Source organism: Numenius arquata, chromosome 9 (genome assembly GCF_964106895.1).
Source record: "Numenius arquata chromosome 9, bNumArq3.hap1.1, whole genome shotgun sequence".
Classification (NCBI taxonomy): Eukaryota; Metazoa; Chordata; class Aves; order Charadriiformes; family Scolopacidae; genus Numenius; species Numenius arquata.
Genome location: NC_133584.1, coordinates 18345913 through 18490091, shown reverse-complemented (window position 1 = coordinate 18490091; position 144179 = coordinate 18345913). Strand labels below are relative to the sequence as shown.

Below are 144179 nucleotides of genomic sequence, written 5' to 3'. Positions count from 1 at the left end.
CACAAATTATTTCTGGCATTCAGCAAAGTTCTTTGTCTCAGTAGTTCCAATAAATTGAACACAACTTATGGTGCATAAAATGACCCCTGAGACTGAAGGAGCTGTTAGGTTTTAATTTCATTAGGTATCTCTCTTTGTTCATCCTATATCTAACTGGCATTTACAAAAGCAGTTGCTATTGTTTATTATATAGAATAACTATAATGCATGTTTTTGATCAAATGCATCTTTATAGTATTTATTAGTGGGGATTTCTAATGATTTACTGATCTCTTTATCATTATTTTCCAGTTTCCACACCCACGGTGGACTGAAAGCCTGTGTAAATCCTAAGGAAGGCTGGGTGAAGAAGCACCTTCTTTTCCTGAGGTAGGGATTTAAAAATCTAACTACTACTAGGCTGATGAAAACAGAGCATGTATGAAAGCCTGTTTCTTACATTCCCTGAATGCCACTTGTGATGGCAACGCTGATCACATTTGTCTTTCCATCTCCTGTCAGAGATGGCTGCTCCTTTTTAGAATCTTCCAGGGACAGTCATGTCACGTGTCCCTTTTTCTATCTGAGCTGCTCTTTCGGGAGGTGCTACATCTTGGAGAGAGAAACTTTATAATTGACCTATGGCTGAGGTCATTATTTATGTGTGTTGTCTCATTCTTTTAACAGCCGTAAGCTCAAGCAGATGTCAATGTGATACGGTTTCCAGCAGGGAACTAAACACAGATGTGGCTGAAGAACCACTGGGTTCAACCTCTCGGTTGAGATCGTCGTTTTGTACACTGTTGTGTGCTTACTCACCACTATCTCTGGCTTCTTTGGAACCGTGGAACTTCTGGAGTTGATTCATATTGCATCACTGTTTTGCTTGAATTAAGCATTTTGTTAAAGTTTCTATTTTTACTAATATTTGTATGTTACTAATATGGCATGAGTACTATTTAGTAAGGACTACCTTAAGCTGCTGTACAGAGTATGAATTTTATTAAGTTTATTGCATGTTATTTTTGTTTTGTTCAGCATGTGTATAGTGAGTTATTTATTTTGCTTATTTTGTTACTACTTTGGCATGTCTTGTGCCAAAATATTTCCTTTTAACTGTAGTTAGCATTATAATACTTCTTGACCTATTGTTAAACAAAGCCTGCTTTGTAGAAAAAATGGAAATTGGAGTTTAAAAAAAATAAATATTAAAATCTGACTTCTCTGTGATATGTTTTTTTCGTTGAAAAAGGTGACTTCCCCTTGAATGCCTATGAGCCTCCAGCTGAAACAATTACACAAGTATATTTGCGTGGCCTGTTAAAGCCACTTTCCACCTTGCTCGCTTTGTTTGCCCTATGGGTAGCTATGAACTCCATATGATATAATTTCTTTGCCTCCCCCAGACAGCAGCTATATATGAAGCTTTTGCTTTAGCATGAAGACCTGTTCTTTGCTCAATTTCACCTTAATCAGACTTGATGGAATTTCTCTTACCAGTTTCTTGATTTGTTCAGGAGAAACCTTACACATATTGTTACAGGGCAAGCTTCTAGCTCGTCCACTGAGAAGGATTATGATTATAGTAACAGTTTTCTCTCAATTTAAAGGTGTATCTCTAGAAGAGAAATCTGCAGTGCTTTCTTCCCCTTTATGTGTTTCCTATAGTAGCTGTTAATTTCTAGCATAATGAGACTATCCTGATACAGGATCGGTTGATGGAGGTCTGCAGACACTACTGCAGTATAAATGATGCCGGATAAAAGCCATGGGACTTCATGGAGTAGGTAGGACATGGGTGCAGATTGAATGGAGAAGGCTGCTCAGCTTTTTAGGTACTATTACACGGCCCACATGGACTTCAGGGATGTGGCCGAGTACGCTGTGTAGGTGTAGCCCTCTCATTCTCAGCAGATAAATCTACGCTTTGGTTTTTGGTACCTTTTAGACATAGAGATAGGAGCATTATTTTTAATGTATTTTAAATGTAAAGCAATTTTGGTGTCCTTGAGAAAGGAGCTGAGAGGTGTTGGGTTTTCTAAATTGCGTTCATGAGTGTAAAGCTGTTACCTTCTGGTTTCAAAACTTGGTAGAACTTAAGCAATCTCCTGTGGCTCTGCAAATCTGGGAATTGGCAATTCTCTGTGGGTAAGGCTCTGAAGGAGCAGGATTAATTGGCTTTAATTTCCAGCAGGTGGATTCCATGTACCCGATATTAAAGGATACCATGTAAGAAGCTATTGGCTTCCCAGGAAGGAGTGTTCCCCTGGGGATTCCCATAGCTTCTGGGCCAAACTTCAGAGCTCTGCCTCACACCTGCCAGCACTGGGCTGGGCTCCTGTTTGGGATCGAAGAACTCGCAGACTAAATCAGGCACCAACAAAATGGTGTGGACACAATGAACGGATTCATGTTAAAAGCATCAGAAGGTGAGGTTCCCCAAGCCTGCCCTGGGAATACGTAGGCATTGGTGGAGATGTTAGGAACCAGAGCCATGTAGGAATTTGAGAAAAGCCTGGAGTCCAAGCTAGAAAATTCAAAGCAAGTGAGCAAAACAAGAAAAGTGAACATCGACGTGAAATTCTGTGGCTCTCTACTCCCAGGCTGGCTCTGTTAAAAGTTTTGTATTGCTTCTGCTTCCTCTTGTCAGCCATGGCTCCATTGCCACAAAAACTCAGATGCTTTATCCGCAGAGCTATGACTCGTGGGATTTTTTTTTTACTTCCTCTTGTGGTGGTTGAGATTTTTTTTTTATAACAAAGTCCATTGGAAGAAAAAAAAATTATAATTTGAAATTTTTTTTCTATGCTCAATAGCATAGATTGACAAGGTTGTTATGTTACTGGTAGGAAATTCCATGTAAAAATAGCATGTCCCTCCATGCATTCCTGGGGATACAAGCAGGTATTATAAGCAAGTGCTGCATCTCCAAAATCAGACTTGAGGCCCATTTTTGTGAGTAGGTAGCTTTAAGAGGCTATTGAAAAGTTCTGACAGCTCTGAAAATTATAACCATTTCTAGGAAAAGCTTAATCCTGATTGCTTTGGTGGGGCTGTTCTGCATTTGTGTAGGTAAGTTACTTTTTCCTCTATATCTTTGGCCCTCAGCTCCTAATTCAGCATGTGCAATTTTGTTGAGTAATTTAATGTGCAGTATTAGATGGTCATTTGAGGACTTTCTCCGTCTCTTAATATATTTTAAAAAAAAGAAAATATATTATTTTTTCTTGCAAAATGCTGATGAGGCTTTTTATCTCAGCTTGGATATCATTTGGATAACAGGTGTGAGAACTTTCCCTTCAAAGTCTCAGCACAACTTCATACTTCAGTTCCAAAGTCTCCTGCTCTTGCTGTATTGAGACCAGTCCTCAGTGATTCCTGTGCCTGCTGCAGTATTATTACTGAACTCTATTTGTGCATATTATTTCTGGGTGCGTTTGTTTTTTTTTTTTATTAATTTTTTTTTATTTTACTTCATTTTTTATTCCCCCCCGCCCCGGCTCCCCCCAAGCAATCTCACACCATTCTCAGTCAGGACATTGTAGCATTTCATTAGTTTGGCATCTTTGTCAGAAGACTTTCTCTCCCTATATGGAATCATAATTAATTAGCACATTTCTTAATATTTTTTTCTTCTCCCACTCCAGCACAAAGCAACCCTGATCGCTGCCTTTCTTACACAAAGTGTCTTGTAGGGCTCTCACTGGTTACACGGAGCATCTCTCAGTAGAAGCCTGTGGAAAAAAAATGCTATTGTGTAAGTTACCAGTTTAAAGAAATTCAGTAGTATGACCAATATTGTTTAGTGTTGCCTGATGTATGGATATGGATCTGTTCTGGACTTGGATCTGTTCTTTACTAGTGGGAAAATGTGTTTAAATACTGTACTTTCTCATATCTGTGTAACAGTCCTATGCAATTATCTCTATAGAAAAAGGTATACAATGAGGAATGGCTCTTAGTGGCAGATAAAAATGCATACTGTACATTGTGTTTAAAAATCAGTAGGTGTTAATGAAAGGTAGGAGAGATGTTGATAATAAATAACTTAGCATTGCATGGACAGTGATTTTTGTAAGGAATAGCAAACCTTCTGCTGATTTAATTTTGCTGTTAAAATATAAAACCTGCCACATCTCAACTGCTGGGCAAGTACTGACAAGTTATTTGTTGAATTACTGTTCAGTTCATGGTAGCTCCTAACTATCAGTTGAAGATGTTTTTTTGTTCCTCAGTTCTTGTTTTTTCCACCTTCCACACAAAGCGGGGTTGTAAAGCATATGCAAATCCAAGAGACAAAAGGGTGAAACCCCTTCTTATCCTGCAGTAGTATGCGTGTTTTCAAATATATCTGAAAACCAAGCATTACAGGGCACGCTTGGTGACAATGACACTTTTAGGTCTTTCATATGGGTGTTGATAATCGGTCAGTTATTTTCAATTGCCAATATCAACGAGCCCACATGTACCTGAACTCCACTCCTGATGAATTGGAATGCATCGTTCAGCTGTAATTTTGTTGAGAAGTTAATGGGGGAATTTGTAAACCAAGAAAGGCTTTAGGCTTATGACACTGTCACTTGATTAAGTCTTCTGTATGCTGAGCTCAGCTGTCTTATGCCCTGGCAGTCTTAGGGCAAACACCAGGCTACAGGCTACATCCTTTGCCAAAATATGAATCATAAAAGAAGGTTTTAGTCTCCAGACTAAAACCAATGCGTTGAGTGTGCTATGTTTACTAAGCAATTATAGTTGTATCACTGTATATAAATGGAAAATTATGATTGATGCTGTGATTATATGATATTATATAATTATATGTGATTATATACATTATATACATTATATGTGATATGTATGATCTTGTGGTTGCTCTGCTCTGGGAGGTTTCAATCTTAGCTGTCCAGTGCTGCAGTCTGAACTCTCTTAAAGGTTTTTTAATTGCTAATTGTTCCTTCTGCATTATCTATTGCAGATAGCTTCCAGTCAAAGCTCACCAAGAGTTGCTGGTGTTAGAACATTTTAATACGATATACAATTGATATGGTGCTGTGGCTGCTGTTATATATTAAGCATAATGTATTGCTCATGTAGCTGCTACTGTAAATAAAACCAGGCACTTGTTTAATAGTCTTTTAGCTTCCCTGAATTTATAGCATTATTCAAAGATTATGGAATCACAAATACATATTTAATGTAAAGCATCAGATGAAATTCAGAATACTGTATGCTTAAAAAGCAAATATGTCGCAGGAAAAGTAGAGACTAAAATACTATTGTTAATTGTTATTAAGTTTACAACAGCATTTCTATAGTTTTGCTTATACGACTTCAGTTACACCCCCAAATTAGAGTAACAATTTTATTGTTATGCATCTGCATCTACATTCCCATGGTCCTGAAATTTTGCTACTCCCTCACTTTAAATTGAAAACTATTAATTTTTCTTACACTCTCTTTGTATCAAGGAGACAATCGATAGCCTGCGTTGAGATCCCCTGAAAAACTAGATATGCTCTATACAGTGTCCATATACGGAATTGTGCTGGATACAATTAGAATGCATGTCCTGTACTAGAGGGGTTTTACCTACCATCACAGCCACAGCTGCACACATAAATGGGAGGAAAAGAAGGATTGCACAGCGCAGATTTTCCTAGACTAACAGTGCCAGCAGAGGCATGTGAAAATCCAAGGAGAAAGAGCTACCTGACTCTCAGAAGAGGTGACTGATGCACGAGGGAGACCACTTTGTATGGTTATCGATTCTGTGGACAGAAATCGCTATCTCAGGTTCTATAAAATTCTGTTCCTTCCCAATTGTTAATATTCTTATTATGGAGATGTGTCCAAGGAACATGTGAAATGCCATCACTAACGTTCATTAAATATATCATTAATTCCTATAGGTATTAATTTACAAACCTTATCTCTTGGTTAAATCTGTTTGGATGACCTTTGGATCCAATGCATTCCAGTGCAGTAGGTTTTCACAATACTCCACCTCCTGGAGTATCTTGATTTACCTAAAAATCTAAGCTTCATAGTGATTTTTTTTTTTTTTTCCTAGCCCTCAAAGTTACAGAGAAAGCTTTGGAAAATCAAAGATGAAGAATAACAACTCAATAGCTTTTCTCATTTAAGCTAGTTGTGTGATATTCTGATATCCAACTCATGTTTTTGAGTAGCAGTTGTATGTAGTAGTGAAATTTAAAGGAAGGTTATTGTCATGTTTCTTGCAGTGAACGTTACTTTCAGTTATCAGAAATTATGATCTTGAGCTACTTGTCACTGAAAAGAATTAAAGTTCTAGCTGAGGCTGAAGATGTGTATGTTCTTTCTATCTGTTTGATTCTAGGTATTTTTTTTTAATCCTTCACTACTTTACTGCTGGAGATGGATGCAATGCCCCACAGGCTTCAGAGTCCTTGCTCAAGGGTTAGCATTAACTGTTTCCTGTGCCATGGTGAATGAGAAGGCACACCTAGATAGTTGTAATAAGATGTCAGATATGCTTTTTTGTTAGTTGGGGGTTTCTCAGCCTGTGAAGAAAGGAGAGAGAGAAAACACTTCTGGGAATGGGAACAGTGTGACACAGCCCTTGGTCTCCCTGCTGAGAAAGCCTGAATGATAGGATCCATTTAATAGATAGTTACAGGATAGAGCAATGTAGGAAACACAAGGAACATTGAAATAGTGCAATTGGGGTACCATGATTAGTGAAGGCATGTACCGAAGTGTAGGAAACAGAGCACAAAGTATTTCTTATTTCCGAGTCAAACTTTTTAGGTACATTTGTGATGCAAATCATAAATGTCTTCTCTTCTGGCCATGTACTCATAAGCCAAGGCAACACATTTATATGTAGGATGGTCTAGTGCAACAAAATTGAATTAGACTCATATATCTTCTGGATGATAAAATTTAATGAAAACAGATTGTTCTTGAAGGAACGTGGCTTGCAAGGGGATCAATTCTGTACCAAGAATTCATATAACAAATATTAAGGTGACAGTAGACAGCATCATTAGGTACCAAGGGCAGAGAAATATTACAAGCCTGTAAGAAGCTACAGACTCATAGCTGGGTGGGGGGTCGCAAGGTGCCGTGCACTGACCGGTGCATGGGAATTTGAGAACAATAGACTTAACGTGGCAGATAAATCACAGCTGTAGGGTGGTCGGTGTGGTGACTTCTACGGTTCACTCAAATGTGGCAGTACCTCACATACGAATAAGATTTTTTATACAGCTGTACTTAAGGAATGCAAATCAAAACATTCATGTAAAAGTTTGTCATGCATATCTGAAAATTAATCTTTTAGCTATATGCCTTACTACAGTGATTTCTTATTTTCAAATGTACATTTACTAGAGCTGGTTGAAAATTATGATTGTGTTCCAGTTGACATCTGAATGTTTCATATTGCTACGACTAGGAACAAATGGTCAAGATGTCTTTCAGAGACAATGCAAATCTCAAAAGTTGCTCACTCTATAGCATGCTCCAGATTGCCCAAACAGCAGGCCAAAATGTTTAATGAATTTGAAAGTGGCTAGTGCTGTTTTAATGCTAATTACACTGAATGGATGATATAGACATACGTTGTTTTGCACATCCATATGAAGTACATCAAAATGATGGTAAAGAAACTTAGAATACAAGAAACACACAGTCAATGCAACAGGACTACCACCCTTAGTGAAGGCATATAGATATGTAGACAACATGATGTTTTATGGGAAACTTAATGAATTTTGGCATTATAAAAATGAAATATAGAAACCCAAATGAGTTATCTTGACTTTTTTTAATTAAAAACAATGGTGAGATGAACACACTTTCACTTTAATGAAGCTGTATTTTCTGAAACAAAATGGTTTTAACTATTTATGTTTTCCAATTCTATTGTAGACTTAGAAATCCTGTTACTCCTCAGGAGCTTTTTGCTTTCTCCTGACTCAAAGTGGTTTGTCTCAATTGTGTGTTAACTATATGTAGAAGTGCTCCTCTATTTTCCTCACTAGGTGCATCCGGATAATTCACTGGCTTTCATCTTCCAGCTCAGACAATCTGACTGCAGAATACTTGCGTAACTACCCGATACCGTCAGCTTTGCCGTCTTGGCTAGATGACACAGAGCTCTCCCTAACCAAAAGGTCTTCAGCCCCCTCCAGTCTAGACCATGGAAAGACAGATTAAAGGCATTTCTGAGTTCTTCTCAGAGAGGGTAAGATAAATATATTTTATTGTTTTTTGTTTTTTTTTTGCTTTGGGTTTTTTTTTGTTGTCAGGTCTACCCATCGGCTTGGTTAAGAAGAAAGGCTCTCCCTTAAAAAGTGGACAGCAAGGAAAACCTTTTTTCAGCTAAGTGAAAATTTGACTGAAACAAGTAGGAATGCATGGAATTTGCCTGACTGCATGCAATATGTAAGCAGTGTGTCAGAAATGGAAGATGGAAGGAAAGAGCAGAGAAGAGAGCTACTGCTCCTTTCTGGTACTTGTTATTATCTCGCTGTAGGTAAAAAACACATGCATCTATTCATGTGAACAGAAACTTGTACATGACACAATTTCTAGGCAAATCACAACTAGTAATTTTTTTTTCTTTATTTGAGATAACTTTAAATTGATGAAAACAGCCATGCAAAGATGAAAAACAATCTTTGAGAAAGAGAGCACTCTGTCTGTTCTGTAACACACTGTCAGCTCTTTCTCCCAGAACAGCTCTTACCTAGCAAACAGCAAACTTCCAGAAGATCATGTTCTTTATACAAGTAAAATAGTTTTAACATTTTTGATGGCTGTGGTGTCATGATTAGTATTGGAAATAACAGAGCAGAAGTGAGAAGGAGCTCTAACAATACACAGAGAAGTGTATGTGGATAGTGGTGTCTGTTTGGGCAAGAGGAAGCAGGTTATCTCCATCAGAATAAAACAACCTTGAAAAACATGACCTAAACCCATTTGATTCACCAAGCAGAAACAAGGAAATATCTGAGCACAGTCCTTCTGCATCTGACAGACCTGACAATTATGAGAAAGGACAGCACACGAGAAAGGGCAACATGGAAAAACTCCCCTTAGTAAAAATCTGCTGTGCCCATTACTAGCATAACAGAAATAGGAAGTGGCTTTCTACATCTTTCCCTTAACTCAGACTACTCTTGGGCTGGTCTTTCTGATTTAGTTCAGCATACCACAGACTGACCTACTTCAGAACAAGTGGGTCATGATACAACTTTAAATCAGGAAGCCTAAAACCCACTCTTCTCTGCAAGCAAGAGTGTGTTTGAGTCAGAAACACTTTCTTCTTGTTATTCTTCTCAGGACAGTACTTTGGCTCAAGAAAAGAGAGATTTCAGACCTGTGTTGGCAGGAAGAACCCAGAGCTCTCAAAAGGAAACTCTTAATTGTAACTGTATTACTTCTGCTTCATAGTGTCCAACACAGTTGTCTCCAGCACTCTAGATAAGTGTATATTGCAGCCTTTCAAAGGCTTTTGAATATTGACTGATAGTGAGGTTTATAGTATCTTAACTTTTTGCCACTCCTGCAAACTGCTGACATAAGCAAAAATGCACAGAGAGCAACTGATGTATAAGTTATCTTTCCAGGCTGATAACATCAATACTGTACGTAAAAACTGGTCATCCAGAGATAAAAATTGCTGGAGATCCTGGCTGTACGTTTCAGCATTAAATTTTTATTTCCAGGGTAGGTCCTTTTGAACTTTCTACAGTGTGCATGCAGATTCTTTGAAGCAGGCCTTCCATGGCTTAGAGGCTGTGTGCACTCTTTGGATGCTAAAAAGTATCAGGGTGACAATCTTGTCCCAGCAGCCTACAAATTTTCCTTCTAAAAGTATACACTAGTTGCCCATTTCCCTGAATTTGAAAAAGAGTTAAATTTCTGCTTCACAGTCGAGGTTTAGTGGTATGGATTTCAGCTCAGTCTGCTGTATCATCAGGCTCCCTGCTTGACTAGTCCTCAAATAATTAATTGTGTTTAAGTTCTCCCCTTCACTCCCTCTCTGCAGTTTTTATCTTTGATGCCTAAAGTCGCCTTAGGTAATCCCACCTGTGCTACAACTCTGGTTCTGTTTTGTTAGAAAGACATACTGTTAGTTACTATATATTTATTTTGCAGACAGGCCTGTCCTGGGTGGCACTGGGGAAAACTTAATCTCAGCATAGTGTTAGCTCTTTGTCCCCCGCTCAGGTGGTCAGCAATTTTTTCTAGTTCCTATATACTAACAGAGCAAGCAATACCATTATGGCAGTGCCTCCCTGGAACAGTCTGGGTATCAGGCCCAGAGCTAAGAGGGACTGATTTCTGTTGTGACTCCACTGCTCCCGAATCTTTTGCTTAGAGAAGCAGAAGAAGGAGGTAAGTGTTGGGACCTGATTTGATTTATCATCTTCCAGTGTCATTATTGCCTCTTAATCCCGGGTGATGACAAGCTGTGAGGTGTGCATGTTCAGATGGAGATCTACAGCAAGAAAGTGAGGAGAGAATGTGTCGAACTGCCGGGTACTGACGTCATGGAGCTCTGCAGCCTTTCCACTTCCCTCTCCTCTGCTCAGACTGGGCTGCATTTTCCCTTTCTGTGTCTCATGAAAAGCAAACGCAAAAAAAGCTTGTTGGCATATGATATGCAAAACCTTGAAAAAACAATTGCTCAAGAATATCACAATAATTGATTTGATGACGCAAATACAACCCAGACGTACAGAACTGAAGCGGTGTTTTCCATATAAATTATATTGGAACTGCAGATACTCATTTATGTTGTTGAAAAGTGTCAAGTCTGACTAAAAAAATTAAATGTAGCACTTCTAGTTGGTGTTAAGTAATACTGAAGGCACCAGAAAGGCTGCATGAATGCGTGTTCACGAAGAACAAAGCAGGTGTTAGTGTAGGAAGCAGTGCCCATGCCACGTTTATTGGTAACATCACTTAAGTTAAAAGAACAAGAAAATATTTCTATTTAGAAATTATAACCTGGGCGGATACACATTATGTTAAACAAATACAAAAACCTGTTAAGAAATTGGAGACCACCAAGATTAGAGGTTGTTCAGAAAGTTGTTTTTGAATATGATTGTTCCACGTAAGTCAATTCAGTTGGGAAGTTGTTCTGATTATTTGTTTTAATAAAAATATTTCCTATCTGCCTCAAGACTTTTCACATACAAATAAGACAAAAGATTAAAAGAAACAAATAGCAATGAAAAACCCATAGACCGCTTTGTCCCTCAGTCATGTCCCAGAGTAAATCTGGAATTGGCCATTGTATTTTACTTCCTAGCTTTCAAAAATCAAAGGACTATCTTCAAAGTGAAGCTGCAGGGAGCCATATGGGTGTTTTCAGAAAAGTCACGTATTGTTAAACACTGATCGGAACTGTCTTCTGTTGACCCGTTGTCAACAGCATGGGCTACCAGATTTGCTAAATGAAAACGTATTCACTGCTTCCCCCTATTGATGCTCTACAGTCATTTCTGCATAGAGCTTGACTCATTTTGTTTGTTCTATTAATAATATTTTAATGATTCCATGTTGGTTATCTCTTTTCTGATACATTTTTCTTCTCTTTGATGAAACAGTATTTTCATACTCGTGTCTCTGGCCTGAGTCTCTTTTTAAAAAATTAAGCCGATTGGGTTATTTGTACCCGTTTCTAATCTTTGCCTGTTTTCCTTAGTCATTAAGTGACTATTTGCTTTTCAAATAGCTTTCGTGTATTTGCTATGCCATTACTTGTGGCTCTTTAGCGCTCCCAATTTTATAATTTTTCTCTTTGGTGCACTCTAGCCTTTGAAGATCTGATACTTCCCTTTTCTCGGGCAGAAATCAGAAGCCCTGTCGGAATTCTACAGTGCGAGCAGTTCTGCCAGGGCTAGCCAGGACGAGCTGGGAAAACTGCAGAAAAACCTTGCCATACCAAGCGAAAGGACAATAAAAGGTAGATAGAATTCAGGGGGGGATAATTATAAGTTTATGCACAGGAGGCCTCAGCTGCGCAGCCGGGGCAGGAGGAGGACATGGCTGCGCAGCCGAGGCCTAGGCCTCGGCTGCGCAGCCATGTCCTCCTCCTGCCCCGGCTGTGCAGCTCCCAGGGCTGGCGCTCAGCTCTCCACACCGTGCCCCCTCATCCCCCTCCATCCCTGTGGATGCCAAAAGCCCGGCCTAAAGGCCTTGAAGAGTCACCACCATATCTATCCCAGGCCCGAAAAGGCGACCCGGCAGGGATCGGACGCATGCGCAGAGGCGCTGTTGGGGCGTTGCTATGGGAACGGGACCGAAGCCCGGCGGAGGAGGAGGAGGATGAAGCTGAGGAGGCTGCTGCTGCGCTACTACCCGCCGGGTGCGGTGCGGAGCGGGGAAGTCGGGACGGTTCCCTGCCCTGTCAGGGGCCGTGCCGGCTCGGCGGGGCTGGGGCCAGACGTGGGGATTGCCGTTGGGCGTGTGGCTGGGCGGCCCCCTCAGGGAGGCGCGGGGGTCTCCTGTAATGGAGGTTTTCCTCACCTCTGTCATGGGCTAGGGCAGGAGTAAGCGGGTGAATGGCGTTGGGTTGGCTTCAGGTGCGGGTATTTTGGCACTGAGGTTGGTGGTGGGGCTTGCGACTGGAAGCAGCTCATCGGGGCTGTAATTAATAACATCACTGAGAAATCAAGGCGATCTTGTTTGCGTTGCAGTAAGGAGTTTAAAAGGTCAAAAGTGACAGTAGTTGGCACCAAAAAACATATATGTGTTATCAAAAGCAAAACAAGTTGCCACATTTCTTTTTTTTTTTCCTTCTTTATTCCATGAGTTTTCTTAGCAGAACCAGGCTTTGACAAGCTGTGCTGCTGAGCCCTCTTCGTCGTTTATCATGAACTCAGTCAGGAGACTTAATGAATACTCAGAAGTGAAACATGATGGAGATGGCCAACTCAGGAAGTCTATTGTAATAACAGATCTTCCTTCCAAATTAATAACTTTTCTTATGGACTTGGTAAAATGCAAAATGACATAAAAATTCATCTAAGTTATCCTTTCCCACAGAAAGCCAAGGAGCAGAATTCTTTAACAACTGTTTCAAAACAGGAAGCTATGTGGTTAAATATTTTAATGCTTCCGCAGAAGGTGCAGAGGTGCCAGAGCATACCTAGAAATGGAAAGCGTGTTATGATTTTCTGTGCGTTACTGCATACAGGCCTTGCAAATACTGAAATAAATACAACAAGTTTCGTAAAACATGCTTTCCAGGCTTCTTGGAACACCAAACTACAGCAAGTATCTTCAGGACAGCTCCTTTGAAAATAGAGCTGATGAAATAATGAAGGTTGTTTGGGGAAAAAAGAGCTCATCCATTTCCAGAATAGAAAGTGGCTCATAAATAATAATGTTTAATATCTTTTATTGTATAAACACATCAGAGTTGTTCATCACCCTGCTAGCTCTCAGCAAGAACAGCCAATCTCCTTCCAGTTCTTGGAACTAGAAGGAGGTCTGCTGGAGTCAGTAGAGCAATAAAAGTGGAAGCATTGCTGTCTACAGTGTGTATTATACAATCTTGGACATCTAATTAAGACCTTTTTATTACAATTTTTTTAAAAGGAATTATTCTGGAATATGTACAAGGTGGTAAGCCAAAGACCAGATCTATAGATCTACTTGATCTTAGTCCTAAGTAAGTATGATGTTATTTCAGATAAAAGCACTCTCTGCTGTTTTGTAGCATGCTCATATACAACTCTGTTTGATTGTTTTAAACATAATAGGGGTCATCTATATCTTTGTTCACTGAAGAACACACAGAAAAGAAAATAACATAGTCAAATCATTCTCCTTTTATTTTAAATACAGAATCTTGCATTCCAGCTGAATATTACCGTCATGATTTTCTGTTCAGAGGTGAAGTCTCTTTTTGCTTATAGAGTTAGGATTATCAAGATGCCTGTACAAAGCCAGCAGAAATACACAGTGCTTAACATTGTAATGTTGTGATCAATGACAGTTAGTTCTTAGGTCCTGCAATAGTATTTCTGGTCTTCAGAACATTTCCAAACAGTGGTTCTAACTCAGCCCCCCTGGTACATTGGTTTAAATGACCTCTGTTGAAATCACTGAAAATAACAACTAAGCATCAGTTCAGATCTCTCCTGCTAATTAATTAATCCTCATAACAACCATAGGTAAGGTGGTGTAAGACAGGCAAGTAAGTGATTCCCTCTCATATGTTTATGTGGAGAAACTAAGTATTTGCTTCTGTTGCAAGTAGTGGAAGTTTTCTGGTTTCCTTTGTTGCAAACCTAATTGCAGTTGGCTTCTTTGAAAGAACAAGTAAGAGTGCATAATGTGATTTTCTAGTCTCCCGCCGATGATGAGAGAAACGGCAGGGGCTTGTTATATCTAAAAGATTGGCCTAACTGAAGAATAAAAAATACAATGTATTTCAAAATCAAGTTTAGATTTAAGTTTGATAGGATATCTTTAGGTAAGATAGAAGGCAGAGGTTACTTCATGAGGAAGCAAGTGAGATGTGCTATGTGGAGGACAATACTCAATCACAGCTGCCTCCAGCTTTCAGACAGTTGGAACACACCAGTCTGAAACTCTTCAGTGGATTCCTTGTGAGGAATAGGACAACTTTGTTGTAATGACCTAAGAAGTTACTTAGCTTTAATATTGCTGGGTGCAATTTATGCACCAGTGCTTGAGAGGTTACTTGAGTGGCTACTTTGTGCATTGGGTGACAGAACATAATGGCATGTCACAGAATCAGAGAATCGTTTAGTTTGGAAGGGACTTCTTGAGACCATCTAAAGCAGGGTCAGCTAGAGTAGGTTGACCAAGACTGTGTGTAGTTGGATTCTGTATATGTCCCAGATGGAGACTCCAGAACCTCTCTGTGAAACCTATTTCAGTGTTTGACCACTCTGACAGAAAAAGGTGTATAAGTGTATTTTTGAGTTTGGATTGAATTTCCTAGGTCCTTTTTTTTTTTCTTTTTCTTCTAATTTGTGCTCATTTGCTCTTGTCCTCTCGGTGGGCAGTACTGAGAAAAGTCTGGCTCCGTCTGCTTCATTCCCTCTCATCAGCTATTTGTAGGCTGCACATGCAAGGTGAAAAATCCAAATTTAAAAATTATTAGTTGTCTAGTATTACTTAACAGGAGTATAAAGACCAAGAGGATACTAATTTATGGGGATGTTGTTAGTGGCTCCCATTTAGAGGACTGATAAAGAAAATCCCCTTTAGATGGCAATAATTTACATATTAACAGAAATGCTAGGCTTTCTTGCTAGGACTGGTTTTAAGTATATGTTGGTGCTTTGACTGCCAGGTGTTATCAACCCTCAGCTTCTCATGGATGGCCAGGAATCAGCAGTTTATCTGATGGTATGAAAAGATGATCCAATTCCGCAGACTAGCTGTGAACCACTTCCTGGGGGCTCCATGGACACCAATAGACTGTGGACCATGTTTTGGAAGTTGTTCCTATAACTAAGAGTTACAGGAACAGGCATAGATTTGTGAAGCCACAGAGATAATTTTAACACTTTCTATATATAATTTATCCTGTTGCTACTTCATGGGCAATTTTTTTGGAATTTATGAAATTCCATTTAAATTTAGATATTTATTCCAAAGCTATCAGTTTTGGATACACATCTCCCATGTCTGACCCTCTATGGAAACCCTTTGAAAAGGTAAATTTGTTGCCAAGCTAACATTTTTAAAAGTTAAATCTTCCTGAAGAGAGGGAAGGAAGTAGAGAAATCAAGAAAGATTTATCCGTATTTCTTTAAGCCGTTAAAGAATGAGATAAATGCATATACTTTAATTGCTTCAGTTTCTCTGCAAGTAAATAATATTCTTGGGTTTATATTCATAATTATTGCCAGAGGATGAAATCTGGTGGGGTTTGGGTGGGTTTTTTGTTTGTTTTTTATTTTTTTTCCCCTCGTAATTAGCACAGATGCCATAGCCTTAGTAGAAGAAATTGGAAAAGGAGAACCTCTCATCACAGCTTCATGCAAGGAACACGTCATACGTTTAGTACGAAGATTGCAAGAGAAGCTAGAGGAAAAAGAGGATCACAAGTTCTATCTTTTTAAGGTCAGAGATGTCTTTAAAATAATTTGGGGCATTTTGGGGGGCTTCAGTTGGAATGTTCTGAGAATGTTTTTACTGCTGCATATTGTACATGAGAGCAAAATTTGAACTTTATGGCCGATTTCTTGGCTCTTTACAGTCAGTTCTACACTGACCAGAGCAACTGAGTCTGGCCTTCTTATGTCTGCCAGGAATTCCCCGAAAAGGCTGGGAGGTATAAGTGTTCCTAGACACTGTTTACACAGGCTTATGTACAAGGGTGTGTTTCGGATGGAAAGAAAGAATTCTCTTGTTTGTCATGGGGACCAGCAACACCCATTTTTGTTTGAACAAAACCTGCAACTAGATTGCAAGTAAATTAGCTGCTGGAAAAATCTCGTCTTCAGCCTACAGACAGTACTTTAAAAATTTACTTTAAACGAGTAAGTTTTTTAAGAACAATGATTAGAGAGACCTTTCAGGGTTTCAAATCCAGGACTCAGTCTATCAGAAGAGAATAGGTTTAATTGTATTTCATTGTGGAAATAAAAATAAAATTACTTCCAGAGATTGCATGTTGCAATCTGAAATAATTAAGTGTTATATCTCTACTGTGTCAGCAGATGGCAATGTGTAGCCATTAAAAATTGCTGGTCAATACTATATTATTGATACCTTCTTAAACTTAGAGGAAAGGGAAAAATTTTGTGTTGGTTTGTTTGGCTAAAAAAACCCCTTACATGTTGCTCGGTATAACTTGGATTCTTTTGACCAGTATTACACATCTGGGTGAATTCTGCAAAGATGCGTGTATTTAATCTTGAAAACAGAGCTATGTAATTAGGCATTTTGAATTTAAAAAATTTCTGTTCTGTTTTAAGGTATGCTCTCAACTGAGGTAATATCTTGCTTTTCATAAGCTTTTAAAATTCTTTGTTCATCACAGAGACTGACAGCTCATCAGATGCTTGTTCAAATTTCAGTGTAAATAAAGTATTTGTTTTTTGTTGGGTGTAGTGCCACATTTGAGCTTCTGAATTTCAAACTACTAGGGACAGGCAAATCCAATCAGTGCTGTCTTATTTCCTTCACTCAAGAGTAGTTAGAAGAGTGTGAAATGAGTTTGGTTTATGTTTCAATTCCATGTATGGCTTGTAAAGAAAAGATGAGTATCAGGTGTTCCTGAGATACTAATAAAATACAAGAGGTGGGTGGGAGTGAAATTTTTTTTTTTTTCAAAAAACATTCCATGGTTTTGCATTGTTTGGAAATGAATATTTTTTCCTGTTGCACTGGAGCATAATCTTAAATGAGTGGATAAACCCATCTTTTTGTTATTTCCAGTAATTGTGGTGATGGTGTTGTGTTAAGGCACCCTGTAGGGAAACAAGCTTTTGTAGCAATTTCTCAGGTTTTAAACTATTACATAGCAATGCTATGCTGTAGTGATTTGCAGATTTTTATCTTGGGGACTGCTGTAGCAGATTTTGCAGAATCGAGGTACATTTTTTAAATACTGCCTTAGGGTTTGACTGTTGTATCACTTACACAAGCAATTCTTACTGGCTTAGAGTTCTGTGGATGAAGCAACTGCAGCACTGGGCATTGGAAGAACAGAATTAGTCCCATGATCTGAAATTGAACATAAACCCATCTTGTTTTCCTCCCTTTTTCTCATAATTGTTAAACATGTTTGTTGTTCAGAGCTGCCTGCATGGAACCCTGAAAATGTCATGGATCAAATTTTCATAAATTTCCGTGATTATCCATTCTTGTATCTAGATATTTGTATGCCGTGGCTGTTTTAAAAAAAGCAGAATATTTTTGTCATTTCCACATCTTGATTGCTTATTCTCACTGCTGTAGCTGAAAGTACAACTTGTCTTACTTTCTGTAGAGAACAGAAATTGCTGTTTCTCTAACATAAAATATGTTTTCTCTTTCTCTCTCTCTCAGTCCTTCACTTGACCATGGTTATTTCCATTTTATCAGTCCCTACTCTTCTCAGCAGATAATCTCTAAGCTCCTTTTGTTTTTCTTTTGGAGACAGACAGCTGAGAAAGCTAGAGATAAGAACAAAAAGTTGAAGCTCTGGTAATATGTCAGTGTTTAAGTGGTATTGCTCATAAATCGTTTCGTCTTCATTCTTACACTACAGAGAAGACCTAGTGGACCACTGCTGTATTTTTAACATCCCTTTACTTCACTGTCAGCAATTGCTGTGATTTTCTAGGATATGATTTTATTATGTTTTAGACTCAAGCAGAAGCCAGCTTGTAATAGGTGAAAGTTGTTAAATGCAAATCCTGTTATACAGTAGCCACCTTATTCAAACACAAATCAGACTTTTTTTTTTTTCTGGTCATTTTCAAAGTATCACAGCACACTGACTTTCATTGGCAGTATCTGAAACCGTTTTCACCTATGTTTAATAAACCTTAATATGTATTATTATGGCTATGAGATAATTTACATGAAACATATATACTGCCTGATTAAAGGACCTTAGAAGCAATGTTAGAAAACCCGCCACCTCCATAACCTACACAGTACAGGCACACATCAAATTTGAAATTCCCTCTTTGAATTTGGTCTCGATAACTATCTTTGTTATGGTTCTGCATGCCTTTTTTTGCCATGACTTCATAGGACGTAGATGTGTCTTGTTTCTGTTCTTCATGTTTTTGAAAAAAAATCATATACTAGCTGAAAGCATCCCATAACCTAAAAGACTCAAAATACTCAATTCAGCTGGATCTCTTGATTCTCTATGTAAGGCTTAATATTAGTTGGGATTTCTTTCATCAGTGATCTCACTAGATGTGATCTCCTCACTCATTTGTTTTCGTCCTTTCAGCTCTGGTCTAGGGTTACTTTGCTCATCTCAGAGAAGGTGGAGAAAAAGCAAACATGGTGGGAAAGACAGTTCATTCAAGTAAAATACAAATTTGAAATCAATACTATATAATATCTGCAGTGATAACCTGTTGAGGCATGGAAGATATTTTAGTGAGGGATTTATGTAACTGCTAATCTGCTGGGAGGAGGAGAAAATACTAACCTATTTTATATTTTAAGCAATTGGTTTTTTTATTTGCATCAAATGTTGTTTTCCTCTTCCTCCCCCTGCTTCTATTTCAGGTACTTAGAGCACATATATTGCCACTGACTAATGTAGCGTTTAACAAATCTGGTTCCCGGTAAGTTGTTTTCAAAGTCAAAATACATAATCACTAATTGAAGTTCTGTATTCATAAATTAAATTGTAAGAGAATTTCAGTGCTCTTATCTTTCTGCAAAAAGAATTCAAAGAGTTCATCTGTGCTGCTTATAAGCATCTTAGACATAAATTCATTTGGGATTTTCACTGTAGTGGAATTTCATGTTAATTGATTTAACTGTGGGCAGAGGCCTAATCATTTTTTCTTCATGTCTTGAAAGCAACAGATTGCTTTCTAGTTGAAATACATTAAAGATTAGAAACAAGTTTTTTTATGGGTAATATTAAAAAAAAAAAAGAAGAAAGGGAATCTCTATGGTCATTAATCTATCTTTTGAAAGAAAGAAGATATTTAGGGTCTGAGACCGTGCTAACTGAAGTAGACTGTGCTACATTTTGTAGTACTAGTACTACTGTACTACATTTTGTACTACATTTTGTAGCGCTAACTGAAATCTGTGGAAATAACTCATTTGACTATGCACCAGGACCAGTAAGTTATTTACTGTATTCAGAAATTAATTTCTCTTTGCTTTAGCTTTATCACTGGAAGCTATGACAGAACCTGCAAAGTATGGGATACTGCATCAGGAGAAGAGCTACGTACGCTGGAGGGACATGGAAATGTTGTCTATGCAATAGCTTTCAATAATCCCTATGGGTACATATATTTTCTCTGAGCATAATTGCTAAGCATGTTAATTTGCAAATACAGGACTGTTACTCAGACTTTAACATCAAATAGACTATCTCAAATGTAAAGCGTTCAAATTCTGAATTTGTAAAGTTCAACTATAGCTAATCACCAGGGGACAACACTGTATATTATTTGTTTAAGAGGTACACTCAAGAATGTTTTCTGTTTTCTGCTATAATTTGTATATGATGTGAGATATAAGTACTTCTGACATCTTGTGTTGCTTCAGGTAAGGAGAAAGTTAAAGAGAAAGAACATTTCTGTCATAACAGAAGTGGACTTCTCCATTTGGTGTGACACATTCATTATTATTTAGGACAGGATTTAGAAGTGTCACAGCTGTTAAGTAATTTTTATAAAATCCACAGGGTGCTGCTGTATGAATGTCAAATATGAATCTGTGCATCTTTTGTTTTCTGCAATAACTGTTTGCCCTAGGCTAGAATTGTCACATGTTAGGTGAAGGGAATTACACGTTAGCTACTGAGCTTTCATTGTCATTTGCTTCCTGAGGAAGCTGTTGTGTGTAAGTAAATCATTTTGCTTCTCAGCAAAATGAGAAAAATTAATTTCTATTTTTATATTGAATCACATTACTTCTTTCACTGTGAGATGTCTGATTTATCAGCTAAGCAATACACAATTAACATCAGGAAATAATAGTTAAAGACTTTTTCTTATGCTATTTGAAGCATCATCATTTCCTTCTAAATGAAAAGACTTTATCTAATCTAGAACCCACTATATCAATGTCTTATATTCTGATATTATTCTTTACTTTAAAAAAGAAAACAATTAATAAAATTCTTTTATGTACTTGGAAGAAACTAGCATATGACAAAAATCTGTGCAAAGATCAATAACTGGACTGTAGCATAAAAGTGGAGATGCGATATATAGCAAGTGAAAACCTGATAAGACCCCTGAGCTATTTTAAATGAAGTTCAGTAAAAAAGAACTTTTTTTTTCTGCTCATCTTTGGGTTTCGATACAGTGTCCCTTACTACATTTTCTAGGTAATTTGATGGGAGTGGTAATTACCCCTCTGAAATTTGGGTAAACTGCTCATAAAAAGAGTTTATAACTGTTGATAAACAGATGCTATCTGCTGAAATGACATAACTTTCAAATACATCTGGAAGTGCAGCAGATAACCTCATCCCTAATTTAGATTAGTCATCAATTATGAACACTTCTGCGCTAATAGATAAGCACAGCGGCTCTTTCAAAAACTAATTATGTCTGCTAATTTTTTCCATTAATGTAACTTCTGTTTGTAAAATCCTGCTCCAGGATCTTATAGTGCAGCAGAACACACCAAAATGCATGCAAAATTCAATAGCTGGGTATTGTTTCTGTGAGTTTTACTGTCTGAGGTCAGAGTTTTGTTTCTAAATAAAAATGACAGGATTTTTTCCATTTAGTGACAAGATTGCCACGGGATCTTTTGATAAAACCTGCAAACTGTGGAGTACAGAAACAGGACAATGTTATCATACTTTCAGAGGGCATAGTGCAGAAATAGTGAGTACTGATGGACATTTCTTATTCCTTTATGTTTCCTTATTCCATCATTGATGGCTGTGGGTTCCAACTCCCTGTGAGCTGACACTGGAAGGGGCAGCTATTCTACTGCATCTGTTCACACATTCAGATATTGTGAATGTTTCTGCAGTGCAAGAAAATAGTTCTTAAGAAATAGAATAAAACATTGTATACAGTTTGAAATGATATTTTTATTTTTAGTTTGTTCCAATTTCACTTGTTTACTAGATGTTAAAACATTTTTGAAAAACACCGTAACAATTGGAATTTTCAATTTATTGCACATATTTACTCCTTTATTTGTTTACATATCTCATTTTTTTCTAGATATCTTGCATTGCCTCATATTTGCAGAACTAAATACACAAGAACATCATTGCTTTTATTGCTGTCTTTCACGCTAAGATCTGTACCTAACATACAGGACAAATTGGAGACACAGAAGAACAAATTTCTAAAATTCTAACTGTATTATCTGGGAATATGTGAGGTGCTGAAATGTCAAAGATGAATTGAAAATATTTTTAGCTTAGAAATGGTTGGTTTCCTCTCCAACGCACTGGGATCCCTATTAGCATTAGCGAATATCTTGATGCACAGCATTCAGATTTAAAAGAACAGGGCAAATTCACTGAAACTCTTAATTTCAGTGCAGAATATATTTTTTAACAAAAATAGCTATACGATCATTATTTAATAAAGTGTTTCTGGAAATAGTTTCTGGAAACAATTGGAATTTAATTTGTAGATTGTGAGGCCTATAACTAGTGTGTTTGTTGGATGGTAATTTACCTTGGTGGAACGTGACATTGGTTTTAGTGGGTTTTTGATTCCCTGGATAATTTGAGACAGTTATCCCTTACAATGGAGAATGTGTTTGTTTATTGAGACAGGCTGCAGTGATTTTGCTGCAACAAATCAGTTCACTAAATATTTAAAGGCATCTGAATTTCTTCTGACTTCTCTAGGCGTTAGATTAGAACCAGAGTGTTATGAGTTGTGCTAGCAAGTAATTAGTAGAAGATAATACCAGCAGAAAATTATGTGTTTCTCTGAATAAGACCTGTTTCTGAAAGGCCATTATTGCATACAATACTTTGCTGGCAAGGGCATGTTCATATTTATTCAGTATTAAAAAAAAAAGAAATGGACATAGTGAGAATGCACCAGTGACCTTAGCTACTGTTTTCCTCTTTACATGGCACCTCCTATTCTTTATTAGCAGAACAATCATACTGAATAATTATAGAAAATGGGAAGATGACTACAAGATTTTTTAATTTGAAAAATGAATTAAGGAAGTTGTTGAGCTTTTGTTTTTGCTTTTTAATAAATAAATATGATGCTGTGGTGATGCCCTTGGCAAGTGGCCCAGATGATGACACCTGTTAAGAGTGTGAGTGTACAAAGTGTGTTTGTGGGTGCACGAAACTGTCTGGAGGGTCTTTGCCCCAAACTGACCAAGTGAAAGAAGAAGCCTACCAAATGATAGTGTTAGGGAGGACTTTCAGTAGGACTGAACAGTAACTGGAGGATCTAAAAGAGAATTTTGAAATAAAGAAGTAGAATTTTGAAGTAAAGAAAAATTAAGAAGTAGAAAAAGATGGAAGAATCAAGATAATTTATAAGAGGGTGGGGGAGATATTAGTCTGGAAGTTGTCAAAACCTGCTCTGGTGCTTCCAGAAGTCACCAAGGGCATCACAATCTCTGCCTAGACCAGAGAGTGTAGGCTTCCTTTTGGAGACACCATGAAGAGTCTGCATCTGACCAGTGGATTGTCAGTACGCAGTTCAACAAAAAGGCCTTGTTGTCCATCCCCCCACACCCATGAGATGTGCATGTGTAAATTTGGATGCCATCTCTCTGGTATGTGGATCAGCAAATTGTAGGCAGTGGCATGGATTCAACTAAAGCTGGAGTGCCCATGTCTCCTAGGGCAGGTGTGGTCAAGTAGGGGAACATGTACTGCTAGGAAGGGGGGGGTGATTGTAACCCACTCCTCCCGTGAGAGAGGATGAGTGAGTGTGCACGCAAGAGTGTGAAAGTGTGTGTGATTAAAGCTTCTTGGAGTTAGAGGATGAGGTTTAGAAATTTGTAGCTGTTTATTAAGTTTGCATAAGTTTATCTATTGTATTAAAGATACTGATACTGAATACATAGTTCTCTGACAGTTAACTATGCAGTTAATAAATTCTCAAACTACTTCAGTCTTGTTTTTCATTAAAACTTTGTGAACTAAATAATTTCTCCCTGTGATGCAAAATGAAGCACCTAAATAGTGAATTTTAATCCAGGCTCAGAAAACAATGCAGGAAATCTTCCAGTAAGTCTTTTTAAGGCATTGCCATTGCAAAGCAGCCAATTAGTCCATTTAATTTGAGTAGTCATCCAGAGCTATGTGTTAAGGATTTGTTGCTCTTCTAGTGAGCTGTTGGGAGAACTCTGCATAAAATATTAAGTCAGACTTTTGTCTTTTTAAAAAAAATATTAATCCTGACCCATTGTTTTTGAGAAAATGTATATAAATACTCTCCCACTTCTTCCATCCAATGTTTCTTGCTACAGGTATGTTTATCATTTAATCTTCAGAGCACATTGGTGGCAACTGGAAGCATGGATACCACTGCCAAATTATGGGATATAGAGAAAGGAGAAGAAGTAGTCACTTTAAGTGTATGTTTGTCTTCCTTACAGTTTCAAAGATGTTCCTTGCTATCTTAGTTTTCTGAGATAAATAACAGTATAACCATTCCAACAGTTTCAAAACTTGCAGAGTTGCTTTTACCAGGGGTTCCCACAGTGACTGCAGTTACAAAACAGATTAAGGACACTTGAGGGAATGATAAAGCTATGGTATTTTATAAGAACTCCTATTTATCAAAAGACAGAATTTCTCATTTTAATGACACTACTGCTATAGATTAGAATGCCTTCAATTGCTCATTAAAACATGTTGCCATACTGTAAATTATGACCACCTCTGCATTAGTATGAAGTAACTCTGAAAACATTAATGTCAGACACTACATCTGTATCGATCTTCTTCCTGTAAGCATCAGCAGAGGACAGCCATCCAGCTGCCTCTAGATTGTGATGTCTCTTTGCTCTATGTGGCTTGCTGGGATTACACAGGTTCAGACTGGCCTGTGCTGTTACAATGCATTTCTCTTGCATAAATCCTAAGTAGCAGGTAGTGCATAAGCTTCCTTTGGTGTATGTGGCCTATAGAGTGAGGAAGGCATTTTATCTTCCTTGACTTTGTTTTCCTCAGAGCCCCAAGCAGAGCAAAGAGCAGTGGAATGTGTGAACCTTTATCTTATAAGTATGTTTAAATTAATTTTTCCAACCCTCTCCACCAGGACAATTGCTCACTGCTTAAGTGATGTGCCCGATTTTTTTCAGTTGTTGGGGTATTGACTGTTCCACAGTAGATCTTTCCGTAAAACTTGTGATATACTGGACAAGACAGTAGATAATAAATCAAAGGGTTATAGAAGGATTATGCTGCTGAAAAAAAGCTACATATTAAACTACATTAATGAAAAAGTAATAATTACATTCCCATACTCCTTTTCTAAAATTCTTTCAGGGGCACTCAGCAGAAATTATTGCGTTGTCTTTCAACACCACTGGAGATAGGATTATCACTGGCTCCTTTGACCATACAGTAGCAGTGTGGGATGTTGGCACTGGCAGGTACTGAAGTACTAATAAATATCATTTTACATTGCATGTTTTAATGAAAACTTTAAGAGACAATGTTGAGCTACAAATTACAGACTATTTTTGCTTCATTTAGAGTGTGCGTTCCTTCATCTTATCATGTTACTCCTGTTCCCTTTGTTCTTCTGAAAAGGAATGCTGCTTGTGAAATGCTTTTCTTTATCTTTTTTTGTTCTAAATTTCCATCTTATGAGCACTGAGGAGGCAGACAGAATGGACAGATCCTGTGTTTGTTGCTGATGAATTCTCCAAACAGAAAAAATATTTTATCAACATGGAAACTCATGGTTTGGAAAGTATCTAGAATTTCTAGATGGAACAGGCTGTTTAAGTAGAAAGAAAGTATATTTTATGTCATAGAAAAGTAGTCTGGTCACATTGTCTTTTAAAACTATAGAGGGTCTGTTTTCCTTCCCACAATCCTTTATGTCAGTATAAATTTATAAAGAGGAGAAAATTCCCCTCTGACTACAGAGAACAAAATGTCTTGCTTATGATGCAACAAATAATAATGTAGTAGCTAAATATGAACTTCTTGTATTATCCTGACAAATCTACTTGTTTTTTCAACTGGAAACTCAGTATAAGTAAAATAATAAAGTGATTGCCCTGATTACTGACAAAGTAATCTATGAAGACAACGATTCTATTACGTTTCCAGAGGTCATGTCTTTTTTCTTTTTGTGAGAGCAAGGGGAATATCTCTGAAATGTATATATAAAAGGAAAGTGTGTGTATAGTGATATCTTGGGGTAATCACGTGATTTAAAAAATAATGTACACATAGTACATAATTTAAGGCTTCATCCTTTAAGCATTGAGCTTATTCAACACCGGAAGTTGAACTTTTAGCATGTAAATACTTAGGAGGCACTCACTCAGCAAATTGGACCTTTGGATTCAACTTCGTTCAGCCTGGTATTCTTGCAAAAATATTTTTTTCTTTGAAAACAGCTGCTTCTTACGGCTTCTTGTCTGAGCCTGCAGCGAATTCAGTCTTGGGATTTTCATGTTGCATTGTTGCATTCTTTTTTTCTAAGAAACAAATGTGGACTTCACGTCAGGGTCAATACCAGGAAGTGGAATATGAAGGAAAAAATTCTGGTTTAAACACTGGCAGCTCTGGTAATTAGCTGGTGGGCAATATAATTGTGCCAGGGCCAGCATTCAGCCTTTTAGATGGCAGTTGGGGATGTATATATTTAGTAATAATGAAAAGTTGCAGTCAGAAAGACTGTGAGCAAATCATACTTTGCTGTATACAGGTTCAGGTAGATTTGCAAAAATCTTGTATGTGCCCGTCTTTCACCATATGAAATATATGAGAAACGTTGTTTTCCAAATTTGAGTTTGAACTTGGAGTTTCCTTTAATTTTGCTGGCTGTTTCTGGTGAGTGACTGTGTTCCTCAGTTTTATTCTGGGTAGGTATCCAGAATTGTCCTGAAGGAAGCTGATGTAGGGACAAGAAATCTCAAAAAGGTTCAAGATTTTCTTCATAAAATGTTAAAATTATTAAAAGAAAAAAAAAAAAGAAAGAAAGAAAAAAGGGAGAGGTACACGCACATACAACACAGGACATGCTTTTGGAATACAGGTCTGTATTTCATCAATAATTTCTCCATGGCAGATACAGTCAGCTGCAGTTCAGTTGAAGCTATCTTCAGAGCTTCATTTGACAAATCAACAGCCTGTAACTGTGGTCAGGAGTTGAGAGATGCTGAGAGAGAGAGACAGTTTCTTATTTACAATTCTGGTGCAAATATTATAGCATCCATATATTAAGTTTCACTGGAAACTGAAGGCTAAAGAGGTATTAATATGACTGCAGCTGATTTTTTTTTTTTTTTTTTTAAATAATTTAAATGGAAATTTTCTTATGGCATTTCACAAGCCTGTTTTCTGGGTTCTTTCTAATTGTTTATCTGATAGATAGTGGTTTCTGTGAGACGTTCCACATGTTGCTATTTATTCTGCTTATTGATCAGATATTTACGTTGAAGCTTGAAGCCTGGACTGCCTTTTCGAAACTTGGAAATGAAAATGTTAAAATTTTAAATTAAAACTTTTTCATTATTAGATATTTTGGATATTAGGTGTTACAATAAAAGCAGTTTCTATGGCCAAATAATATGCTCACAAAATTAAGAAGTTTTCCACTGTTGTTTTCTGCTTGTTGATTTTTTTTTTTACTGTAAAAAGGTCTGCACAATTACAATGGTGCACACCTCATACTGTTCAAAAGTAAAAGAAGTAATTCTATAAAATGACATGAATTTAATCAAGTTTTTTTAATCATAAACATAGAAAATTCAATTGCCTAGGAGATTTGCTTTGCTGTTCGTTTAGCATATATATTAATTTAGCTACCCTTATACAATGAATAAAAACATTTCAGTCACTTAAACTCATTTAGTTGTTTTTCTAGTCATTAGTTTATCCATTAGTTCAAGCAGTTTTCTATTAATGATACAGTGATATTAGCATTATGATAATAACCTAATTTACTAATCCTTTAATACATATATAGCAATTAATCATCTTTAGGGTTCATTGCCTTATAGGCCATTAACTCACTGGAAGCAATAATGGCTAATTTTACCCTCTCTATTCAGCTAAAGCTGAAGAATTTAATGGAACTAGTATTGCCAGTCTTGTGCAGCAAGAAGTTTAGGATTAATGAGGATTAGAAATCATATTTCATTTTGGCCGTCATTTGCCTGTTACTTGCGAACATGCTCACATTAAGTACCTGATTAAGTTCCATTTGATCTTCAGTGGATTTTATAAATAGTTTAGATTATATGGAATTTTAAAGATGTACTGTTTACAGTTCATTGAAGTAGGATAATGGGAGAGTAATGTGGAAAAACTTGCTGTATGTGCTCTGTATGTAGATGAATACAAGAAATCTGTTTCTGGCACCAGAAAGTCATCACATTTCACTGGAAATACATTCACTAAAATGTTTTTGAAAGAGAAGGGTGGGCTTTTCCATTTTATTCCTTACTGCCTCTCTGTCTCAAAGATAAAAAATCGAACTTATGTAGTACTAGAATCCGAAATGAGCTGTACCGCTCCATTTAATTGCTTTAATGGATAAAATGGTGAAGACTTGACACCTTAACTATACCATTTTATAAGCTTACTTATAATTTGAGTATATCAAAATACACTCTAAAAATGTAAATTCTCTTTTTTGTAGGATGTTACATATTTTAATAGGTCACCGAGGAGAGATTAGCAGTGCACAGTTCAACTGGGACTGTTCTCTCATTGTCACTGGATCAATGGACAAAACATGCATGGTAGGAAAGTTGAGTATGTACTGAATACAGCTACTTGATATATAAAAACATATCTTTTGCAAATGGAAGAGCATTATTTTAAACTAGTACATGTAATTCATTAAAGAATTTACAGCTAAATGCAAAACCGATAAGCTTATTAGTTTCAGCGAAGTCCAGTTAAATAAAAATATGTTTTAAGGCTCGTTTAATCAATATGCTAAAATAAAAAATATACAAGACTTCATTAAACTGACTAAACAATGACTCTTTATTGATTTATATTCAGGTTTCAGGTTAATACATTGTCAGACATCAGAAAGGGCCTATACATGTTGCTTTACGGATCAACTAGATATCTATCAAGTAAATTAGTCAAAATAAGCAAAAAAATTACCCTTATTTGTCTATGCAGCTGTGGAATGCTATGACTGGGGCACATATAGCAACTTTAACAGGTCACAGTGATGAAATATTGGATGTCTGCTTTGATTATGCTGGTCAGCGTATTGCAGCTGCCTCTGCTGATGGTAAGTGAATTGACTGGGACTGCTCTAAGAATTGCAATAGTGGCATAAAACACCTTTGTCCTTTTCCTTTGGGTTTGCTTTGAATGTAGCTTGATGAAGGAGGATTATTGTGACTCCAAACTATAGAATCAAGCAATGTTTGTTGCATTGTAGAAAGTTTGGCATTAAACTTAAGTTTTCCCCAGAGAAGATTTTCTTATTTTTCACACTTTAATCAACTCAATAAGTCTTTCCCCTTTAACTTTGAAATTGCTGGGAAATATTTCACTTGTGAGTGAAAATGCATTTTAAATGTTTAGGTAAGTAGTTTTGGAGTGAAGTTTGATTTGGGTTGCTCAAATTTAGGCTTAAATGAAAAAGGTAGTTGGAATTTTAATGGTGGATTAGCAACTAGGCTTTCCAAATGCATAGCAAGAGAATAGACAATAAAGACGTAGTGAAAGAAGCAATTTTGTTATTGGTATGCAGCAGTTTTGCATGCTTATTGGTTTTTTAGGAAGCACATTAAATAGTTTTTTGTATTCACCTGCACAGTGGTATATTATAGTGCATAATTACATATCATATTGTTTTTACATACTTAAGTGTTTTGATTTGCGGTTTCAGAATCAGGATACCAGGGTGGATGGGGGGCACTATTTGGATATGATTTACTGTAGTTGCCAAATTAAGACATAAGACAATGTAAAAAGTTTCCAGAGATGTAAACACTAGTTTATTAAATATAATTAATAGCTTATTAAATAGAATGAATATCTGAAATATAGTGAAAGCTTTCTGAATATATTGTACATGCATTCTGAAACTAAAGACTTAAGTGGTTCATGTTCTGTGTGGACATTTGTATTCACATTTTAGAAATTTTCCAGCAGAAACCATTAAGCAGTCAACCTTTTCCAACCAGATTACAGACTCTTTTTGACATACTTTATCCTTGGGGGAACTGTCTTCTATTGTCTTCTATTTCTTTTGAAATCAAACCTGAGAATGAGGCCCTTACAACCCTATTAAAATGTTCTTACTGTAATGCATGCTTAAGCATACCAGTCACAAATGTCTCCTAATCTACTACACCAGGATCAGCAAGAGTCTATAATGCAGAAACAAAAGAGTGCATTGCAAAGCTAGAAGGCCATGGAGGTGAAATTTCAAAGGTAAGTTGTTTGTGGTTTGCACCTTTCCTTATTTGATTACGTGTGACATCCAATCCACCAGTTATCCCATGGCACAGGAATACCGTTAAAAATGTCGTGGTAATACTGTTAATATTTAAGATTGAGAGGTCTGGCTAAGAAGTTGTCTTTTCTAAGAGAACAATCCTTTAGATTAAAAGCTGTCAGTCAATAGTTGTTTCCAACTCCCTACTTCTGAGCTATGATAATACTGGGTGTGCTCCACCAATAGCCATCTTTCCATATTGTCATGTTATTTACTATTTGAGTCTTTAGAGTTGTGGCAGTTAGCAAGCTATTTAAGTCCATTCCTCCCAGGGATACCTGGCTTTGATAACATTGAAATGATTGTTTGTCCTTACCTCTTTTTCTAGAACGTTATATAGGTTGGGTCTCTGCAATCACTTGGCAGAAAACAGGGAGCAGAGAGGGGGATGCTGTCCAAATGTTCTCTCACTATGATCATAGTTAATACAGCTTCTGTCTGACCTGTCCTAAATTCTACTTGTGTTAATAAGCCCTTAGAGTCCCCAGATTCTCTAACAGAATAAGCACAAGTTTTTTAGTCTCTTGATGACATCTTAAGGCTATTGCCTTTGAGGCTTTTACCATCATCCTTATTCCCTGCGCCTACCAGATCTGCTTCTCTTTACTCTTTCTCATTTCTCTGCACACCCAATTTATGGAATGGAACAGAAAAAGCATATTTCTGTGGCAAAATACATAGTCTTATTTTCAGAAGTGCATAAGGGACTTGAAAGTATATAAAGCCTGTTTCAAAAATCACTTGGTCATGAGGAGTGTGCTCATGTACTTTGCTGGAAGTCTTGTCTGGCTCAATTTTGAATGCTAAAGTTCGGTTCCAAATACATTTAGTTGCTTCCAAAATTGTACATATTTTTCAAACTTTGTTATTTAATACTTTCACCTTTTCATCATTCTTTCAAGTAGATAGTTTTCACTAGCTTCCAGGCTAGTATGCTAAGTCTGTGCTGCTTTGTTTGATGTATTTTGTAATTGAAATATTAATAATTTGAGACTAGGATGGTTCTTAGTGAACAAAACTCTTGTGCTTTCATTGTATTGAGATGGCTATTCTAATCACTCTGCTGAGAGAATTATTAAGTTCAGAAGGGCTAGTCTTTCCTCACTATATACACACTGCGATATTTCACACTCAGTGTAGATGCACTGAGGAATGCAGTCTGGATACATGCTGACATGCGAGTAGGCTAGGGACAGCTTCCACCAGGGTCCTTAGTGCTGGCATGATTTCTTTGCTGGAAAGGGGAATCTGCTCATCCGGGAGCATGATGAAAAGTCAGTCTATTTCTGCAGATGTTCTGTGAAGCTGTGATCACTTGGGAAGGTTATTACTTGGAAATCAGTTTTCTGAAGAACAGGAACTTTCCCCTCAGTAATTAAGCAATTGTGCACTATATGATAAACCTGGTATTGCCTGGTTAGCACTATAAAAATATGTCTGATTATCTGGAAATACATGCAATTTTGGCAATGAATGTTTAACAAATATGAAGACATACTACAAAATAAGTTGCCTTCAGTGGAATTTTTGATATTATAGAGACATATGTTATTTAATGTAGAACTCTATGACATCTGTATAAATGTTATATTGGAATAATGATAACATTTAAATAAGGTTGTTACAGTTGTAGAGCAATTGTAATTTTGGTGGATAATATTCTGAAGTCTTGATCCTATAGTAAGGTCATTGTGTGTAGACCTTTGTACATACACAAAGTTTTCAGACACAGAAGTTTGCCAGGGTGAATTTAGTGGAATACTGTCCTTAATTTTAGCTGAAAAGCTGAATACAAGAGTTGCTGGTTCCTGTTTTCATCTTTTCATCAGTAGATATGCTGCATTTTCCAGGCATATTGACTTCCTTGCTAATATAACTCTTTTCTATATTTTTTAAAAGGTATGTTTCAACCCTAAAGGCAATCGTATACTAACAGCCAGCTCTGATAAAACAGCTCGACTCTGGGATGCAGCTACTGGACACTGCCTTCAGATATTAGAGGGACATACTGATGAGATATTCTCCTGTGCTTTCAATTACAAAGGTGATATAATCATTACAGGTAACTAATATATTACTTTTTTTTTTTTTCCCCTTTTTTGAGATAAATTTGAAATCTTGTTATGGTAAAAAAAATAAGAGTCTGAAAAGCTTCCTGGGGCCATATCCCAAATACATGTACTAGCAGTGACTTAAAATATGGTGAAGAAAAGCTAGAAACTCACTTTTGAACTGAGGTTTAAGTGCATATGGCCATGAACAGATTTGTATAAAAGCATGGGCATACCCTCCTGGCTCTCCTATGGGCATATACTAACACCTGAGCAGTAACTAAGCCATTTTCTCACAATCCATTGCAACGAGGGAGGTCTGGATGAGCAAAAGGCAAAGCTTTTTAAATGGGAGCACACCTCTTGTGTATTTGCCACTGAACTCTGCTCAGGTTTCCTTCATTTCAGACAAAAAATCATGGGAAAAAATGTGAACAGAGTATTTGTGATTGCTTTGATCTTTTGACTGAACTACCAAAATATGGGATGCAGGATGATCTCAGCTGAAAATATTGCTGTAGGTCTGCTGTCTCTTGCTAGTCATGGACAGGAAAATATTTCTCTAGCTCCTTGGCATTCTGGGTAGATTGTTGGTGTTAACAAAATTGGGTAAATTGTGTGATACAGCTAAAGGATTCCTTCACAATGTGTGTTTATTACTAGGGAGCAAGGACAACACCTGTAGAATATGGCACTGACTGAAGAGAAGGAAAGATCCAGTTCAGTATATGTCTACTTTGTGAGTTTCACAGTCAATAAACTCAGTTTTTCAGATCTGTTTTATTTTACCCTCTGTTTGCCTTCAGCATTGTTGAAGTAGAAAAGTTACCCAGATTTGGATAGCCTTGATGTCTGGTAGATATAGAATCACAGAATAGTAAAAGTTGGAAGTGGCCTCTGGAGATCATCCAGTAAAAGACCCCTGCTTAAAGCACTGTCAACCAAGCAGGCTGCCCAGGACTGACATGTTTTTGAATATCTCCAAGGATGGAGACTCCACAGTTTCTCTGGGCCACCTGCTTCGTGTTTGATCACTGTCACAGCAAAAAAAAAGTTGCGTTATTTTTTCCTTGTGTTTTAATGGAATGTTTTCTTGTATTTCAATCTGTGCATGTAGCCTCTTCACTGGGTACCACCGAGAAGGGTCTGGCTGTGTTATCTCAGTCACCTGAGAGAAATCATCATTAGTGTGAATGAATCCAGTAGGATGACCCCATTTCTTTGTGTGTCATTTTTAACTTGTAACCCTTTTAATAAAAAAAATATAGCATTATAGTACCCTCAGGTGTGAAACAGGTGATGTTATGCACTTGCTCTGAGTACTTTTGTATTCCTTTTTTTTTGTTGTATAATAAAGTATTGAATTAAAATGCCAGTTTTGCTGCTTGTAATACAAGGTCCCACTTGGTATTTTTGGAGAAAACTAGCAACCAGTTGTGAACTGCATTGCTATTAACTGTTGCATGCATGCTGTAGTTAAACTCCCACTCACCCCCTTTCATATTTGCCCACATCTTTCCATTCATTCTGCTCAGCTCTCATTCTCCCATTTTCACCTAAGGTAAAAAAATAATATGGGTGGTGACTCCAACTCTGAATCCTGGCCCAAAGATTACAGCCAGCATGAAACTCTGCACACCAAAGATTTGGAGTTAAGGATCGTGACATAAACTGAGAAGTGGATGAGGTACTCCTGCAAGTTATTTACCACCCTACAATGAGCTCTGGCCCAGGCTTAGCTCTCACCAGCAATTTCCAACAGGTCTCACCTGTGCAGAGCTCTCCCAACTTCCATAGCAGAGCACCTGAAACTCCAGTTGCTCTTTGTAGGGGAGCAGGGAAGGAACAGAGCTGACTGGTCTCTTCCAGCTGCCTTGGAAGAAGGATGAAGAGGGTAGGACTGAGCAAAGTATGTGTGTTGACTGAAAGAAAGAAAGAAAGAAAGAAAGAAAGAAAGAAAGAAGAGAGGAGGTGCACCGGAAAGAATGAACTTGAAGGTATTTTGTTTATATTGTCTATCTCTGGGTGCTTAATGGACTTGACTTTCTAAATGTTGTTAAATTTAATAGGAAGTTACTAATGCTGATGCATTCTGACTGTCTCTGAGTGCTTGCCAGCACCCTTGTGTGTAAATGAAGAAACAAAAGTGCCTGTCATCACTTGGCAAGTATCCTGGTTGTTTCAAGTAGAGTCGTGTTGTGGGAGACCTAAGCAATGTGCTGCAGAGCGTTTAAAATTAAACCTTTGCCAGTGGGCAAAGTGGCTGATATTAATGTTACTGTAATGCTTGTGGTGTTTGCTGTTGTCTTGTGCAAGGGTTTAGGATATCAACAGCGTATTTAAGTAATCTGGAATTAAAAGGGGCAGGAAGGGCAATGTAGTCCTGTGTTACTTTAGAATTACCCAGTGTCCATAGATCGCTTCGTGCCTGTGCTTACAAGTGTGACATGGGGGGTTTCTAGCTGACAAAAATGGAGGAAAATTAATGTAATGAAATGTGTATAGATACTGCTACATAGTTAAAAACTGAAATTTAACTTTCTGTGTAACCATCACAAAGTAAAAAAAAATTCTTTTGACTAGAAAGTAGATTTGGATTAGGAAGCAGATTTCTTTTTTTTCGGAATCATTCAGGTTGGGTTATTTTATGTTGCCTTTTCCTTTATGATTTTTTTTCTTATGCTATGCTAGTGATTCAGTGAATTGAACATCTGTTGTAGCTCTTGGCTTTGAGCTATTGCCCTATTTTTATGTGAAACTGTGAGCGAGTTGAGGTTTGTAGAGCAAGCACTGGACTGGCAGGCCACCTGGGCTCTATTTCTGACTCTCCCTAGATTCACTGAGTGAGTAGAATTGCTTTTCAGGCTGAGTTATCTAGGTTTCCATGCTCAAATGTGAAAAACATTCACATCTGGTGTGATTCACAGCACTGCTGAAAAGTGTGCTCACTTGGCACCTCATAAGAACTTCAGTAGTACTCTAGGTACCATCACATGAATGCTTTGATGTTAGGCTCTCTGCGCCTTGGTTTACCCATATGTAGATTTAATAAATATGTTAAAAGTGCATTGTGTAGATGTATCATATTAAAATATGTCTCTGGTAGCAGCTCGATCCCTTTCTCTAATCCTACTTCAGTCCCTGAAGCCAAAATAGCTTATGTGTGTGCTCTAACTCTATTGCCTGGTGCCTTTCTAATGTCATAAAAACATTTGGCTTCTACACACCTTACACTCTCGAAGCTGCCACTTTAATCACTGGGTGGTTGGAGTGGGATGTGGATTTCACATTACCCTGAAATGCTGGCAAACTTGGTTCATTGTGACTTTATTGAGAAGGATTACCTTGGGAGACTCCTGAAGTGTGCTTCAGTAAGGCCTGGCACAGTGGAAATCATATTTGCTGTGTTGTTTGTGTCCTTTACATCTCTGAATCCTTCCCGTATGTACCTCTGTGAATACACAAGTTTGTTTTCCTGGGAAAGAAGCCCGTAGCTTGTATCATGTAACTTCCCCAGAACAGAACATGGGTTTGCAAGACAAGGACGAGGATTTCCATGTAAGCACGTGATGTGTACTCTTGACACGTGCTTTTTGTATCTCTTGAGATTCAATTTCTTTTCTGAATAGATGAGGATAATAATACTCATACCCACTCCTGTTTTAAAAGTGGCGTTTTGTGAGAATTTCTTTTTCAGCTCCTTCCGTGTGATCACTTGCATTTCGTGGGTAGCTAGTGAAAGGATATGAGCTATATCCTGCTTGGTTATATTTTGCAGTTTGCTGCACTTTACTGTCTAATTTCCAGCTGAAGCTGGGAGGAGGGCACATCATCCATCAGCCAGACCTGTCTTCATTGCAAATTGTTTTAATTAGCTTGATAGTCCAGCTGTCTAATTTAACTGTCTGTCCTGCTAAATGCTGTACAGCTGCGAGTTGCTTTCTGAGGGCCTGTTCCTCATGATGACTGGCTTTAGAGTGGCTTTGAAAAATTGAAGTAGTGGCATTATGAGTTTGTTCATACTTAGCAAAGGCTTAGGAATGGCTCTGGCTTGAATTAAAATTCTTAAATTGGCTAGCACAGACGTGCTTTCCTTCTCAGCTGGAATTTATTAATTAAGTAGCTCATGTGGGCTCTTTATTTCAATGGAGTGGTGGGTTTTTTCCCCTGACATGTTGAAAGTCAGAGTGCAGGGTTCATGGTGACATCCTGTGCTCGTCTGTCATACAGCTTTGCATGAAACTGGACAAGAGAAACAATAAAATTGCCCTCTCTGGAAAAGTTACCTGCTGAATTTAATAGAGTAACTGTAAACAGGTGACAATTTTTATCATAGACCACAATAAAATGGTTAATTTATTTGAAGATACTATGACAATCTTCAGTGTTATGAAAAAATTGAGGAATATTATAGTTTTTCAGCTTTTAATGATACCAACATTGAAAGGACCCTTGACAAAACCAAACTAAAAATGAAGGTATTAAATACTTGTTTTTCAATAGGTAATTCTCCGGTGTTTGAATTAACGTATCTACAGGCCAAATTCTGCTCTTCATTAAGACGGTGATGGAGTCAGTACCAGGGTGGGAGGCACCTTTCCCTGGAGCCTTCTTGCAGTGATAAGGTGAGGGGCAGCCCTGGCTGGGACCAGCACCACAGCAGGTGCTGAGGCAAGTGTCTGCTACCCCCATGGGTGGCCTCAGGGCATCTCCTGAGGCTCGCGGGGTTTGTCCTATTCAGTAAATTCTGGTGCATCTCCCTCAAGTATTTCTCCACCTCCTTCTTGAACCTGGATACAAGTTCTGCATCCTCTCATTTGGTAACCCGTCTCCTTTTTTTGTTTGCTCTGAATCTGGCTTCTTCGAGTTTCATTTCTTGGGTCCTAGTTCATATTGGGAAAGATAGTGAGCAGCCACCCCCTCCGCGCCCTCGGGATATTAACAACCTGCATCATGCTCATGTATATAGAGAGGCTGAACTGCAGAGATTTTACTCTGAGACTTTACTTAAAATTGTATGTCGTATGAAGTTCTCGTTTATGTGTAACTAAAGTTGACTTCAATTTTTTTCAGCCTTTTTAAATAGTGGACAAGTCTAGTTTTGATATACTCGGCTAAGTGTTGGTTTCCTTTTCTGTTTAGCAGTAGAAATACCTTTACACCTAGGCAATGGGGCAGTAAATATCTGTGCAAACTTAAACAAGCAGAAGAAAGCCTGAACTTGTGTCTTCCCCGCCCACTTCTGCAGGTACTGAAAGCAGCCGGAGTGAGCCCTAGAACAGATTCGGTGTGTTTGGAGTTGTTCTGGGGTTAATTCTTGGCATGAACGTGTAATTTCTCTTTATTTTAGACTCGATGATCCCAAGGGTCTTTTCCAACCTAGATGATTTTATGATTCTATGATACTAAGAGTGTTGTGATTAGCCTTGTGTGACTTGAATGAGTTGTGAAACCTGAGTAAAGCTGTAGCTTTGGTACCGAGGTAAGACCCGGAGCTTGCTCTGACTTGTTTTGGTCAGGGCCATGGGTCAGATTTTTCATTCAGAAGCAGAGCTTTGGGAAGCTAGAGGGATGGCAGGCAATATTCTTTAATAGGTCAAAAAAACCACAGCATGTTCATGAACTTTTTAGGAAGGCAAAGAGAACACACATCATAACATAAATTTATTTCTGAATAAATTGCAACATTAAGAACTACTGTACAGAGAAACTGCATCACACTGTTACTGTTACAACTGGCATGATATTTGTGCTTTGTAGGATAAGTGAACATTTATTCTATCACAGCAAAAAATTGTATACTGACGACTAACTGTATTTGGTTTAAAAATAAATACACTTTCCCATTTATTAACTCCAACAAAGCGCTTTAAGTCCGTAACACTTGGTGCTTTTTATTAACTTAGAGCCTCAGAAATGCTAAGCATTCGGAGTTGCCACTTGTGTGGGTGCGAATCGGGGATGTTCAGCAGTTCTTAGGAGCAGGCCCAGCGACTGCACAGTTACCTTCAGCCTACGCAATAAATTGACCTTTACTGTGACAGCAAAGTCACCTTCCCTGTTTTGTATATACTGCAGAGCAGATCTAAAATTACTCATGTTGTTTAATGTTCCACGTTAGATTTTGATTCGCTGACAATATGTATTTTGTAACAAATGAGTGATGCAATCATGCAAGTTTAGGAATGGTTTTAAAGATAAAATTGAGAATATGGCTCTTTTTCATAAATTATTTAAAACTACTTCAAAATTTTCAAAAATATTTAGTGCAAAAGGATAATTTGTTGGTTTTTTTTTTTTTTTTTAAAGAAATATTACAGAAGCATATACTGTTATATGGAAAATAAAACATCTCTTAAATATTTTATTGGGAAAAGCAGGCAGGTTTTCTATACGCTATGTTGCGGTAGGGAGAGATGAAAGATAAATACTTTCAAAGAAACAAATCCCAGAAGAGCTGTGATATGATAAGTTCTATTTACCTTTCAATTCAAAACCAATCTCTTTGGCAGAGTCAAGAGAATGTATCATTAAGTGCATGATACTGACAGATCATCTCAACAAGACGATACCATAATATATCTTATCAAACAGTTATATAAATGTTATAGCAATGTGAACTATCACGTATAGTCCAAACATTTATATCCAAAGTGAACAAGTGTCTGCTGAAATTTTAACAATCATTTTGCTTTCTTGTAAGTTACAAAAATTAAAGTTAAGATTTTTTATGATGAGATGGTGCTCTTTTCAAATATGCATCTCTTCACCTTATTAACAATTTATTTGATTAAAATTAAAATAGTGGTTTTTTTCACTGCTTTTAATAGATATGTAGCATGTTATGTAGCGCTTCAAATAGAAGCACTTTAGGTAACAAATATCCTATCATTACTCCCTCTTACCAGGTAGGGACGCTGAGGCACAGAGGTGAAGTGACTCGCCCAAGGGCAGGCGGCAGGTCCGTGGTGGGACGGGGCTTCGGACCTTGCTGCCCTGACCCGCAGAGCTGTGTTCAGGGATGTACACACAGGGTGTAGCTGTGCTGAGCTGCGCTGCCTCCCGGTGGAAAGGAATGAGTTTTCTAAGCGTAATAACTGAGAGTCTAGATTTTGTTTCCTTGAGAAGACGACAGGAATGGGGAACAGCTAATGGAAGGGAAATAGTCACATGGAAAGAAACCAAAATGTGTTCTCAGCAGCTTTCTATTGTGTTGTCTAACTGCAAAGGTGTTAAGTGTTCAGAAGTTTTTACCCCTTAGCAGACTGTGGGGATTTAAAAAAAAAAAAAAAAAAAAAAGATTATCTAGGGACATGGGGGTGTCTAGGCACCCTGGAACACACTGCTTCTAATAGTTAAACTGTACAAATAGTGGTGTTTGAAAACTGAATGGTAGTGTACTATCCCATTTTAGCTGATTGATTTAATCCAATTGATTAAAATGGAACTTTTCAGATACTTGAGCCTTTACTGTGTAGTCCATTAATCCCGAAGGCTAAAAATCCATTTCTTCCTTGTACAGTACATCCTATAGCACAATATGGCAAGAGTCCCTCATGATACAGAACGATACAATACACCTTGGTTTCACTTCTCTCCTTGTTCAGCTGTGGAACAGACATGCGCTGTTTCTGTAGAGTTTGTATATCTTTGCTCATTTTATTCAGTGATGTTCGGAAATTGGAGCGTTACACAAACCACTGCTTATTGAAACTGGAATAAAACAAAAATGCTGCACAGGTGAACTTTCTTAGCCCAACTCCAGGAGCCAGTCAAACAGGCTTGGTGTCATCTCTCGGCCTTCCTCGCTGAGCTTGCAGTACTGCACCACGGCGTGAAAGATATCCCCCACTTTCCAGGATTTCCGTTGAACTAATTGCACAACATCTAAAAACTAAATAAAAATAAAACATGCTTAGGATTTGGTTAATGTTTTGCTAAGGCTTTGTTAAATGAATACAAACAAACTGCTGTGAGACCACCTGTTGTAAAAGCACTGCTGTACCAGGGCTTGGACACAGTTCACCGCATGGCAACATCTTTCTATTTATAAAACTTCATTTCTGAAGTTCCATAGCTCCCCAAAGACTGATTGGATCTCATAATGTTTTCTAAACTAGCTGCTCTCATCAATTATTTCTTATTTATTTCAGTGAAAGTAAGAACAGTGAAAGCGAGCTTGATAAAGATCGTAACTTTCCTTGTTGTCAAAAACTTGCCGTCAAAATAATGGAAGTGTGACTAACCATTTGAAAGAAAAAAAAAAAAATCCTTCTTCTTTACCATTAGCTATATTTTGACTTACATTTAGTTTTCTGTATTTCCACGCATACTTCCCACAGTATTTTAAGTATTCATATAGTACTGGTGAGAGAGGAATTCTGGGTAAACTTTTGTCACATGAAGACATTTGCCACAATTGTGGTTGAATCACAGAAAGGATCTATATTTGATTTTTTTTTTTAACTTCCAGATAAACCAGAGGTTAAATATATGTTCTTAAGCAGCTGTAAAAAATCCTGAATTTTGTCCACTTTGTACTTAATAATGGGCTTCACAGTGTCATACATCTGGTCCCATTTTTTTCTGAAGCACATAAATGAAAATCAAAGCTTTTCATTTCTTTGAATTTCACAATCAATATCTAATTAGCTTGCTCCTTCTACATTTCCAGTTTTAAACCACACAAGAAAATATTGTGTGTCTCTAGTTAGTGTAGCTGTTTGCTATTTACATACTGAAGCCTAAACTTTTAATATGTATTTTAATGATATTTAATAGGCACGCGATTTCCAAGAGCACTGTTGTAGGCAGGATGTGCTTCATTATTCTCTAGTGTATTTTTGCAATTGAATTAACTGTTTGCCAAAGCACATGGGTAAAGCTGACAGCTGTTTCTTTAATTAGATGCAATTTGGACTGTTGCTGCTGAATGCATTTTAAATTATGTTTATGATTCCCAAATGCATGTACTCAAGAAAATCAAACAATATCTTTACTACTCAAAATAATCTTCCCATAGACATTATTTTAAAAGACCAAAATACTGATTTGTAACACTTTTTTCATTAATTGATTTGAATATTGTGACACTTTTTGTAAGCCTTAAGGTTTGAGCCATTCTTACCGCTCTTAGAAAAGGGGCTGTTTTGGTTATTCCTGAAATGTTGTAGGTGGCATTTGCTGGTGTCTGCAATGGAGCACTAACTAATCATTCAGGAACAGAGACGGTCTGGACTTCGGTGTTGCTCTTGGGGCTCTGGCTTGAAGGTTTCTCAGTTCTGGTAGTCTCTGTCTGTCTGTCTCCCTCCCTCCAGAAAGAGGCTTTTGCTCTCAAGATGGTGGTTGGTGGAGCTGAGCTATGCCTGAGCAGGAGCAGAAGAGCACTGGCACACACAACTTTTTTATTGCTAAACCAGGGGAGGTGCTTCATAATTTCTGTACAATGATGCAGAGTATTTCAATCAGGCAGTCTAACTTTCCAAGTAACAGATGTGTGATTGCAAATATGGCTCCACTGGGAACTCTGGTTGGTCACTGCCTGGGCTAAAACCGTCTCTCGGGGTAGTCATAATCTAAGGATGTGCCTACACAGATAGGTCCATCCTGCCTGTCCTCAAAACTTTTGATGGCTTCTGGTGCGGAAGCTTTGTAGTCTTGCTAACCCAGGTTAGCTTTATTTTGCAGTTAGTCTTCTGTAGACTTGAGCAGTGTGCCCGTTCCTTGGTGAACAGCTCTTTCTGCCAGCACAAAGGGACTATAAAGCCAATGCATTTATTTGGCCATGGTAGAGCTCGCATGAATGTAGGAGGAACTGTCAGGCCCCTTTGGTACCCTGCTGTATCCCCAGCTGTAGCAATTTATGAGCAGCCAGGAAGAAGTTCAAACCTGCCTGAGGCTGCCCTGATTAGTGTTGCTGGCAAAGCAGAACCTGCATAAGGACTACAGAATTTCAGAGCTGGAAATCGTAAATCCAATTTATGTCTTACATCATCCTTAGCTCTAACTGTCACTGAGTAGCAGGACTTTGTATGTGAGATGTCTACATGCAGTGACTTTTTTTTTTATTTTTTAAGCTACGTGCTTAAACTCCATGTAAGCCACCTGCAACCCTTCAAATGCAACCATGTAAAGGACTCTTTCTGTTAATTCTGCCTTGGGCATTGGCAATTAATGCATCATTGATAAGAAAAAGTAAACAGATTCATCAAAGCATTTTATAGAGGCTTTGGAGAAGGTCTCATGGTGATAACATTTTTTATGCTTGCGAAATATTCCACATACCTTACATTCTGACACATTTAATCCTCGCCTCCCTTTCTGTACTAAACAGTAGCATTGCCATCTCTCTGTCATGAATAGTTTGTTGCATCTGCTGTTAAGCTCAGTAACTTCAATAAATCATAACTGCTACTGTGATTAAAGTGAATTAATAGTATGCTCATTTCTGTAAATACTACCTTTTCAATTCTGTTTTCCTGAGATTTCTTAAAATAGATGGTCGGAATTCCAAGTTCAGAAGCGGCTATCCACTGCAGGGTGGCTCGCAGCTCTGCATCGGGGCACTCTGGTTCCAGATCGAAGTTTATCACCAGAAGGTCCTTTTGACAATTGGCTGTTCCCACCGAAAGCCCAGAAGTACTTTCTGGAAAAAATAATCCCATCCGTTACTGTGCAATTACTTGTGTTAACTTCAAATTGTATGCTTTAATTGATATGGCTCAACTTACCCTCTGTATTTTCTGTCTGTTCTTTAAGGAAAACTTTTTCTTCTACTAATTCACTTAGAAACAAACAACAACAAAGCTTATTAGTGATATTTAGCAACAGTCTACAACATTGCTTCATGCTGGATAAACTTCTCCCTCAATATAAGACCTAGAAAACTGCAAGAAAAAAATTACATAGGATGAAATAATAAAATGCAGAATATATTTCATTTATTTAATCTGTAAATCAGGAAAAGCAATGGGAATTGCAGCATTATTCCAGTAATAAGATGAAGTACTTGTACTGGTTGGACTGTGCATTACATTTCATTGGGATCTGTGTATCTTTACACAATGACAAGCAAATGATGTTATGGTAAGACACTGCAAGTCTCATAACCTGGGGGGAAATACTGAACTTCCAATGTCTGTGTTTTGCAGTGCTCTGCTCCCTGGCTGAATCTTTTCTGGTCCTGCTTTCTAGTTTTTCTTTTATAGTTAAATACAATCATAACTATCATTTACTCAATTACTTCTGGTTTTAAATATATTAGCTCTCTGGATAAACAAATTCTGTTTCTACTTTGCAAAAGTTTCCAAAGATCTTAATTTCTTATGTACCACCTTGTTAACCTACAGGAAGCAAACTGCTGGCGTGTGGTCACTGCTTCAGCTTCCATTTCTGGACACAATACCTGTGCTCATGGAAGTGTGGCAGGAGACTGTAAATTCACTGTTGATGTCACAGCTATTGCATTCTTTTTAACGCTCCTGGAGGGACAGTACTCACACTACACCTTTCACACTGTCCCGTTCTGCCCTCAATCAAGGGGGACACTGCAAGTGTAAGATCTTGTTTATAGCACGGGAAGATGCTACTCTTACCACCCTCATTCACAGGATTTCAGAATCTCCCCCAAGGCTTCAAAGAATCAAAATTTTATATACTTATGTAGGCATTACTGCGAGATGTGAGAAGAAAGAATAAAATGGCAGCACGCAATGTTTGGCTTGTCATGACTTAGAATCGTAGGTGCTTAATAACTTAACTTCCCACCAGATTTTTTTCCAGTTTTCTCTTTGAACAGCAGATGTATTCTGTGCCTTGCCTTTGATTTGTGGAAGTACAAACTTCTCATGCCTATTGGCTAACACCTGAGAATAGCCCCTAAAAGCTAACAAGAGGAGCCAGAAATTTATCCCTTTTGTCCTTGGAAATATAAGGGAGAGGGGTCATCTTTAGGAATGTGTGTAGGAGGTATCACTGCCTCCTGTGAAGATGAGAATGTTTCAACAAGGTTAATCTCCGAGTCAGCAGCTGAGAGAGAATGCATGGAACTCTACATAAATATGAATGCTCAGATTTCATACAAAAAAAAAAAAAAAAGAGCCTCTTGAAATCAGGGAAGCTATAGTATAGTCTGGTAATGAGCTGTGAAGATTTTCTGATGTCAGCAACTTCCCAAAGCTCCTGTGTTCAATATATGTTGTACAATCCATACACTTCTGCAGTGGCCATGCCCTGACTGCATCGTGGCATTCACCAGCTGGCAGGTTATACCAGGTTTCAGGGTACCAGGATCTTTAGGCAGGTACTTGTACATCTCTTGATAATTTTATTCCATGCTCAGTAGAAACACGCTCAGAAACACTAGGCAAGATGTACTTTGGGCCAAATTATTATTGTTCTTGGGAAGAAAGCCGTTATATTTTTTTCCTTTGACTTTAATTGATCCTTATTTGCTTGACCTTACTTGCTATTGCAGTAGAGTTTTGATAATATTTGAAGTTATTTGGAGAAGAAAGTTCACACAACAGGAAACTGATACTGCAGAAAACTGTCTTTTAGGCAGAGCAGTTGATGGATCCGTATTCTCTTGAGAGATCCACCTGGGTGGGCTTTCCTGTAATCTTTCACTCTCTAGTGCTATCACTCTGCACAGACACCTGCATGTGCTTTTTTCTGAAACTATCGGCAGGCTCAGCAGCAGGTGCAAAGCAGGGCTTGGCACGTTTTATATGGTGTAAATGAGTTGCAGTTAAGATTAGACTAAACATCAAGTCTCACTTCAGTGACTACTTACTTAATCATAGGAGAAGATGTCACGTTCTCCTGATAAATTTCCAGGTCCATAATGCCAAGACTGCTAGTTGTACTGCTGTTGCCATTGCTGACAAAGCAAAAGTTTAAATATTAGTGCCAAGCTGCACTGAACATGTCTCCATACATCTTTTTTAAATTTATTCATGTACAAAGCAAAGTGAGGAGGCTGCCCCCTGTAATGCAGAATTCCACAAAATCAATTGTGCTCAGCAAGTGGTTCCCAGAATGAAGCACGCTAATCTGCTCAAAATAATGAGGCTCTTATTAAAATAGTTGTAGAGGGAACATGCATCAAGTGATGCTGCAAACCGGGGGAAAAGAAAAAGTGGACCACCTGTTTGTGAATGGCTTGTGTAATGAACATTTGGCCTCAAACAAAATCCAAGTCAGCACGAGTCCTTGAAATGGATTATCGGGTACAGAGATGTCTTGGAAAAAACCTGCAGAGATTCAGATACCTCTGAACGTGGTGAGTTAGAGCAAGGCGCCTGGTTGCCCATCACACTACTTACCTGCTGGGTGACTCCATGCATGTTACCAACAGCAGTTTCGGTGTATTACATCATACCCCAAATGCTATCGGGGATATGATGGAACCCACAGATGCAGTGATGGCCCCTTATGTCTCTGACTACTCTGAAAGACTGAGATGTTAGTTAAAGCCAGTGCTCATTGGCACCAGCAATACATAGAAGTGTTCTCTTTGGCTTCTTCACAAGAATGAAGTATTACATCTGAAAATATTTGGAAAAAATAGTACCCGTTCACTTTATAACATCATTATAAATTGACAGTGAATGTTTATGCGGATACAGTAATAGTCTGATGAACAGGTTGTGAATTTGCTGGCTGCAAGTCAGTTAGCACAAACAAGATCTGTGTGGTGAGTCAACTTGAACAGCTTAATTTTTACTAGAAAAGCAACTAATAGTATTTTTCCTTACGTTAGAAGGCTTGACTAAACAGTTTCTTTCCCCATCAGGTTTTTCTGAATCGGTGTCAGTACAACATGCATTCAGACTTGTTGCAGCAATTTCTGTTCCAGTGCAGAGCCAAAAGGCACAATACATTAGCTCTCGCAGACCATGGACTTTGTTAAAGGATGATACTGTAACGGGATGAATGTTCACCCACACTGACAGACAAGTTTTGTTCAGCGTTTTTCCAGCCACCCAGCAGTGCTTTCTGACAGAGCCTCTTTCGCTTCCCTGCTTCATTGCTGTACTGTCTTCCCTCCTTGTCATCTTAATACCCAAGAGAAAGATGTAATTGCTTGACAATATTTTAAAACCTAGGCTAAGAGCATGTGAAGAAAAAAAAACCTTGCTCAATTTGAATTCGTGAAAGGGCTGAAGTCAAACTAACATCACTTTATATAAACTCTAAGGACTAGATAACATCTTTAAACACATATCCTGACTCAAGTAGGAACAAAAAGTGGCACATTGCAACGAGAGCTCTGGAATTTATGCCTACTAAGGGGGAACTCGGTCATCCTCTGTTGATCTGCTCCTCTGTGCCAGTTTAAGCAGATCAGAGCTCTATTTCTGCTCTCAGTGCACAAATACCCGGTGGGAATAGCAGTCTCATCATTCTCAGCTAAGGAGATGCCAAAATAAACATTATGCAAATAGTAGCAAATAAAACAAAGGAAAGACCATAGCAATTAGCTTGTCCGATGGCCCTTTCACTGTAGGAGTGAGGCACTTGAGTGGTTCCAGGAAGTTTTTTCTTCATCTGAATCTAGCTGCTCACCAATAATAAAAAGACCTGGCTGAGAACCAGAATGTGGCTATTTTTTTTTTCTCCTTTTTTAAAAATTAAGAGATGAACTTTTCATTAGGCTTTCTTTACAGTATTTTGAATAAATCTTGAGGTATTGACCCTCATTTCTGATGCACGGTAGTCAAATCATTGGCTTGGTTGATTAGACTATATTGTATACTGAGAACAGACAACACGGGTACCTCAGGGATCGCTCGCTGAGTTGCAAGTAGCTACTTGTGTCATCAGGATTGTCCTCATCGTTTGCTAACTGGGACCAGCTGCCAGTGCTTTCTTCACTGCTGCTGAGATGGTTTGGAAATTCTTCAGCTGTTTTTGTCTCACCCATGATTTCAGCATCCGGTCTGCTCTGAGGGCTGTTGCTGGTAGGAAGGAACATTGATACTGTAATTCAGGCAAACAAACTGGCACTACCAATCTTCAAGCAATGCTGCTCATTAAAGTCAACCAGGCTGCACAATTATACAGATGCAAGAGAATGGAGAAGCTTATAATTTATACACAAAGTCCAGTTGAACATACGGTCTGAGATGCTTTTAAAAAAGGATCTTGTTAGGACCCTGTCGGGGTCATAAGTAACTTTTAGCACAGACGGCAGAGTGACTGGTGCCGGAGCCGGTGTCGGTGCGGGTGTTGCGGCTTGTGCTGGTGCCTGTGGGGGGGCAGCCGATGCCGCTGGGGCCGGTGCCGGCGTGACTGGGGCCAGTGTCGGAGCTGGAGCCGCTTCTGTTTGTCTGTATTGTGGCTTTCGCTGGGGCTGCGGGGACAACTGTTTGTGTCTTGGCCGGGGTTGGGACCGGGACCAGGGCTTGGGCAGTTGTCTGAGTTTCTGCTATCTTTGGTTTCACCCGTGTCTGAGTAGCAATATCACGTCACATAATACTCACTCCTGCACAGACGTTTAACAACAAACCACCCCTGCAGCGCATTCAGGATAAACAATAAAATCCCGATTGAATGATAGTAACAATCATTCTCTAAACAGCCCAAAGGTTTCCCATCCCCTAGTTCTTAGTTAGTTAGGGATAATCATTAAAGGGCAAAGTAAACTTTACCCGGGTAAAACCGAAAGTATGATTAGTAACAGAATCCATCATATGATGCCCGAAATATGCAGGTATCATAGCAATCTAAGTAGTAGTAGAGCATGCTTCTGCTCTACCAGACATCAACATCTGCCAAATAACTTTGCCTGTCATCCCTGACCCCTCAGGTCCAAAACTCACCATCTGTAGTAACATGAAGGCACTGAGCAGCTGGGCCTCACGCTAGTGGTGTTATTCAGATTTTTAACACAGGGCAGCTAGCACCTAATACTTGGTCCAAAACATGAGAGATTTTTGTGGGGGCTGTTACTTGGCACTTTAGGTTTTGTTTCATTCATTATGCAATTACATCTCAGACTAGAGATCCTTTGAACTGACAGTTTCCTACTTCTGAACAGTCAGTTGGAATGGCTTCTGCGTATCTGTGACAGGACTGGGTCTGTTGTGCTGCCTACATACAAGAAACAACTCTCTTTCCTTGCTGAAGACTTCTTCAGACCTGTATGGCTTTTTAAAATTATTTTATTTTTTTCTAATTGATTATATGTCTGCTTGATATTTTGCCTGAAGTCCTATGTGCCTGTATCTACACTAGCAATAATTTCATGAGGTAGGAGTGGACCAGTGGATCAAAGCACTTGGTGCTGATCCTTTTATATCTGTGTTATATATATTTTTGGGTTTTCACTTCAGCCTAGACTTGGTACAGACAGCCATGCCGCAAGTGATTCAAATCCATGTGAAGAACCACTGGAAGCTTTGCCTTCCCAGCAGGGGTATGAGCATGTCTGGTACACACTTATGTAGCTTCTGGTTGAGATTCCTTTAAGAAAAATCTGCTTTGCATGCTGCAAGCAGAGCTGATGCATGGAAATGGAGACAAGTTGGTTCCGAACTGTGCTGCATCGATGAACCAAAATGCTCAAGTAGGTGTAGCCTCTGGGAACTAATCCTGCCTTACTAATCCTATTGCTTTAAACTTCCCCTAGCCACTTCGGGAACTCTGCATCAAAGGCAGAGGAAAAGTTGCTATTAAAGGGCTCATAAACTGTATGAAAATAACTTCATTTTCAAACAGCCAAGATCCTAAACAGGCAGATTTCTAAATGTATCTTTTTAAAAGCAGGTTGCGTTCAAAGGAAGAGGAAGGTTAGGGGGGGAGAGACAGAATGAAAGAATAGCAACACTATGATAATTATCCACCTAATTACTACCATACATTGGAAAGTACATGCTTTTTCACTTCAAGAAGAGCTTTGTCAAAAGGCAAAACAGCACTGCCTAGAATAAAATGAGCTTTTTTTAGAAACAAAATGGTTTCTAACACTAGCACCTGCACTCTTTCTATCGCTCTGAGATAATAGGGTGCTGCAATGCTCCAAGTGATTGGCAGTTTAGATACCATTAAAGTAACAGACACGATGAAGTATAGTTAAAAATAGTCAATGCCTTGAGAGGGAACCTTGCTCTTAACCTCATAGCATCCTCTATGTTTGCACTGCACCCTCATACTGCAGGGCTTATACTTTGCCTTAAACAAAGCAAGTTGCAGATTGCTTAACAAAAGGAGTACAGATATAAGGAGAGGGTGGTAAGCTGTGGTATAAAATCCATGAAGTTTTATTCTTTTCCCTCTCTGAATTCTAACAGAGAAATCTTGAACCAAAGGAGGTGAGAGGTGCTTTTAATTACTATTTTATTTCCTCCATTAAAGAAATTTTTACTTGTAGCTCGAGACTCTAAACACAAAGCTGACCTTCAAGCTCCTGGAAGTTTAGTATTGATCCAGGTACACAAAGCATTAGTTATATGAACAAGCATAGCAGAGAACTACAGGTCAAATTCTGCTATCTTCTATTGTACATTAATACTGATTTTTATTTATTTTTTTTAAGAGATATCAGTCAACACTAAATGAAAATTCAAACTTTGTCCATCTTTCCTGTCTTGACTACGGAAGACTTAAATATCTGTAAAGGGAAAACTTACTTGTCTATGCAGTATTAGATTTGAATCTCAGAACCATAGTATTGTCGTATGCAATGTAAGTTTGCTCCAGAATTCGTCACTGTGATGTCTGATTGGGTGATTTTACGCCATCAGAAACCTGTAGTCAGAACTTAGCCTGTTTATTTCTCTAAAAGTGCTTCTCTTCTTACCTTCTTCCTTTATCAAAATATTTTTTTGAAAACAAACATCAAAGCAATGTGCTGATTTGCTGTTTTGTCACTTACCTATTTAGTAGGGAACTGGAAACTGTGGGTTTCCCATCAAAAGCTTCTGGAGGCTTTTCTTTGCCTTGATCCTCCTTTCCAGAAGGACCACATGAAGTTAAGGACTCTGAGTCTTTTTCTGGCTCATCTCGTTGATCCGTTTCTATCTGAATTAAAGGCACTTCCCTGTGCTGACCTGTAGGGAGGCATCCAGGGCTCTTCATATGCTCTTTTTTCTCATCTAAATTTACTCCATCCCTTTTGGGTTTTGGTTGAATCCGAGTAGTGCTTTGGGGATGCTGGCTTTCCAGCACGTGTTCTCGGCTTGCATAATCAAAGGAATCCTGCTGGACAACAATTACATTTTTACCACTTTCAACAATATTTGCAGCCAGTCTGTTTGCATATTGTTCCACATGTGGCGGGGAATCATTTTGAAACTGATCTGCCTCTTCAGCCTCTGCCTCATCTGCTATGATCTTGTTCTTGCGCATTAGAGACTCAATAGAACTTGCCCATGTCTCGTGAATCAACATATCTGTTATCTGGTCAGTCTTGCATCTTTGGTACAGGCATGAGTCAGACTTGCAGAGACCTGAAGAAGCCACGGTACTGACTGGATGTATGCTTAAGGAGTCTTGGTGGTGGTGGGAAAATCCATCTAATGAATTCGCCTTAACTGGGATATTAACTGTTAGCCTAGAGCCTGATAATCTGCTGTCAGGCATTGAGGATTGCCTAAAGCAAAAAGGTGATCGTAGAGAGGGTGATAGCAAACTGCCAGACCAGTCCTTTGAATTCCGAGGGGAAGATGCATTATCTTTATTTTCCTTTTCTATTTCTCTTAGCATATACCTATAAAATTCTTCTGTTATGCTTTCTGTGCTGGACTGTTTAGATGGGCAACTTGGTCTTACATTAAGATGACCATTTTTCTTGGCTACCTGTTGTAAAGCAGAAGTTAAGATGTTGTTTGCATTTTTTCCTGCATAGTAATCCAGTAACAAATCAAAACCTCTTCCTTCATTTTCCATCTGGTTCACCATAAACCTTGAAAATTCATCTGTAATGCTTTCACAGCTAGACTGCTTTGAGACAGAACTTGTCTGGCTTACAGGCTGACCAAGGGCATTTATTAGGCCTAGGGTATTGAAAGAGGCTTTGGAATCTGAGTCCTCCTCCGGTATGCTCTCACAGCTTGAGGCCTTGGCTCGGCTCCATCTTTCACAGTGCAGCCTGTTCCTGGGGTGGTTTGGACCTTGCCAGATGCTATCAACCATGGAGAGTTCAGTGAGGTTCATGATCTTAGCAGCCACTTCATTTGCAAAGATATTGACTGAATCTGGTGTGTCCTCAAGGTTTATAGATTCATCTACTACCCGATTCATCAATTTTTCCTTTAGCTCAGGATGCTCATCTGTTTTTCTTTTGATCTCACTAAGTCTCGGTGCCCTGTGCTTCCGAACAACTGAACCATTAGCATGGGTTTCCTTTTTCCTTTTCATGGTTCTGCATGATAAACTCTGGGTCACCAGGTATTCATTGCCTCTCTTCCACGCACAGAACCATGGTTGCTTTCCATTTGAATTTTCAAGACAAATGGCAGCTATTTCTGTTGCCATAGAGACAACTGTTTCTGCCAATTCTTCTGCAAAATCTGTTATACAATATTTGTCCCTTGAATGTTTCACCTGTAGCACAGGCTGAGAAGGAAGCAAGACGTGATTTCCTAATAAAGACAAGCTAACCTGAATGTCATTATTTAGCACAGCATCACACTTATGCTTGCCCTGGTTTTCTGCATTTATGGTGGCACCGGAAGACAGCTGCTCTCGAGCATCATGCCTGCATTCTTTGCTTGCAAAGTTATTTTCTCTGTCTGAAAATGATCTATAGTCTTTCTTCTTCTGATGACTGTTACTCTGATTTGGGGATTTGTAACAGTCTCGTGTGGTTCTTTTCAGGTATCTTTTCTTGGGAGATGTTTTTGCAACAATTGCATTATGCCCTGTAGCTCTACTTGTTGGCTCTGAATTCAGTGTGGCACCTTCCTTGCTATTTACATCTTTCATATTACTTTTACTAGTGTTTGTGATGCTTCCAAGATCTTTGCTAGCACTAGTGCTGTAGGATGTACCAAATGGCTTAACAGCAGAGTGATCAAAGGAGCTGGGTGAAGTTTCATGTGCAATTGCTTGTGTTGACCATCCTTCTGCTTTTGTGACTTTCTCTGCTTTTGTGCTGTCGGAAAAGAGAGGAGAACACTCTTCAACTTGTCTTATGTCGTTCATCTTCTTGCAAGTGAAATATATTACATTGAAAAGCAACTTGTTTGCAGTCTCCATGAAAATGTCTTGTGTACTTGAGCTGTTTTCTGAACGGGGGTGTAGCTGTTTCTTCTTCCTAACCTCTTCAATAGAATGTCGTAGAATAATATTGGATAAGTTTTGTGCAAGTTCATCCCTGATTACTTCATCGGTGTGTGGAATCCGTGGCCTTGCTGCTGTTTCAATAATTTTTCCATTTATGGATTCCATAAAATGCCCTACATTTTTGTATGTGTTGGGTTTTGTCAAAATTATTGATGCCTCTTTAAGAAGTGTCTCTGCAATGCTATCATTTAGCTTCTCCATGCTGCTCCCTATAGCTATGCTACAATGAAGAGTAACGGCTGCAGAAGTCTGAGCAGCAGACAGAAGTCCACTTGAAGTTGCAGGGTACTTCTCTTCCTTTGTTTCCCCCAGACCACAGACAGCTACAGCACTTGCTACTTGAGTCATGCCACACAGCGCAGATGGAAATGAATATTCTGTGCTGGCACGGTCGTCAAGTGGCTGTGAAGATGCTGTGTGTAGCTCTTCATTATCAACCACGCCGCTTTTAGAGTCTGTGGTTTCTTGATCCCGTTTGAATTTTTCTGCAGCTTGGGGACTGGAAATGGTTCCAATAACAGTGGCTGCACAAGCCAGAGCCACTTCCAGTGCGCTCTGGCCTTGTCCATTTGAATGTTCTTCCTCAAAGTAATCTGAAACTTCAGCAGAACTTTCTGATTCAGTCCAGTGGCACAGGTTGGGGAAGGCAGACCCTGGCCAGTCAGATACATTCTCAGAACTGTCTGGACTTTGCACTATGACAATCTTCGGAAGTTCATTCCATGATCGGGAAGCAGATACATCTTCTGACTTACAAGAGCTTCCTACAGAGATGCTGACTGCAGCCTGCTCACTAAAAGTGGGTTGAGACTGTGACAGTCTAATGAACGCATCTTGCAGAACAGTTTCTGCTAAATTTGTGGCGTATTGACCTGTAGTCACCTGTTCATTTTGAGAGGGAGGATCCTTTTTCCTAATACCTGCACAATCCTCTCTATCTGTCTTACTGTCGTGTTTCACTGTTGGGTCATTCAGAGGCCCCAGCTCCTCTTTAGCCATTTTGGTTAAAGATACATCTTCTAACATGTGTGCTGAGCAGGAATTTTCAACCTCACTAGTCAAATTAATAGTACTAAAGGATGAAGTACCTCTTCCAGCTAATTCCTTCTGCCAGGGTATTTCCTGGTCTGCCTTATCTTCAGGTTGTGAGATGCCATCTTCAGCCACAACATTCACAGCTTCAGTGACTCTAGCTGCTGCGTTATCTTTATTAATGCAGTTCTCTTCAAGAATGAACGGCAACCTGGCTTTTTTGTAGTGGAGATTTTCAGATCCCTTTCCTTTATTTTTTTTGACATCTGAAGATGATTCAGGAACACTTATTTTTTCATGACCTATTAAAGAAAAACAAGAAATTAGTTTTTGCAGAGTACCCCGTTACTTTAAAAAGAAAATGGCTGCATAAATGTGTAACACATTACTGCTCTGTAAAACTGCTGCACAACCTTGTATCCTTGTCTTTGAACAATTTAAAAACATGAATGGCTGTCCATTTTCTAAGTTACAAATAAATATATGCATTAATTAACAACAAGTGCAATTTCTCTGAGCATTGCCATGGCTGGTTTGCAATTCAAACAATAACAGAATTATGTTCAGTCCCGTTGCTTTTACCAGCTTTATATTCGTCACCCTCGTTGTCATCCTCGAGGTGCTCAGATGCTGTGAGGAAATCTTCTTCTATTGAGGACACTGAGCAGTTTGTGTCATCCTCTGGCTTTAAGACGTGAGCTTCTATCTGCAGCTGTTTCTCCTGAACAAGCTCAAGTCCAATCAGAAACTTGTTTATTTCAAAAATGATGCAGCTTGCACTGTTTTTCCTGTCCCCCCTCGCACACTGAACCAAGCAGACATCTGCCAGCCAAGGACACTAGAAGGGAAAAGAATCTCAAATAGTTATTTAATCAAAGAAACACCCAACTTATTTTAAGCTTCCTTCTCTATAAATCTCTCAGGTATGTTCTGTTGCAAAGATGCAATACAATTTTCATTTAGATATTTGTAACACAGTATGCAATTACATATGTGGCAAAATAAGACCACTTGGACTGATGGCTTTTGTTATACAAGCATTTTAGTAGAGAACCCAGCTGTATCACAGGGGCATCTTTATTTTGTTGAAATTACTAAGTTGTTTGTTTTCAATCAGCTTCTTGTTTTAATGACAGAGACTTACATGCTTTTAGCTGTGTCAGAGTTAGCCATCTGTTATTAATGGCCTCACACCACCCAGTATTACCTGTCTCCTGAGGGAATTGTTTGTGGGCATGAATTCTTTGTCAGGATAATATCTGTTGCAATGCTTGTTTGAAGGCAGCCCTGTAAATACTGGCTGGTGAGATTGTTAACAGCAGGTCACCTTTAGATGTTCCTACAGACTGTTTTAAAATAGTGTTTTATTTTTTTTTATTTGCTCTTCTTCCTGTCATTCCTTATTTGCCCAAAGCCCCATTATTTCAGACCAGTATAACCTCCCACTGGAAATAGGGCTCCACAGCGCTCTGTGCTGAGCCTTTATATAAAACTGTCTTACCCACAGAAGCTGTACAATTAAGTTGAAAGTTGGATGGAAACAGAGAGAAAAGAACTCTTGTTACCCTCATTTGATTGGTATTAAAACTGTTGGATATTTATACAGCCACAGAGCTAAGCTGCTATCTCTGCATGGGACTACGTTTGTGGTGTAGATGTCCTCTGAAGCAAAGCCAAGCTTTTGCAGCTTGTGATCTTGTGCTTTAACTGCAGGTTCCCAGGAAGGAGGGAGTTTCAGTGGAACCCACTCTGGATCGAGGCGGTAGATTTTAAGCTGTGCAAAAGATGCCCTGGACCCTCTGTGCCTTTGCACAGTATCTAGCATAATGTAATCCCAACCTAGATCTTGTGTCTTTGAGTGTGAATGCAAAGAAAATACCTTGTAATAAAGGGAGTGGAATGAGTATTATATTGGAATTGCATGTTTTATTAGCCTGCGCTTCCTTTCTGCCTAAAAATGTGTCTGAACAGGAAACCAGATAAATTAGTGTGTTAACAGTAAAACAGAAAAGCTAGAATTTTTTTTTTAACTAACTGCTAAGAAATTGTTGCTGAATCAGACTTGAGCACACACTGTATTGTGCAAAATGTTATTAAAAACAGATGCAGCCTTAGATCAAACACTTCCCTGCTGTTTCTCCAGTCCACAGTTTGCAGGGTTGTACTTGTGCAAAGGGCTGAGGGGGAGTGGAATAAAAATCCTTGTATGAAAACTATGTGTGTCTCCTTACAAATGAAATTCTCTGGAAAGCCAAACAAATGTAAGGATAAACATAGCATGTGCTTATCTGGCCAATAAATCTCACCCAGTCTCAATGCAAAGCTTTCCTCTTACAAGACAGAAATTGAGGTTAGTTCCCATTTGTCTCCTGCCTGCGCTCCTCTGAGAAGGCTGCCAGTCCCAGCGGCCGCAGTCTCTTGGAGATGGGAATGACTTGGGTACTTGAGTCAACTTGTTCGAGCCTCAAAACAGCCTTGTGTGTATTGCAGCAGCTTCCCCCCAGGGAAGGGGGGTTTGGAGCTCCGATGCTTGTGATTATTTTTTTTTTGTTTGTTTTTGTTTTAAATCTTTCTAAATTTAGCCATTAGTCACAAGTGGCAAGAAAGCTCAATAACCGGGCAATTTCTTTCTTTAAACACCAGCTTATTGGTATAACATAAAATTCAGTGATCCTTACAATACAGCTGTTCCAATGCCTGTTTCATGAATACTTCTGTATGCAAGTTAATTTCAGTGAAAGAAAGTTTTCTGCTTTGTTTTTCTGCAGCAGATAAATGTGGAAATACCTGTTCATATTTTAAGCTTGCTGAGACAGTTTTGTATTCCAGGATAACTCTACAGTTTTAATGAAGTTGTTCCAAATTCATGCTTGGCCAAATGAGATCAGAATCAAGCTGAAAAATACTGCAGTATTTTTCATTCTCTTTCTTTACACAGACATGAACAGGCATAAAGTATGATAAAAATGGAAAGGAAGAAAAACCCTTCTTATTACAATAGAGTTAAGTCTCTGAAACTTGTGTGTTAAAATGCCCTTAAGAAATGTTATCATTTGCTTCCTTTCTCTACGTGGTGCTGGTAGGAGGAATTCTTGGCCTCCAGATCACAGAAAGGGAACATTTCATTGGTAATGGTGGGAGTGAAGGAGTTACCATGAACACTTTGCCTTTAGTTCCTTTAAATGTTAAGTTTTAATTAATGCATTAATTAATTTTTAAGTTGCCAGAAGCTAAATGAGGTATTAGCTCTGATATGGTTAATGTTGCTTGGTATTTTCCATTGTCACATTCAGGCTTACAGTAGCCTCTAGGATCTTCAGGACCTATCGTCAGCTCTGTTTCGAGGTGCACGCGTGGGAGAAGATGGATTGGGAACACAAGTGGGAAGTAGCAAGACTTCACTTGAAAGGGAATCTGTAGGAGCTGAGCCCTGATCTAGCCATGTGCACAAAAACTGTTACATCTTTCCTTTTCCCCCTCTGTGCTGCCCTTCTGACTCCTGCTACTCTTGAAAACTGGGCTTATGAATCATCTCTGACACCAATGCCCACCTTCCCTGAAGGATCAACCACTAATATGGCTTAAAGCATTATCAGCTGCAACCCAGACATCCACAGGATCTAGAGGGAATAACAGGATCTCTCTGCTATCTTTGTGTCAGCTTCCCCTCTCCCCTCCAAAGACTTTCGTTAGACAGATTTATTTTTTATGTTTGCATACTCCCACTCATCTTTTAAACTGGTGCAAGGTCTTTGCTTTCAGCTCCTTTTTTGCCATTTTCCAAATTCCATCCTACACAGGAGTGATGTGATCTTAAAGATGAGTTTGATTCCTACCTGGGGAACTTCATAATCGGCCTGAAGGTTTCCTGATGCTAATCCACTCAGCAGGACTATTTCATTTTCCTTTGGTGGCTGTACGTTCATCGAACTGATGAGTTTGGGGAGATTTGGAGAGACGTTGATCAATCTCTGTAGCATGAAAGATAGATTTTGCTCTCAGGTAATGAAGTCTGAGTTCCACAGTTATATTCATAAATATCAAAATGAAATACCACTTACAGGCATCCGTTTAGAAAGCTTACTTGAACTTACTACTTTGGATAGATTAAAAATAGAACTAGCAGCATTAAAATGCACATTCTTTCTTTTGAGCCACCAGGCAAGACAGCAGTGACAGTATAAACTTCTGCACAACTGTTCAGCAGGACAATCTGTCACCCCTTACATTGTCATGTGCTAAACAGCTAGGTTGTATTTGTGTATCTAAGTGCTTGGCCCTCCAATTACGATTGGGTTCCTAAGAGACAGAGAACAATGTGTCTGTTATTGTCTAAAACAGAAAAGATTCAGTAATGGTAATGAAAATAGGACAAATCTTCAGTTTTCCCCCAGGCATATGATAAGCAAGAAACCAAAGGGAAAGATAGCTGGAAATTGCTGATCAAATTGATGCAATACTAATCCTGGAATAATGGAAGTATTTAATACACAGATTAAATACGCATTTCTTTACTTCAAGACCTTTCATTTGTACTGATATGATCATTTTCTACCTGTTATGTATTTGCTAGAGTCAAAAGTGGTAATAATCACACCATCAATGATGCTGTGTAACACAGGAGATTTGTATTGTGATACTGCTGGGAGTGCCCAGTGATGTGCAGGGATGTCTGTGCCCATTCGTGTACAAAGCCAGGCCTTTGTAGAACAGCACCAACTCTGAGTGCTTGCAGTTCTTGTCTGCCAAGGATCTCAGCGTGCCTGATTTATGTGCAGGGAATCAAGGATGATCCCTTACAGAGGAAGTAAATACCACCTCCATTTTATGCACTAAAACAGCCCGTTGAGTGGCAAAGCCATTAAAGGAACGCAGATCTTGGGCACCCAGCCGTATGCTTTAGTTACTGTGCAATTCAATGATACTTCACTTTTTCATCTTCAAAATAATAAGCTTGCGCTACTGTTATTTTTTCTCAGAGTAAATTAGATATAATAAAACTTTCTGGCTTAGCAAATCTAATTCAGTTTTGGGGAACAATTCACTTTCCAGTAGACTGATCATCAGATGAGGCTAAGTATTTATATTTGACATAACTAAATTCAGTGCTTCAATTCAGTTTGACATTTCAGTTCAGTACAAAAAAGTTCTCATCCTTTTCTTTTTTCAAATTATAACCTTTCTGTTATCACACACATTTCTCTATCTATCTCTACTTTTCTACTGCCTAAATTGCCTTATTTTATCAGATTTCTTAGGTAGGAAATAACAGCATTTTGTATATCTTTTACTGAATTCCTTACCTTTTGTTCAGGATAAAAAAGGAAAAGTCTGGAAAGATGATTGTTTTATACCCAAAAACCCTAATTTAACCCATTCCAAGGTTCAAAGGGTAGTGCAAAATCCTAACAGTACCTATTAGTAAATAGTTATATATTTCATCTGAACAACAGCTATGCTAACATCTTTAAAATTATTCTATGAAATGCTTTCACCACATCACTGTGTTGTGTAAAAATCCACCCCACTCAATGTTAATTTACACAAACTGCATGTTATACACAAAAATTGTGATGAGCGAGTTTCCTCTTAGAGAATAATACACAGTACCTGTGCTAGCAGAGAATTTTTATTACCAACACTGAAAGCTAAAAGAAATGGCTAATAAATGTGTTGACTTTGCACCACAAACAACCTTTCTAAAATGCAGCCAGAGGCTGTGGTCTGTCCGTTACGGTCCCTCTATGTGCCAGGCAGGGAGAGGCAGCCCAAACCATGGCATCAGGGCGCAGCGCTTTGGGGAGCCGAGCGGTCCCTTCTGCGAAGGGAGAGCTTCAGGCCATGGGAAGCGCCTGGGCGGTGAATATATCACTTCTGTAGGGCTGACAGGTCAAAATCATGCAGCTGCTTTCAAAGGTGATTTGTCCTTGTGAGGCAGTAATCTAATCTCTGGGCATTATAGAGGGTAGATTCATAAAACTAATTTAAGATGGCTTTTACAGACATCTGGCTCTAAGATTGAGGGAGAAACTTTTGGTATTTCCTTATGACTTGCTATAGCTTTTGTTCCTTAATAAATACTGTAAACAACAATGAAACCATTGCTTATTAGAAGACTACCAGTGCTTCTGTGGACTCAGTAAAGTTACACCTCTCAAGCTGTTCTGCACAGTTCACCTGCTGATTCAACAGAAAAATCCTTTTGCTGCAAGAAGCTGCATTTATTTTTGATGTCTGAATTTTCGCAGATCCAGGATGCAGAAAACAGTATAGAAAAACAGTCCCTGCTAATGAACTGATTGCAGGAGGCAACAAAGTCCCAGCATTCATTGTCCTACTGTGAGCTAAAAGTGGTTCCAGCAAGCTAACCATAATGCTTTACTGAGGAACATCCTGGATATTGTCAGGAGATCCTACCTTTGTTCACTTACCAGATATTGTTGCCATATTGCTGTGTTGATCATGGGCACCAAGCCAGGATGATGAAAATAAACTGATAAAGGAAGATGTGAACTCAAAACTGACACAAGGCCATATCTTTAAAATGTGACTTCCTCAGTTTTGAGGGTTTTTTAAATAGCATATCATGATGTAGTTTGTCTTAGTGTTTGTAAAATAACCATGCTTTTTTCTGCCCCCCCCCCCCTTTTTTTTTTTTAAATCCCTTTTTTCTACCTTCCAAACTTTCAGTTAAACAGGTAAAACACAGCTTTAGTTCTGTTTTACCTACACCCTTCCTGAAGACCACATAATCAAACTGTCTGGAGTTTGACTGAATAAGATTGGTCAGCTGAACAACACCTAAATGAATAGAAGATTCTCAAAGGCTTTTTGAGAGTAGAAAAGACATCAGACATTATTTTTGTCAAATTAAAAAATGGAATGTGTGACACATCCATGTTCACTTCTCTAATAAAACCAAGGCTGAGCAAGAAGTCCACTCACATGATAACTGCGTGAATTCACAGGCTGCCACGATCTGTTAGATATTTCTGGGATGGGAGTAAGAAAAGCTATAAAATATGGCCTGGTGATGGGACCATTTCAGATTCCTGATGCGTTGCTCTCTGTAAGGGTTAAAAATCTAGGGCTGCCTTTGGTTTGTTCATAGAATTTTGATCTGGGTTTGTATTGGAGAGTCCTGGTGTACCTGATTAGACCCACTGTGCATGTTATTAAGACCTAAATTGTTACCTGTTTCACTTGCTCGTCGCTACAATCATCTCTGTTTGCATCTAAATTCACAAAACAAACCTGTAGTAAGAGAGAAAAAGAAACAGTAGCTTATAAAGTCATATTAGAATGGCAGCAACCCTTTTAAAGTCACTATTTTTTCCTTTTCTAGCCCTGTAGCTAAATATGTGAAGCCTTTTCCTAGTAAAAGAAAGGTTGAAAGGTTAGCAAAGAGAATAGCAGATATAAAGAGAAAAAAGGAAGAGTCAGGACTTCATCTGCTCTGACAACTAGGTTGCCTGATGAATGGACAAATGTTGCCAATAAACTGTAATACAAAGTGTATTAGAAAGGGTAGAGGAAATGTTTAAAATGCATTTGACTGTATATCAGATAAACCCTTAATGTCTTGCTTTTCCAGTGATTTCTTCTTTTTGGGCTCTTGTTGCTAAATGTTTCATAAGTGCAAGTACTGATATGTGTACAAATTGTGAATTGCTTTTAGAGTTTTCTCCACATCACATAAATATTATAGTATTTTTCCTAACTTGCCAAACTTCCTGAGTAGAAGTTTAAGACCTTATGGAAATAATGATTTTTTTATTTTCTTTCTTTAATGTAAACTTTGGTTCATGAATCAATATGGAAGCAGAAGTCTTCAGTAGTGCTAACCGGGCACTACAATAGTTAGCAGAACAGGTTACCATCTAGTAAGTTTATATGGAAATATAAACATGCACTGGAAAGTACTACTTTTAATGACAGGGTCTTCTGCCCCTTCTTTGATCATTACGAGTTTCAGCAACCATTTAATAGTAGTGAGATTGACGCAAACAGAAACTTCAGATCTAAAGACCATTTCATTTCTGAAGGCTTTTATGGGTTTTTTTGTGTCTGGAAGGCTGTTTTCTAATTTTCGAAAATAAGAAAATCCCTTCTCCAGCTTTATATCCAAGTTAGAAGCAGGGACTCCAAAGCTAGGCTGACTGTCCTGCTTCTAAGTGCTGCGGATATCTCTTTCGAAGTTTGTGGGATTTTGGTGTTGTCTTGATTTAAACCAAAACCTGACACAGACTCAGAGCTGAACTGAACCTAGCACCTGATTCCAAATAAATTGCAGATCCAGAATTTACCTTCTAAAAGCTGAGTGATTTTTTTTTTTTTTTTTTTTTTATTTTTCAAGTGAACAGTAAATGCTTCTTTCCCTAATTCTGTGGAAATTTCTCCTAGAAAAATAAAATGCTCTAAATTATCCCCTTCACCGATATTCTTATGTTAGGCATCTGAGCTCCTGTTGTGTGCCTGCTTTTACCCCAAGACAACACTGAATTCAGTTTATATATGCACATACCATATGCACAGATTATGACCATCTGCAGTAACAGCCAGCACAGCAGATGGAAAGATCCAGCCAGGCCTCCCATTGTAAACCAAAAAAAAAAAACCCGCTTAAAAAGAAAGCTTTTTGCCCTTTTAAATAGTTTAACGGCATTTTTCTATGAACTGATGAAATTATTATCCAACTTTTTTACAATTTTAGGAAAAATATTTCTCTGCCTGACAATGTCAACAATCAGGATATGCCAGTCATCTGTTTTTTATGGCTAACTTTTAAGAAATAGTTATAAAAATTTCTAAGCTATAAAGTATTAAAAATACTCTCCAGCAATATAATGTGGTAGTTATGTAATGTCCTAAACATGTTACAGTGAATTATACAGCCAAAAGTCTGTCTTACATGTAAAATCCCAGTGGAATGTAGGCATTTTACCTATCAGCAATGATTATTATAAAGCATTAGAAAATTGTGCTCTTGATTCTCATGTGTACTTACCCAGCGCCCACAGTGGTACGTGGTTATGAGGCTGCAGGTGCATGAAGGTGTGTTTGCTTAGGTGACCGTTAGTTTGGCAACCCGGGGGGGAGCACTGGAAGGTTTCTAGTTTCTGGTCCTCTCAAGCATGCTCACTACTGTACTGAAGGTAGGGCTGTTACTTAGGAGCTTTGTTTCCTAGCCCCCATGCCGGAGTGGTAAGGTCTAGTTTTGTACTGGATTCAGTGGGAAAGCTTTGTGAAAAAGCTGTGTAGGAGCAGTGACGTCTGCGTGTACATTCCAGGCAAACACTCCACTCTCTGGTAAACCTTGTTTTGTTGTTTGCTACCTATGTGTTGGTACAATGGTATGTGTTGTGGCTGTGTTACACCGGCACTCCCACCAGTTACACCGACTACCATCCTCAAAGTATGCCCTTTCCCAGCAGCCAAAAAAATCATCATCTCTCTTTCATGTGGCGTGGATGGCATATAACTCACTAACGCCTCAGTAGAAGAAATAACAGTATAAGCAGGAATATCTATTATTTAAAGTCATATTCTCTTTCTTTCATCTTTTTTTTTTTTCAATTATTTTCAGAACCAAATGAACTTATGTTATAAAACCTATGACAGTACTGAATCCACTTCCAAATACACTTGTCAAATTCCATTGACATTGATTTATTACATTGTCAATGCAGTCTCTTAACATTTTCCTGTTCTGTGGATTTTGCAGTTTTAATTATAGCAATTTTTACTCAAAAATAGTTCTGTACTGGTAAAAGGCACTGAGGATCTCATTTACTTTTTCCGTTTTGCGCTTTGCTTTGAGATTAGCTCTGCTTTGAGCAGAAGAGGGAAGTAGATGGCTACTGTAATCACAAATTAACTCTGCAGCTCCATCCTGTCAGGCTCTGCGCTACTGCTACCTTCTAGGAAGTTCACTGTGAGGATGATTTTCTTGGAGATACTTCACTTGAGGTGCTCCAAGAGAAAAAGATCCATCTGAAAAATCTCTCACTATTTTCTGCTTATGTAATACAAAATTTAATCTCTCGCTAGCTTGTATTGCTTGACGAACTTATAGTAATTGTCACCTCCATCAAAGCAAGGCAAAACAACACTACAGAATAGTTCATAATCTGTAGGAGGGAAATACTGCATAGATTATGAAGAAACGGCCAAGGTCAAATCAGCATTTGCTAACCTCAATTTAATTCTGACCTTTTTCCTTCATTTCAGTTGCAGGTTAATGTATTTTAGCTTAGTTTAACTAGAACCCAACCTTGTCCTAATCAAAGTATCTTTAAATATCAGTCCTTTCCTGTACGCTTCTCCTTTACACCTCACATCCTTGTCTTCCCACAAACATCTTTTCACTTCCAAAATGTGTTTGCTCTCCACTCATACTGAGCTAAGTGTCTGGAAACCATGCAGAAATGTCGAGATACTGACTTTTTTTCTGGCTTAGGAAATATTTATTCTAGGGGGAGAAAACAACAAAAATTAAATGGTGTTGCATAATATAAAAAGGAAAAAAACCACCACTCAAATTCTGGCTTTAAATAGTGACATAGTCACCCACATGTTCCCTGTTAGATGCTAATATCTTCTTTTAGTTCAGTAGTTTCCAGTGTAGAAACCCTGTTTGCTCAAATGAGAACAATACTTTTCTTTTGGTGAACATGTACCATTGCACCCAAATCTAGAGTCTCAATACTGGCAGAAAGCAGAAAGCTACATATCCAGAAACCATTTAATACACAGCCACATTGTAAATAGGAACTCTTTTACTATGTAGGTTCTTGTACATGAATAACATGAATTGGGTCTGACCCCCAAGCCTCCTCTTCATAAAAATCTCCAAGCATTTCTAGTAGGACAGCACCAGGCAGATTATCATCACTACCTTTACTTTCCAGGATCATATAAAAAACAAATAGAAAAGTTTTTTTTTCTTCTTTTTTTTTTCTTCCCTGTTTTGCCTGATAATTTCTGTGACTGGTAAGAGGTGTAAATTCTCTAGGTCAACAGTTTCAAGTTCTGAAATCTACTCTTGAGTCTGTGTAGAAACTATGGAGACACCTCAGCATCCACTGCCTGCAAATTAAGACTATTACTTCTTAAAAGAACTACTTGTTAAGAAATAATTTCTTTATAGAGCACTTAGGGATATAATGTTCTATACACACAATATATTTTACTCATTGACAGATGGCCTCAGGGAATCGCTAAAAGCATAACACTGTTCTCACTTCAGAAGAGTAAAGCAATTTCATTTTTTTCAGAGTACTGATGCTGGCAAACAGCTGAATGACAAGCAAAAATATATATTATTGTCTCTATTTTCCTTATTGCTTTCATTTCAGCTTGTATTAACCAAGGTTGGTATTAATGGCATTTTAATATTCCCTAGATAAAAAAGCACATTGATGGTAAGAAAGAAACACTGGCTCAGAGGAATAATACTAACAACAGTGATTTAAAAAAAAAACTGTTTATTTTTCCTAAGTTTCTGTTATAGGGCGAAGTCTATTTCAGTTCTGCACTATTTTTCCTAGATGAGAGATTAGATTGCCAAAGTACTTTTTTCTGTGTGTTTTACAAAATGCTAATGCCTCTTTCTATTGTCTGTATCAATGCCCGACAGTAAGGGAAGGCTTTTTCTTTGCCCTATGAAATGTCTTACTGCTTTTGGTGAGATTAAAACAAGCCCTAGCTTGTGGGTTTTTTATTAAACTATTATTTTTTTTTATGAAGAAGAAAGTCTGTTTGTTTTCCAATCCTCTTCTATGTCACAATACTAACTTAGTAGAGGTGTTTGAAGGCTGGGCGCATCCTGCAACATCAGTAGTAGCTTCTTGCACAGTGCTGTAACAGCTAGGAGCTGCTAGCAGCTTTTGAGAAGAGAAAAAAGCTTTGAGATGTTTGGTCCCTTTTCTCCCATGAAGCACAAGTTCTTCCAGCTCCTCTTAGGGAAGAGGTAGAACTGAAAATCCACCATATTCCTCCCTCTCACTGGGATAATAGCTGTCCCTTGCACCTACCTGATATAGTTGCTCTGGTAAGTGAAGTGAGAGCCATAGTCTTGTGTTCTGCGCTGTAAGGGATTTTGATCAATAACTGTTTGAAGTGCTGCAGGGAATGTTTAGTTCCCTGCGCCCCCCCTCTAAAATCCAAACACATATACATTATGCACCATCCTCCCAAATAAATTTCATTATCTATTTTAAAATAAAGGAATTTAAACTTCTAAATTGAGAGACAAGACTTGAAAATTAGATCTATATACAGATAGCTTATGCAACCTTAATTCTATCTTGTATGCCCACATTTACGCAATGCAGGATCTCTGCTTGATTCAGTGAACAGGAAGACTGCAAATAGGTGCAGAGTTATGAAAAGCAGAGAACTGTTTATCCGCCAATTTCTAACATTTGCGTTTATGGCTTTGTAACCTGAAGGACACTCTTAAACATGATTTATTTGTTTCTAAACTATGTCAGTTGGTGGATTACAACCACGCAGATAAAGACAGTATCAAAATGCCAAAATGGTGGCAGGACAACATTCAGGTGGCACAAACCACTTCATCCCTCTACCACTGTATCCATGCAGCTGATCCTCACCAGCTTTAGCCTAGGTGTCCCTAGCAGGCTGGTGCCATATAACTCAGCGTAGGCTGAACTTGTGTGTGTGTGTATTGGGGTTTGCAGGGGAATTGTGTAGAACTCGCTGTGTTCTGTGCTGTCCTGGTTGGTATGTCAGTATGTAAATGCTGTCTGGAAACTGAGCTTATAGGGTCTTTACCTCCCAGGTCTGTGTTGCTGTGCTTTCTCCATCCTCTCTCCTGTCTTCTGTCACAGCATCAAGTCTATTTAGACATCCAAGGTGCCAATTCAGACAGCCCAGGAGAGAGAAGGAGGAAATAACTGGTTTGGGACTGTACTGCAATCTGCCTGTCAAACTCATGTTTAATTTCCTACAAACTGAAGTAAAAAAGAGAATTGGCCCCAGGACAGGTCTCAGGAGAAAATGATTCTGAGCAGGCAGTTCCTGTGTGCAAAGGAAAAACATAGTTTAAATGCCTTAACCTAAGCACATGTGGGATACAACCATGTGGCCTAGGAAGGCAGAGCAACCGCTGAGCCTGAGACTGAGAGTAGCTTTGTATGTAAAACCAGCCGAAGCACCGATGAGAATGCAGTCCTCAAGGGCAAAGAACTGAAGCAGCGACTGTACCTCCACGGCAGGAAAGGCAAGTTTAAACTGTGCTGTTCCTTGCAACTTAAGCTTTCCCAAACAATAGTTATTTTGTTCACTTTAAATGTTAGCATCTGTTGCTCACAGGAGTCTGTTGGTGGGAGCAGGAAGGTGGCTGTATGTCAGGGCAGCTGGCTGTCTTCTCTCTGTCCTGTTTTGGGTGATGCAGGCATGAAACTCTCACAATGTGAGATATATATCTTAATATGTACCTGACTGTGTTTGTTTGTATCTTCCTTTGCTCCTTGTGCCCGATGTGAGTAACATGCATCTTACATTAATACAGTGATGTTCTGATCATTTAGCATTATCTGTTGAGAAATTAAAGGCTTGACATTTATTTCCATGTTGTTTCCCCTCTATATTTTGGGCAGGTATTGTTCTCAGGATGTATATTGTTTGTTATACACTATTATGCTATTGAACACTTTATCCCTTTTTTAAATGTAGAAGTGTGAAGATACAGTTTGTGAAGAGGGTTGTGAAATTTTGCAGCAACTCTGATTGCTATGACAGATGTTTTTAAGGATTTAATGGAGTGTCTGACCTCATTCATTTTTGCTCTCAGCGATAACTCCGTGATGGGATGGCAGTTTTGGAATTCTGAGCCCTGTTCTCATCCTAATTTCATCTGTGCAAAAGTGGAAAAACAATACAGTTGCTCTAAACTTTTATTAGACCGAAGTCAGAGTCTCCTGGCTTTAGAAAGATAGTTTAGGTCACTGTAATTTCCCCACAGCACAATAACCAAATATAGCTACTCCAAGGCATCACTCACTGGAACAGCAAGTGTCTGTTTCATAGAACGTACAGCTGCATGTCACCCTCCCTTAGGAGCAGAAGTCAGAAAAAGCCTTAGGAAAAAATATTGTTTTACTCCATGCATCTGAGACAAAGCAAACTGTAACCCACAGGAAATATCAAAGAAGTGGCAATGTGCCATATTTTGTTCAGAAATTTTCTGTAAGCTTTGTCTCTTTGAAAAATGACCAGCAACATTCACATATTTTTGACTTATATCAGGAAGGCATAAAATGCTGTTTCCAGCAGATTCTAGCAATGTAGCCATCTGTTTTTTCTGTCTGTACAAGATCATTTGTTTTGATGGTTATCAAAATGCTGATCTGCAAAGCTTTCAGAAGAATCTTGCATTTATTTTCACTTGAATTATTTATGCTAATGTGAAGGCTAAATAAAAACTCTCGGACTTTTTGAGAGATATATATATGTGTGTGTATATATATATATAGCCTGTCTGTAAGGACCCTTAATTATTGACCTCTCTGTTCTTTAAACTTGCAGATTCTGAAGTCTTATAATCCCAACAGAGTTTCAAGTACCATTTATTTATCTTTTTTAGAAAGACAAAAAAAAAATAGCTGTAAAATGATGATTTCTAAATAAATGTTCTAAAATGTCACATGAGATTACCCTTTAGTTAATAATTAAACAAACTATCTCATAATTTTGGAGATCCTAGGAATTTTTTTAGCATCTAGGGTTTGGTAGGACTTGCATGAAGGGAGGCTGTTTGCGTGAATTTTTTGGGAAGCTTGTCGTTTTGGTCATTTCATGACAATTATTTACTAAAAGAAAACTTTCATAACTGACATCTGAGGCCAATATGTCTGCACCTCTCAGTACAATTTGTACAATATAATTCTGATTCATGTGCTCAAAAGCTGCTAGCAGGTTTTCCCTGTGAGTCAGGCTTTTGAGAGTAGAAGTTTCCCTACGTTGAAACCTCAGAAATTTGAGGTCTTGGGCAAATTCATTGAATTTGGGAATCTTGTTATCAACAGCTCAGTGACTGCCCCAATGGATATGCACACAAATAGCATCCTGGCATGTATTAGGAATAGTGTGGCCAGCAGGACTAGGGAAGTGATTGCTCCCCCTGTACTCAGCACTGGTGAGGCCCCATCTCGAACACCGTGTTCAGTTTTGGGCCTCTCACTACAAGAAAACCATTGAGGTGTACGAGTGAGTTCAAAGAAGGATAACGAAGCTGGCTGAGGGGTCTGGAGCACAAGTCTTATGAGGAGAGGCTGAGGGAACTGGTGTTGTTTAGCCTGGAAAAGGAGGCTGAGGTGAGACCTTATCGCTCTCTAGAACTACCTGAAAGGAGGTTGTAGAGGCGGGGGTCAGTCTCTTCTCCCAAGTCGCAGGCGATAGGATAAGAGGAAATGGCCTCGAGCTGTGCCAGGGGAGGCTTAGATTGGATATTTGGAAAAATTTCTTCACAGAAGGGGTTATCAATCGTTAGAACAGCTTGCCCAGGGAGGTGGTTGAATCACCATCCCTGTAGGTATTTAAAAGATGGGTAGACGTGGTGTTGAGGGACATGGTTTAGTGGTGGTTTTGGCAGTGTTACATTAATGGTTGGACTTGATGATCTTAAAGGTCTCTTCCAACCTAGATGATTCTGTGATTCTATGTTGGCTGTAAAACTTCACAGAAATTATTCTGCATCCATCAAAGCCAAAAGCAATATCCAGCCCAATATTTATACCCCTTGCCTGTCTCTCATTACTATTACAAAGTATGTTTGTCACCGTTTTAATTTACAGACTGTGGTCAAAAGTACTTCTTGCTGCAGAATGAATAGAAAGTATTACTGCTCATGCAAGATGACAAATTTAATGTACATTTCTGTAAAACCTTATGTGCCTGCAAAGTCTTGAATTACTTTTTTTGCTAGGCCTTATGCTTATTTATTTGGTTTCTTTCTGTACCCATTTAAATGTCAAGTAGAATCTCAGAGGACTAGATAATATAACTGTGACAGTTAACACAGCTGAGAAATCTGATTTCAAGGCCAGTCTGAATAAAACAATGATAAATATAAACCAATAAAGCATAATTGATACCATCATTTAGCTTTGTTTAAATTAATCTTGTCTTTTTCCTGTATTTGAAGATTGTTGGTATGGGAAAAATTATTATCCCGTCAGACCATTGCAAGGGATGTATTTTCAAGGAGGATTTGTTCCCCAGCAAAACAATAAGTATGAACCTGAGAGCAGTTTGAGGGTTGCACAGAAGCCAGTCCTGCTCCTTTCCCTTTTCCTGCATCCTTTGATCTCAATGCCTGCTACCCAAATATCAGCAGAGCCTGGAACAAGATGTCAGTAACCAGGCTGCTCCAGAAAGACAAAAATAAAACTTTATAAAATAGTACTTCCAAATTTTAGATACTTCTAGGGAAAAGATTTCATAGAAATTGTTGAAACTTTCAGTTGTCAACATGCTGTGAAGTTTTAACTGTTGTGGTTAACTATATGCCAGACTTTGCTAACTAACCACACCAAAGAATATAAAATATTTAATGGTTTGGAAAAATGAGCTACTTAACAATGAAACCAAGGTGAAAGACTGACTCCCTGCAGTCATAAATTCTGATTGTCTTGGCAGTCTCGGCCCAGGCCAGTGTTGGTAAGCCAAGAAGTGTAACTGCCTGTAATCTACAAAGCCAAACAGATGCATTCTTTAATCTTCTAAGCAACTGAAGCAGGGAATTATTATGATGTTAGATACATGGAGAAGAGGACATTGATGGTGCATTACTAAACAAATGTTCAGATTTCTGGGACAGTTGAGCGTTTGCCTACTATTTTTTTAACACACCTAGATAGTCTTACTTGGCACAGAGTTGCTCTAATGCTGCTAAGCCAAATTTAAAAATGAAAATAATTTTTCTAAACAAAGATGTCAAGTGAAAATATTCCATAGCAGTAACTGTGAGAGAATGATCAGACTTAAGTTCCACCTGCTCCAGGCCTCTGGGGTTTATGAATAAGCAGGTATTCCCAAAGCATAACTATATCTATCAGCTGGATAGAAAGAGTAAATTGTGTATTATACAACTAGATATAAGCTGTTAGATCAGAAGCTAAAGCAGAAATGTCTGGAAAAATGTATTTTTTTATTTTTTTTTAACTGGGTGTCTTACTTGCCTCTACTATACAATAATGCTTTTCACTTCATTATGATACCCAATATGTTCCCCTCCACTGCCCTTTTGTAGTATAATGTTAGTGTGCATAATAGTTTAGACCACATTTCTCATTTTCATACTGTCTTTCACACAGTGGGACAGGTCTGCTATATATATCAGTCCCCTGGGCTTACATGCCTTCTTTCTGGACTACAGCGGGGGAAGAAGAAACGGGGAAGTGGTACTTTGCAGGGCAGCAGTCAAAATCAGCAGCTCCATGGTTGTCACACTTCCTGAAACATGTCTCCTGATAAATCTCTACTCAAAACCCTCTGTGGAAAGGATTTATTGTCCCTAGACTTAAAACAGTCCCCTTGGATCTCAATAACCAGTGGAGCATTCTGTAGTAAAAGCACTCTGTGCTTTTACTGTAAATTCTGCTTTTGAGAAAATGAGGTGGGAACGAAGGAAGGAAACACGCAGGTCTGATGATGGGTTTTGACTGAGCTCAGTTGCATGATAAATATGCATCAATATACACATTAAGAATAAAAAAGCAGCTTTGTAAAATGTAACTGATTGGGACAATGTCCTCAGCTCTTCCTTCTCCCCACCAAGCCCATCCTGGCCCCAGTGCTTCATCTTGCTTCCTGGATCATAAAATTAAATTTTTAAACCAAGACTGTCATGTTTTATCCCCTCTGAAAAGGAATCCTTCATCCTTCCCTTAACAGTATTTGCATTCAGCACACAAAAGATCCAGCTATAGGTGACCAATGTTACAAGCAAGAGAAATTACAGCTTTGTCATGGATATGGTTTTGTGACAGTGTTCTTAGCTCTGCACACTTTATTGTCAATGTGTAACAGTCACCCTGTAGAAATCTCTAGATTAAGTTAAAGTGCAAATGAAAAAATCCACTTATTCTGTGACTGAACCAGTTTGTTCTTTAGAGACTTTTTTCACATAAAACAAACTCTTAGCAACTAGCTAGTGGTTTCCGCTGCAATTCGGAAGATAAAGTACCCTGTTCTAAACATTGAGTTCACAACACATGGCATAGCCTCTAAATTCAGCAATTCGTAGTCTCTAAATACAGCCTTAAATCTACTAACCTACATTAGTTCGGTTACACAAAGGCCAATGAAGAAAAGACACAAATTACTAGGAAAACAGCAACATGAAAGCAGAAAAACAGAAATGTCAGTGCCAGGCTCCTCAGAGTGGAGGATTAGACCAGAACAGCAGTGATTCCCTCTGCTTTGTGTGTCCCCTCTTAACAGTATGCTTCAAACAAAAGGCTCATTGCCCAACTTCACCAGCTTAGTCTTTCACTGTGGGCTTTGTTCCTGCTGTGGCTCACCGATCTCTCTTTTCGTCATTTCTGACTGAAGTTCTATAATAAAGGTAGCGTGGTTGCCAGTGGCTTCAGTCATTTTACACTAAACATTTAGGGACTGACCTCTGTTTCTGCTGAAGGAGACTTGCATAGCATCTGTCTCCTCGTGCACGCTTCACAAATCCCAGGGCAGCTCTGCCCCAGCTGTTAGACAGGTTATAAATAGGTAGAACTCTGAAGCAGCAAGATTACTTCAAAAGAAGAAATATTACACGTTCTTGTGCTTATGAAGTGGTTGGGAAAACAGCTGATTTTCTGATTCACTATGTGAGTGCTGGGATGAGAAAAGCCTGCTTACCTATGTATTAACATTTCAAGGTTAACATTTCAAGGTTAACTTTTCAGGATCTTGAGGTGTACTCTCTTGCTGACACTTTCCCTTCAGTAGAACGTTTATGAAGGCGTGGCTTTGTCTTGTTTCTCTGTTGCATATGCAAGCTTTGAGTTCACACTCAGCTGGTGCACTTACAATCTCCCAGTTTAGTCTATATCCATGAAACCTGTAGGAACTTTTACCTCTGGGACCTCTGGCCTATTGTCAAATTAGATAGATATTATCCATTAAATTTGAAAGTGACTACAGATTTTACACATGGACACCTTGACCACGTATGCTCACAAGCTATGTCTTGATTGGAAACAAAGATCTAATCTCTAGCATGCAGAACGGTAGCTTTGTGTGGCATGTCAAGTACATCAGATACCAGATCCTGCAATCTGCAAACAAGTCACAAGAAGAACACTGCTGGGGCAAAAGCACCAGCTCCTCCTCCTCCCACTGTCAGTACTGGTGGCAAGACAGTCTGTCTCCTTATCAAAGCTACCCACCCTCCAGCCTTCTTTGTTCTTCTCACCTGCCTCCCACAGACCATCAGGACTTAAAATTTGACTTGAAAAAAGCTGAAGCCCAATACTCAGCTTCTGCTGATGGAGTCTGTTGCTGTGGGAGGTTGTTTGACATGGCTCCATCAAGACACTGGACTCCTCTGTCTTTCTGTTTAAGTCTATCTGAGCCATTGGGGGAGGCTCTGTTGCCAAATGTGTCCCTGAAAGGAGTGGGCCTGTAGGTCCGTCTGCTTTTGCATAAGTAGGGGTTTGCTTTGGTGGTGCCCTCTCATTCTGTCTGCCTATTTTTAGAGAACTGCTTTGTGTTAGAATCCATAAAAAAAAAAGTGTCTTCTACAATACAACCATCTCATATCCCACAAATTTTTTGAATATGAAATCATGAATCACCATGCCTACTATAGTTGCAGAATGTGTTGTTCAGTCACATTAAAAAGATTCTTCAAGTCAGTTAATTTGACATCTTAAATATATGCTCTCAAAACCTTAAATGCCACTGCATAATTAGAAAGAAAGCCTTAACTGAACTTTGAAATTTCTTTTTTCCCTCACTTCTCCTTTATTTTCTCTCCCCTCAACTTGAATTTGCTCTTTTGTTGCTCTCGGTTGAGCCTGAAATTATTTCTGTTGGTAAACATGCAACCAGAAACCATAATTATGTTTTTTTACTAAGGCTGTAATCCTAGGTATTCTCTTGATTATTAAAAAGATCTTTAATCAAACTAATTTAAATCTAATTCAACTAGTTTGTCAAACTGTTTTTACACACACAAATCCACAGTGGCTTTGGGACAACGTTTTGCCTAATTACATATAGTTTTTGACAGATTTAGGTCTTGCCCCAGTTGAAGTCTGCTCTATTGGTTTCCAGAATCCAGTATGAAATAGTACATATCAGTACTTTCCTCTCACAGAGGTCTTTAAGCAAGTTTCAGGAGAAAAAAAAGATGGGGGGGACGTGCATCTGGAAGGACTTATCCAAATACACTGTTTAAGAATAAAGCTGGGAAATTCTTTAAACTGTTCAGAATACATAAAGTGATTTTAACTGGGAAACAGCTGTAGTGGATCTTTCAGTTCAAAGGGCATGTGAACATACACTTTGTCTATACAAGGTCCTGACTTCTGGAGGAGAAAACACCTATGGCAAAACGCTTGACTGCAATTAGGTGCAACTTAGAGTGGAAGTTAGATTTCATGCTCTGAATGCTAAGAGCACAAAGCTACACAGAACTTCCATCCCTAGTATGTTCTTCAAGTTCTCACACTGTCATTGGGCATGTGTGTTTATCTGTGTAATAAACAACTGCTAATTTTACGTAATAGAAGCTCTACTGCTGCAGCCAGCAGCAGACTGAACTGGAACAGAGGCAATTAGACAAACTGCTTGGGGGCAGATGGTCTTTGCACTCACTCAAGCGTTCTCAAAAACTTCTTCTCAGCTATTTAAAGATATAACTGTGTAGTCACACACACCCTAATGAAGAGGAAATGTGGACTATCTGAAGTGGAAGTGTGCGCATGTGGCTTTCTTGTGCATATAGATTCATAATGCCTTACGTGTGATCTTCATTCAGCTTTCTTCTGGTTGTATCCTGTGCTTCTTTAAAATGCCTTCACGCAGAGCAGTGAGGCTTGCAACACCTATATTATTAAGCATGTAAAGGAAAAGACACTTTCCTATGGCTTCTGGCAAAGAGAAATTCCAACTATTCATAAACTGCTATGTTAAAATTTGTTGAGTTTCAGGTAATATTCTATGGAGTGTTCTCCCACCTTTCTTTTATTTTTTCTTTGTCATTACTATTGTTTATTCTCCTATGGCTCCACCTCTGAGTAGCTTTGGGAAGCAGGCAGGATTATGTTTCTGGCCTTGCTATTGAATTGGTGTGCTGTCATGGAATGGAAGCACATAATCAGGTAATTCCCAACTGTTTCTCTTCCCTGAGTATAGAGAGAAATGTCTACAGAAGATGTGTTACAAGAATTGACATCTCCTTTTTTTGTAGAGATCTGAGATATTTCATAAGAATTAAGGAAACTGAAAATCACCAGTTACTGCTTTTATGTTGCTATTATTTGCTGTTAGATTACAATTTCCTTTCCATCACTGACTAAATTTTGGTGACTTATTTTCACTGCCATTGGCTCTCATGACTTCTTTTTGGAGTCATTAACAGTTATAACTAACATGCATAGCTCAAATTTTTGATAGATAGGAGACTGGGAACAGTATAAGAGATGTAGTGCTCTCTTCCACACATGGTAGAATTTGATCCTTTATATTTAAATGACTAAAGAGGATCTTGAGTTGGAGTATGTCTTATATGAGGTGTTTGGAATAACCTGATAGTGACTCAGAATAAAAAAGTGTCTTCTGGAAGACAGATCTAATTATCCATTAACATTTGGATGCAATGAAATGTTAATTTCCATGCTTGCCAAAATGATTCTGGCAAGGGGACTAGCTGTGAAACGTAGAAATAAAAACATTAGTTTGGAAGTACTATATATGCCACGTAGCTGCTTGCAAAAGGATGCACACAAATGGAAGTGTGAGGCAACAATATTACACCAGTGGGAGAATTTATAAGTGATAACCTCAGAGTATGAAGAAGCTCAGGCATACCTTCTGTACTGTAATCTAAATAACTCAAAAGGCTTCATGACAGGTATGTCAGCTATACAATGGTACCTTCATCACCTCATCAGGCTACTGTGAACCACCAAAAAATCCATCCTTGTCAAATTAGGACCATGGCACTCTACTGCCAGTTTCTTTGCCCAGAACTGCAATAGGATGCAGGACAGGTTGGGGAAACATCAACCTGAAGCCAAGTCTGGGCCTTCCTTCTGGTATGCAGTCCTTTGCATGATTAGACAGTGACAATTTCTGTCTCTAACTGTGAGTGGAGAAAATATTTTTCCACTTCTTGCCCTGTATTCTCATTTGGAGGGTCACAAAAATCACGTTACTCCTTTCAGAGTCTATGTAAAACTCTCTCCAATGAGCTGCACAACTGCTGTCTGATATACAGACAAGGTTCCCAACTGCACTCCCTGCAAGCCCTAATGGAGTGTTTCCAAAAGCAGACATCCCAGTATATACTATCTTTTGTGAGTCTCTCAAGTTCACCTAAATAAGTTTCAGACATGACTTTTCTGTGTCTCCCCAGTCCAGCCACAATTCTTGTTCAGGTACACATTGTATGTTGTCAGAAGGATGTGTTATACTGCTCTCCCTTCAGCATTTTTAGCAGTAATGTAATTTTAGCAGAAATTTAGTCCCAATTACTCTTCAGAAGGTACATATCTCAAATGACTTGGTGGATTCATGAGTCTTGATATTTTAGAGACTATCCCTATTTTAATGGCTGGTAATGAATCATCCCGAGTCATCTCTTCGTAATCCATTGCTTCAAAAACAGCCGTGAATATTTTCTTCCCATTAAGGCTTATTCCTTTGGGTTTGATGTAATTAATTGTCACTTATGACTTAAAGAAAATATGCCAATAAATATTTATGCCACATGCACCATCTGCTTTCTCCAGTGCCCTGTATACTTAATGTTTAACAAATTTCTATAAGCCTCACACTGCAATTCATGTTAGAGAAAGCCTGTGGTTATAACAGCAGCAAGCAGTTACAGACGTCCACTCTGGAGGTAGCACAAGAATCCCTTTTCTTGATAAATCAGACCATGGAGACACTGAGAATATGTGAGTGTGAAATGCTGAAAGGGATACAGCTGCAATACCATGCTTGGTCCTCCTGGTGTTTATTTCTAGCTTTGTCAGAGTAAGGCTAAGCATCTGGTTCTCTTAAATACAGATAGGAAAACACTGCTGTATGAGAGTATCACAGAGGGACAGGAAATAAGATAGTAGATCTAGATAGAAGATTAAATAGTGTCCAAGTCTGAAGTTACAAGGAAAGAGAAGAAAATCTATTGTCAATCTTCCCCGCCCTGAAATTCATGAGGCAGCTTTTGGCTGCTGTATAAAATACATGTGTGGTACTGAAAATGTGGAAATACAGCCCTTTAAGGACATATTTAATTTCTGCCTTAACATTAGCTCATATGTGAAGATATATTTTTCAGAGCCAAGTATGTACAAGAGTAAAAAGAAACATATTTTTCAGATTATACAAGTAATCCTTTCAGTGTTCTTTTAAACTAGTACTCAGTCTGCCTGTACTGGGCTCCATAAGGCAGAGAGTAATTGGTGAAGAGGAAGGTTTCTTATTTCTCTGTGCAAGTGAGAGAAGGGCTCTCTGGAAGGTGCAATTCCCTACCACAGCAGCATGAACACCCACACATGCCTGAGAAAGGACTGAGACTCAATGCCACAATTTAGCCTGCAGCTGTTGATTCCTGCTCCTTGTCAGGATATAATTAAGGTATAGTCAGGCTGAATAGGAAGATGGGACTTAAAACTAAAAATATCTCTAGTAATTATGGCTTAGATCTGGGAAGCAATGGATAGAGTTTGATTTCTGAAAGAGACAATGCTGTTCCAGAAGATGGTTGAGTAATTACTGAGTGAAAGGTAAAATAAACACTCTTGTAATCTCCTGTCTACATGACATACTGCTGAGGAGGGTTTGTATGCACCCTCATGAGGGAGGGCAAACATCTTAGTATGTGTATTTTATGCAGGTAAATATGGCATTGCTATGTTTACTAGGAAATGTAAATCTTCATTCAAACACAGAAAACAAAACAGTTGTTTCAGCTCTGTGTGGTCACTATTCAGGAACACACACATGATTTTGATTTAAAAAACCCCAACAAACAAACAAAAAAACTCCTTTGGGATTCAAGATTGCAATTCTGTACTTGGCTGTGTAAAGAACCTTGTTGACTACTGCCAATCCTCAGAAATATCATCCTCCTTTCTGAACTTCTGTAAGACTCAATCTCCACACTTAGTAAGGGCATCCTTTCATTCTTTGGAGTCTCTGGAGAAAGTACTGGAGATAGGGGCCCTGATTAAGAGATATAAAATGTCCCGCTGCTTAGATTTCAACACCCTGACCCAGTGTCCACACAATAGATAGCAAGTTACCTGGAAGTAATTCTACTATCAAAGACTGGTGTAAAATATAAATCTGTATGGTTGTATCTAAGCTTCTAAAGATATGTAGTATCAAATCTTTAAAAAGACTTGGGGGAAGAAATGAATGAAAACCACTCATAATCTACTTTAATTCAACTGAAAGCTGCGCTTTTTTTTTTTTTTCCCCTCAAAATACACCTTGCCAAGGATTTTCCCTTTCTGCATATGTTGTTATTCAGTTTGAATTAATTTGTGGGAGCTGTTTCCTGGATGTTTTTGTTCCATCACTTGAGTGAGCACTGGCATTTGTCTAACAGTATGGTGAGGTGATTCAAGGAAGAATTGGCCAGAAAAATTAATTTCTTAATTTCATCGTTACTTTTCTCTCTGAAATCACTTACTGCACATTTGTACAAATGCCAGGGCAGTAAAAAAGATGAAGTGTGGAGATGAAGTGGAGAGAAGGTAAGACCACAGAAGTCCTAATTTGACCACCTCAAATTAGTGCCTAATGGCATCCTTAACCTCCTCCTGAATCTGTTTAAAAGCTTGATGGCTAAACTGCAATGAAATTGCCAATGTATAGGTATGTGTTTAGGATAGCAAAGCTAGGCAGTAGCAAAGGAAGCTGCCAGTTCTGAAAATCCAGCTGCTATGATGGCAAAATGACATTCTTCATTATCTCAGTAAATGGAGAGATCAGAGACAACAGGATCTTAACAATCTGTTTTACTTCTCACTGAGGCAACAGCCTTGCCACCCTTCACTAACATAAGTATCGCTCCCTTTCCTTGAGATGCTGATGTCTGTCTCCTAGACTAGAACAGGTATGTTCTGTACTCTACTAACTAGCTAACAACCTCAAGCTGCAATTCTTCCTCCTCCTGTGTTGCAGATGGATTAGGGTTCTTCCGTGTGGCATAAACCCACCCAGTTGCTGGTTAGCATCCCCCACCATCCCACTTTCCTAGTCATGGTGTCCTCCACTCTCCTTTGTACTACCACCAGCGCCCATCAGACCACTTGGAGAAAAAGTGTACATAGCACGGGGTCAGACAAAAGCAGCCAACAATTAAATGAGAGGATACCTTAACAAGACTGGATGTGACCAAGGTTTGGGCTGCTGTCCTTCCCCTTTCCCTCTGCTCTGGCTGTGTATTTCTGCTGCTCCCTTGGGCTGGATCTAACCAATATACAACTGCGTATGTCTATGCATGTAGCCTACATTATATGCACACTTGTATGGAGTGTTCTGGTGTGAGCATTTATATTGTTACAGAGTGGAAGTACTTGCAAGCGGAAAAGTTGCTGGACTATTTCAGGAATGTTTCAAATCTTTAAACTCTGTATTGGAACTATTCTCACCCATCTGCCTCCAAAGCCAGATTTTTTTTCAGCAAATATCACTTCTAATGGCTTTTCTATCTGCTGCTGGGCTAGAGTGTGAAAGTCAAGGCACTTTTAGCCCAGGGATGTTTTAAAGAGAGGTGGTAGGATGTTTTATTCCTATACAGAACTGAAAATAAACAGTGCTGCTACCTAAGATTTACCTTCACTCTCTCCCACCGGGCCTTCATTTTAGGTGCACAGAAATCTCTTTCAGCTGCCCCTTCCTGAGCAGCCTCTGTGGGAATTCTCCCTAGAAAGGTCTAATAACCTAAGATAGTTAGTCCTGTCCCCCTGAACTCAATCCCAGTGTATCTAATCCAATTAAATGTAAACACAGAGAATTGGACAAAAATAATATGTACAGAAAGTAGAAAAGGAAAGTTAGGACAAGACAATCTTTCAAGCGCTGTTCATGTCATATTCACTCATTATACATTTAATACTTCTTTTCATAGACAACTTGGCAACATACTGCTAAGCATAAAAATCAAAATCAGACACGATATCTAACTATTATTTCTCCCTATGATTTCTATTGTTTGTCCTTGAAGATGACCAGAAACATGGGATTAAATATGGACACACTAGCATTTCTTCTATTATGGTGGGGTACCAGAATTTGAAATAATAATTTTCAGAGCTCAGGAGAAGATTTCCAACTTAAGCAAATATGAAATACTGTTCCTCTAACACAATTTATTATTTTCATATCATAATGGCTACATTTTCATTAACAAGTTTGGAAATGAATGGACTATTAGATGTAGCAAAATGCCTGTTCCACTTAAAAATAATTCTCTCTTTGAAAAACTAGTCTGCTATAACCGAGTTAAATGTTTAGTGTTTTAATAAATCAATGTTAGCATACTTGGTGAGCATATGTAGGACAGCCATGAGTCTATTTTTACTTGTACTAACTGTGCTAATCTGTAATGGGACATAATGAAAATAACATTTATGAAAGCTATGTTCATATGGTCTTGTTGCATTTATAGTTACAGTAAGGTTAGACCCCTTATAACTAAACATGACTCTTCCAAATGAAAACTGAACACTATAGCTAAATGTATTACCAGCTATCTCTGGGAAAAGCAACCATTAATGCTATAGTAGATTTGATATTTCTTTTTTCCTTCTGAAAATCTAATGACAACTTCCAAAGGCAGTTTGATTAACACATCTCTGGCACCATTGGCAACAGCAATTTATAAAATCTTCCATATGAAAGAGAAGATAAGAACATATTTTCTGCTAAGGGCAATCTGGTTTCCTTGCTAATTGAGAAGCTGGGGAAACTATTCCATGTTCATATCCTTCTTCCTTCCTCATTCCTGTAGCTTTTGCTCGTTTAGTGTCTGTCATTGGAAAGGACTCGGAATGAAATGCTTTGCAGGTTCCGAGTATGAGACTGAGCTGATGCTTAATCTTTGCACAGTGGCTGAGTATTCACTGTTCCCTGGTTTGCTCATGTTCTGTGCACAGCCAAATGTACCACTCATGTATCTAAGGTGGGGAGTGCAAGTCTGAAAAAAAATACCACTCAGAATAAATTAACCAGGAATATGAACATATCTTCAGTTCTGCTCATAACAGTGTAGTAACTGTTTGTGTAGTATTTAATAGTAAGTAACTATTTAATAGTAACTCAAAAACATAGCTTTCAGGGACAGATCAAGAACTAAGCCTCCAGGCCACCAAATACCTTTTCTCTTGGTGTGAATAGTAATGTTCCAAAATAATATTTAACTTCTTAGCTTCTAAATTAATGCTGTCTTTACATGATCTTTTAATTTTACTCAATATATTATTGTACATTCCACTTCAAACTCATTAATACAAAACTCTTTCAATATAATCTCTTTTCTTCTATAATAATAACTGTAAATTGCAGAATCAACTAGGTGCTAAAATTTTGCTTTGAAAATTGAGAAACTTTTTGCGTCTGTAGAGTTGGCACTGTGTTTAGAAAGCCATACAGGGAAAGCTGACTGTCCTATATGCACACTATGCAAGGAGTAAGCAATGGGAGGAGATGACTTGGCAGACCTTGTTTCAAAGCATGTCCTAGTATTCCTCCCATGTAGGAAAGGGGTCTGTCAGGGTTTTGTAGTTTAGGATGACATTAGAACTGTGGGGCAGTTCTGTTTCCTTGTAGCCTCATGGAGTACCTTTGCCCACCCTCTGCCTACAAGCACAACTACACGATCACACTATAGTAGAACAAGTTGTTTTCTTAGGAAAGAGCTTTGTCTGTTTTTTTTTTTTTTTTTCTTTGACAAAAAGGGATATTAAAAGAAAATTTCTACCTTGTGTGACTTTACTAGGGAAAATTGTGGGCATTCAGCATGTGTGAGATTTGGGTCTGTCATTTGCTCAAACCCCTTATCTCAGAATCTCCTTTTGGGATCATAATGAAAAGTTATTTCAGTACTTCTGCCTCTTCTCTCATATCTACAGAATGGTAAAAGCAATGCTTATCTTTCCTACAAGGTGACTGACCAGGGCTAAATAAAACCTGATCTGTGCTTTCAAGAGGAAAAGTGTGTATCAAGCAGCTATACTGGATATTATAAGTCAAAGCTGAGTATAGTCTTGCTTTAACAAGCTATCTTTTCTTGGTAGTTCCATCCTATCAGAGAGAGAGATAGAATGAGATAGAATTTCCTGTAAGATTCAAAGAAACATGAAGAATAAAGAGCTCAAAATATAAAAAAGCTAGTCATAATTAATTTTAATATTATTATTTGGAGTAATAATTTCCTCTGAGAAAATAAGCCTTTTTTTTAGGATATGAACTACTAAACAGTAAAACTAAGTGACTGTGGTCAATGCTTTTTGCATTAAAAACAATCCTTTCCTATATCAAACAACAAGGATACCCCTGATTACCTGCCTGATGACCCCATTCTGGTTAAGAGTGTAGTCAGGATCCAGTTCAAGTGATAGCATTTCAGCTGCAATTGAACAAAGTTTGTATTTCCTAATACTGTGCCCCTTTTGCTTGGGAGAATACTTGTAGAGCACTCAAAGAACAGCAAACTGCAGTCTGTCTAGTTTAGGGAGTCTATGAAATTAGTACCACGAAACATCACTCCTAACATCCCCTTCCTTGTTTTACCCAGCGTCATCCAAAATACACATAGGAGTCTCTTTATTTTCTCACCTTATACCTTGTATGGCTGCTTCCTAGTGCACTCCGATTAGGTTGTGTATTTTGCTTACTCTGTCTTGTGGAAACTGATAGTCCAGCGGACAGCATGACAGAGAAATGATCCCTATAATCTTTGACCATATGCCTAACTTTTAACTGCTGCAATTACACTGTTGTATCACTCCTGTTGTTCTCAGCATGCTGCATCACCCCCAGGCAAGACAAAAAGCCTCCAGTCATGGCCACCACGGGATGGAGATTCAGTTTCTTGACAGCAGGAGTCAGGGTTCATCAGCTAAAGCCGAAACGTCCATGTCCTTGAGGGAATACTGGCAGACTCCATGAGAGCCCTCAGCTGGTCTTTAGGTTATGTGCAGCACAAGCAGTGCTGGAAACCTTTTTCCTGAGATAAAACTGCTCTTTTTTGTTAGCTCACTGGGACCAGGGAGTCCCAATCAAATGGGATTCTGAGTAAGGATCTGCTCTCCTGAGCCCTTCATCAAATAAAAAACTATTACAATTACAGCAATGTATTTCTATCCAGTTTCGTGTAGATAGCATGTAAAGCAACATAACAACTCCTACTTCTTCATATACCCTCTTAACCAAAAGCTGTTCTTAATTGCAGTATAATGCACAATAGTGAGACTTTAATTTAATTTAAAATGTAAAATAATTCTGTTTGAGTTCTTTAGCTTCTCCTCATCTGATATGGAGTTTTCTCTTTAATTGTATCTCTATGCCTTCAAGAACATTGAGCAGCCTTTTAAACATCTGCTCTTTGCAACCTGCCACTTAACAAGTTACGGTTTGGAATAATTTTCTCTTTGGCTTATTTTTCTCTCTTGTCAGTTGCAGACTATGAACATAAAAAAATACGGAAGGCCACAAAGTCTGAAGGCCAAATGTGGAGAAACCTCTGCAGTAAATACAGAGTAATGTGCTCTGTATAGAAATCTGTATGCATTTTTGCTTTGTATGTTTTCTTTTAACAGAAAGCTGGAAATTACAGAAACTATAGACAGATTGCTATAATTTCAGTATCTGTCATTGACTTTTTTTAATTTAACATGTACTATGGTCGGCCCCACACTCTACCCAGATAATTCTCAATGGACTTTTCCCCAGCAGAGATTACAGTGAGTACTTACTGAGGCACAGTTGCTTTCTGACTTGTCTTCCAGAAAGCCAATTTGGCATGGTGTCCTCTGATTCTGCAGCCAGTAGTCTGTTGATTCTAGCAGGCTGTTACTGCAGAGAATCTGTTAAAATAGTTAAAAATAGTTAAAATAATTTAAAAAATTACTCATTTTTACTGTGTTTTGGGAGCCTGAACTCTATTGTTGTAACTCAAATGAAATTTTGCCTACAAAATTTTTGGGGGACAAGACTAGGACTCCTGTTCCTTTTGGACCTGTCCAGTTAAGACACCTTAAATCAAGTGATTTATAAAGTATTAGCCTGTTATCTTTCAGATCTGAAAGTCCTTTGAAATACTTGAAGGAGATCCCTAAACCCAACATTTTTATTGGAAAATTTTGCTAGGAGTTTTGTTCCGTGTTAAAGTGATAAACATTGATGGGGAAAATAATTATTTAATTATTCCAGAGTGGACAAACTTGCAGCCTTTACGATTTACTGTATCTCTCTCCATGATAAATCAGTACTATTCATTGTGCCAGCAGGCTCATTCCTGGGGCTGCCCAGGCTACAAGCTCTTGCTTCTTAAATATTTTTTTCTGATTGCTGAGAAGCTGAAGTACTTAAGACCTGCGGTAATGACTACCGAGCTCAGTCAGTACGCTGAGACCAAAACTTTGTGTCTAATCTCTCTGTGTTGACTCAGTCCTACAGCTTATGCCACCAGCTTTGCTCAAACAAAACCAAAATGGGGCTACAGATATCTGTACACTATAAAGAGGTGAAGCCAGTTTTGCAAGTCTGATGCTTAGATTGAACTGAATTCCGTACTTGCTGCTTCTGTACTAATAGTCTTCCATGAAAAAGAGGGACCCTTAGTATTTTTAAAACAACTAGGTAACAGCAGAAAAAGAATAGCTGCAACAATGATAATACTTATGAGCATTTTATATGGTTTATTGTCTTCCCCAGGCAACAACGTTAAGAAACATATTTGTGAAATGGATGTACATTTTCTTTGTACTTCTGGCAATTCTGGCATTACATGGAAATAAGCTGTACTTTAGCTCTTTAGCATTTTATTTTAATAATGATATTTTAAAATATAAATTTGTTGCCCTACCTGGAAAAAAACCTATCCACGGTACTTTCCTTTATCTTACTGCATGTTTTTCATTGACACATTTTTGTCCTACTTCAGGAACACTTGATCCATAAGCCTAGATCCCTTCTTTAGAAAGAGAAGTGAGAAGAACTTGTGAGGCCTCTTCATTTCTCAGGGAAGATGTGGACTGTGAAAAGCTGATCTGGACAGTTGACACAATTTTCTAATACTCAGGAGCAATCCAGAAGTAAGCTTATTACCACCCACAGACTAACACCCACTCTAATTTTTTATCTTTCTGGCAGAAAGCCAGTTAGAGAGCTAATACTGCACTCCCTGGATTATTCTATATTGATTTCTGAATAAAAGTCAGCAGAAGATGGATGAGGAGGTAATAGGGAACACCACAGTCCATAAATTTGGCCTGCTTCAGTGCCCTTCTTTAGTGCCACAAAGGCTTTGCACCTTTGTAGTGGTTGTTTCTCAGTATTCCAGCCCTGCTATGGGATTTCTTCTAAAGAACTTCTGAATGTAAATTTAGGGTCCACAAAATACTCAGAAAAAGCACTATGCCCAAAGACTTTGTTCTGAGAATGACAAAGGCTCATGACTGCTTCACATCAACACCAGTCTCTTCTTGGGGGCTGCTAGCTAATTTGTTTACCAGCTGAATGACTCTGCACTTAATAATTTTTATAACCTCCTGCCTCAGTGCAAAAAGATTCCTGCCACCATAACTAACTCTTGAGACTAGATGGGGAAAATAATATATTTAATATCCCAAAGAAAAAATTTCCTGTTAGTTTAAGAAACTGTTCTGTTCTTTTTTCTTTTTTTTTTTTTAAGAAATATTTTCAAATGTGAAAATACTGAACCATTGTAAACTGGTTGACAAAATCTAAAATCAAGCATTTTTTTCCTCTTTTCCAAAAATTACCATTCTCTGAGGCTTTTATGAAGACATAAAGAATTGAACATACACATTTATGCACACACACATATATATCTACATATTTATGTGTGATTTCATATTTCATCTGATTCTAGATCTTCTCATCCTCAAGGACTGCAGTTCTAATTACTTGTTAAGACATAATTTTGCATACATAGGAAACAGTTCTCTTTAGCTCAAACAGCTTTTACTGCAACAAGCAGTCTTGTTTCATTTCCTTAAAAATCACAGTGAATTTGTCTTCAGCCTTAATCACTTTAGATCTTTCTTTCCCAAATCTCAGACAGTTTCTGAGAAACTGGAATAGGCAGAAAATTATCATGCAGAAACAAGCTTCAGAAATCCTTGGTACTACTCCTCTTTGTCTTATAAGGACTTGGTGTGCATGCTCAACATTTCAGATGAGTTAAATCATAGCGGAGGTATATTGTAGATGATAAGCCCATGAAATGAGCTGAGCAGTCTAAACTTCACCTAGTTTTCCTCCTGTGGGACCCTTGATATCTCTTTCTTTCTTCCAAAGGATGAGGATGTTTTTATCAGGAAGCAAATACTGGTAAAGCACCAATAGAAGAAATAACTCTTCTAAACAAATGTTTCAGTTATGTCAGGTCATAGTTGCCAAGCTTGGGTCTCTCCAGGATGGTTTATAAGTTGCAAGGCTTTATAGTACATTTAAATTTTGTATGCAGCTTTTCATAATAGACTTTGAAGTCAAGGGTAGAAATTATTACATGGAAGTTTTGGACAGCATGTGATTTTTCGGTCCTGACAAGGAGATGAACAATATTAGTAGGATGATGTTTTCCCTGAGCAAGACTCTGCTCTCATGTGTGCATAAGTAGTTCTGCACATGCACAGGAGAATGCAGCCAGAAATGTGAAGAAGGGTTCAATAGGCACAACATTTTTACTCCTAGAAGTTGGAGAAAATAATTGGCAGCAATTTGAAGACACAGGTGAGAAAAACAAAACCAGGTATACTTGGGTTCATGCAGCAGAAGCTGGCTGAGGTCAACAATCTAAGGAATACAGATCGGGCCAAAGTCATCTGGAAAGCCTCTGGAAATTACTTGGAAAAGAGTGCTGTGGGATAGGAAGGCATGCAGGAACATGCAGGAGAGGCCTCCTTGCATATGGACTGGTTTTACACATATCTCAATGGTGTTCAGGAGACGGAAGGTGACATAAGAGTAGGCGGTGGCAGGAATGAGGGCTAAACTTTGGATGAGTTTAAACACTGCCTTTATGAAATACAAGTTTCTGCATTAGAACCTTTACAGACATGTTATTGCTCAGAACCTTCCGATTAGTACTTCTTTGGAGGAAGGATAACTTGGGCCACCTCACAATGCTGATTACAGCAGTGTTACACACGCCTGCTATGCAAAAATGCATATATAGAAGCCATGTGAACTTTTGGGCCTATTTCTTTGGTAACAGGCAGCAATATTACCATGGTCAAAGGCATAAAGTACAGTAAGAGCTAATGTAATACTTCTTACAGCATCTCGGAGTTGCAAGACAATTTTTCCTGTTAACTGGTTGCACGTGTTCATATAAAATGGGAGTTTGCATATGTATTAAAACTTGCTGGGATATTCATGCTTTTAAAGAAATATATTGAAGTCCTTATAGTATAGTAATGTACGGCTGTGACAATAAAAAGTGTATAAGCTTGAAGGAGCTGGCCTAAATTAAAGGGGCTGATTAATTAATCAAATGCATTGTGAGAACTGGTATTCCTCAGAGATGTAGGTCTACCAGTACATTCTGATTGACATTTTTGCAGTTAAGCATATTTTCAAAATATACTGAGCTGGTCTGTACCAAAGGATAAGAAATTTAAACATGTACTACTTCAGCTGCCAGTCAGCATCCTTCTTTTATATAGCCTGCACTTTTAAGGCAAGCAGTATAACTTGTGAAAATTTCCTCCTCCTATCTTGTAATTCTCTTCACTCTTATCTAATTGAGACAAGTTCTGGGCCAAACCCACTAACATGCATTGTTAGCAATTTTGCTGAATTCAGTGAGGTTACTTACGATTTGCAATGGTACAATTGAGAGCAGAACTCGATTCATTGACCATACTTATGTGTAACAGCTGCACACACTATACTGCTGTATATCTGGTTCAGAGCAGGATCATCACACTCAGAAAATAATTCAGGATGAATTTGCATCATGCACTAAATGTGAAATCAGCAGTAATTCATGGTTCTAAAAAAAAAGTTTTCCACTCTCATCTAGAGACTCGGCCTTCAGCATTACTCAGTGTGTTGTGAATCAATGAACTAAATCAGCCTCTAGCAGAGTGTGGATTAGAAAAGTCACTCTCCCAGAGGAAAACATTGCATACGAGTTTAGTGTAACAGCTTCCTGCTCCTTGATTTAGATCATAAGACGTTTAAATACAGTAAATATCTATAACTGAGACAACATTAAAAAGGCTCTGCTCCACAAATGAAACATCTGCGTCTTCGTGGCTGATCATCTTAATTGCTTTGCTTAATTACTACTCATTGAAAAAGATATGAAAGTGGGACATACAGAATAAAATGAGATATCAGAGGGCACATCTTCTGCATTTGCTCAGATTCTTCTGTGTAGTAACAGGCCACATCTCATATGGTTCCTGACAGGAGCCATTCATGCCAAATATAATTACTCTGACCTGAGAGTCAAATGTTTAAACTGTTCCCTTGCAGCAGGAACCCATAGTATTTCACTCCACCACCAATTACACATCTAACTTAAAAATCTCTCTAACTAAAAGAGGTTAAAGAGAAGGTGATGGCCTATTTTTGGTGATTCTTTATTCTTTTCCACACAAAAAAAATAATAATGGTAACACATTCTGTGACAATTCTGTAAAGAAGCCCAAAATATCCTGCTGTTTGTAAGAAGTGTTGGCAGAAGTGAATCACTTCTTCTAGTGTGCTGACAATCATAAAATCAACTTGTGTTACAATGAAAAGTTCAAATGTAAGGGATCAGACCGGTGAAGCAGCTCTAAATCATGTGGTAAAGGCTAGCCTTTAAAAGAGAGAGGTGCTTCTGAAGGTGACCAAGCTGGGAGCATTTGTAAACACAGTGGTGGCACTTCTCAGTGCTGTGCCATTGTCCTACAGTCTTGCATAAAATATACAACTCTGAGATTAAATGAAAATTTAAGATGTTCTCTCACAAAATTGATTTTCTGCCTATATGAAGATTCCAATCAGCAGCATTTTTTTAAAAATCTGGTATTCTTTTGCAAATAAACAAACCATTTGATCAAATGAAATATTGATACTTTGTCTTTTAGCCATTTGGGATGAGTTGGAGAAGCCCAATCCCAGACTATTTAATTTTTTTTTTTATCAATGATTTTATATTCAACAAAATTTTTGTAGACAGATAATACTCAACTGCCCGTACCCACAGTGTGATTTTCAGGATGCAGAAAAGAAATCTTTACCTTCCACGTTTTATCTTTCTCTCTCTATGCTTACATATATAAATATATATTGTTGTTATTTTGAAAAAGAAAACCCCCAAAGGAAAGTATTGTTATTACTAGTGGAAGGAAAAGAAAGGAAAAAAAAAAGTAAGAATTATGGGAAAACTGAATGAACTGTGAAGTTTTATAACATTTCTGTGTTAGAACAAATGTGTTCTTATCGGCTCTAGAATTATGCCTGTGGGAGACAGCAGAGGTCTGAGGGTTATTGCAAAGTGAGAGATGAAAGATGGCCTGCCCTCCTCAATAGGTCTTTGGTGGTGCCCCCTTCCCCTGGACCATACTGCCATAATCTGGCCCTGGGGAAGAGAAATAAAAGGAAACATCCATGGTCTTCACTTGTGTATTCCCAGTTGCACTGAAATTGCCTACATGCATAAGTCAGTCACATCTGACTCCTAATGACGTACATACACACATAGGCACACACACCACCACCACCACCTCCCATCATCTAAAATAAATAACTACATATAACCCCATTTTGAGGCAACAAAACCAGCAACAGTCAAATCTATACTACCTTCTGGATTGCTGAAACTCTTCTAGTCAAATACTACAAAAGGAAGGCAGAAAAGCCGTTTCATAAAGGATCCTCCATTATATTGACCTGAGAGAAGCAAAGCTCCAGACCTTTAGGCTGGGTCCCAGAAACTTGCTACCTATTGGAGAGCAGTCCAGAAGGTATTCATGCTATGCACTGCTTTAATTTCATATTGTCAGATAACAAGGCAAAAATAGAAATGCTCAGGGGGAGTTTATCTTCCATATATGCATAATATATTTTGGAACCAGACAAGTATACACCAGGCAGACAAAATTGCAAGATACTATAACAGCATCCAGAATTTACTTTTCTGTATCAGTCCTTTTCTTTTTTAGGTATCAGTTAAATGTTATATTCCCCAATAAAGACAAAAGCTAAAAAGCAAAGTTATAACCTGGGATATATCCACCTTTAAATATAACATAAACTTGGAAGTTACCTTCTTACATGCTGTGACAGAGCTTCCCAAACTGCTTGCCGAACTGTCTGTGCTGCTGCCTTGGTGTTCTGGGACTTCATGCATCAGCGGAGATTCAAAGTTGCTGAAGAACAAAAAAGAAACAAACCCCCCCAAAACCTTTCCAGTGACTCAGCTACATAGATAACTCAAATAATACCAAAATACATTTCAGTAGAGGGATGTGACTTAGATCACAAGAAGCTATCTATACTCTCCTTGCTGATGTTAGGAGTCAGTTTACTATCTGAATTTTCCCTTTTTGGATGACCCTCCTGAGCTGCATACTTTGGTCTGCTCTTTTATATCCAATGTGTTTTGAAGACTAGAGGATAGCATATAGCTGCCTATAATCATATCCCTCTGTCTTGAATGCACTGTAAAAAGTGGCACTAATTTGTTTTCGTAAGCAGGCAGCTTGGAGCAGCAAATGAAATACTTGCTGCATGAATTCTGCTTGGCAGACAAAAGAAACATTTGCTGCATTTTTTACCTGCCTGGATAAAAGTTAAGGGGCAGTGATTAAAACACAAAAAACACAACAGGAGTGGTTGAATTCTGAAATCTAGATGGAATAGCTTGATACATTGTAGGTTTAGAGCAAGGTAAGTCATACACATGCTATGTTTTGTGAGTCAGTTGTACATAACAGAACTACATTTACTTTGTGTCTGTGCAGATATGAAATATAAAACCATAAAAGCAAGCTCCCCCTGCCAAGTTATTTGCATGCACAGCTGGTACCCACCCCCCCTCACACTTTTTTTGAATATTTCAGGTGAGTCTTGTAAGATCTCCCTCTGTATAATAATCAAATTGTCGCAAGCTTAGTGAAGCTTCTTTCTCTGGACACGATGTGATTGCTATTAAAGACCATGCAGTGCTAAAGGGCTTTTTTTTAGAAATGTATTAGGGAAAGAGTATCGTACACAATCAAGTTTGCTTCCCAAATTGGGTCTCTAGAGTGCTTTTAATGTATTGCAAGCCATCTATGAGAAGATGTGAAACACATTGTGATAGACCATAACAAGCAACAATCTTTCATCGGATCCAACAGGATAACAGGCCATGCACAGTTTCCCAGTATACTCAACTGAAAACTAAAATGCATTTTCAGAAGGTCACCTTCGCTGGAGCTTAAGCCAATAAGTTAAGAGGAGGCTACTTTTACTTTTTGCCCGAATCCACAGTCAAATCAATAAGGCTACTTTTTTCTCAAAGATTCATGTATGTATATTTCACTTGATACTGCTAAGGACCAGCTATGAATATATGCCCTCCCATCGATCAGTAACTTTGTCAAAAGGATTTTGCCGATGTGTGTGGTACTATTAACTATTCTATACTTATTTTTAAAAAAGTATCTATATGTGCAAGAATTAGAAGGATGAATGAAAAATGTAAAACTAACTTAGCACTTACTAATTGCTAACTGGAGGGAAGCTTCATCAATTGCATTGGAGGAATGAATACAGATGCACAAGTGAGACTGGTAGGTTAACTGACTTCACTGACTTCCAAAGTGTGATACCACTGAACACCTAAGATACCAGCATCATTTGTATCTAGAAGGGAAGCTTTTGTCTATTTACAAAATAAAATTCTGCTCCATTGCTCAGATTATATAGATAAACAGTTAACATTTCTGGGCAGTGATTTCTCTGGTGTCTGACAAAGCAAAATAACATTTTATAGGCCTTATACAGAGTTCTTTAAACATATGAAGTCATTCTGGTTTTATATCTTCATCAAAAATAAGAACCTCATATTCAGAGGATCAAATATTGTACAAGTACCTTCCTTGGTAAGTCCACATTTAGGTGCTGCCTCTGTACTAGGTACAACCCAGTACTCCCATCAGAAGCTGTGCACTGCCTCTTTTTATAAGATGCATCAGTTCTGCAATCTAATGGTAAATTACAAATCACTTCTGACCTGCAGGTTGAAGTCCAAGGCCCATTGTTTTCTCCTGCTCTTCACTGAAAGGAAGACTGAGTGGCTTTGCCGCTGCTTTGCCCTACAGGGAGTTGATATGCTGATGACTATTTGCTTTCAGTTACACTGTGTGCAGGGAACTGAACTTCTAGCGCGCAAAATGTTGCTGAGTCTAAAAGCAACAACAAGGATAGTGTGGCCACTAACTGAAGGCCTTTTTGGACCTTAATTAAACAGTACAAATGGAACAGTACGTAGGTGGAAAACATAGTTGGGGAGTCATGTTCTGGAGTATTAACAAATTTGTGCTATCTCTGGATGATACTCCAGTAAAAGGTAGCACATTACATGTTCCATACAGAAATAAAGCTGTCTTCCTAGTCATGTTGAAAGCAAAAAGATCTGTAAAATCTTCTTAATTCTTTAAAATCTGTGTTCTTTCCAAAAGAAAATCTCTTTTCATTTGCAAATATACAAAAGCTTGTTAAAAGTACCTGATGAGTGAACTAAATGTAGAATACCATTAAATGTTTTGAATGAGAAAAGGCTCTATCTCAGACTGAAGTTCACACAGGCAACAGCAACTGTCTTTGGTGTTTGTCACTGTAATCCGGTAAAGCTAAATTCTCTTGTCAGCTACTCCAGTTCTGAGAGCTGCATTTCATGTCCATCTGGTTACTCAGATGGTACTCAGGTAAACTCAGCAACTGTGTTTTATAGGGAAAGGGACAACACATCTAGGAGTATCTGTAACACTTTCAGAGCTTCTCTTTTGTCTTAGGGTTCAGGGTTTCTGTGCTGTAACTGTAAAGCAGAACCCTTAATCTCATTCTGCATTGCAGTCCAACTCTAACATTGTGCTAGTGGTATGAACTCCAGGCTCCCACTGTTTGCAATCAGGTTCACACAGTCAGGATTCACAGTCACTGAAAAGTAGAATAATTTTAACAAAGAAATACTAAATTATGAGAGGTACATTTGGAAACAGTTTTAGACTCCATAACCTTTTTGTCAGTGAGTTTGTGGGTGTGCAATTTCTAAAAGTACAGAGCAATACATACCCCCACACCTTGGTCACAATTGGTGTTCAGCTACGTGAACACCTCTAAATACCACCGCTTCTTCAATTATGTCATCTCTCAGTTAGATCGAAGTTTCCTCTTCTCTCTCTTTATCCTGTGGGCATCCTTTCTAAGCTTCAATTTTAAACACAGATGTGATTTGTTAAGAGACCCTCCTCAGGCCATACAGCTCTGCCACCTTTGCTCTGTAGCAAAGCCAGTAAGATAAACCTACTTTTTATTAACTCCCCACAAAAAAACTATTCTGTCTTTGAGAAGCTGTCTGCTCTGATTATTTCTTCAACAGCAGGAAGCTGAAAGAAACTGCTGCAGAGATGTAGCCATCTCATCATCAAATGATAGCTATGCATTCACATACTATGCTCATTTCTTCACATTTAGAGTTTATACAAAGCACTAGTCTTTCAAGGCATCTGGCACAGATCAGAGCCCTTTCACTACAAGATAAAGCAAGCTGTTGAAGGTTTCAGGTTCTAATTCTCACCTTTGCGTGGCTCCCCTTGTTTATTATGTGGTGGAGAATGCTGATCTGACTTAGATGTGCTCATCTGATTTAGAGCTATCACAGAAGGCCACAGGCATAACAAGGAATCTCTCTTAAAAGATGGCTCATTTGGGGATTTTTCCTTAGGTGTAAGAGATCCTAATTTGCAATTTACCTTTTGAAACTGAAGCTGGGAACCTGGGCCTATGACCCAGTGTTAAGAAGTACACCATTTTCACTTTAATGTTTCCATTAACAGAAGAGTCTCTACAGTCAATTATTTGCCACCAGGTGCTGTCTTGCTGATTCATGAATTATGACTGATACTTTTTTCCTACAAAGCTAAATGCTCTCATGAAGAATGCAAACAATTTTACTGGAAATTGGAGGACTAAAGTAAATAGCTATGAGTTTTATGGCACTAACTGTAATAACAATGCATCCTTTATTATTGACCATAATGCAAAACAGTTGCTTCTGTTTTCCTACATTGAATAATTCAAAAATGCTGACCTTGAGGACTCAAGACTTAATCAAAAAAACACATCTGCTCTTAAAAATAATTTTCTTTGCAGATGTGGCAGATGGTGCTACATCAACTAAGAAGAGGTAATTTAAAGAATTCCCCAGGTTATCACTAAAGAAAATTAATCTTGTGAAACAGAATCAGAAACTTCAATTTCCTACCTTCTTGAACAAGTATAACTAGCTTCCAAAAATTTGCTGTTCAATAATTGTTCCTAAGGAGCAATTTCAATATATAATAAGTGACCATTATATATATTTTTTGAACCAGTCCTATTAGAGCCTAGTGCTTTTCATCTTTTTGTTATGATTACTGATCTCAGCATTTTGAACATACAAAATATCCTGATCCATGAAAAAGATAATCTTGATGAAGGAAGGGAACTGAATGAACATGGTGAGTTTTCTCAGTGCAATTAACTCCAAGCTATAGTCAGCTACATTTCTAATGTTTTGCTTATATTTGTACTGAACACCATGAACAACAAAAAAAGGAATGAATCTCATTTTGAAATAGAAATATGAAGCAAGTGAAAGCATGGCAAAATATTTTAGCATGTTCTTACCTTTACACTCACAAATAAACCCAAAAGCTACTCAGAAATTTAGGAAGGCAGCTAGCTTAATCGAGACTAAGCATGCAGCAGTTCTGAAAGGCATGCGGCATTCAAACAGCATCCCTTAACTTCAAAGCGTTTTTGAAGTGGACAAACTTTGAAGATTCACACTCTTCCCTCATGTTACCTTTCAGATTTTACAGTTTTAAAATTTACCTTTACATGTAAACAGGTCAACAAAGTCACTAGCAGAAAAATCTTTAGATGTAACACTGTCAAAGTTACTATTTAAATCCATAGAATTGGTTTTTATTCGGTCTGGACCATGTGTATACTTCAATCAGAGCACAGATGGTTAGTCAAACAGACACTCTATAAATACCTCAAACAAATGTCTTTCTGATTTTGTTATGGATTTGGAACCCATGTGCAAAATAAAATCACTGGCAATACCAGGGTCTGATCTTGTCAGGTATTCATAGACTCGTTTCAATCTCCCTTGGCAGCTATTGACTTCACTGGGAACTGAAAATACTGAATACTTCCCATCATTATTAGATCTGAGTGTCTATGTGGTCTAACAGGTACAGGATTGGGTTGCTAGTTTTACAGATCAGTACACTAAAAAGAGTAGAAGTTTAAGTGCTTTATATTCAGATTGCTTGTTTCATAATGTCTATTGAGTACTCTTGATTTACATTTCATTTTTATCAGGGATGCAGCTGCAAAAAGACAAGGTCTTTTGCTACAAGCTAATGAAAGACAGGAGCAGAGAAAAGACAACCCATGGTATGGTACACCACAAAATAAAAAAAAAAGCTTTTTCCTTCCATGTTCACAGAGCCCCAAATGCTCTTTATTCTGTTCCAAATTTAAAAAAGCAAAAAAACATAGAAGACTGCAAGCATTAGCAATGATTAGCCTTCTTTCAAATCATGTTTTACAAATATTATAAAAGAACAGGCAAGTTTTACTGAAGAATAAATGTAAACAAAACTATTTAAATTTTATATGACCTACTTAGAAATACTCTTTCCTTCCTTTATTTTCTGATTGAATTCTTAAAGGAAAAATAGCAAGGTTTTATTTAGAAGTCTAACAAACTTCACATTCAGCAGTTATGGCAGGGTATACTCAGATGAAAGAGTTGACAATCAAATCCAAGAGTTGACAATCAGGAGCTGAATGACAGATGATTGGGTTGGGGGTGGTTTTTTGATGGTTAACTATATTTCAGTAGTTTACTGACAGAGAGCCAACCCAATATAACATGGGCTTTAAAATGGTCTTTTGCAGACAGCTGCTAGTCATCCTGACTTTTTGCCACCTATCCCTGGATTTGACATGAGTTTAGGAAAAAAAAGAAAATTCCAGGTGGATGTTTGTTATGCTGGTAGAATGGCTACTTACTAAGGAAACCTAGAAAGGACAGGCTTGGACCTTGGTGAGAAGAGACTAGAGAAAAAGCATAAAAAGCACATGAGGAACCACAAGATTTCTTCCTGGTAGGGTGTATAAGACAATGAAAGAAAATGCCTAGAATGATATGTAGGATGTAGTATTGGTAACAATAATTTTTTAAAGAGTTCCTGATTTGAAGGATTTTTAGAAGGTATGAAAATAAGCCCTGGATCAACAACTAGGAACTATACAAGGTCTGATGAAGAAGAATGATTGAACCGGGGAAAGATTAAGATACAGACACTTAGGGAGGGCTAAAGGACTGCACTTTATGGAGGTGGACTGAAAGATGCCAAAACCACTTTTCTGCCCTAAAAGCGAGGAGTCTGGACTCAGCTCTGGAGTGCCAGCTAGGTAGGAAACTGAGGTACTGTTGAGGATTGGACTGCAGGAAAGATAAGAAATCTTGTTAAAGAAAGGATTCTTCAAAGTAATTAGTGTGTGTATACATAACTTAAATGGGCAGTACTGATCAGGAAGATGATTTCAGAGAGATACAGATTGAATTCACTATATCCAGGCAGAGGTATCTCAGGAACAACAGAATAAGGCAGTGTCATTTCTTCTAAAGCAAACCAATAGACTTGTAACTATTTAAGCCTACTAAGTCAGCAAGAAGCAATATAAAATCAGAAATATTCTTAAAACGATGCCCCACAAAAAATTTTTATTCATTTAGCATTTGTAGGTGTACTGTACAATAGCACTTGTCCTTGTGCTGTAGAAAGAAGGACAAAGAGGAAAGACTTGTTTTTCCTCTCAAACAAGAATGTTCATGACTGTGTATTTATTAAGCAACTTACATTATTACTGCACTTTTGATGGCAATGCCTAGTCTTAATATAGATTATGCTGTTAGTGTAGCACAGTATAATATTCCAAGTGTGTGATGCTATCTGATCTTACTTCTTTTAAAGATAATGGAAAAAAACATTGTGACACAGCTGGAATCTGGTGAAATTTGGTCCAAATTAAATACATAACAGAAGTGCATGCAACTCCCACAGATTTCAACTAGAAATGGAAATTCTCAGCATTTTTCAAGACGAAGTAAAAGATGTTACAAATTAGGCCTTCATGCCCTAAACCACTGGGTAATTTTTAAAAGTCTGTTTTAAATGTTTCTTGTATATAACAAACAACTTTAGTTCTCTTACTGCTCCTCTCATCCCTTTGCCTGTCAGGTGGGCAGGAAAATCAGTGGAATATGACATAAGGAGAAACAGGTGATTTCATGTGGAGAATGTTAATCTCTGTTTAAATAGTTTGCTAAGTATTTTTGGCATCTTGTTTATGTTATATAGCTAAACAGTCAAGCTTCTTAACCGGCTTTTGCCATTGACTCGTGCAGTGCGTTTCTGATTATAAGAATTAGAACAACAAGAGTACAAGAGTCAACTACTGACAAAAGAAGCCTCAAAATGCAGCACGTGCAATTAAGTATTTCACTATCTGACAAATTTTCTTAAAGTTTACCTTTTAAAGATCTCAAATCTACTCTATAAAAGCTTTTTATTTATTAAATTCAAGACAGACACTAGGTATGTCTGAAAGAAAGAGAAATGTGATAAAGATGTTCGTAACTTAAAAGTAAATGCATATGTCATGATTTTGTTTGAGTAGAAAATGCATGTAGCAATCAAAACTTGGCAGCTGTTCTAGTGTTTTCCTTTTTAGATTGATTACAAATCAAATAGACTATAAAAGTGTAATTGAAATGCAGTAGGTACTTGGAATTATGTGTGTGATAGGAAGGTGAACATTGCTTTCATGTTTTGAATGTTTGGTGGACTTTCTGAAATTCTTTGTACCAGCTCTCCTCAGAAATAATAAATCTGGCTTGGAAATCTGAGATTAACAAAGGGCTGACTTGTCCCCAGACATTTAAGGGAGAACTGCGGGAATTTCCTACTATCACAGATCACTTTCAGCCACTTTAGAAAAGGTAAAGGACAAAGCTGTTAGTGAAGAGGGACTGGTGATACTGGGAAACCAAATTTTTAAACACAGAATCTGAGTTATAGAAAAGCTTGAGGTCTTGGAAAAAGAAGTATGTATATGACTAGCTGAGAGGTCATAATATCATGCTATACAGTGCTCTTCATTATAAACCATGAGATCCTAGAATTGACTTCAGCATAGTGTAGTTGAAGATGCATTTTTCCATACCACAGAAGTTAATGTTTCTGAATACTAAAGGAAATTATAATGAAATATTTCTAACAAATGCCTGAAGATTCCCCAGCCACCACTAAGCCACAGAACTAATCAGTGAAGCCTGACAACCTCTTTTTTCTTTTCCTTTTTTTTCCTGTGTTGGGGGCATTTCTGAGATACAAGGCGATCAGAGCAGAGGGAGAAGGAATAGTGTGAGGTGATCCTATTATCAGGAATCTGTGTGGCATACTACTAGCTGAGCTGATGTTATGCCAAGCCTTTTATAACATGGGGACAGTGCTACTGCAGAATGATCCCTTCTATCACCAAATAAACATGCTAGCCTGTGCAGTTGCTCCAATTCATGAAGGAGGTAGCATGTAAAGTGGAATGGTCAGATTACACTCATCTTCAACATAATGGTGGCTTACAGATATTTTGGCAAGCCACCAAACACGTTTTGATCTTCTGTTTGGCAGAACAGAAGATCTAAGCAGGTATTTCGAACTTGCCTGCTTGAATTCCTCCTTTCCACCCACCCCTGAGAGAATCAAGATTTTGCTGCTGTAAGCAACGTTGGAAGCTTTGGTAGACATTCTTCCACGGAAATTCTACCCTTCTTCCTCATTTCTCAGAAATAACATTACCCAATTGTAAAATCATTTCTACAGCTGTAAAAATGAAGGCAATTCATAGATTATTGCCATTCATTTCCTTGAACAGGCAGCTTCACCAACACCTCTATATATTCAAAAAACAATTGTTCAAAATTGCTTTATGCAGTTGTGTTGTTGGTCCCTACTAAACTCCATTTGATTATGGTAAATATTTTACTTTAACAATATCTAAAGTACTTTCAAAAGGTCCTATCTGGTATGTGTATTATTTCTTCAAGTCTATTCTGGTTTCCAGCCCTTTTTATTTGAAAGAAAATCAAATTGGTTTCGATTCCTGCTAAATCTTTCAAAATGTTCTTTAGGATTATAACAGTGTTCAGAAACCAATATGGTTTTACGTTAACTAATGATACCAGAAAAGTAAAACAATAGTCTAAAAATAAGTATCTTCATCTAAAATATTCACACAAATTTCCTATTCTCTTTAATCCAGTATTGTTCCTATGACCACCTGCAGTTATATTCGTAAACTATTTAGTTAAAATGTCAGGGTACATTCTGAAGTTATTTTAATGCCAAAGAATACATTCTGTTATTGCTTATTCACAACAAATCTTATTTTAACATAATTTACATGCCTGAAATATTTGTGAACAATTCTGATTTGCTACTAGTATTCCAAAGAAACACAAATCTTATCAATTTTTATGCTAAATTATTATGTCAATAAATACCAATCTGTGATAATTTATAGTAAACAAACTCAAAACACACTTCTTTAAAAGTATGGGGTTTTTTAAAAGCATAATAACATTGTCAGAGATGTGAAAAAAATGAAGCTGCCTTTAATTATTTTGGCTTCTAATATGATAAAACATGATTTTGTATAATTCTATCAAGACACTACAAACATTGTCTTCGGTTTAGCTTGCTTGAATTTGTGAAAGCTTTTTTCCATGGACTGTAATGTGATTAACAGGATTGAGTGGTAGGTATAAAGGCAACATTTTCAATTTTTTCCTCCCTTATACCAGCATAAGGAAAGCATGAGATTTCAGTCCAAGAAATTATGATTGAGGTTTTTTTGGCAAGACAAACCCTTCTTCTTTCTACCCCCTAAAATCTACTGCCTTTCTAACTATAAGGAACATAGGACGTTATCTCTCAGAGTCTAAAGGTGAATCAGATCAATGAGCTATCAATTTAATTAATCTGTTTTTTTCCCTTGATGGCATGATGTAGATAAAATGCAGAGCTTCTTCAGCCACTGTTTTGTAATGACATTCAGAGTAAATATGAAATCGTTGTGATAACCGGGCTTGAAAAGCTTGGCTTGTTCTCACTAGGATGCACAAGGTCCAGCAGGACTATTTGCGCCACCAACTGAGCTCAGCTTAAACTCTCAGGGAACCTTACCATTACCTGCAATGTGATTATGTGAGTACTTGCTAAATTAGAATTCTTGCATTTACACCTAACGCAAAAATATAGACCAGACATGGGTAGACATGGATTTTTAGTTATCCAGTCAGAAATCAAGAGGAGATTTGGCTGCAGAGAATCTGAGAGAGATTAAATTGCTCTTTGATGCCACTTGCTCTTTTTCATGCTTCGTCCTTGCAGATAGAAGTGTTTCTATTAGATGTTAGTTCAGATACAGACAAGTTCACCTGTACCACAGTTTGGGAATGATCCTACAATAAATCCTTCCGTGAAGCTGACCATGTAGTTGGATTGTACATGATGAACAGAAAGGTTATCTAAATCAACCGTCTGTATCACAACCATTTGCTTATCCAGGCTGTTTTTTTTAAAAAAAAAAATAAAAATAAAAAAATATGGCAGTATGAAATGTATGTATTTTGTAATGCATCCAAAAGTGTCAAATGACCATAACTCACAGTAAAAAGGAAGCTGAAGGTGCTCACTGTCTTTGGGGCAGGGATGTTACCCTCCTTCAGCAGAGCCCTGCAGCAGCCATACTCTTCCTATTAACTTCATTAAGAGTGGAGGATCCCTCTTGCTTCATGTCTTTGGGTGTGTTTTACTCTGATCAGCCAAAGTAAACCTGGTCTTATTGCCACTTTTTTGTTTGTTTGTTTGTTTTTAATTAATGGATTTAGATTATTATTTGTATTTTTTTTATGGTCCGTCTCTATTTTTTCAGTAGTTACTCAATTATTTTTCTAATACATGATACCTTAAAAGCCATGCCTTCTGAATCAGAAAATGATCTGTTGCACTCGGAAAATATGTGCTTATCTACGAATTCATTTTACCTGTATGAAATAGAAATCTGCTACTGATGGTAGTACCCAAAGACATCTCTCTCTTACACTTGGTTGCGCTGTTCCATAATGTACAGTATTGATTTCCATAATCGTATAAATATTGCTGTACTTTTAAAAGTGTCAAAAGTTTGTATCGTGTAACTATGCTAACATTTAAATTACATAATGCAAACCACTGATACAGTTCATATATGCTACTTACTTTTAAGAATGTGAATAATGTGACCATTGGATTTCACTAAATTTATGGCATATATTATGCTTAGGATTGAATTTATTGGCAGGTGCAATGTGACCATATAACTAAGCTCCATAATAGCTGTGCTATTACTTTTGTATTTTTACATATCCAAGAAATTATTTTTTTTCTAGTTGAGGGGGGAAGGTCTTATTCCAGAATTTTTGTGAGGATGATGGGTTTTTCATTTCAATATCACAACATGCAAATCTTTTCCTTTTCAAAATAAATGAGCTGTTCATTTTTATTGGATGTCTACAATGGTAATACACATTTTTCACTGAGAAGGAAGACATTACCTTGACAACATAGAAGAAGAATAATCTACAAGCACATTCTTGAACTGTTACCCTGCTGATTTGATCTCTTCCTTTTTCAAATTGAAATAGCATAGACCATTATAAGTTAATCTTGAGTGAAAAGGATTCAGACCTAATTTAAACACGGTTTTGAAAACTAAGAGACACCTATTTCTTCCTTTAATATTCTGAAGAGCCACGGCATGTAATGAAGAGCTCCACTACTGGTGGAGATGTGCAGTGCTAGGTATATGAAATTCTGATACCTATGCAATCTCACAAAGACTACATGAGGATCACCTAACTCTTCTTATTGCTGAAAGAAAACACAAATCCAGTCCTATGGGACATTCTAAGTGAACTGAGCCTTTGCTGAAGTGCAACTACAGTACCCAAGTAACTTAAGGTTACTGCACAGAGAAGCACTGCAGCCCCCCTTGGCCTGCTGAAATGCTTTTACTTTTACAACAGTTCTGGGTGTGGGCTGAAGGATTATGCTCAAGCTTTCTGGATTTATCTACCCCACACACCTTGTGCTGCTACTCCAGCAAGAAAATTAACCTCCATGCCAGAAAAAAACCTAACTGGTTACATAATTGGCACTAAGTAACTAATTCTATACAACATCCCACTACATGGGTGTCTGGTCCTTGTAGGACCTTGAGAAATATCCTTGAGAAAGCCAGTCATCATGTTTAAAAAGTTTTACTGTAACACAAAGATGTTTTAGTTCAATGAATTGTGGCTTTTCAGCAATCCAAAAAATAAATCAAAACTTTTCCAGAAAACAAGAAAACTCCAGAAAACTCCTGTAATACTCAGAAGGTGGTTATTGCAAGTGCATGGGGCCAGCTCAGAATATAGCACAGAGGGTGGGTCCCAGTCTTACAAGTGACCACTGAGGGTTATGCAGGACTTGTTGACCAGTTCTGAATTTCATTAGCTGGGAAATGTGCACTGCAGCATCAGGTTCTGTGATAGAATTTTTTAAAAAGTCCTTTTTAGGTTTTTTTTTCAGCTATAAATTAAATTAAATCAAGATTTAGAAAGGAAAATTTCTTACATAGCAGTGAAAAATAATTAGATATATAATAAATCGTGATGTCACAACCAAAAGAAAACATAGCTTTGATAAAAAACCACTGACTACCTATTTTGTGTCATGGGCACTGGCAGCAGCCAGATATTTAATAATAATCAGGCAAGTCTTGAAGTGAAGAAAATTAATGAGGCAAACTAAAGAGATTAATGAAAATAATCCAAGGTTGACAAGACTGAAAAAGAAGGTTTAAAATTTATACTGGGGACCAAATAAATCCTAGCAATCGTAGTATTAATCTGCACATACTAAATTTGTACTTGTTATTAAAAGAAAACCAGAAACATCCAGTAAATTTTTTTCCCCTCTGTGAAGCAGGAGGAAAGGAACATGTACTGTACATGCAGACTGAAGCACTATCTAATCCATTGATAAACAAAGAGGTGGCTAAAAAAATTGGGGAAACACCCACACAAGTTTCTGACACTGAGGCCCTGATACATGTAAGGGGTTTCAAAGTGCATTGTCCCTACTGGTACTAGGCAGACTTTCCCCTCCTGCTCCTCCCCAGAGAGCACAGCCAGCACTGGCCAGGAGCTGGCACAACATGCAGGGAGAAGGGGAGCTGCTGCTGCCTTTTATCCAGTGAGTTGGTAATTAAAGCTATTGTTTTCATTAGAAGTTTAATTCATTTTTCTTCTGAGAGAAAACTAAAACTTCCTTTTCCACTTCTGGGTGAATGCTCAAAACTACTTGGCTATTAGTGCTTGGGTTCCTGGTCCTTCATGTTGAAGCTGTTTCCCCATTGGTAAATAACTAAATACCGTCTCTGAGAGACAGCTGCATCATTCCAGATGAGTTTGAACTATTGTGACATAGAGTAGTGTACCTGGAGGGATCACTGCTGGGATCCCTGCGATCCCAGGTTGATATCCTCACTGGAGTGAGCTCTCTCAGCCTCTCCTATCAGTCTGTTCCTGTTCCTCAGCACCTCTAGCACACAAGACACTCTGCTGTCTGAATACTGGACTTACTGTTCTGATTTCTCGCTGTTCAGGTGCCAACCATAGCTTAAAATACTGTTCTTTAGAGGCTGCTCTAATTTACAATGTTTATAGACCCAAGTCAGGGAATGACAGCTGTATGGGGTGTGACCAGACACAGGTTTTAGAGCAAGGGTTCCTTATCCACAGTACAGATAAAGGCTCCCATCAGCCTAACTATACTTCTCTCTCTCCTACTCAGTAGCCTAACTAACTACATGTAACATGAAAGAGTCAAGCAGTTAACGTAGGGCTGAGGAAGGAAATGGCAAAACCCTACTAACCTCTTAAGTGGGCTTACAATGATTACTGGAAAATAGCTCATAGCCTGTATCATATACAAAATAAAAGGCCTAGGAACAAATTATGAATATATCAAACTGTTATTACTGATACTTGTTAGGGTTTCTCAGGTCACTTCTGGGGGAAGGACATTTGAAGGAGGACTGAATAATGAAGAAGAAGAGTTGGTACATATAGGCAGAATGATAAACAGAATGACTGACATTATTACAGCCACTGCAGTCAGGAAGGGGAGAAGTGATGTATGGGAGTAGAGGAGGTTAATGGTTGTTTTCCAGAAAAGAAGTGTGAAGTTCATGTGGAAGGCTAGGGTAGACTGGATTAAAGAATTCAAAACAGATGAGATTGGTAAAATAAAGGAAGAAGTGGAGATGCAAATCTGGAAATAAGCAATAGTTTTTTGTCGCTATAGTGTGTACTGGGTTAGTGAAACAAAGCATGGAAATTATATAGTTAATTTCTTTATTACTTCTGCAAGTCTCCCTTCTCCTGTCACCCACAGTCCCGCTCCTCAAAGGATCAGATTCCTCATCCACAGACTTATGACCTTTGACAATTTAAGTTCCTTCTAGTTTTAGCTGATTTTTTTTCTCCCCTGACCTCACTGAAGGAAAACATCTCTGAGAATTGTTGTCTATGTTTGATAACATAGGTTAGCCAGATTAATGAACTGCTTAAAGTAATTCCCCATGAAAACAGGATAAAGCATGTCATTTCAAGAATTCCCACCACTGACAATCAAACTGACATTGTAAGAAGGTAGTGAATATTCAAAATAATGACATAGCATTAGATAAATTTCCTGGCCACTCCACTCAAAACATCTGGTAAATTTATCTGCTAATTTGCAAATGAAAAACATACCCAGCAAGTATTAAACTGATTCCTCTGGTTGAACTGCAGTACTGGTTCTGCACAAGTACAGAAACACTAATTTCATCCTCATATGTGACACCAGCTACTAATGCATGCAGTCATCTTGATAATGAAAGTTCTAACATTACGCTCTTGTTCAGGAGATTTCTTTATTTGCCCTCTTTTATTTAAATACAATTTGTAATACATTTGTTCCTCTTTTACTCAAAGAGGTGGAAAAATATTAGAGAACAGATCTGTAAGCTATCTGGTCAGTATCACAAAATACCACCCATCACCCCCTAAGTAGCTGTCTTTGCTTATTTCATTCCATTCATCACTGAAAATGGTTCAAAATAAATTCTTAGTACTGATTCCTGTTGGTTTATATGCTTGGTTCTGATTTTTAGGGCTTTTTTGTTGGAGTTCTGGGATTTTAAAATTTTATTATTTTTATTTTTTTAATTATTTCTTCTAAGAAACGGTTATCTCTAGCTTAGACCCATGACTGTTGAACTTCATAATTTGGATCTTTGCCTGCAATTTTGTCTCCTTAAAGGATCAAAGTTTTATTTCATTCATTCCTAAAAGCATCTTAGTACAAAGCCACCAAATCTGTTTTCTCTGTTATACAAGATCTGGGCTGCTTTTCTGGACCACAAGAGTAGCTGTCAGCTGAAGTCTGTTACATTAGTGTTACTGTGTAAGCTACTAACAGCAATGAGTGTGTGCCGCATGCCTACTGCCGGTAAGAAACGTCTTGATAGAGCCACAGCTTTTGGATCTCTTCTTAGCTTTGAATATCTTACAATCACAGAATAGTTTGGGTTGGAAGGGACCTCTAAAGGTCATCTAGTCCAAGCCCTCTGCAATGAGCAGGGACATCTTCAACTAGATCATGTTGCTCAGACACCTGTCAAACCTGACATTGAATGTTTCTAGGGATGGGGCATCTGCCACCTCTCTGTGGGCGACCTATTCCAGTGTTTAACCACCCTCATTGTAAAAATTTTCTTCCTTATATCTAGTCTAAATCTACCCTCTTTTAGTTTAAAACCATTACCCCTTGTCCTATCACTACAGGCCCTGCCAAGAAGTTTGTCCCCATCTTTCTTGTAAGTCCACTTTAGGTACTAAAAGGCCACTACAAGGTCTCCCTGGAGCCTTCTCCAAGCTGAACAACCCCAACTCTCTCAGCCTGTCGTCATAGGAGAGGTGCTCCAGCCCTCTGATCATCTTTGTGGCCCTCCTCTGGACCCTCTCCTACAGGTCCATGTCTTTCTTGTGCTGAGAGTCCCAGAGCTGGACATAGAATTCCAGGTGGGGTCTCACCAGAGCAGAGTAGGGGAGCAGAATCACCTCCCTCGACCTGCTGGCCATGCTTCTTTTGATGCAGCCCCAGGTCTTTCCTCTTTGCATCTGTGGTCAGCCCAAACATATTCATCAAATGTAAAAAATGCTTGGTTTCCAACAGGACCCTCTAAAACCAGAAAAGCTTTTCGTAGCCATTCTCTGTGCCCTACATGTCTAAGTTTTCTGCCATGCTAGGTATTACTGAGATGTAGCAAAGATATTTCATTTCATGTTGGTGATACAAAACTTTTTGTACTACACAGAGAGTAAGTTTCTCAGAAATAGCCAGAAATTCTTTGGGCTTCTCTTTTCACTGTTTAAAATATACAACCTGCTACTTCTTAGCTCTGCTGAGTGGATATGCATTTTAATTCTTTTGAATTACTGTTCAGGCTAATGTTGTTTATAAACCCCACTTCTGCTTCTAATTCTGAATTGAAGAACACTTATTCCTCCTTTTCTTTCCAGTATTCACACAAATTGTGTGTTGAAAGCATGTGCCAGCCCACAAGACATGTCTGAATACTCTTATTTGTCAGCTCAGACTACTTTCAGATATACAGGGATGGCCAAAAATTGCATATATGTATAGATTTAGTTTAATAAGCTTGAGCAGAGGAACTGCAGTTTTACTGAAAAGAGTGGTTGTATCTCCTTAGGCAGCTGTGCAGCACGATCCCAAATAGTCACTGGCATACACAGGGGACCAAAGCACAGAAGTTCCTGGGTCATATGTAAAAAAAAAATCAAGTATTTTTCCTCCTGTCTCTCACCTGAAGAGGCAAAAGTGCAAGCTGGTATGTTTAAGGTTCTGTTTTTCCATCATAAAAAAACAGTAAATCATTATAGGCCACAGTTTTAGCTTCCCAACTGCGATGTGCACCCAAAATGTACTGTAGCTGGTTGAAGAAAAAGTGACAGCTACCAGTTCTGTGCAGTTCTCTGCAGCTGCTCCTCTGATCCCAGGGGAAGAATTCACTGCAAAAAGCTACTGCCAGAAACGTTAATTTATCAGTGGATGCCCAAAGGCCACTAGCCTGCTCTGCTGTGCTCCACAGTGGCTGCAGGCATCGAGACCCAGGGATTATGTTTTGCCTTCAGATATGGAAGCCAAAGCAAGGGAAGGTATTGAGCAGAAAATAACATGCATCCTGAGTTTATGCTGAACTCAGGCAGTAATCATAGGGTGTGATAGGAGAGTCAGCAAGATGGGCAGAGTTGTGGCCTTGGTTTAGGGAGATGAGTCTACATGAATAAGATCGGGTGTGAATAGCCACAGACACAGGCCAATGCCTGAAGTGATTCAGTAGGGAAAATGCAAAATACTATTTGATTTATAACAGTTTGACAGTGAAAACTTTCTTTGGTAAGGTCTGTAAAGCTAATTCCTAAACGCTAACATTCATTGTTTGCATTTCTCAACAGCTGCTGTAACTAGTTCCCAATTAAACTTGCCCAAATATTATATAGTGGGAATAATGAGCTGTAGGTGTATGAGGACATGTTATCTGTCCCATGGCTTCCCAGGTGTGCTTTTATTCCCCAAAGTTTCCTGGTGAAGACAGGAATGGTCGGAAGAAATTTCTTGCTGTCGTGATCACCTCTTTCCTGGAGTCCTCTGACCCGTATTCACAGACAGATAGTATGAAGCTTACATAGTTGTTCAGCAAAGAAAGGGTTACCTTGATTAACAAGCAGCTGTTAACATACCAGCTGCAGGAGATAAAAGAGATGAAAAAGAGGACCGAAGTTCTCAGTGCAAGGAAGTCTGACTCTTTGAAACTACAGGAAGAAAATCTCTCACTCTTCAGGAAGAAAGAGGTATGTTGTTCGCAGGAACAAGATTAAGTCTTGGCCTTGCTACAGAAATAGACGATGTTTTCTGGGTAATAGGCCTAGCTGGGGTGAAGAGATGACCAAATGGCAGAGCTCTGGAGCAGAGTAGGACTGGTTTCCTCAAGTGATGTTTTATACAACGATGAAAAGCCTAGCAACAATTGTGTGGAGTTGGAAGGTGGTTATATGCCTATGAAGAGGTAAATGTTTAACAATGAAAGCAAGACCACAAACGAGGAAAGCAGCAGCTTATCTTCTTCTTAATATCTTTAAGACTGCTCATCTCACCCTGAAACGCCAAGGGAAAAGTCGTGAAGGGCTAATTCTAGATCAGACAATTCAGATCAAAGTGTGAAAACATTATTAAGCTTTGGTCAGTAAATGTTTATTGATATAAGACGCTATTCAGGCAACTCTCTTTGAGGGGTTGCTTTAAATCTTTTTGTTTTCCTCAAGTAAATAAAAGCAATTACTCCTGTAAGTAATTGTCACCCACTTAAGTGTTGTTGTCCCTCTCTCCTCCAACCAATTCCTCTTGAGCATTCAGGTAGTTACGTATCATTTCACTATCTTCCTTTTAAGACTGTGTTTTCTCCGAACTTTATTTCTGTCACTTTTACCACTCATTGGGATGCCGCACTGGAAGCAACTAAACCAAAACGAATTGTAATAATTTGTAATAACGCTGTTTATCTCTGATAGTCTGTCTCATACTTAAACGGTACAATTTTTATAATACTTTTTGTCTGCTTGCTATCACCAAAATGCAATTTACTTGTGATTGTTGAAAATTGTGCTTAACCACATCTTGCATCTCCGGTAAGCTACTCTTATCTGTGCATCAATTTCCGTCTTGAAGGAAGTTTTGCTTTAAGCCGTTGTTCATAAGTACTATAAATACATGTTTGGTGGAGCTGAGATAATAAAAGTACAGTGATTTTTAGGTTTTCTTTCATTGTGAGAGAATATGATTTACTAGGGTAGTGTATGTGCATCGAAGTGCCTTTAAGCACGATATCCTAAAGGTATTTTATTAAGCACTAATTAACTTACTGACTCTCTTAAGATGCTACAGTATGAAAACCAGCTGTTAAAGCAAAATTAGATGACAAAAATCTATTTTTTCCCCCCCTGTTTTAAGAAAAGCCCTCAATTTCTGCTTTACGTGTAGGAGTAAAGCCATGGCGCTTGACCACCACCTTGTAGGTAGCAGCACATCCTCAGCGCCTCTGCAGCCGAACGCGAATTCGCGGTGCCCCGGTTTCCTTTCCCAAGCCCCGGCCCGGGCCCTCCCGCCGGTAGCGGCCCCGCACCGCCAGCTGCCGCCCGCCTTCCCTGCCGCCACCCGGCCGCGCTCCCCCTCGGGTACCGCAGAAGCCGAGCGCGGCGCCTCCGCGACCGCTCCGCCGCTGTGTCCCCGCTCCTCCACGACCGCCCTCAGGCGGGGGGAGCCCGCAGGGAAGGGGTCCCCTCCTCCCGTGCCAGTGTAAGCCCAGGCGGGGGTCCCCGGTAAGGAGGCGGCGAGCACGCAGCGCGGCTCCTCATCGGGCCGGGGACCGGCGGGCGCCCCGAGCCGTTACACAGCGGGGACGGGCGAGCACCCAGCGCGGCTCCTCACCGGGCCGGGGACGGGAGGGCACCCAGCGCCGTTACTCACCGGGCCGGCAGCGGGGACGGGCGAGCGCCCAGCGCGGCTCCTCACCGGGCGGGGAGCGGCGGCACCCGCAGCCGTTACTCACCACAGGCGGCGGCAGCCCCTCGCGACGCGGCGCAGCCCCACGCGCGCAGGCGGCGGCGCGCGGGGAGGGGCGGGGGCGCGGGCCCTACCTGTGCTCGGCGGGCGGGGGGCGGCCGGCCATGCCGGGCGCGGCGGCGGTGGCGGCGGGACCCTCCGCTCCGGCGGTGTCCGGGCAGGGAGAGCGCGGTCCCGGCGCGCTGCGGCGCCTGCCGGCCCTGCCCTCTGCCTCACTCCTCCCCTGCCCGCCCCGGCCGCCTCCCCCGTCCCTCCCTCACGGCCGGGCTCCCGCGGTGGCGGCGGGCAGGGGGCTGCGGTCCCCGGGGCAGCCGGCTGGCTCCCCGCCCCGGGGCGGTGCGGGCTGCGGCGGGTCCGAAAGCGGCACCTCAGGGCGCGGGACCCTTCGCACCTGCAAAGCGCTGGCGGACAGTCCGGGCCCGGGCGGGACATGACGGGCGGCGGGCTGGAGGCAGCCGGTCGGGGTTATCGCTGCCTCGCTGGAGCGCTGTGCGGGGAGGCACCGGGATCGGGACGGCTGAAGAAGTTGCTGGTGTTGTGCTGGTTTTGTGGTGCGGGAACTGGGACGCGACGGGGAGGTGTTGGGTGACTCCGGCAAGAGAATAGGCGATCGTTGCCGCTGCTCGTTATGAATGTCATGATGTTCTTAGAGCCCCAGCCCCGTAAACCATGTGATTTAGATGACGGGGGTTTCTTTCTGCCTTAGATGCGAGACTCGAGAATTCTGAAAAGAAGCCTCCTTAGTTAACTACAACTTATGTCTTGTTTTGAGCCACTGTTTTATATGGTTACTTGTATCAGGGCTTTTTTGGGGGGTTGGTGGTTTTTTGTGTTTGTGGGGTTTTTTTTTGTTGTTTTGGTTTTTTTTTGTTTGTTTTGTTTTTGTTTTTTTTTTATTTATTTTATTTTCAAGAAAATACTAAATGTCTTGTGGCTTGGCTTTGTCATGTTGGCTTTGTCAGCACCCACGTCTGGGAATCTCTGCAGTACAAATTATTAGAATTGGTCTCTAGTCATGAAGAGGTGAGATTAAGAGCATCTGAGTCACAAGTGGTGCACGGTGCAAGCATAAGTTATTTGTGAACCCGAGCTACAGTGAGCACAGAGCTTCCTGGATTCAGCAGGACTCCTTTGGCTCGGGTGTGAAATTTGCAGAGCTGGAGACAGCTGTGATCACCTTGTAGTGGCTGGCAAGATCCCCCTTTTGCTGAGATTTGTTTTCAATACATTTTTGATCTAGGTTAGAGCCCAAGGTCTGCTCTGTCCCGTTGGGTGATGAGTATTTTATTCCATTAGTTATGTAGCAAACACTGTACTCAACAGAGGAATTCGGCAGTAAAACCATAGCAAGAGCTTATATAAATCCACAAATACTGCTGGAAGCTTGACTGATGTATGGTGAGCCCTGCTCTTTAGTCATTGCTGTATTCAGAGACTTGCTGAGTGAATTCAAAGACAAAGAGCAGGTAGGAAAGGCAACTAAATCCACACTTCCATCACACAACCATCCTTTTCTTCTGCAATAAAGATTCATTGTTTCTCTCCTTTTAAATGCATCATTCATTGTATCTTTTCCACACCTTGCTATTCCCTTTAGTTGGCACAACATTATGAAATCGTGAAGTTTAGTGAATTTTGGAAGGGCCTGGGGAATGTGGAGGGAATTAGTTTATATATTAAATCAGGTTTTGTTCTCTGTTCCAATTTATAGTGCAGAAATTTCTTAAACCAACTTTGCAGCCAGAGGCATGGTATCATTTAACTACTGAACCAACATTTTTCATTGTTAGGAAAGGCTACCTGAAGGGTTTGCTCTTGGTGACTTTTGCATAAGCAAAGAGGAGAAAGTTTCATGCTAATTCTTAAATACCTCTTAAGACTTTGGCGAACTGCTGTTGTAGCAGTCATCTGTCAACTTGTGAAGTAACAAAGAAGAGATGGCAAGGCTGACAGCTATGTCGTGGTGGTTAAGGGTAAATGGGAATCAAAGCAATGGGAAGTGTTGGGTTTTAAATGGAAAGTGGAGAAGCTGAGAAAACTAAGAGACACAGCAGCCTCTTAGGGGAGCACTTGAAATATGCTGGCCTAAAGCCAGCCCATCTAACAGCATAGAGACCTGAGGAATCTTTCCAGGTTCTGAGTGAGTAGAAAGTCCTGAAATCCAAACCCAGACAAACCAGAGACTTTACCTGCTTAAATGCAAGCACAGGTTAGTGTTAAAACTGGTTGTCTGCATGTAATGTTACCCACTCTGTTTAATGCTTGAATGCCAGCCCCTCTGATATGACTTCCTCAGCACTGTGCCATACCTTTCTTATGCTCTTCCAATTCTCTGGCTTCCCTTCTTTCCTGGAAACGGGCTGTAATACCATTTCCTCCTCCCCAGTTCTCACCACACATGTTGAATGTTTTGGAGTCACTCAGACTTCCAGGTCTGTTGTGTCCCTCAGCCCTGTTGAGACTGTTTTTCATCCGCTCTTCTCTAATACACACCATTGACCTACCCATGTAGTGCTTAATATTTTCTGTCAGCTTCCACTTGATCAGTTACTTTAATTTCATCTGTCTTCTTTAAGTCATTTTTACATGACTTTGCATCAGATCTCCAGTTTTGTATTTTAAGTGTCCTATTTTCTCTTCTCACAGCATTCACTTTCTGATAAATTCAGTCCTGTTGCCACCGAGCTTCTAATCTTTCACATGTTCTTCCTCGTTCCGTATCGTGTATGCTCCTGCTTTTGTCATTATCTTATCCTTTTTCTGTCACTGCCAATGTTCAAGCATTTCTTCTGCCCCAGATATTTACAGTTACTTCAGATTGAGTCCACATGTGACTCTGGGTGTCTCATAGATTGCATTTAGGCTACTAGTTAAAGCTGGTTAAGGCCTGTTCACTGGCCCCATGGGCACGGAGTAGGGCATGGCTCATGTCTAAATTCCCTTAGTTTTTAAAGCAGTGTGACCTCATCCAGACTGTTGGGTTTTTTTTCTGAACGGAAAACACTAACAATTAAAGAGTACAGCTGATCATGTGGCTGTGCCTGGCTCTACTGACACACATAGACATAGCACACACAGACACTACCAGTCATGCAACATGGCTGTCTCTTTCAGCCATTAATATGCTAAATAATCTATCTAAACTCTCTGATGCCTTCCCTTGGACACATCCTGAGCATCGCAGCCTCTCTCCACTTTGTGTATCCCCTGCTTAGTTCCATGGTTTTATGTTACTTAAACCTTGTCACCACCAAGGGTAAGGTGGTTAATGTTAACTTATCCCTGTGACATTATATTTTACTTCTCCACAGATTTTGCAGAAGGGGCTCAGACGTTACTTGCCTACAGATGTTCTGTTTGACTGTCTCACACCACCTCCTGTCCTTAACTCTTCTGCTACCCTTCTTTACCCTAGCAGCATGCATTCTCTTCTCTCTTCTTTCTCATTTCTTTTCTATTTTCTCCCTTACTATTTTTACTTTTTCTCCCTTATTTTTTTTTTTTTTTTTTACTTTTGCCCTCTCAACTATTCTGTTCTAAGATAAATAGATATGGTTTTCACATTCCTGATTCTGGGTTTCAGAACAGCCTCTTCAGTATTGTTGAGATGCTTTGCTTCTGTTGTGAAGGAAAAGGACAGAGATCTTTAGTTAGGGACAGTTCAGAGAAAGGAAATGACCATTTTCTGTCAGTGACGTTTGCACTCCAGAGGTTCATAACAGATTTTTCACTCTCTAATTTCAGATTGTCTGCTTTTGTGAGTTGTCAGGAGGAAGAGCTCTGTGACAGAAAAAGAAAGGAGAGGTGGGGATATTTGTTGCTTAGTCTCGCCTTTACATTTTGTCTTTGTTCCCAGACCTGATATGCTTCTGAACTATTGTTTTTCCATCATAGACATTGCCACTCATCTGTTCTTTACTCTGGCAGATAGCACTGAGATTACACATGTACTGGTTCTTGCTTTGATTTTTATCACATCCTTGTAGTTGATGTGAAGCCCTCTGATTCTCATCTTGTAATTTAATTATTTAATTCTTTCTCTCTCTCTTTTTTTTTTTTTTTTTGCATTAGTCACTCCTGATTGTCTGGCTCCATCATCCTGTAAAAACTCCACAAACCTGTTTTGTAAGGACATAAGCTTATCTACTGCTTCTTCTCACCATTTCAGAGCCCCTCTTTGAGCCAGCCATTATCTCTTGATTTTGTCACAACCTACCAGAAACTTCCTCGTTTCTGGTAGCCAGCTCTCCTGTTCTCTGAAAGCCCGTAGTCTGTCTTTCTGAAGGACTAGCCAAGTACTACTTTTTGCCATTGTTCTTATTCCTTGACAATGTTGGCACATAGCCTAAAAACCCTATTCTTTTTGCTGGAACTTGACTTGACAGAAGAGAACTGATTACTGTCACACATTGACTTATTTCAGAGCTGTCACTGGGAGTGTATTTTTCCCTCAGTTTTAGATGTGAATTGGCAACAGAAAGAGAATACTGTGGCATTTTAGTTAGCTCAGTCTGTCTTTTACGTGTCAGCTGAGGACACTGTTCCTGTACTGGAAAGCAGAAAGTCATGGCCAGAGAATATAATATTCTTACATTTTAAAGATACAGACTATTCCAGTTGTTTGCCTTAAGATTTTGAGATTTTAGACTATTGTAAAAATTCCAAGGGGCTACTTAAAATAAATAATCAGCCCTTCTGATGGGAAGATAGGCAGAATAGAGTAGACTGCTGCAGAGTTGTAAGTTGGAGCTGACAGAAACTGAAACAATAGCACCAAACAGAGCTGACTGTCACATGAGAAAATATGTCAATCATCCCTGAAAAGGCAGAGGAAGCCAAACCTACACTGAGACTTCGATTTAGATCCAGCCATTCTTAAAGATATTCAAAACCCCTCTGGACACAGTCCTGGACAACCTGCTTTGGCTGGCCCTGCTGAGCAGGGAAGTTGGATTAAAAGATCTAACCATTCTATGATCTGAATAGGTCCCTTCCAACCCGAGCTACCCTTTGCTTCCAAGGCTTTGAAGTTTTATTCACTTGCAGTAAAGAAACTGTCCTCAAAAACTGTGCTTATGCATGAGTTGGTTTGTACCAGGAAATCTCTTCAGTCTATACTGATTCTGTAACTGGATGGTATTTTCAGGAATAGATCAATGTTGTAGGGGACTGTGGAAAACGGTGTTTTGCTTTTTCACTTCCCTTTGCTTGTCCTATGAGCTGATTTTTACAAACCTCTCCTTGTTAGAAATACAGAGGTGGAAAGCTTAGCACATAGTGCATGTTTACAAAAGTAGGCCTAAAAAGCCCTCAACTTAGCGTTTTCTGGACAGAGGCATAATATTTCCAGAATAATAGAGGCCTTTGAGCACTGGTGTTAATTAAACAATATTTTTGGTGCACCTGTGTTTATCCTCCCTGTCCATGTTTGCTGTGCAGTTGGTGTGTCCATAGAGATTACTGTCTTGATGGATGTGTAACTATTCTTTTACAACTAAAGTAACTCCCTTTCCCAATGAATGTAAAAGGGGTGCTACATGGTTTTTGTGTAGTTATTTTGAAAACTTTTTTTTTTAAATAGCTATCATATAACATTGTTTATGTTTGTCTACTAGATATTTGTTTACTGAAATGGATAGCGCAGTTTGCTCTATTACTGTGCAGTTGATTATCATGCAAAATTTATTATCTCGTGTGCTATCAGGTTGTTGATGAGGTTGCATAATTCTCTTTATGTAGCTGTCCAATACATTGATTGAGTTCTGACACCATAGGTGGACACGTATCTTTTACTCAAAGTATCAGGTGCATTTTGCTTGTGCAGTTACATTGGTTAAACTGTTCTCATTGAAGATTAGGTAGTTAGCTTTAATATGTTAATGTGTTTTGGACAAAGACCTTCTTGTCCGATACTTCTTTTTTTTTCTTTTTACAGTTTTGGTGATCTAGTTACAAAATCTTGTTCTGTCAATCAAAGTCCTTTTCCCTTTGAGATGAGTATTTGGGCTGTTAACAAACCATTGTTGAAGAGGTGTCATAATGTGTTGGAACTAATAAGTAGCATGACTTATTTTAAGTTAGAACAGATCTAGCTCACAAAGTTCTCACTGGCAAAGCCCAGAAGCTTGAGAGGAAGATGGCCTAATAAAGATAGCTGTTGGACTTGGTCAAAAGAGAATGATCAGTGTAGTTTGTCACTTAGCTCCAGACTGCATGACACGGCTCCTTATTTAATACGTGCAGATCATGACAATAGAGCATGGGTGGTAACTGTATTTATTTTTCATCTCTATATATATCTGTAACTACAAAGATAATTTTTTCTACTATAACCTCAAAACTTGAGTTAATATAAAAGTTTAAATATGAACCTACTCATTCAGTCTGTCTGTCTCTCTCCAACTCCCAAACCTACACTCTATTTTCAGCCTACCTGCATTCCCAGAAAAGATAGGAGAAGAGAAGGAGATAGGAGATCACATTTAATTTCTAGAAGATAAATCAAGAATATTAAGTTGTTCCTAGATTTTTGAAATTCTGAATAGTTTGTTGTCAGTCTCATTCCAGTAAACTGGAGAGCTCCTATAATTGAGTAGTTCAGCCCATCTCAACTGTATTATTCCACAGGGAAAGAAGCTGGTGTTTGCAATAAACTGGAACTGAACCATTTAGTTCCTCTTAGGTCAAAACTAATGCACTCACTTTTATTCAGAATTGGGCTAGAAGCTGATAATAATAACCAGCTGGTAGGCAGTGAGCCATTGTCTGTAGCATTAACTGAAATCTTTTAGGCATCTAAAGGTGATGATGCATATAGAGTAGACAGAAGGAGACACATTCACAAATATGCTCTTTGAGTTCATCTATGCTGTCCTGGGTTTTTGGATAAAGATGAAAAAATGCTTTTGGCTTCCCCCTGTTCTCTGAGTCTCTAAACTTAATGTCATATGAGCTGTGAGAATATATTGTACAACTGCTGTTGTCCTTGTCCCTTCCAACAACTCCAGAGGTCGTTCAAAGTGCTGCCACTTACATAAAAAATCATGACTATATAGGTCAGCTTTGTTTTGAGAATACATATAGAATATTAAAATTCTTCTGAATAGTTATTGAAAATGGGATCTGGAATTCTGATTCTTCCTGAAAATCACTGGAATTTTTAATTACCAAGTTATTTTTGGAAGTTTTATCTTAATTCTAGCTGGGATTCTCCAGCACAGTGTTTCCCTCGGTCTTCATATTTTTGACTGTTCTCTTGGGTGAAATTTTCAAGTGTTGGGAGCAGTGAGTTTTTAAATAGGAATTATATTTTATATGTCCCCAAAAGAAGAGGTCAAGTCAAAAGACACATGGTAAAGGCCTCATTTCAGCTATGAATAAGAACTATACATTTTTCCTCATGTGAACAGGCAAGCAGAAAACAAGCAAATTTGGAAGAGGTCAGAAAAAGAGGCTGAAAAAGGAAATTCAAAGACCAATGCAAATGATAATGCAGAAAGTCTGATTTGATAGGGGTGTCTCTAGCTATAGTGTTCTGTGTGCTAAGATAGGTATTGAGGCGTTAAAATCACATAGGTGGTGAGAACATACAATTAAAATGTGAAGGAAAATGGTTTACTTTTTTGGTAGATTTTTCATGTAAGCATACACCAACTGCTGTGTGTTAATTTTCTGGGTGGATTATATATTCATGAGATGCAATGTGAGAAATTGCTCATGCAATCTATTTGAATAAATGACAGGATATACTGACAATGAAACACAGGTGTATGAAAGGAGCAGGGCAGCTACCACCAGTAAAAAAAGAATAAAATAGTTCTTGACTGTACACTGTCCTTCAATCTCATTTTGATGTCTTTGGCTGAACTCTCAAGCAAATAACAAATAGCTAGCAACCTTTGTGCAAGTCAGGAGGACTTAAATAAATGTGAAAACAGCGACCTTTCTTGTCTTTTGATACTTTCTGCTGCTAAATTACCATGTACAGTTGTTTAAATCGCTACAGGAGGGGAGATTGTAAATAGATGCCTACAGTCATGTACAAAATCCTATAGAGTTAAAAGTTTGTCTCAAGATTACCATGAAATCAATTTGCATCCCCATAGTAGCTAATGGTATTTCCAGAATCATAAATACCAGTTGTTAAACTGAATGCATATTTCCACTGTAACAGGTACAGCTGAGCCACAGGCATGAAAGTCTTTCTGCACAGTCCCTTTAATGTAATTCAGACCTGCTCTTATTTTCTGAGGAAGTTTAAATAACACAGGCCTTGCACCAGAAATTCTCTGTATTTTCTCAGGAAGCTTGTAATGTTGCCAGTTACAGGATACCTTTTTGAGATATCCATAAGAACCACGATTGCATCAGAGCCTAAACTTGAAAGACCTTAAACACTTTTGAATGAAAATTTGCTTGTAGGGTAACCTAGGAATAAGACAGATGCATAACTTGAACAATAAGGCATACTTTGGGAAGGTTTCAAGAAGGCAAAGGCGATTTCATTTATAGCCCTGAAGGAGCACTGGAAGAGTTTATCTAGTTTTGGGGAGAAAGGGGGAGTGTTTAGAGCTTCATGAGGTCCTGAAATAATTTTCTTTTTCTGAGGAAAAATCAAAATTAGGATCTCATGACTGTTTATGAAGGCAGGCATTTTGTTGCATAAATCTCTGCTTTTGAATATATGCTTTTTGACTTCTGTCAGTGAATTTGCACTTCAGTGTTTAAGTTTTGATACAGGAAACCAATAAAAATGAAGCAAAGCACATGTACTTCTGCTATACATCTGACTTATAATTGCTAAATGCAGAATTAGCTGGAGCCAGTGCTTCATTTAAAAATAAAATTGAAGACTCATTTAGGGAACGGTATATTTGAGAACTGAGTGATTCACATAGATGCTCAACGCAACTTCACTTGAATAGAATGAACTGGTTATGATTGTAAGAGGAATGAGTGAAATAAAAAAAAAAAGTTTGTCTTTTCATGAAGAATTTTGAAATACCTTATTACCTCCCCCTACCTCCCTCCTCTTTTTGGTAAAGAGGAAGAGAGGGATACAAAGGGAAATGGTAAATCATGATTTTTGTCTGTAGGAAGTTGTATTTGTATGTTGTGAATTTATCCCAGAAATGGGTAAGTCTGTAATAAATATTTAATGAGTCCTGTTTTGTGATGGTTTGGGTTTGGTTTTTTTTCAGGTCTTTGTTTGTTTTCTTTCGTTTTCCCCCAAAGTTTCTTTATTTGTGGTTAAGTTAAGGCATTGTCAAGGTCTGCTGTCCTGGCAGATGGCCGTACTTGGGGATTCTCAGAGTCTTAAGAAATTTGGGTTTGTTGAAGGACTGGAAGGCTAAGGAGAGTTAATCACTGGAATAAATTATTGTGGGATCTGTGACTTTTCTATCACAGAATGTTCTTGGGAGTAGCTGGGAAGCCATCAGTAAGGAATGGGGTTGGTATTACACTGATGTTACAGTATGGGCTGGATGACTTCTTTAGTGTCTTTCCAGTCGCATTTTCTATATGAAAAGTGAGAAAATCAGTAATGGATTTTGTTTGTTTGAAAAAAAAAAAAAAACCAAACCAAAAACCAACAAAACCCAAACCCAATTGTATTACTATAATAAGAGAAGGAATCACGCTTTAATCTCAATCTCTTATGAGAATATCCTCTCACACTGCTATAAATGATGAGTTTGGCTCTGATGTTGAATTAATATATAGTAAACTAACAGGAAGGAAGGAACAGACCCTTACTCTGTAGGTGTTATATTAAAAATTGGTCCAGATAGTATCAGCATTATATTTGTATAATTTAATAGTCTAGTAGCACAGACATTACTATTTTGAAATGTAAGATTATGATATTCTGATGTGAAAATCGTGAAGTGGGATTAAATGTAGCATTTTCTGCTGTAAACTAGAGTCCATCTTTTTGTGGTGTAGTAAAATGTCATCTGCAAGTTTTATGATTTGATATGGAAAAATTCTCTGCAAAGCTCTAAGCATTTAAAAGTTGTCTTGGCTTTGGGGTGTGTTTGCGTGTATATTTTTGTAACACTCAACTATGAAAAATTGAAAATTGAAATGAAATGAAATTTAATTGAAAATTCATTACATGGCCTCACAGACTCATGATTGTAGGCTCAGATACAGCACATAAGTGAAGACATTCTTTCAATAAAATACATAGTTAGCTTGGGAGTATGGAATGGAGTCAAGGCTGTACTTTCCCAGGTGAGTTTTTCTCCCTTTCTGGTATCTCGGTAACCCATTGATTCTCAAAATCTTTTTACACAATGGCATAGCTTCAGCAGGGAAGATGGTTTTTTCAGTCTCAGACTGTCTTGGGAGGCCTAGAGCACCGCCCTGACAGATCGTGTATGTGGCCATGAACATTCTGAAGGCTATTAGACCCAGGTCTTTCATTTTTGATTTCATGACTTTCATGAGTCTTTGATTTTTGGATTACCATTCTTATTAGCAGGCTATAATATACTTAAGGATTACACTCATTTGAAGAGCTTCATCCACTAGATATGAAGCTGGGTGAACAGCTTCTTCCAAGTCCTTTGTCAGAGAAGCATGAAAAGTGCATAAATATATCAGGGCAGGAGGTGAACATGAAACTAGCCTAATACGTGGTTGGTTCCCTCAGAGAATTGTCAGGGCTTTTGATCTCACTTCTAGATGTATGTGCATTGATTTTTGCCTGGAATCTCCCCAGGCTGCTGAATTTTGTCTGGTGGATTCACTGCCTAATATTTCTGTATGTTGGGCAGTCCAGCAAGAACTGCTGTACTGACCTTCACCTGGACCACTGCCTGCTGGAAGCCCCAAGCTTTCCTACAGTGCAAATGTTAAGAAACATTCAGTTTGTCAAAAACGTACTACACAGTTGATCATTACATGCAGAGTATGTTTAAAGTGTGACAACATCAGATGTACACTGCATTCCCAGACTACGTGCATGGTATGCATGTGGTGTGTCTGGTTCTCATTGGAAGGGCTGCATTTTTACTGCCTGCACCAAGAAATTTCAGTTGAAAGCATGACAACCATCATCTGTCCCTCAGTTCCAACAGGTTACTGAGAAAGAATGTAATAATGTAGGCTCTCCTACTTCAGGAATGACAGTTGCAGGACTTAGAGCTAATATTGAGCCTTCTTTTTGTTTTTGAAGTGAAACGGTGATGTTAAAAATGGCAGAATTCATCCTTTGGTTTATGGGTATTATCTTTCTAATTGCTGAAGATATTGTCACCAGTTTTTCACTGACTCCTCATAGCTGCTTATTGGTTGCCCATGTGAAGTAATTACTGCAACTTGGAAGCCTCTCTAAACTTGTCTTAATACATTGGATTAGATTCTGCTCACCGTTGCACCAATGCATTTCTGAAGTGCTATGACCAGGTAATAGCATATTTGGCCCTCACCATGAAGAAACTATTAAAGAATTGGCAAAATGACTGTTGCATAACGGTGAGAAAGTACGCTTTGTAAGAAACTTTGTTTTGCAAGACCTAATGCTTTTTGGTTGTTGTTGAGAATGAATTTTTCATCTTTAGTATAGAATGAATAATTCTTTGAAAATGAACATAATGTTTAAGACCAAAGACCACCAAAGAAAATGCATTTCTGAAGTTTAACTCGTATTTATAAGCTATTAAATGACTCTAATTTACATATATGTTCAAGAATCCACTTTCTTTTCTAGCGTTTTAAGAATACGGCAATGCCAATGCCACTGTTATCCTTTCTGATACAAATGTAAAAATTGGTGAGTGTGCATTAGCAGATCCTGATTAATGTTTCAGTTGCTGTAGAAAGGGATCTGTCACAAGTTTGCATGCTAGTTTGTCATTAGTTTGCTCTAGTATGAAGAAACAAGATAAGGCCAATAACTGGAGAAAGCCATTGTAAATGTTGGAGGTTTTTATTGCATTATTTGGAGATTTCTGTAGTATAACTGAAATTGGTTGTGTGAGAAAGAAGCTATTCAAATTGATGAAATGGAGGTCTGAAAGACAAAGCTCTTAGAATTTCTTGAGAGGACTTCTAGCTATTGATAATCAAGATCTGTGTAATTTGTAATCTAACTTCGTTAGGTGGTTTTTTTTGTTGTTGTATGGTGGTTTGTTTGGTTGGTTTTGTTTTGGGGTTTTTTGTTTGGTGGATTTTTTGGTGTAGGTTTGGGTTGGTTTTGTTGTGGTTTTTTTGTTTGTTTGGGTTTTTCTTGGGGTGGGTGGGGCTTGGGTTTTTTTTTTTGTTGGGTGTTTTTTTGTTTGTTTGTTTTAGAGCCTCCTGAACAGTGTGTGAATAACATCATAGGCTTAGGCTGCACTGCTTTTATATACTTTTAGCAGTTCTGCTGTCTTTGAAACTTAGATGGGCCTGTCAGTAAGCGATAGTCTCTAGAGACTCATCACCAGAGTAGCCATGTCATGAAACTTTAATCAGGCCACAGTAATTCAGTGGCAATAAAGATGTGTAATAAGCTTTCAGTCTGAAAAAATGGAGACTGAGTCTGTTTAAGGAGCTACAGATAATATGAAGATTGTTATTTGGAAACTTATTCTTGCATGTTGATATTCTGATGGTGAAAGTACCTAACAATATGGCAAAGGGTCTGACAGAAAAATATATGTTTTATTATACTGATAAAAACTTCTTATAAGGATTAGATTTCATGGTGCCTGTCACTACCTTTTAATTTCTCAAAGCTGAGCTGTATTTATTTTTAAGTAGATAAGCAGTGGCGAGGGTTTTTTTATTATTATTTTGGAATAGGAAGGATTAGAGTTTAGACTGCCTAAAGAAAAAAAAGAAATTAATTAGTAGGTATTTGTTTTTGAAATGAAAATATTGTATCTAGGGAAAAGTATTTTGTAGAATTAGCAGAAATGAGGACCACAGATGATAAGAGAATGAATTTGTAAAAATATCTCTCATGCACATCTCATTTTAAGTCTATTAAAATTGAGAACAGGTTTCTTTATTCTTTAAGAATTAGTTTAAACTTTAAATGTTGCAGTGTTGCAACCTACTGAAGTTTGTATCAAGTTACTGCATAATTCATTTGAAAATTATGACAATTCAAAATTTTAAAACCACTGGGAAAGTCCAGGTTATTCCAGTTTGAATGGCTCAGAAGAGTTGTGTTGAAGACCCTATACAAAACCACGTTCATATTTTGCATTTGGTATTACCACATATAGCTTTGGCTTTTACCAACATGCCGGATGACTTTTCCTACATTTCCTGTATTACATTTTCAATGGGGAAAAGCAGTCAGAATTATCCACATTCTTCATAGTGTCTGTCATACTGCCCCAGTGGGATTTTTGGGAGTTCAGCTGTCAGTCAGTAATTCATACTTCAGTAGTCTTAAAAACTGTTTCACCTTTATCTTTCTCTGTAGATTTTTCTTTGCCATTCTGTCATATTCACTCTCCTGTTCCTTTAAAAGCACAAAAAATACTGTGCCAGGTCCTCTACTTTTTGCAGACTGAAGCTGGACTTTAATTATAACCATCAAAGTTCAAATTGCCAATTGGTTTGAAATCTGGAAAATGTTTTATTCTATGTAAGGCATTTCATAGGCACAGCAAACTAATTTTGGTTTTCTGCAGGATTAATGTTTTTCTTTCTCTTCATAAATTGAATCTCTTCTCTCTTCTGATTGCATCTCCTGCACCATAGAACTGCTCTGTGTATGTGTACATGCTCCGTATCTATACAGGAGTACAGTGCATCCATGAGAAATCTCTTTCCAAATTTTTTATTTATTCCTTATGTGCACTGCTATGCTTGCATGCCAGCAAATCCTTTTGCACTTTGCATTTGCCCAAGGAAAGAGGTTGTTTTGTGGTGTGTGGATTTTTTTTTTTTTTTTTTTGAGGAGACATGTTACCAATGTAATTAATCCAGTCTACATCTTTGTCCCTGAGTGCTCTTGAGATGCCCTCCAAACAGGGAACAGATAGAAAACAGACTCCTTTCTCATTGCACTTTAAACCCATCCATATAGCAGCTATGTTCTTGGTTTGTGTGTGTGTGTACATAGATGTGCTAACACTGATTTTGGACTTTTTATGCTTAGTGACCATGCCACCTGCTGGGGGATATTTTGTTCAAAGTTCCTTGTATAGCTCCTGACATTAATTATCATGTATAATTTTTGAGTTTTAAATTGTGATGGTGTGTTCTGAAAATTTTGCACTAACATCTCAGCTTCCGGCTCTTGATGACATCTGTAGTCTTTCCAAATGTATCTGTTGCTGGGAGTGGCTGAGTAGGGACAGAGTACTAATACAATACCTGTTCCTTTCTCTAATTTTTAATGCCATTCATAACTCCTGCCAGAGAGCTGGAGTGTGCAATAGGACAGAGCTTCTATTTGACTTTTGCAGCTTTTTGGCTTGCCAAAACATACATACTTGAGAAATAAGTGGACTATTTCACTGCACCTTTCCAGGGACCCTGTTTTCAATTCAATAGTGATTAATGGTTAGAGAGGGAAAAGCAAGAAGCCTAGACAGGACTGTAATAAATGTGGTGTGACTAGTGGTCTGAATGCAAGATGGGAGGCTGAGCCTATTCTGATCTTCGATTTCTTGTATTGAAGGTCCTCTCTTCCTCTCAGTCAAGTCAGTTTCTTCCAATTCTGTTCAAATCTAAGTACCACCTGCTTTCAGGTTCCTAAAATTTATAGCCAATTTTAAACTTAAAATTTCCTGCTAAGCACACCAGAGATTCCACTCATGCAAATCTCTGACATCTGCCATGTTAGCATATTTCTGGAAGCAATTCAGACAACTGGAATATCCACCAAGCAGCTCAAACCTCAGCAGCAGTGGAGCTCTTTTTTGTATTGTCTGAGTGGGAATAGACCCAGATTGGTATCTGGGCTTCAATTTTCAGATTTAGTGGTTTATTGTTTTGTTTTAATTTTTAATTTTTTTTAAAGCATCTATTCAATCAGCCTTCAACAAGATTCTAGAAAGCATGTACAGATCTCATTAAGGATAGTCCATTGTTACAACTAAGGTATGTTTAAGTAATTTCCTGAATGTAAGCCTTGCATTTCACTTTTATTACAAAAAGAGCCAAAATGGAATAACAGTAGAGTCATACAAAACCAGCTTTGTTAAATTGAGTTAGTAGTTCAGTAATTTAATTAAAGCTTGATAAAATTAGACCTACTTTGATGGTTTTTTCCCATGGCTCTCAATTACAGGTTCTGAAACCTTAGGGAAAGGCTAAGCTAATGGTAATTATATCGTGTCTTGCTTCTCTGAATGATTTACTTCCTTATTTTATGCCACGCTGACTACATATCTTTTTGCTTGAGCTTTATATAGACAAGCTATAAAATATTTGGAGTAGACCTCAGGAATATGCACTTACACACTGCTCCATGGTACAGGTTCAGATTCCTTTATCAGTCTTCCAAGCTGAAATTCAGGCAACCATTCCCCTATTCCTTATATAAAGCTGAACATTAGGTAATGTTACCAGGCCCCATGCTTATTAGGATTATTTTTCTGTTGTTGAATCCACTATAACATCCAGTCTTGCCCTCTCCAGCACCAATGGCAGAACTCTCTTGAATTTCCCCGACACAATTTGAGTCTTCTAAGCAAATACTACCTACTTGGATATATGAGACAGATTTATTAAATTCTTGGGACATCCATACTGTTTATACTTCATAGGCTGCATTTAAACACGTGGGGGTGCAGGGCAGAAGAGTAGAGAAATGGGTGTCATTCCACTTCCTTCAAACAGCATTAAAAAATGCACATTAATATGTGATGCCTAATCTGAAGGTCACACATCAGTAAGTTTCTGGATAAATATAAGTATTTGAATGTATACCTGCATACATACTATCTGATATCTGGTACAATTATCTTCAAATCCAACATTCGTGCTATGACTTTATCATGCTTCTTGGAGCAAATATTTTCAGTTTAGTTGTAGTTTATTGATCTTTCTCAGTGGAACATCAAAATGTTTTGTGTGTTGCCTAAACCCTTCTGTGTCAGATGTTAGGTATCAAAAGTTTAGAAATCCTTGTGATGAGGGGCTCTCACTACATATTTATGCACACAAGGGCTTGATTGTTGCATTGCCTTTGATATGATGTTAAAGGGTGAGACATTGGTCAAAGCACGTTCGGGTTTTGTTTTTTTTTCATCAAAAGGATAACCGGGGGGTGGGGGGAAGTCCGCCTTACATTCTATGTGTAAGTCGATTGCTTTAATCAGCATTTCATCAAGAATGATCCTATCATAATACAGTTTTTATATCATGTTCCTCGTGGTGGAATATGAACATTTATACTTAATTATGTTTTCTCTAGGAACAACCCTATCTCTTATTATTTCAACATGTGGTACAAATATTTCTAAAGACTCAAGTGATGTGGTCATAATTCTCAGTCCTGTGAAGTTAGATTGACTTTCCTAGTGACTAGCATTTGGGAAGGATGTCTGAAAGCCTAGTCGGTATGGTTGCCCTGGTGTCAGAAAAGGTTTTCTGAAGGATTAGTATATCTCTACATGTGGAATTATGCATGGATGCAAACCTCTAAGTCACTTATTAAAGCAGTGGAAGCAGCTGTTTCACGGTTTGTGTTTATAATTCAGTTGGTTCTTTAAAATTCTTTTTATTGTTTTCACCTAAAAATTCAGTTCCTTTTCTTTTCAAATGTGGCCACATGTTTAAACTGAGAATTCATTTCCTTTTATGAAATAACTCTGAAAAACTGTGCTGTTCTGCCTTAATAAAGTCATTTAAAACTTGTCAAGACACTTACATTAACAGTCTTTAAAGTCTTTACCAGTTGGCTTTTATTCATTCTTGTAGGTGGACTTACAAGATAATTGTTTTGGCATATTTCTTTAAAATCATAATTTACAGGAAAATTGCTATAGCAGAGCTTTTGCATTAAAAATTCTTTCATTCAGTAACTTTAGTTTCAGTTTTGAATAATTTAAATGCACGTAATGCCATACAATTACACAGGTGTCTAGATCCTGCATTCACTGAACAAAAAAGTAGTTTTTTGATGCCATACGTGCCAGTGGCATCAGGAGAGGGCTCAGCTATGTGTCCAATACTGGAATTTTGGCTTTTAAGTTTGGTTTGTGTGTTTGTGATGTGGGGTTTTTTTGGTGTGTGTTGTTATTATTATTATTTTATTTCTTATTTAACAAATCTAAAGGCAAGGTCTGCTTTCATTCTTAATTTCTGGTTGATTTAAAGGAACCCAGCAGGAAATAAACATAAGACTGAACTGACTGCTCAGACTTGGCTGATTTGTGATTGGAATACAAAGGCTACTGATGTCATGTGATTTAGAGGGAACTCCTCTCTGTCTTGTATGAACAAAGGCAGTTCATATGAACCTCTTAAACTTGGCTGAGTTCTGTTTTGTATGGTGTTTTGCATGTTTTTCACATCTCAATTCAGTTCTCAGCATTGCCAAATCCTTCTTAACTTAAGGAGTGAAAAAACAGAAATAATAATAATGAGGGAAGAAGGAAATTAACTTAAATTTCTTTGGGATATCAGCTATGTAGTCCTTAAGTTTCAGGAAAAAAATAGACTAGCCTTCGGGCGTAGCTAAATTCTGTCTGTCACCAGAAGCAATCTCCAAATGTTCTCATTCTTATGGATTCATGAAGCTGTTTTTCTTGTCAGAAAACACTTGCTAAGAAGCAAATTCTAGAGAAAGAAATAATTTTATTGCGTGGGTTTATAACATGCCATAAGTACACGTAAATTACACCATTTATCCAACGCTCATTTATACTAGTCAGATTATGAAGCTAGTTACACTGAAGATTGAACTCAAGAATGTTGCTTTTTTTCTAAGGTGATAATTTCTTTGAGCTTTTTTTCTTTATTTCTGTGTTGAGATCTTAGAGCCAACTCAATGCATCACATACTCGTAATCCATTATATATTGGGAAAAGTGTTTACTGCCTCATAAAGTTAGTTACATAAAAGTTTATTGCTGTAGCAGCCAATTTGTTACTTTTACTGCAGATTAAAATTCAAACAAATATTTTTTTTAATTGTTCTGAATGTTCATCTGTAAATACAGCTCAGTTAGATGTGAAGATCTTTCATGATAATAAAACATTTTGGACAAATTCTAAACACGTAGAACTATCCACTGAAATTCTTAGTATGTGGTGCTCTCCAGAGGAAAAGAGAACACATGAGAGAATCATAGAGAGGTTTGGATTGGAAGGGACCTTAAAGATCATTGCGTTCCAACCCCCCTGCCATAGGCAGGGACACCTCCACTAGACCAGGTTGCTCAAAGCCCCATCCAGCCTGGCCTTGAACACCTCCAGGGAAGGAGCATCCACAACTTCTCTGGGCAACCCATTCCAGTGTCTCACTACCCTTACAGTAAAGAATTTCTTCCTGATATCTAATCTAAATCTCCCCTCTGTCAGTTGGAAACCAGTACCCCTTGTCCTATCGCTACACTCCCTCATAGAATCCCTTCCCATCTCTCCTGCAGGCTCCCTTCAGGTACAGGAAGGCTGCTATAAGGTCTCCCTGGGGCCTTCTCTTCTCCAGGCTGAGCAACCCCAACTCTCTCAGCCTGTCTTCAGAGGAAAGGAGAGGTGCTCCAGCCCTCTGATCATCTTCGTGGTCTTCCTCTGGACCTGTTCCAACAGGTGCACATCCTTCCTGTGCTGAGGACTCCAAAGTTAGACACAGTACTCCAGGTGGGCTCTCATGAAAGTGGAGTAGAGGGGTAATAGAGGGGAAGCATAGGCAGACCACAATACGGAGAAATAGAGGGAGAGTATAAACAGACCACAATATAGACAGAAACAGATGGGGGATGCATATACACACCAAGATCAAGGGTATGAAATCTTCAGTAGAAGAACCGTGTTTATATGTAGGCATGTACATTACCAGTCTCCTCTATAGTTCTCCATATTTATGCTTTGACCTCAGTGACACAGTGGTGTACAGAGGGGAACAGTTTGATATATACAAATCTGTATAGCTATATAGAGAATCAAAGGATAATTCGGGCTGGAAGGAACTTCAGAAGGCCATATAGTCACACCAAATCCCAAAGTATCCAAACTGCTGCTGTTTTATAAATTTGTATTGGGGTTTAAATGTTGCTATGCCATGAAAATTCTACAAAATAGGTCTGGGGAAAACCATGAAACATAATCCACTTGTCTGAAAGTAAAGTTGACTTTACTCAAGCAACCGTCAGAAGCAGTTTGTCCACCACATTCTTAAAAATTCTTGCTGCTCGACATTTCCATAACTGCTGCAGGTAATCTATTCCTGTGCTTTAGAACATTGGACAGGCAATGCACTTCAGCATTAGAGCAGTTTAAGATACCCTTGTACCACAATTCAGAAGCACAGAGTATTCACTGAATTAAAACAGCAGGAGACAAGTAGGCATAACTTCATTTATCTAACTACCAAGTTCAAGATACTGTATTACTTTTGTGTTCCCAAACAGGTAAATTCTGCAACATTCATGTTGTGCTTTGAACTGTTTCTTTTCATAGTAGTCACAAGAGTATTTATCTTAGGATGCTTCAGCTGGAAACGTTTAAATTGAGCCTAATTGAGAGAGACTGAAAAAAAATCATAATAAAAGGACTGGTATGAAAACAATTAAGTGTATACTTGGATAATTATGAACCTACATTAATTCAAGGACTTTTAGAAGAGGAATTGAGTGGAATTGTGTGAAGTATTTGCCTGGATTGTGATACGAGTGCTGTTATGCTTGTGAAAGTTAGGTAACCGTTAGCTGAAGTGGTTCCTACAGCTGTGAAAACAGCTAATCCATGCAATTTATATTTGGTCAGAAGGACAGAAGGCAAAGGTTGCTGAATGACAGTAAAACTGGGAGAGTACCTGCATGGAGGCTTCAGTTTTTGGGAATACAGGTGCAGAATTCAGTCCATTAAGCTCTGTGTAAATAAGACCATCCAGGCCTTCCAGAGCTGCGGAGTAGTTCAGTTAACATCAGCATTTTGCTGAAGGAAGGTTGCTCTATTATGCTAAAAAATGCCATCTGATTTCTACAGAGTGGCAGTATAGTGTTGTCAGTAATGCTGCAAAAGCCTCTATGTGAAAGTCTCATCTTTAGTCCTTGTTGCTGCTAGGGGTTATCACGACTTGCTACTTTCATGGTGATTTAGGCAAAAATATGCACTACTTGATTATCTATTATCACTGTCACAGCCCAACCCTCTCTGCTGCTATCATAAGATGGAATTATAAGCATCAAAGAGAAATGAAAAATCAAATCAAATTGCCCACTGAGTGACTCAATTGCATTTTCTGTTTATTAGATGTGATGACGTGATAAAATACCATCATTCCTGGGCAGTCTAAAAGCAATCACTAACAATTTATTTGATAGTTCTCTCTTTAGGCTCTGCCTTTATTTCCAATCTGCACAAGAAGGGGTATTTATCTGCCTAAATTTAGCCATTTTGCTTGGATTTCTGTGTTTGCCAGCTTGTCTCCTAGTCTGCCTAGTAGAGATGGAAACACCTTCAGAGGATTTTTGAGTAGGTGTTGAACTCTGAATCACTGTCTGGGAGAGCCTACTGAAGCTTCTTTTTCCTTGTTTTGTTGGACAAGTTGCTTCCTTTACATAATAGTTGGAAGTCAGGCAGAGTGACTTTCCCCCTTGATATAATGAGACCCCACTGGATGTAGGCTGACAAACTCCATGCCACAATTCTCCTTTCCTCCTTATTGTTCTTGAGACTGGGGTATGTGTGCAAGGAGCAAAGTCAGGACAGACAAGCCTTTGGGAAGAATAAAAAAAATATAAGATGATACAAATCAGGACTCTATTAGAGAGTCTTGTCTAATTTGGGACTTCTTTAAATCTCTGGGACTTCACAAACAGACATGTTGCCTGTTCTTTATGGCTTACAGTCACTTGAGAGATAACATATGGAAATAAACATATGGAGAGATTTTTGGGAAAATCTTAATATTTTTTTTTTAATAATAAAAACTATAGCCCAAAGTCCTGTCTCCAACATAATTCAAAAGTAAACATCTAGAATAGAGCATGAGAACAGGACAAACATATTTGACCAACATCCTCTAGTCTTTTCCCCAGCTCCAAGTATTTTTAATGCAGAAACATTCTGAGGTGATATGGTGTCAGTGTAGTCAGTAACTGCTGACAGATAACTATTCTGTGAATGTGTCCAGCTTCTTTTTAATCCATATAAACTTTCAGTGTCCTATAGCAAGGAGTTTCATAGCTCTACTGCTTTCGTATGAAAAAAGCTAACCCTTTTTGTTTGGAGTTTGGTGCTTGTTAGCTTCGTTTGAAGCTACTTGGTTCTTGCACTGAAAGAGATGGTGAATGAGACATCTCACCGTACTATCTCTGTGGCATTAATAATTTTGAAGATCTATCTTATAAGTCTGTTAGGGTTGTTTTCCAGATTTCAAAGTCTTGGTCATTTATGACAGGGATTCCCCATCTTTTAAATCTTATTTCCTCTCTGTGAATTTTGTCTAGCCCTGCTTTTTGAGACGAGACCAGAACTGTGCACAACACTTCCTACTGCCCCCCTTACTAGCTTTCCCCTGTCCAACGGGTTTTAGGCTTCATTTACATGATATTTTTCAAAGGTTTAGTATTTATGCAAATTTGTAACAGCATAAAGCATATACACAAACATGCTGTTCTTCAAAATTTCGGGTACCTGTTCTAAAGACTTGGAGCACTGAAGATTGGCAAAGGAAATGTCACCAGGATTTTCTTGGGGGGGATGGGGTGAGGTGCTGCTTGTTGTTGTTGTTTTGGTTTTTTTTTTTTTAGTAGGTATTACATATATTTCATCTTAAGAAAAATATCAAGAAAGGTTGAAATAGAAAATGGAAAATTTCAGCCTTGTGCAGAGTCTAGCAAATTTCTGTGAAGGTTGTGGATTGAAATGTGCTACCGGAGGCACTTGATTTGCTGCTCTGAAATGGAGCTGCATGTGGAGATGAGCTGCCAAATATAAGCCTCCTGCTTACTTTGTCTAACTTCTTGGCTGCTGTCTTTTTTGTTCAGTGGGTGAGGAAGCTGGTGAGAGAGTTCCTATACTCTCCCTCTTCCATCATGTTCTGTTCCTGCAATGCAGTTTGAATTTGCTACAACACATGTGCTTTTTATAGGAATAATAATCATGTTCATATGACCTCTTGCAAATCAATGCTGAACCTGGGTACTCTTTGTGCTTTTGCTGTATTTGAAATGTCCTGCAGTGAAATGATATACCAGCTTATTTTCCTGTAGTAAAAGCCCTCTGGACTGAATTTACAGGGCTCCTATGCAAACTGCTGCAGAAGGGTAAATCCTATTATGGGATTTCTGAAGCCAGACTGAAGAGCTGACAAAAAGATGGGTCAGTCAACTAATCAGCTTTTTAAATGTATTAACATTTCATTCAGGAGAGATGACCTAGAATGGTCAGCTGCTTGCAGTGTCCGTAGGACTGAAAGGACCAAAGCTGCTGAGTCTGTTCTTGCAGGAGCGTGGCGTTGCTTCAGGCTGGCAGACTGCCCGTTTGCATCCCTGTGATGGCCACGAGAGACGAGCACAGCAACTTCACAGCTCAGTTACACTCGCATATCTTGCTTTATCCTGTGATTAGACTGAACAGGCATCTCCCAAAGGATTTTATCCAGTGATCTTCGTGCAGAGGGTCTATGTGAAAAATACCGAATACTTGCAGATGTGTAGCTGCTGTCCTAATCGTATTATAATTGCAGCACAAAGCACGCAGCAGCTATTGTGTTCACATGACTAGTTTTAGCATAAGATGGCTACAAGCATTTTAATTACTCTGTTGATCAGACCTTCATCGGTGATGTAGCAGAGGCCCTGATTTGGCACGGTTTCGTGCTAATTAGCTGTGTCAAAGCCAACTTCATTGAAGTCAGAACAACTGTTTGGAATGCACGTGTTTCTGCAGATCTGTGACTGAAGTGATTAAATAACTACGGGTTTCTCTCCTGATTTTACTCCACTGGCTTCCCAGGCTACTGCCTATGAATTTGATCAGCCATTTATTATATCACAGCGGCTATACAAGCTGCAGAAATGCAAGTATAAACTTGATAAAAGAACCATGACCCTGTGATTTTGAAAATGGGAGTGCTAAGGGTTAATGAAAAAGGGCTGCTTCCTAGAAGCAGTAGGTGATGTGCAATAGCACTAGGCATGACCTTAGCAGCAGTTCCCAGGTGCTTAAAAATGGTCTGGTGCCTTTGATAATGACGTGGTTCAGAGCTACTGCTGCTAGTGTAAATAGAGATGTCAGAAAGAAAATTCAAGTGTACCAAGTATTTGTTGGATTTTTAATTGTGTGACAGCAAGAAGGTACTGGATTTTCATACCCAGGGTCATTATCCTTTTATTTAGGCCAATTTTGAACACAAAGGGAAGGATGAATGAGGCAAAAGATCACAAATTCTGGTCAAGAACAAATATGTGTGTGTGGGCTTTTTGGTTTCTCATTTTTTGAGAGGTGAGGGGATGGGATGATGTATCAAGTGTGTATATATAGTGTTGTTAGTCATTTATATAATTACATTGACTCACTGTTTTTGATGCATCGAGTTTTCCTTCCAAATGCATGAAGATGGAGAAGATCAAGGTACATGATGTGGCACTCAAAAAGAATTTACAGTGAGTGAGGTGTAATGAAGAGTGGCTCCATAGAGTTCACTGGTCTTGGGAGAAATGAGGAACTCTGCCAAAACCAATTTTATTTGATATTTACATCATAGTTACTTGTATTGGCACAGATCAGTTTAAAACCAGTCTTGTGAGCAGAAGGAAAAGTGGATTTATATTATAGACTAAATCTAGTTATGGCTGAGGTTAATAATCTGCTGCTTCAACATCATGAATGTCATTCATGGTCTGGGGTGCATGTGCATTTCTTACGGCTTAGTGATGCCAAAGTCTGAAAAGGATTTCAGCGCAGAAGTACCATTTCATTCTTCATTCCTCATGCCTGTATGATCTGTTGTCCCAAATAATAGGAAGCCATTGCACCTCTGTTAGCATTACAGCTATCCCACAGAAGGTGCTTATATCTAAAAAGCAGTATTGTTAGGGATACCTAGTTCTTGAACTAATATTGTTTATGTGTTGTTACTTTATATTGAAAACTTTTATTGAGCATGGACACAAATATGATTTTTTTAAAACCAAGAACGCTGCAGATGCAGATTCCTACATATGAGGAGTTTTGTGCACATTCACAGTGGCAGATGAAGACATGATTATTTAAATGATCATCTTGTCCTTTAAGTCAGACTGCACAGATAAATATAGACCAAGAAAAGAAATCTAGTAAAACACTTGACTTTATAATCCAAAAGATATGTAGGAGGACAGTAAGGTTACAAACTTAGCAAAAACAGTAGAAACAAAAAAATTAGTTACTTTGTGGTTTTAGTCTTCCACCTGCAGCTTCCTTGTTTCACTCTGTGCTTCCTGCCTTCTCTCTCATCCTGGCTCTTGTCCCGCCTGCCAGTCTGCTCTCCTCCCCATATTGCCTGGCCAAGAGGAGCAGAAGCATTGAAACCCAGGAGCGTGAGAGCATTTCTGCTTGCATTTCTGTGCCTCTTGCCTCAACAGCCGAGGCTGGAGCTGCTCAGTGCCAGGAGAGCAAGCATTCGGGCACTGCATGGGAACAGCTAAGTGGTATTTTTCATAGGAATGGTGAAAAATAAGTTTCTGATGACAAGGAACACTCACTCATGCATAGCAAGCCGCTTAAGAAAATAGTTTGTGTAGTGAATTTTGTTAATAGGAGCAAAAGAGAAGTTTCTACTGATGTTAATTTTTACAAATGGCTGAAGTACTTCTGATACGATGTCCCCAAAAAAGCCCCAGTAAAAGTTGCCAGTGTGGATTAAATAATGTGGGGAATCTTCAGCTCCATTTCTTGAAATACGACAAAGTTCTAAAATTGCTGGATACTTCCATTATAACAGTTATACATTATAATGCTAGACACCATAATGTTACCTGTAGGCAGCATTGCTTGATCTGATTATTTTCATTTGCATTGCTCTGTTACATTTTAGCTCATGGACTTTCCCAAAGTTTTTCAGCTACATGAATAGCCCCTGTTTCACCTATTCCCAGGCTGCCCTGTTTTTTCCTATTGAAATTGTCTCTACTGATGGAATCTCTATGACTTTGCAGTTTGCTGCATAAGTCTGAGCATTGCTTGAGAACATTGTATGGTACAGTACTGCAAATAAGACCTTAGAATAAATTGGTGCTTATTAGGCATTATTTGCTTAATGTTATTTACTGATTTGCTTATAATAACTATATTCACTTTCAAATGCCAAAATTCTTTATGTTTCATCTTTTTGGAGGAGTTTAAGGACACAGATTTCTCTGTACATATGACTATATCAAACAATTTGTTGAAAGAAAGCAAGGTTTGTTTGCTAACATTCTCATGACCGACAAGATAAAAATAACCAATATGTGACTGCATGTAGAGTCTTGTTTTGTTTGTTTTTAGTGGCAAGCTGTTGTTTTTGGTGAGTCAATCTACTCTATGAACCTTCCTTTGAGTAACTGTTGGAGTCTGTTGTGTTTGCTACATGGAGTAGTGCAAAATAACAAAACTCTTGAAGTCGAAGGGATCTCTCCAGTTTTTGAGATATGGTCATCCACACTGACAAGTGAATTGAATTGTATTCATACTATTTCTATTGGAAAGGATTTGCAATAAAATTGCCAAGTAAAATTTCAGCATAAGCTGCTTCAAGGATTAAAAAAAAATAATTTAAGTATACAAGATTGTGTAAACAACTAGGAGATAAAGGAAAAAAAAGTGGTTTTCTTCTTACATTCACCTCGATTTGTTTTCTGTCTTTGAAGTTTATTTATTCTCTCAGTCATGAATATTACAATGTTTTTTTTGTTTGTTTTTAATGAAAGCTAAGGTTTTCAATTAATGCCTCATATCAGAAGCTGAGCCTTTTGGAAACAAACCAAATAGGACAAAACTTGAAGCAGAATAGAGAATAAGCAATGCTGTCTTGACATTGCACAGAAGTGTTTATTAAACAGCTCCATCAATATTGTGTGTCCAGCCTTGCTCTGTACTCCTAAATTAGCGGTAGCATTTAAGATCTCGAGTTTTTAGTATTTCAGCTGTATGTGTTGTTTACCTTTCATAGAAATAGAACCATCTTGCTTGTATTAAATGACTGAAGTATGAATTGAAGATTGCAAGATCAGATGCAAAGGAAAAAAGATATTTTAGGAAACAAAGGTCCCTTTTCCTTGTGTTCTCTCTGATTGAGGCTTACATCTATTAGTGCAGAATTTTAGTCTATCAAATGACAATTCAAATGCAAAGCTTTATCTCTAGATAACTGGCCTCCTCCTCAGAATACCCTCATATGCAGTTATTTATTTTGCTATTTAGGTTGATTTTACAGATATCTAAATCCTGTCAGGCTGAGCTCCAGCCTCCTCCAGCTTTATGGAACATTTCCAGAGGAAATGTTGAAATGGGTAGGTTTCATGTCTCGTTTGCTTGCACCCTAGTAATAATTACCTGCCCGCAGTGCTTGGTTGAAAATTAACTTGGAACTTTTAGAAATTAGGATATTACTTCTGTGACCCTGTTCTGAATTCTTGACCTAACTGAAATTTTCATAGTCTTTTTGGGTGTATAAACTTCCAGAATCAGAACCAGCATCTGCTATAGCCAAGAGTAAGTTCCTTATAAATAGCCAGACTGAAAACAGCTGCTTATCTCTTAAAAACAAAATAGTACACTGAATAATATGATTTTTTTTTTTTTTTAAGCTAAGATAATGAGAGCCTGAGAGCTAAGTGAGACTCAGCTACAGCAAGCTGGCCTACCCAACTAATGGGGCAGTATAGGGAGTAAGATGGAAGTTGCAGGTAGGTTTTGTTTGCTGAGAGCTCTTGAAGCCACCTGACTCTGACAGTGCTAGCATGTATGTTGTAATTTTTTTTTAATTTTACTCTGGCACCCGAATTAACAAACACTTTAAAGAGACTCCAGCAGTATTCAGCTCTGAACTGTCATTGTAATGTGATGCTTTTCAGAATGATAATGAGCATGGGGCCAAGTGAGACCTGTGCAAAGCTTCATCTGGGATCATGTCACCTAGAGAGTCAGAATCTCTACCACTGTTCATCTCAGCCCCAGCACTGAGCTCCCTTTACTACTCTCCTGGTTATGTTTTAGAGTTGGGATGTGGCATTATTGCAAGAATCAAGGCCTGCTTCTGGCAAACAAAAATACTCCAATCCTAGCAGCATTCAGATGTGTGCGAAACATGCTTAGGGTGTTCTCCTTACTAGCACAGCAGTCTGATGGCCACCCTACTGTGAAGCATTTTCCTGGTAGGGATGAACTAGAAAAGGTGTTTTAGAAAGGGATTTAATTAAGATTAATTGTTTCAGAGCCTCCTGCTGGCTGGAACTCTGTAGTGCTAAAGATGCACTAATTGCTATAAGAGGTTTTGGATCCAGTGGAAGAAACCCATGGTTTGCAGTTAGTGACAGGTCTGATCTGTTATGTTAAATATGTTCTAAAATAAATGAACATAAGGTACAGTGTGCTTACTAACAGGACAAACCTAAACTGTCCTATTTCAAATTTTTGCAGAAGTATGTATATTGTCAGTTTATTTTCTCAGCAATTTCTAGTAGGAATAGTAGTAGTAGTATTACTAGTAGGAATAACTATAAAATGGATCTGATCTAGTTCTCAACAAAATTTTGTCGGTGGTGTTTTTTTTTTTTCCAAATCACTTATTTTCATGTGAGCAGGACCATAAAACAGAGCTTAAATATTTGCATGTCCTTTCCTTCCATGCCCACACCCTCCTCCTAAAAGGTCTTACCCTCATTAGTAAAGACTGATGACATGCAACCGTGTAGGTTTGTAAGTACATGCACGTAGCAGGTGTCAAGTTAATTTGCAAAACCTTCAGCCTCCTTCCCAGTGGTGGGGCTGTACGTTTCATATTCCCTGCATTAAACCATGGTTTTGTTTCAGGGATCTGTAAAGGGATCCCATATTTCCAATTCACTGGGACAGACTTTGAGTTCCCAGCAGCTTCCCCTTCACTCTGGGGCTGTGTCCACCCCTGCATATCAAAAGGCTTGTGTGTGTGATCCCTTTGGGGGTATGTATAGTGTGTGAGACTCAAGGACTGTACTCTTCTTTGAAGGAGAAAAATAACCCGTGATTCTCCAGGCTGGGAAGAGCAGCTTCATCAGAATATAGCATAGTCAGGACAGGGTTTGTTTATAGGTTCATAATGAAAATTAACCTACAAAAAAGAAAACTTGCAGAAAAGATATGGGAAATTAATGTGTTACCAGATCAAATCTTTACTGAATATTTTGAGGCCAACACTTGTCTGATATTCAAAATGTGATGGGAAAAAATACATCTGTTAGAGAAAGGTTTGTATTCCGTGTCCTTGGACTTGTGACAGCTGAAAATGGGTTGTACAGAGGCTGTATTGGGCAAACGATGGCTAAAGTTTTAACAGCAGCAACCTCTGTGGCCCAGGGGCTTCACAGCGCTGCCACCCCTGCAGCAGTGGCCCTTGTCTGCCCTCAGTGGCCGTCCCGGGCCCATGTCCCCACGCTGTTGACCCCTGCCCACCTCCTGAGTGACCAGAGGCTGGCCAGGCCATGGCCCTCAGTTCCTCACAGGTACCGCCTTGGGCCTGAGGTCTGAGGCTGTCCCTCCTGGGGGTCCGTGAGGCTGCATCTCATAAATCCTCCTAATTTATAAAGTTATTTCTAGAATAACAAAGTCTTTCTCTTACCTAGAAGTGAGCCCTTGCTTGCTTTGTTTTTTATTTTTTATTTTTAAAAAGTATTTCTTTTAAAAATCCAACCTAGAGTTGCCTACTTGGTTCTGCTGGCAACTTGGGAGGAAACATGCTTTCCCTGACTCACAAACAAGTTGGTGAGTGGGTGAAAGGCATTATTTAGATAAATAAATGATTCCCTCCCTTAATTACAAGGGGGAAAGCCATGCATGTTTCTTTTGTAAACAACCAAGAACAAAAATGTGTAACATTATCAGAAAATGCTTAAAATCTGTGGGATTTTAATGCAACTAAAGGAACATGGCTGAACATAATGATAAAAAAGGCATTAAAATGCCTTGCATTAAGGAAATATTAACTTTTGGCTTTTCAACTTTGTTGTATAAAACTTGCAAGTAGTGGGCACTTATGTATGGGCAAGGAAGCAGCTGTGACAAGCTTCTTGACAATCAGAGTGACTGCAGGTTTGGCAAATAGGATAACATCATGGCACACAGCTAAATGACTTACAGCTGTAAACTGCGGCCCAGAGTAAAGAACACTTGCCAACGACTGCAGCTTCTATAAAACTTCTCTCAGGTAATTTCAAGGGCTGGGAAGGCAGATTACTGATATTGCCATGAGTAAAAGGTCTGCTTTTCTACTCCGGAAGACCCCAGGGATCCACAAATATCTCCTGGCAGGTGACAAGAATGAGATTGACTTGCACCTAACTCTAAAAAACCTAGGCACAATTCAAAAATGTTGTGGACTCCATTCCCTTAAAGCTTAAGAGATTTTTGTCTTCATATTGGCTCCCTCATTAGTGAGTATATAGTAGTCTTACATGTAGAGGCAGAAGTTACCTGGTACAGGTCATACTCTAAAACATCCTTCAGGACCGTCAGCCACCAGCCTTGGTGCTCATGCAAAGTGCTGCTCTGGAATGTTTTGTTGGGTTTTTTTATTTATTTAATTTTTTTTTAGATCTATAAAATATTTTCTTCCCTTAGATAATGTTCTTAAATGTGTTGGAGTCTTATCAGAGGAAATATTCTTAAAGACAAAATAGCTCTGGGTGTTTTTGAGTGGGTGGGTTTTTTTTTTTTTTTTAGTGGAAAGTTTTGGCACAAAGTTACATGATTTCACAACCTCAGAAGAGCTCAGTAGACAGCCTTTAATTTTTTAATTCTATTTTATTGCTGTTGCTGTGGTAGTTGAGTCTGTTGTGTTCCATACAGAGAGTGATACTACACTTATCCAAAGCATGGCCTCAAACTGGCATCTGCGTCAATGTAATTTAGGGTCTTCACACCTGACTTCTTGTTCAGTGTTTGGTCTGGAACTATTTTATGAGAAAACAGCTTACCTACTCCTTCTGCAGTCACCTATGAGACCCCTCAGTCTCTTATTCCTCTTTATGCAGGAAATAACTCTTTAATAAAGACATTTATGACTTTTCATTATTGTAAATGATAGCCCTGTCTCTGTGTTCAGAGTACGTCTCAGCTGAAACGTTCCCAGTTGGCTGCTCTAAGAATACCTACCCTTTAAACTCTGTCTAGATAAAACCACAATTTCTTTATTTTTGATGCAGCCCACAATTTTCATTAAACAAGCTAATTATAGTCCACAATGTCCACACCATAATGTATTTCTCCCAGTTTCTTACTTATTTTGGGACAGCATCTCAGACAATGTTTGTCACAATTGCGTATTCAGTTCTGATCGTGCACTTGCTAGTTATGCAAGATAATCTTCAACAAGCAAATGAAGTAGAGGCCAGATAGATTGAAGATTATTCGTGTTCTTTAGCAAGGAAGTGCTTTAGCAGAACCCCTAGTGATGGATCAGACATTGGGAATATGTCACTAATACAAGGTTCATCCAGCTAAAAAAAAGCACAACATTTTTAATCAGAAGTTGGACAGCTATGGATTAAGGTTAGAGTGATAGGGATGTGTAGTTTCTAACATGATGGAAGGAATAACCTCAAGACAAAGCTCTCTAGCTTTATGCAATGTGTGATGGTAAGATTAAGACACATCTTGTTGCTTTATTGTATGAGATTCAGATTGTGACATGCACCAAAAAATGGGATTAGCTGCACCTAAAAAGAAACTTGGCTCAAAAAAAATGAGCAATTTTCATGCTTTATTGGTCTAAAAAGGTTTTCATATGTTCAAGGGGAAGTACTAATAGAAGAGCAGAAAAGGAGGACTGGGGTAAAAAAAAACCTCTTACCAACAGGCTGAAGCCATGGTCTTGGGCCATCCAGGCAGGATGGGAAGGAGCCTGGGTGCAGAACTTTTCATGGCAATCAGGCATCCCATGTTTTCACTTCTTTGACCAGATGTCGTCAACTTGGTCCTTTGTCAGAAAGGCTGCTAAGACCGCAAAGAGCAGTCTGACACTAAGTAGAGAAAGTGCTTTAAAGGATCTGAGAAGCAAGCTTGGAGAGATTAATTCAAACATGTACTTCTTTTCTTCAGAGTGATAATGTGATGAGAGGACACTTAAAAGAATATGTTTAGCGCTTCCTCTCTAGAAGCAGATGCAGATTCCTGATATGGAAGCTGGCTTGTGTGACTTGAGGAGGAGGACCTGTGCTTTACTATGCTTGTCTCAATCTTTCTATTCTGATCTTTCACTCTAAGAATGAAGTGCAAAGGAAGGTGGCCTGCTAAGTTTCTCCCAGCTTGCTATGCTACCCTTTTCTAAAAATTTCATGAAAAAGGAAGTGATATGTTTAGCCCATAGCTGCTGTTGAGTCATCATTAAGAATCACTTGCTTCTCCGTATTTAAAATTTCTATTTTTTTTCCAAATTTAATTGATTTAATTTACATATTGACTTCTGGTTTAACTGCACTTACAGGTGCATCTTAGTATCTCTCTGTGCCTAATTGCTTCAGGATAATTTACACAGCACAGTTACTACTTCAAAGAAACAAGATGCTACAAGTTGATTTAAATGAAAATATTAATGCACCAGAGAGTTGCCTGTGCAGAATTTGCTGTGACTTCTGTAATACCTGTATTTATTTTTTCATATGGAGAATTTAATCTACTCACACTTCATTTATCAGCTTGTTCAATATAATCCACAAAGGTTATAGTACTTGGATTTTTATTTTTGAGCATGACTCCTGTTTCTGCTATTACTTGGAAATTAGTCTGTACATAATTTCTTTAAATTTCTTTCTGTCAGAGTCAGATGTATCATTTTAAAGGAACAAGCCCACAGGGCTTCCAGATTTTGTCAATATGCAGCAAGTAATTTCATGAGCAATGTCTTAATATCAAATCTCTGCTCTGGTATTTTAATATTCTAAAATTTTACTGTACGATACAATAACATTTCTGACAAGAGTGCTTACGTCTTTGGCATTAGGACAGAATGCGACAGGTTACATTTCCTGCAGTATTTTATCTGTTATTTCCAGCTCAAGAAGGACTAAAATATGCTCTGTTTAGGATCATCTAAGAACTTATTCTGGCAGTTTGTGTGAGATTTTTAAAAATCTCTTTCATTTAAGTACAATTTTTAATTCATAAGAATGTTAAGAAAGTCCCCCTTTTCCATGGAGGCATCTGACTTCTTGTGATGAATTTCTGCAGCAGAGTGATACTCCTCTAAATTTTTCTCTGCTGTGGAGAAAGAGAGAATCCAAAGGGATACCACCCCTCATAGCTTGTATGACAAAGATTTATGCTTTTTTAACTTTGACTAGTCCAATAAAAGCTTCAAGAAAAAAAAATAATTAAACTAAGTGGTTCAAACATGTATGCTTAAACCTAAACAGTCTTTCAATTCAGACTCTGGTTCTTCAGTTTTATTTTTAGAAAGTATCCAGTCTCCTGTGGATGTCCTTGGAAGGCAGGACTAAACAGTTTTCAGGTACCCAAGTCCTCTCTTACAGTTGTTAAGCATATGCAACTAATACTAGTTCTAGATATGTACCTTTCTGATTTTAAAATGTACTCTGATCCAGAGAGCTAGTTGTAGAGCCAATCTTAGACAGAAACATCTGGATTCCCTGTGTCATATCTTACCCCACTATTGAGACTAATGAGTACAGCTGCTCTGATCTATTTGCAAAATGTTATATTGGGGACTAATATCTTATTTGAGCAGAGGGAGGTAGAAAAGTTGCAAAAGGCATTGGGCGTGCAGGAATCTAATCTAGCCCTTAAGAACAAAGCAGGTCATGTAGAATTGTAGTGCTTCCCTGAATCACAAAACATTGAGCAAAAATCTTTTTCTGAGTTTGCATTTATGTTTGTCAGTTTGTTGACTCCCTCATGTATTTTGTTTGGCATTTTGTCCCTCTTCCGTGTTGCAGGTAGGAGTGTTTTAAAAGTTGCACAAAAATGGGTGCCGTAACTGTTAACTTTATGATGGCTAGTTCTTTCACACTCATCTCTTCTTCTCAACAAAAGGAAGCAGTTGCCCTAACACATGAAAATTGGCATGAGTTACAGATGGCACTGTCACATAACCAAAGAAAAAATAATGTCCCATCTACTGTGATTTGTCTGGCAGAATTCAGGATGCTTCTGTCATTTCCCTGACACTATGCTATACTGAACCATGGCACACAGACAAGACTTGTCATTTAGATAAGAGCTAAAGTAAATTTATTAGTTTGGATTTAATTCAGAAGAAAAACTGCTGTTGGGAGTTTTGATATTCACTTTATGGGATTCTGCACTTGCTGTAAACTATAGCAGCTTGACCTAACAAATATATTTCTGGTTTTTTGAACATACCTTTCTCTCAAATTAAAAATTTAGTTTCTCTCTGCGTACCTTGTAAATGACTCACCTGTATTGGTTATAAAACTATGTATGGCATAGTTGTGTCATCAATCTTCATTCATTCTTATTTTTAAAAAACACCCAAATAAATGGAGCAACCACAGCAATCTGTATTGTTAGATGCACAGAGTCAATTCCCCATCTTCTAGACCTTTAAAGTTCTACACGATGTTCTGTAGAGCAACCATATGTCATTTAAAACAGTGTGTTGCCATTTCAGGTGTAATTTGGTTTACTATCTTTATTCTC

At 38.5% G+C, this 144179-nt stretch overlaps 3 protein-coding genes across 3 annotated transcripts in view; 2 read left to right on the top strand and 1 right to left on the bottom strand.

The window, feature by feature from the left end:
* Window positions 1-694, top strand: part of CCL20 (C-C motif chemokine ligand 20) — a 1582-nt gene extending 888 nt beyond the window's left edge. The window contains exons 3-4 of the mRNA XM_074153993.1: window positions 292-369; window positions 667-694. Of these exons, the coding sequence (XP_074010094.1) occupies window positions 292-369; window positions 667-694 (106 nt within the window). The remainder of the gene's footprint in view (window positions 1-291; window positions 370-666) is intronic.
* Window positions 695-12242: 11548 nt separating this feature from the next.
* Window positions 12243-33033, top strand: DAW1 (dynein assembly factor with WD repeats 1). The gene is made up of 13 exons (XM_074153609.1): window positions 12243-12349; window positions 13585-13657; window positions 15945-16089; window positions 19207-19265; window positions 19824-19946; window positions 21407-21506; window positions 24094-24201; window positions 25118-25224; window positions 28455-28557; window positions 28952-29066; window positions 30144-30220; window positions 32184-32346; window positions 32999-33033. The coding sequence occupies exons 1-13, from the start codon at window positions 12310-12312 to the stop codon at window positions 33031-33033; spliced, it is 1248 nt and encodes a 415-aa protein (XP_074009710.1). The 5' UTR covers window positions 12243-12309.
* Window positions 33034-40085: 7052 nt separating this feature from the next.
* Window positions 40086-141443, bottom strand: SPHKAP (SPHK1 interactor, AKAP domain containing). The gene is made up of 12 exons (XM_074153731.1): window positions 141355-141443; window positions 90378-90480; window positions 83842-83952; window positions 60851-60910; window positions 57493-57627; window positions 54239-54494; window positions 50214-53958; window positions 47116-47295; window positions 45129-45215; window positions 43066-43118; window positions 42796-42980; window positions 40086-40229 (listed from the first exon to the last, which is right to left on the bottom strand). Exons 1-12 carry the CDS (start codon window positions 141441-141443, stop codon window positions 40086-40088), a joined length of 5148 nt encoding a protein of 1715 aa, XP_074009832.1.
* Window positions 141444-144179: the final 2736 nt, after the last annotated feature.

Coding starts and splice junctions, on each gene's coding strand:
- DAW1 (XM_074153609.1), top strand. CDS start 12,310: ATGAAGCTGAGGAGGCTGCTGCTGCGCTACTACCCGCCGG. Junction 12,350..13,584: donor GCTGCGCTACTACCCGCCGG/GTGCGGTGCGGA, acceptor TTTTTTTAAAAG/GAATTATTCTGGAATATGTA. Junction 19,947..21,406: donor GCTTTCAATAATCCCTATGG/GTACATATATTT, acceptor TTTTCCATTTAG/TGACAAGATTGCCACGGGAT.
- SPHKAP (XM_074153731.1), bottom strand. CDS start 141,443: ATGGGATGCCTGATTGCCATGAAAAGTTCTGCACCCAGGCTCCTTCCC. Junction 60,911..83,841: donor CAGAAAGCAACTGTGCCTCA/GTAAGTACTCAC, acceptor CTCTTACTACAG/GTTTGTTTTGTGAATTTAGA. Junction 57,628..60,850: donor GCGACGAGCAAGTGAAACAG/GTAACAATTTAG, acceptor TTCATGCTACAG/AGATTGATCAACGTCTCTCC.